The sequence below is a fragment of the Lynx canadensis genome, chromosome B1, assembly GCF_007474595.2.
Source record: "Lynx canadensis isolate LIC74 chromosome B1, mLynCan4.pri.v2, whole genome shotgun sequence".
Lineage (NCBI taxonomy): Eukaryota > Metazoa > Chordata > Mammalia > Carnivora > Felidae > Lynx > Lynx canadensis.
The window spans coordinates 161,197,672-161,341,850 of NC_044306.2; the positions used below are offsets into that span (position 1 = coordinate 161,197,672).

The following is a 144,179-nucleotide window of genomic DNA, read 5'->3' on the forward strand; positions in this document are numbered from 1 at the left end:
ACCTGAGCCGAAGTCTGAAGTTGGACTGAGCCACCCAGATGCCCCTCCCCTTCTAATTTTAATTGCAAATGAATGGAGCCAGACTACTGATGATTGAATACGTTTTTCTCTGCATACAGTGTGTCTAGAAAACAAATCACTATTCAGTTATAGATTTCATACTTGGAAAGGCAATGGAAATTCTAAAATATAAATTGTGAATAACAAGGTTACTGTGCCTGGGGAAGTTCTGAGGTAGTATTTAATAATCAAATGCATTACTGAATATCATTCAGAATAGGTACGCTTTTTTTTTTTTTTTAATGTAACGGAACAAGAGGAAACTTCTGGTACAGAGCAGGCATGTAATAACAATGGCTATCATTGATTGAGTACAGTGCTGGGTACTGTGCTAAGTACTTTCTGCATATTATTTCATTTAATTCTCACTATAAAATTATAAAGTGGGCATCATTGTTTTTATAGAAGAGGGAACAAAGCTTAGAGAGACACCCAACTAGTAACAGCTTCTTAGGGCTGGGACTTAAACCTAGGGCTGTCTGATTGCAAAGCTCGTGCTCTTAACTGTTATGCATTTTATTTTGATAAATAGATGCATTTATGAATGAAGGAATGAGTAAGGGTTATATTATAGGTAGGAAGAAAAAGGGAATTACCTGCAAGTCATAAAATAGCTGTGGCTTAAATAATAAAGACATTGGGTCATTTCACATAACAAGAAGGCTGGGCAAGTTCGGAGTTAAGTAGACTCTTGCTTTTTGTGCTCTGTCATCTCAGTGCATCCGCCATGCCTTTTTATAACTGCAGCTCTAACGATCTCCTCATATCATGATACATGAAGACAGAAGAAGAGGTAAGGGCAAAAGATCCTGTATATAACCTTATTAAGATCCTTATATAAATCTGATAAACTTCTCATCAAGGTGGAAAATCTTTTCTAGGGCTTCTTAGCAGATTTTCTCTTATATCTCAGCGACAGAAACTGGGTCACACGGATGCATAACCTCTAAACCAAACATAGGCAAAGGACAATAGGATTGTCATGGCTGCCTTGGACCAGATCAACCCTGGCTGCCCATTATAATCACCCAGGAAATTTGTAAGAAACCTGGGCCCCACCTTCAGAAATTCTTATTTATTTGTCTGAGGTGAGATGCAGATATCAGTTTTAAACATTTCCCCAGGGATTTTAATATGCAGCAGGTTGAGATCCAATGGTTTATTTCAATCTTGATTTTCTTGCCTTTGTTTGGCCATGTTCCTAACCTATAAAAAGTAGAGCTCTGTTAGCAAGAAAGAGTAGGAAGACCCCACAACCCACACTGGCTATCTGAGGAATTTACAGAAGTCTAGACTCTACAGAAGATACCGTTCAACCATAGACCCCAAATGGTGTCACTTAGGCCAAGTCAGTAAACCAAGACCTAATAATACCTAACCTAACTGCAGTTTCAACCCTCCAGCAATGTAACCTTTAACCAGTCAGTCAGGAATTTTTTGGTCAGCACTAATCTGACCCATGGGTCCTCTTCAGTTCCCAAAGGGAGATGAGGTAATCCACCTACTAAAACTCTGTTGTTCCTTGAATGAAGGTGACCTCACCTGAAATGATCCTTTTTCTTCTGTTTGTGATCTTCTTGTTCTGCCTTTAAAAACCTTTCCCTTTCTGTAGCCCTTTGGAACTTCCCCCTACTCTCTAGATAGGATGCTGCCTGATTCATGAATCACTTAATAAAGCCAATTACATCTTCAAGTTTACTTGGTTTAGTTTAGTTTTTCTAACAGGTTCTCCATGCATTCAATTCATTTCAGCAAGCATTTGCTGAATTTGTACTACTATGTTTGCAAGACCCTGTGTGTATAAAGTAAAAACTGAGCAGAGCACAATTTTTCTTTATCCGGTGGGTCAATTTCCTTATAATAGTTCCTTCACTCAGTACCTAGAATGAGTATCAGTCTTCAACATCCAGTTAGCGAGCACTTAAGACAAGGCAGCATATTAGGTGTTGGGCTCAATCAGTGAACAAATCAGGGAGAGCCTCTGCTCTAATGGCACCTACATTTGAGAATATGGTTGTGCTCTACATAACGAAGGAAATAGTAAAGAACTATGAGTGACTGTTTCCTTCTTCCATCAATTAACAATTCAAGCTTTACCTGTTTACTTTTTAAAGTATTTATTAAGTACTTAAATGTGGTAGATGGATACCTGTGAACAAAATGGTCTTGATCCTAATCATAAAGCTTGTGGTCTAAGTAGGGGAGACAATACCAAGAAGTAAAAAGACAAATATATTTCAAATTATAGTAAGTGCCAGGAAGAAAAGAATAGGCTGTTCTAAAAGAATTACAGGGCAATGTAATTTAAGTTAAAGAAGATCAGGAAAGGCTGTTTAAAATTAAATGGAGACAAGAATAAAATGCAGATTAGGGCATATCCCTTCAATTTCTTACTTTCTTCTCCACTATCCTTTCCTTTAGCTAACTAGACAAATATTTAACTTCTAGAATAACCCACCATCTTGCATAACCGAGTTAAACTGAAATGCTGATCTCAGAGAAGCTGCTTTCTTAAGATCGTTTGAGCAATTTGCTCATAGATTGATGGTTGCTCTGTCTTGCTTGCTATATTCTCCATTGCCTCTTAGTACCTGCTTTCCCCATCTTTTTCATACTTTCATACTCTCTCTTTCCATCTACCCCACTGCCTTTTGACTGCTCCCCCATCCTCTTGAAAATAAGAATTAGTCCTAAATGCATTCAGTATCATATGCACTTAGGAATTTAGATGCGTGAGTATTATAGCACAGTGCCACCAAATTTAGCAACCTGAGAACTCTTTTAAAACCACAGCGTTAATATCAGCTGTCTCCCAAGGAAGAAAAACACAATTAGTCCTGATTTGTTCAGAAGTATACATAATATAACTCTACATTATAAAGCCTGGTATTTCAAACTGTGGCCTAGAGACCAACAGCATTGATGTTACTTGGGATCTTGCTAGATGTGCAGAATCTTGGACCAGACAAAACCTGTTGAATCACAATCTGTATTTCAGTAAGATCTCCATTTGTTTCATATGTTCATTCAAGCTTGAAAATCTCAGATGCAGAAGATTCCAAAGCAGGTAACTATGAGGATTCATAATCCTAGTTCTTTGACATCTTTCTGTTACATATTCAAGCTGTTATAGCCATTTTTACTTTCTCAGTACTTTTTAACCTACAGTTATCCTTTAAGTTACCATTTTCAGCATTTTGTTTAGAAGTTCACTGTTCATTTCTGCCTATCCCCTCTAGCAAACAATAGTATAGATCTTTAAGGCCCAGAAAATTATGGTTGATGGGAGTCATCCATTGCTTTTTCCTGCTAGTGGAGATATTAGACAGTGTTGGCCCTTAGATGTGATGTATATTCTATCTGGATCATTCCTGTTATCCATAGAGAAAAGCAAAGTCAGCACTTTGAGAGGGAATTTAATGTGTGGAGTAGCAACTCTGTTAATACTTAGCTTGGACCTTGATCAAGTCATGGGATTTCCTTTGGCCACAGATTGTTACCTATAAATGTTCAGGTTTTAATGTGTACCAATAAAGACATACATACATACATACAAATCTGACTTAAAGTTTTTCAGTTAAATGTTGAACTGATATAAAATAAGATTTATAAGGTCTATGTAAGGGATAAGGAATCATGATAAAATAAAATCCATGTATCCACTGCCCAGTTGGAGAACATTATAATTTATGCCCTTAAAATCCTATGTGTACCTGCCAGATACCAACACTTCCCTTCTTTCTCCTTAATCACCTCTCCAGAATTTTGCCATTGTTGCCTTGCTTTTCCCGAGCTTTACCATATTTGTAACTCCAAACAACATATTGTTTTATTTGGAGGGCTTTGAAATTTTATATTAATAGAATCATATTGCATGCATTCTTGTGTGATTGACTTTTCTCATCTGACATTATTTTCCTGACACTTGTCTACACTGTTGTGAGCATGTAAAATTCACTCATTTTCATTTTCACTACTATTCAGGTATTCTACTGAATGAGTATACCTTAATTCTGTTGATGGACATTTGGGTTTTTGCAGGTTTTTTTCTGTTATTACAAACAGTATTGATAGGGTCTTTGCTAAGACTGCTAATGCCTAAGTACATGAGTCTCTTTATGGCAGTGATTCTCAGTACTCACTGAGTACCAGAATCACTGGGGTGTTTTTAAAAGATATAGGTGCCTGGGGCGCCTGGGTGGCGCAGTCGGTTAAGCGTCCGACTTCAGCCAGGTCACGATCTCGCGGTCCGTGAGTTCGAGCCCCGCGTCAGGCTCTGGGCTGATGGCTCAGAGCCTGGAGCCTGTTTCCGATTCTGTGTCTCCCTCTCTCTCTGCCCCTCCCCCGTTCTTGCTCTGTCTCTCTCTGTCCCAAAAATAAATAAACGTTGAAAGATATAGGTGCCTGGGCTCCACTTTGGCCCAGTTGAAATGTAATTTCTGAAGGGGAGAGCCCAGGCATCTGTATTTTATAAGCACACCATAGTAGTTAGGGGTAAGATCTACTGCTGTGGAACATGGGCTTAGGAGTGGCTTACTTGAGAGTCCTAAGTTGCACTCATCTTTAACCTTACTAGATAGTGTCAAGTTGTTTAAGTGATTGTACCCAACTTATGATTCTTTCAGAAACATTTGTTGTTCTGGTGGTCTCAATCCTTTTAAATTTAATTTACATTTCCATGACAAATAAAGGCAAATGCTTCACACTGGCCATTGCCTTTCCTTCTGTGAAATGCCTTGTACAAGTTTATCTTTTGTCCGTTTTGTCTATTGCTTTGTCTTTTTTTTTTTTTTTTTAATGGATTTGTGGTTTTTTTGTTTTTTGTTTTTTTAGTTTTGGCTGTTGTTAAACATGTTGTAGTTATTGTCTCTATTTGTGGTTTGTTGTTTCACTTTCATCAAAAGTTGAATGTAAGTTCCTAAATTTAATGAAGTCAAAATTATTACTTTTTTTCCTTTATGATTTGCCATTTGCTTATTTAACAAAACCTTCATCCTGAGGTAAAACAGATATTCTCTTATGCTGTCTTCTAAAAATTCTATGTTTTTGCCTACCACATTTAGGAATTAAATCCATGTGAAATTCATTTTGTACATGGTGTGAGGTAAGGGCTAATTCCTACATTTTCTCTTATGGATAACCTGTCCCAGCACCATTTACTCCAAATTTATCCTTTCCCCACTGATTTTCCATGGCACATGTGTGGTAAAGATCCATATTTATGTGGGTCTGTTCCTGGACTCTCAAGTTTTGTTCCACTGGTCGATTTATTTTTGCACCAATAACAATCCTGCTTTAATTATAATTATTGGTATGGAAACTCTACTTCACTCTTCAGGAGCATCTTGGCCATTAGCTTTTCTTTTGCCGTAAATTTTATATAAATTTTTCTTTCATTTTATAAACAGCTTGTCAGTTCCCATATAAATAAAACCAAACTGAAAGAATTGTGAGGTTGACTGGAATTGCATTGAATTTTTCATCTCCAAGTATTTTAAGATTTTCCTATCTTTCTGTTACTGATTTTTAGTTTAACTTCACTGTGTTCTGAGAGTGGGCACTATATAATTTCTAGTTTTAAAAATTTATCAAGGTACACTTTATGGTCCGGAAGGTGGTCTATCTTGGTGAATGTTTCATATGACCTTGAGAAGAATGTGTATTCTGCTACTGCTGAGCAGTCTAAAGATGTCCATTATGTCCAACTGATTGATTAGGTTGTTGAGTTCAGTTATGTCCTTGCTGATTTTCTTCTGCCTGTTGGATCTGTCCATTTCTTGTTTGTTTGTTTTTTGTTTTAATTTGAGAGAGAGAAAGAGTGTAAGTGGGGGGGAAGGAAAGAGAATCTTAAGCAGGCTCTATTCTGTGTGGAGTCTGGTGTGGGACCTGATCCTATAACCACGAGATCATGACCTAAGCTGAAATCAAGAGTCAGACACTCAACTGACTGAACCACCCATGTGTCCCAATCTGTCCATTTTTTAAGGAGGTGGGTTTACTTTTATATTTTATTTTTTTAGAGGTGGATTTAGGTCTCCAACTATAATGGTTGATTCATCTATTTCTCCTTGCAGTTCCATCAGTTTTTGCCTCATGAATTTTAATGGTCCGTTGTTAGCTGTATACATGTTAAGGATTTTTATGTCTTGTTGGAGAATTGACTTGTCATTATATAATTCCCTTCATTATCCCTGATAACTTTCCTTACTCTGCAGTCCTCTGTCCGAAATTAATATATTTACTCCTGCTTTGATTAATGTTAGCATGGTATATCTTCATCCACTTACTTTTATTTTTTTAAGATTTTATTTTAAAGTAATCTATACACCCAACGTGGGGCTTGAACTCACAACCCCAAGACCAAGAGTCACATGATCCACCAACTGAGGCAGACAGGCATCCTTTTCATCCACTTACTTTTAATCTATATGTGTCTTTATATTTAAAGTGGGTTTATTACAGCCAACACAGATAGGCATACCTTGGAGATAATTGCAGGTTTTTTTGAGGTCACTGCAATAAAACAAATACCACAATAAAATGTGTCAAATGAAATTTTTGGTTTCCCAGTGCATATAAAAGTTATGTTTACACCCCTCTGTAGTTTATTAAGTATGCAATAACATTATGTCTAAAAAAATAATGGATATACCTTAATTAAAGAATACTTTATTACTAAAAAATGCTAACCATTATCTAAGCCAACAGCAAGTTGTAATCACTGATTACAGATCACTGTAAGAAATATTACAATAATGAAAAGGTTTGAGGGGTGCCTGGGTTGCTCAGTTGGTTGAGCAACTGGCTCTTGGTTTCAGCTCAGGTCATGATCTCACAGTTTGTGGGATTGAGCCCTGCGTTGGGCTCTGTGCTAACAGTGCTGAGCTTGTTTGGGATTCTCTCTCTCTCTCTCTCTCTCTCTTTCTCTGTCCCTCACCTGCTAGTGCTCTCAGTCTCTCAAATTAAAATAAACAAATAAATAAATAAATAAATTTAAAAAAAAGAAAAAGAAAATGTTTGAAATACTGCAAGGATTACCAAGATGTGCACAGAAACATGGAGTGAGGAAACGCTGTTGGAACAATGCACAATAAAGCAAGAAGCAATAAAACAAGGTAGGCCTGTAGTTGGGTCTTATTTTTTTTTTTAATTGTTTTTTTTTAACGTTTATTTATTTTTGAGACAGGGAGAGACAGAGCATGAACGGGGGAGGGTCAGAGAGAGAGAGACACACACAGAATCTGAAACAGGCTCCAGGCTCCGAGCTGGCAGCACAGAGCCCGACGCGGGGCTCGAACTCATGGACTGCGAGATCATGACCTGAGCCGAAGTTGGACGCTTAACCCACTGAGCCACCCAGGCGCCCCTAAATTTTTTCATGTTTATTTATTTTTGAGAGAGAGAGAAAGAGACAGAGCATGAGTGGGGGAGGGGCAGAGAGAGAGGGAAACACAGAATCCAAAGCAGGCTCCAGGCTTCAAGTTGTCAGCACAGAGCCTGACGCGGGGCTCGAACTCACGGACCATGAAATCATGACCTGAGCAGAAGTTGGACGCTCAACTGACTGAGCCACCCAGGCGCCCCTGTTGGGTCTTATTTTTTGATCCACTCTGGCAATCTCTCTTTCAATTAGTGCATTTAAACCATTGACATTTAAAATAATTTTTAATATAGTTGAATAAGTAGCTACAATATTTGTTACTGTTTTCTAATTGTTGCACTTGTTCATTGTTCCTAGTTTTGTCTTTTTTTTTTTTTTTGTCTTTTGTGGTTTTAACTGAGCATTTTAGATGATTCCATTTTCTCTCCTTTCTTAGGATATTAATTACACTTCTTTTTAAACTTTTCCGGGTGGTTGCCCTCGAGTTTGCAATATATATTTACAAATAATCCAAATCTTTCAAATCACCCTATACCACTTCAGGGATAGGAAGAGTACTTTATAAAAACAAAATAATCCTAATTCCTCTCATTCTTTGTATCATTGCTATCATTCATTTCACTTATACATAAAATACATAAGCACACACACATACACACACACACACACACACATAAATAATTGAATATGTTGTTGCTATTATTATTTGGAACAAACTCTTAGATCAATTAAGAACAAGAAAAATAAAAGTTTTTATTTTACATTCACTTATTCCTCCTCTGGTGCTCTCTGTTTATGTAGATCTGAGTTTCTGACCTCTATCATTTTCCTTCTAAAGAAGTTCTTTTAATATTTGTTGCAAGGCAAGTGTACTAGCAACAAATTCCCTCAATTTTTGCTCATTTGAGAAAGTCTTTCTCTCTCCTTCACTACCCTTGAAGGATAATTTCCCAGGATATAGAATTCTAGGTTGGTGGGTTTTTTTCTCTCAATACTTCCAATATTTCACTCCACTCTCTTCTTGCTCACTTGGTTTCTGAGAAGTCAAACGTAATTCTTATCCTTGTTCTCCAAGAAGTGAGGTCTTTGTTTTCCTCTTCTTCTTTCAGGATTTTTTTTTTTTTTAATCTTTGATTTTCTATGGCTTGATAATGATATGTGTAGGTGTAGCTTTTTGGGCATTCATCCTGCTCTTGTTTTCTGGAACAGCTTCCTGGATCAGTGGACAAGTTTGGTGTTGGTCACTAACTCAGGGGACTTCTCAATCATTATTGTTTCAAATATTTCTTCTCTTCCTTTCTGTGGGGAATAAGTTTAGGAAATATCTGAGCTTGCACCAATGGGTTAACAAGGTTTAGGATGAAAGCATCCAAGATTAGGTAAACAGGGCCAAAGTGCCCCCAGCATAGTACAAAAGTAAAAATCCACTTCCATAGGTTGGATGTCTAGAATAGGTAAATAGGTAAACAGGGCTATAGACCCCTGGGAGCAGGGTGAAATTGCCCAGAGGGGAGCTAATTAGCAAAAGAAAGGTGCCTTGTTGACCCTGAGGTAGCATGTTCCATGTCTTATCCCCTAGGCAAGTTAAGACAAATATGTGAGGCCCCTCATGCCTGCTGTAAACAGTCATCTGCTCAGTGCAGGGATTTTGTTTTCTTTTGACCCAAACTCCTAACACTGGATATCTTCAAAACTCCCTTTCTCTCACATAAGATTTAATGTTCACTGTTTCACTGTCTCTTTCTGCATGTCCATCACATTTGTAAGCCTTCTGATCCTAATAAAAATGGAGCAATGACCCTTACTCTTGTCTCCTCCTGGATATTAGCCTCTCTCGCATTTAATTCTGCATCCGTTCTCTTCCTGGACAAGAGAGAACTCCAGACTTGAAGTCTGAGACACCTTTCTCTCTTCTTCTGGTATTCCCATTACATGCGCATTATACCTTTTGTAATTGTCCCAGTCTTTGGATATTCTAGGCTTTCGTTGTTTTTTCCCCCTTCTAGTCTCTATTCTCTTTATGTTTGGCTTTGGAAGTTTCTACTGAGACATCCTCAAGCTCAGAGATTCCTTAGCTGTGTCCAGTCCACTAATACGCTCATCAAGGGCATTCTTCATTTCTGTTACAGTGTTTTGATCATTAGGATTTCCTGGGTTTTTTTTGGAATTTCCATCGCTGCGTATGTTGCCCATCTATTCTGGCATGCTCTCTATCTTACCCATTAGAGCACTCAGCATCTTAATTATAGTTGTTTCAAATTGCTGGTCTGATAATTCCAACAACCCTGTTGTATCTGAGTCTTGCTCTGATGTTTGCTCTATGTCGTCAAACTGTTGTTTTTTTTGTTTTTTGGTTTTTTTTTTTTTTTTTTTTGCCTTGAATGTGTCTTGTAATTTTTTCCTTCATAGCCAGATGTGATGTACTGGGTAAAAGGAACTGCTGTAAACAGGCCATTAGTAATGTGGTGGTGAGGTGTTGGCGGTGGGGAGGGGGGGACTGTTCTATAGTCCTATGAATAGGTCTCAGTCTTTCAGTGAGCCTGTACAACCAGACTATGAACTTTACCTGCGCTTTTCAGTCCTCCTTCCCCCTTTATGTGGGAAAGGATGACTAGAGTGGACTGAAGATGGGTATTTCCCTTGCTCCATGTACAAGGCTAAGCCAGCTGGAGTTGGATATTTCCTTCTCCCAGGTCCTCCCTGCCAGAAGCACAGGGGGATTTTTCTCTGATATTCACTGTGAGAACCTAGCAGCACTATGGGATGTAAAACTCACAAATATCTGAGGGACTCCCAAGGACTGGATGCCTGGAATTTTTATTTCTCAGACTTAACCCACACTCAGTCTCAAGCAAATTGTTAAGTACAGTTCAGTTTTCCCTACCTGGGCACTGGTTCCTGTGGGTTTCAGCTTGTGGGTTTCTGCTCCAATAAGTTCTACCGTTAGATCTCTCTAATTGTAGTAGTGGTTTTCCTTGTGACCTCACTTCTCTTACAGATCTAAGAAGAGTTGATTTTTCAGTTTGTTCAGCTTTTCACTTGTTAGACTGGAGAGGCGACTTTCAAGCTTGTTAGGCACAGGGCTAGAATATTGGAAATCTGTACTGAATCCTTACATTTGAGGATAACTGCCACTTCTACTATGTTATGTGTTCTTACACGGACACATGAAATATTCCTCCACTTACGTAGGCCTTCTTTAATATCTTTCAATAGTTTTATAATTTTCTTCATAAAGGTCTTATACATCTTGTGCTGCTATAATAAAATACCATAGACTGAGTGGGTTAACTAACAGAACTTTATTTTCTCAGTTTTGGAGGCTGGAAGTCCAAGATCAGGGTGCTGGCATGGTTGGGTTCTCGTGAGCTCTCTTTCCGGCCTGCAGATGGCTGCCTTCCTGCTGTTTCCTCACATGGCAAAGAGCCCTGGTGGCTTCTTACAAGGGTACGATTTCTACTGGATCAGGGCGTTATACTTATGACCCCATTTAACCTTAATCTCTCTCCTTAAAGCCTTATTTCTAATCAGATTCTGGCGGGGGGGAGGGGATGCTGGTTAGGGGTTCCACATAGGAATTCTGAGAAGATACATTTCAGTTAATAGTACAATGGTTTGTTAGATTTAGTCCTAAATACTAAACATTTTTGATGCTATTATAAATGGTTTTATTTTTCTTATTATACTCTTAAGTGTTTTATTGTAAATGAACATGTAATTTTTGTTTACTGATTTTATAAGAATTTGCTTTTATACAAAAAATAGCAAATAACAGATCTAAGAATGATATTACCAAATTTTAACTTTTCTGAAAAAAATTTTTTTTGAAAATGTCTTTATTTCAGATTCATTGCTACACAGAGTCACATAATCCTCAAAATCTAAGTCTACAACTGATCATCACAAGATCCCTGTCCATATACACATTAGTTAGACAGAGGGAAAAATTCTGTACAATATTTTAGTAGTTACATGATTTGAAAGCAATAGTGAATTGGTGAAAACTGAAGAACTTTCAATGCATTACACACAGGATAACTATTCTCAAATACAAGAAACTAGGCAATAAAAGAAAACTTTCTGTTCAGTTACAGAAGAATGCTAAAGGCATTTTATGATGAGAGAAATGCTTTAAGTTAGTACACAACCTACTGGGTAAATAAAACTGCTACATAAATTGGTACTTTTGTTCTTGAATATTTGTAGTATGGTATTACCCATTTACCTGACATTTAATAATACATAAAGTTCAAGTCTGGGTTCTCAAGACAGTTACTTGATAATTTTGAATAGTGTCTGGTGTACCCAGTGTTTTTTTCATTTATCTTTCACTTTTTGGGACACTCAATTTGCTGTTTTTCCTTTCACATGCCCCTGTTAGCACATATGGCCAAGCAACCACCTGTAACAGGGAAGTCTCATGTTATTAGTTACACAGGTAAGGGAAGTTGCATATACCCACTCCTCCTATCCAGTCTGTTGACTTAAAGCAGCAGGGGCAACCTAGCACCTAAATCTTTTCTTGCCACACACACACACACACACACACACACACACACACACACACACAATAGTAGACACTTCTTTCATCTATCTCTTCTGTTTTAGTGGGACTGTGCAATGCTGGAACAATAATCCAGAATGTCCTGAATGGTGAATTCCATCGTAACGCCAGATCCAGGATAACAGCGAGCTATCAAACCTTCAAAGTGCTTATACTGGCGTATAAATTCATCTTGCATAGAGTGCCACACCACCTATTATAAAAATGAAAATAAGTTACTAAATTATGAATGGAAATATATAATCAAGTTAAGTAGAAATAATGTCAAGACATATTCTAAGAATTTAGCAGTGTAATGGTTAAGAACATGCACCCTGGCTCCTTAGACTTAGAACATATGTGACCCTGATTATGTTGAATCACTACCCTGTGCCTCAAGCTCCTCATCTGTAAGCCGGGGTAGTAACAATGATACCTTCCTCATAAATTTCTTGTGAGGATTAATGAGTGCATGTATGTAAAGTGCTTAGAACATGTTTGACATAGCAAGCACTCATTACATTTTAGCCATTATTATATCTACTACAATATCCAATACAGATGTGTATTTACACAATTATATATGGAACTAAGACTAGTAATTAAATGGAATGCAACAGTTAATGCTTAAATTTCATTTCAGATGAAAGTTTAAAAAGTTCTTTAGCTAAAATTGATGATACAAAACATTGCTTGATGCTATGAAGGACACCAAGATGGATTATCTGCAATCCAAGGATTTATGATTTAGCAGTGGGAATAATTATGTAGACACCTATCAAGGCAGAATCTGATTTTACATTGACATATTAGCTAATACTAACAGGTTACATTTATTTATTTATTTTTTCAATGTTTATTTTTTTTTCTGAAAGAGAGAGTGAGTGTGAGCAGGGGAGGGACAGAGAGAGATGGAGTGAGAGAATCTCAAGCAGAATCCATGCTCAGCACAGAGCCCAAGGTAGGGCTCAAACTCATAACCACAAAATTACAACCTGAGCCGATATCAAGAGTTGGATTCTTCAACGACTGAGCCACCCAGGCATCCATAACAGGTTACATTTATTGATGCTTACTGTGTATCAGCACAGTACAAAGGCTTTATATATGTATCATCCTATTTATATCTCATGACTAGCTGGTGAGGGCGGGTGCTATGACCATCATCACTATCCAACAGATAGTATTCTTCCAGGATTTTTCCTCATAAACCCTAAACATCATAAATACTAAATTCCTGTCACCTTAAGTCTATTTGCTAAAGAGTATTACACTTTTGGCTTTACATCTTTTAGCTCATGGTATTTCTTCCACCTGGAATGTCACTCCTTTTGCTTTATCTGTACCTACTTGAATTTCAGAGGCTGACACAAATGCAATAACCCTCATGAAGCCTGTGATGATGTTGAAATCTGAATTATTCTCACTCACGTCTGGGTCTTTCAGTATGGTTTAAGAAAAATGGCTCAATTTGGGGTTTAAATCTGGCTCTACCATCCGTTAGCTATGAGATCTTGGTCATGTTACTCCACCTCCCTAAGCTTTTGATTTTCTCATCTGTAAAATGGCAATGACAATAATAGTAGTGTCCACTATATGAGGGAGGTATTATTTCCACTTTTCAAATAAGAAAATTGAGGCTCAGAGAGGTTAAGCAACTTGCCTAAAGTCATACAACTTAATCTAGAGCTGCATTTCTAACTCTGGCCCCCATGCTCAGCATCACTCCGCTGTACTATGCTCTATTCCATTTAGTTACCTTCCTCAAATCTAAAAAACAAACAAACAAAAACCTCAAAAAAACCCACAGCCCTAAGCAAAACAACTAATGTCTCAAAACAATAAAGCAGAAATATAAGATAAACAGGAATAGCCATATAAACTTATATTATCAATGTTGTTCCTTTCTTCCTCACAACTCATTAATCTGGCCTATAATTTATGGAACTTTCCTCCTGCACTAAAATAGAAAATCTGTAGCCTTTCTAGATGACTCCTGGAGAAAAGCAATATATGTAAAGATGTGCAATCTAGGATGGTTAAAGGAACTAAGCATACCTGAAGTAAGTTCTCCTCTTCGCATAAATGTTTATCAACCTTTTTGTAGAGGTTATCTAGACCTTTTTTCACTTCCTTTCCAGGATACTCTTTAATGACTTTACGAAGTTCTTGTTTGTTAAATGCAAGTTGATAGCTTACTTCCTCCTCTCTTATACCCTGTGCCACACGAGCTTCAACACCTTCAAAGAAATGCTTCAAGGAAATGAAAAGAAATAATGGCTAAGCACTGCTTTTATTACCACTTAAATTAAAAAAAAAACCCTCATTATAAAATAGTATTTATTCACTGTATTAAACTCAGAAAATATATTAAAAATGTATCACACTACTCAGAGATAACCACTGTTAACATTTGAGATTTCCTTCTAGTCTTTTCTTGTAAATATATAAATTAGGTTATATTATATGTTGTATTTCCCATTTAATATTTTGTTTTCTCCAAACTATAAATTTTAACAGCTGCATAATGTTCTATCTAATGGCTGAACTACAATTTATTCATTGCTCCTGTATTGGATATTTAACATTTTTCACTTTTTCAGAGTTGGCAAAATCTACTCCAATTAAAAGAAATTTATTGTACACACAGTGGTCATAAATATTTTTCATACAAAAGTATTTACCCACAATACTGATTACTTTCCAGTACAAATTTCAAGGTCTATGATTCCTTAGTTGAGGAGCATCATTTTAAGTATTCTGAAGATTCTTCAAATACATAATTTGCTTCCAAGTTCAATCACTTTATATTTCTATCTATAGGACATGAAACTGCTACTTACCACATAATCATCAGAATTACCACAATTTAAAGAAATTACATTTTGATGAGTTGAAAAGGTTTATTTGTTGTTTTATTTCACGACTCTTTGGCTTTAAATGAAATTAATCTGCTTTCATATTTTATAGTATATTCAGAACACTTGCCCATTTATACATTGGGATCTTAGTGCTTTCCTTATTGATTTTAAAAAGGCATTTTATATTAAATATACTGACTATTGTATTGTTACAAATATTCATTTCAGGTCGTCTTTGAAATATATTTGTTTTTTAAATATGCAGTTTTATTGATTGACACGCCTTTATGTGAGTACTGTACAATATGATTTAACGCTGACAAGCCAAATCTCCTCTCGTTACTTTTCTCTAAAATTTTCTTGGCAAGTACTATTTGTTTTTCATTAAATTATTATGCTTTTGCTAATAATTTTTTGATAAATTTATTCCTGGTGCTTTTAAAAATTTTGTTTCTACATAAACTTTTTTTTTTTTAAGTTCATCTGTTTATTTTGAGACAAGGAGAGAGAGAGATTGTGTGTGTGCATGTGCACATGCAAGCAGGGAAGCACCGGGGGTGGGGGGAGAGAAAATCTCAGGTAGCCCCTGTGTTGGCAGTGCAGAGCCCTATGTAGGGCTTGCTCTCATAAACTGTGATATCATGACCTGAGCCAAAATCAAGAGTCACACACTGAACTGACTGAGCCACCCAGGTGCCCGTTTCTCCATAACCTTTTAATTGCTTGTTATAACATACCAGAAATAAATTATTTTTTTATACACTTATTTCAAATCCTGCTACTTTATCATAGATCAGTAATTTCAACCTATTATATATAGGTAATTATAACCTTAACTTTCCTTTCCATATCTTTTATTTATGTTTCTGGTCTTATTGCATTGGCTAGAGCTTCCGTAACAATGTTAAATATTAAAGGATCTAGCAATGATTCTGCTTTAAATTTTATTTCAAAGGGAATGGTTCTAATGTTGCAGTTAAGTACCAAGTAGACTTTAGGTCTGAGAAAGACCTTTTACCCTAGAGAAATAATATCTGTCTGTTCTTAAGTTTTAGAAGGAATTGGTTGTGGATTTGATTAAATGTCTTTTAAGCATTTGTTGTTGACAACATATATATATTTTGGCTCTAATTTCAAGTTAAAAACTTATGAAAGAGCACTAATCACATTGTGGACAAAGTTATCTAGAAGGGTCCACTGAAGCTTCCACTATTGTAAAGTTCTCTAAAACCATCCATTCTTAATTGTAATAATCAAATATGCTCTGGAGAATGACTCACTTCAGAAAAGGAAGTGAAAGAAAAAGGTAATGAAAAAAGCAATTTTTGGTTTTCCTTTTATCTTGATAAAGTTTTCAAAATCTTCATTTGAACTAGGGTTAGAGATGAGCCATTTATGAGGAAAAAAGAGAACCTGGTACAATGGAAAAGCCTAATCTAGGGTTCATTCCCCCAGCTTTGCTACTTGCCAGTTATTATGACTTCAAGCAAGTTTATTTACTTTCAGTTTCTTCATTTGTAAAATGGGTTGATGCTACCTTAGCCCAGATCATTTTTCGCAAGAATTAAAACAAGGTATAGAGCACCTAATAGTGTCTTAGCACACTGGAACCTTTGATAACTGAGTCCCTCCTTCCTTATCCTTTTGCATCAATACATGAGCAAATTAGTATGAATGTTTGTGTTATTCATATCTAAATATATGATATACAGGTTCAAAATCAGGAAAATTCACTGAATGAAAATATACTTACATTTAGCTTTTCAAGAGGTTGTCCTAAAGAGTAAATGACATAAGACTGAAGGTGATCTGTGTATTTTTGTTTGGCTTCTTTTTTTTCAGCTTCTAGACATGAGATTTTCAAACGAGACAGTGTTGCAAAAATATGGTGAAAGTTTTCCATCATAACTACATCCCTGGGGGTCTTCTGGCTTTCATTTGCTACTTTCTCCACTAAAATCAAAAAGAGAAAAAATACAATAACATTTTGATATGAATAGGACCATATTTAGCTATAAAAATATTTACATGATTTTTTTCATTTGTAAGTTTAAGAAGTAAGCACATTTCTGGACTTAATAAAATATACTAAAGGGTTTTCATATCCACTTAAATCTAATTAAAAAATCACTCTAAAACAGTCATATATATATATATATATATATATATGTGTGTGTGTGTGTGTGTGTGTGTGTGTGTCTGTGTATATAAATGTGTATATATACACATTTGCATATATACAAATATTTCAAATACACTAAATCTGGATTCCTATTTGCAATTTTCAGCCAAAGAAATTCTAAATTGCTCAAGTACTTAAAAATGTAGAAAGCAAATAAATAAACAAATACAATCACAAGTACCAGGGAAAATAAAGCTAATTAAAAAAAAAAAAAAAACTTTTGTGATAGCATGACCTTTTTAAGAATGGTCCAAAAACTTAGAAGTCATAAAGGGAAAGATAAATAAATCTGACATGAAATTTCAAAGCTCTTGCATGGTAAAAAAACAAAAAACAAAAAACAAAAAACAAAAAAAAAAAAAAACCAACCATAAACAAAATCAATTTATAGCCTATTAGGTCGACAAAGAATAAAAAGACTGATAATGTCTACTAATATCCAGCATTAATGAGATGTGATGAAAACTCTCACCAACCGTTCAGAACACTAAACTGGTTTAACCTTTCTGTATGGCAATTTGGCAAAGGCCTTGAGATATATGCAAACCTTTTGACCTGGTAATTCCATTTCCAGTAATTTACCCCAAGGAAATGACTGGACAAGAATACAAAAATATATGCAAAAAATTAGAAACAAACTAAATGCTTATTAATAGGAGATTTGATAAATAATAACACATGGAATACTATGCGGTCATGAAAATGATTATAGTAATAACATAAATTGACAAGGAAAGGCACTAGAATTATGGAGTAGCAGGTTATATTAAAGAACACACACACACACACACACACACACACTCAACATACACATATATATGAAGGAGAAATATTAAACAGTTTGGAAGGATAAAAATTAAATGTTATCTCTGCCTGATGAGATTACAAATTATTTTCTTCTTGATTTTTAAAATTTGTTTTTTTATTTTTGGGGGTGTGTAATAAGCATGTATTACTTTACAACCAGACAAAGAAAAGCTACTGTGAATTTCAAAAGAAATCTCAACCATACAAACATCCAATCATGTAATTTATCCATCTTTCCCTTGACCTGATCCCACCGAAAATGTTATATGTGATTGGTAAGATGATTCCTCTTCCTGTCAATTGTTTCAGCTTTTAAAATTCCTGACTACATGCAATCAGATCATTTATCTGAAACTAAATGGCACATCCTACTGTTTCTGTAACTTAATTGTGGGATCTGATACTACAGGAAGACAGTGAATTATATAGTATTTTAGCATTAATCTACCTTATGGGACAGAAATGAAAACTGAGGCCTAAAGAAGTATATTGATTTGCTTAAGGTTACACAGACATTTGCTAAGCTGCAAATGTAAAATCTCATTTTTAATTTTTAAATTTTTTTGAAAGGTCATTTTTGGGGATTAAAAAAGGAATTTCAATTTTGCATAGCGATAAGCCCATATGAACCCTAAAATAGAAGTGGTTCCTGATGGATATGAATGGGTTTTATTTTTCAGGTTCAAGAAATAATTACTTTCAGAAAGTTAAAAAAGACTATAGAATATGGAAAATGAATGTATCTATCCTCCAACTTGAATTACCATAATAGTGGAAACAACCAACCAAAAAATTCTTTAGAACATAACAAAAGCTTACCATTAACAAATACTCCTCTGATAAGTTTGGTATATGCTTTATCTAGATCTCCACGACGCTCAGCATTTTTAAAGATCGATTCTGCGAGTCCAGCAAATTCTTCAAATTCAGCAACAAATGGAAGAATTCCTACTTTACTCTTTTTTGAGATCTTTACTTCTTCCATTTGCCTTATTTGATTACTCTAATGTTAGGCAGAAAGCAAGGGAGAGAAAGAGCCAGGCAGCTTAGAAACAACATATAGTCATAAGCAAATGTATACATCATAGTGGCAGGACATAATTTAGTACCTAGAACATTTTGGATGTTTACTAATTACAGATTAATACGATAGGGATAACCAAGAAAAACTATTTTCATAAATTAAAACCATAAGAGACTCTTAACTATAGAGAACAAACGGAGGGTTGATGGAGGTATGTGGGTCGGGGGATGGGCTAAATGGGTGATGGGTATTAAGGAGGACACTTATTGTGATGAGCACTGGGTGTTATATGTAAGTGATGAATCACTGAATTCTACTCCTGAAACCAATTTTACTGTAAATGTATCCTAACTAGAACTTAAATAAAAACTTCAAATTTTAAAAAAGTACATATATTTTAAGAAAATAATATCAAGGAAAAAAAATCCAAATTATTTAAAACAAGATACAATCAAACCTTGTGAACCTCAAGTATTTATTTGTTCAAAGAAAAACAAGCAATAAACAATTCTGTTATTCATGAAAGGTAAGTATAAGGCAATTGTTTATCTTGGGGCAGACTAGAGAACAGAGCACACACAGGATTCCTCTAGGTTATTTCTGGTTGGTGGCCATGTGGCCAAGTTTGAGAACCATAGTCATTTCCAATTCTCATTAGCCTAAATTTTGTGTTTGGATAGAGCAGTTCTTTAATTTCTGGGTGTGAGAACAGAGAGGGAGAACAGGCATTTCTACTACAGATTTACATACTATATAGTTTTCCATGTATCCATCAGTTACTTATTCTAAAATTATTTCAGCAAAGTGCTTGTGTGCGATGTTGACAAAGTAAAAAAGGGATATCTCATATAGACAAAACCTAGACATTTGGGTCAAAAAGATCCACAAATTCAATTACGGTTCTGTGTACTTCTCAGAGGATCTAGATATATTCACAGTAAGAATTACACTGCTAAATACTATAAGATCATTTTTACTTCTACCTAAAATTTCATAAATGATTTTGGGGGTATAACTTGAAAATCAAATGACATGTGGCTTAGAAAAGTAATTACTTCCAGGCTACAGATATTAGTATTAGAAAGTCCTGTGGAGCACTGTCACCCATTTGATATTATCTTTATTACTATGGCATACCCATTTTATTGCGCTTCACTTTTTTCCAACAGCATTTGCTAACTTCATGTCTCTATGTCACATTTTGGTAACTGGCAATATTTCAAGCTTTTTTGATCATTATTATTATATTTGTAAGGATCTTCTGTGATGCATGATCTTTTGTTTGGCTTGCCACAAACCATGTCCGTATAAGCTGGCAGAGTTAATCAATAAATGTGTGTATTCTGACTACTCTACCAACCAGCCATTCCTCCATCTCCCTCCCTCTCCTCAGGCCTAGACACAATTTTATTTTCTGAGACACAATATTGACATGAGGCCATTTAATAGCCCTATAATGGCCTCTAAGTGTTCAAGGGAAAGGAATAATCCACACGTTTCTCAATTTAAATCAACAACTAAAAATGATTAAGCCTAGTGAGGAAGGCATATCAAAAGAGGACACGCTGAAAGGTAGGCCTTTTGCGTCAAATAGTCAAGTTGTGAATGCAAAGAAAAAGTTTTTGAAGGAAATGAAAAGTGTTACTCCAGTGAACACACAAATGGTAAGAAAGCAAATTAGCCTTATTGCTGATACGGAAAAAATCTGAGTGGTCAGGATAGAAGATCAAGCCAGCCACAACATCCTCTTAAACCAAAGCCTAATCCAGAGCAAGGACCTAACTCTTCTCAATTCTATGAAGGTTGAGAGAGGTGAGGAAGATGCAGAAGAAAAGTCTGAAGCTAGCAGAGGTTGGTTCATGAGGTTTAAGGAAAGAAGCCATCTCCATAACATAAAGTGCAAGGTGAGGCAGCAAGTGCTGATGTAGAAGCTGCAAGTTACCCAGAAGGTCTCGCTAAGATCATTAATCAAAGTGGCTACACTGAGTGACAGATTTTCAGTGTAGACACAACAGTCTTATTTTGGGAGAAGATGTCATTTAGGACTTTCATAGGTACAGAGACATCACTGCCTGGCTTCAAAGCCTTGGGACAGGCTCACTTGTTAGGGGCTAATGTTGGTGACTTTAAGTTGAAGCCAATGCCCACTTACCATTCCCCAAATCGTAGGGCCCTCGAGAATTATGCAAATTTATTCTGCTTCTGCTCTATAAATAGAATAAGAAAGCCTGGATGATAGCTCATCTGTTTACAACATGATTTATGGACTATTTCAAGCTCACTGTTGAGACCTACTATTCAGAAAACAGATTCCTTTCAAAATATGATTGCTCAATGACAACGCACCTGGTTACCCAAGGGCTCTGATGGAGATGCACAATGAGATTAATGGTGTTTACGTGTTTGCTGACACAACATCCATTCTGCAGCCCATGGATCAAGGAATCATTTCAACTTTCAAGTTTTATTATTTAAGAAAAATATTTTGGGGGCACCTGGGTGGTTCAGTCGGTTAAGCAGCCGACTTTGGCTCAGGTCATGATCTCGCGGTCCGTGAGTTCGAGCCCCGCGTTGGGCTCTGTGCTGACAGCTTGGAGCCTGGAGCCTGTTTCGGATTCTGTGTCTCCCTCTCTGACCCTCCCCCGTTCATGCTCGGTCTCTCTCTCTGTCTCAAAAATAAATAAACGTTAAAAAAAAATTAATAAAAAAAAAAAGAAAAATATTTTTGATTTTGTATCTGCTGAATCTGGGCAAAATAAATAAAAAACCTTCTGAAGAGGATTCACCATTCTAGATGCCAATAAGAACATTTGTGTTTCATGGGAAGAGGTCAAAAGCATCAACATGAACAGGAGTTTGAAAGAAGATGCTTCTACCCTCATGGATGACTGTGAAGGGTTCAAGACTTCAGTGGAGGAAGTAACTGCAGATATGGTGGAAATAACAAGAGAACTAGAAGTGGAGCCTGATGATGTAACTGAATTGCTACAATCTCATGATAAAACTTTAACAGATGAGTTGCTTCTTATGGATGAGTTAAGAAAGTGGTTTCTTGGGATAGAACATACTTCTGTTAAAGATGCTGTGAAGACTGTTGAAATGACAACAACAGATTTAGAACTAAGTTTAGAATTTACATAAACTTAGTTGATAAAGCAGCGGCAGGGTTGAGAGGACTGACTCCAATTTTGAAAGAAGTTCTGTGGATAGAATGTTATCAAACAGCATCCCATGCTATAGAGAAATTGTTTGTGAAAAGAAGAGTTGATTTATGGGGCAAACTTCATTGTTGTCTTATTTTAAGAAACTGACACAGCCACCCCAGCCTTCAGTAATCATCACCCTGATCACTTAGCAGCCATAAACCTGGAGTCAAGACCTTCCATCAGAGAAAAGATGACAACTCACTGAAATTTCAGATGATGGTCAGCATTTTTTAGAAATAAAATATTTTTATATTATATATATTGTTTTTTAGACATTGAACATTAAATAGACTATATTATAGTGTAAAAATAAGTTTTATATGTACTGGGAAACCAAAAAATTCATGTGCATTCACTTTGTTGCAATACTGGCTTTACTGTAATACTAGCTCTATTGTGGTAGCCTAGCCCAGCTGAAGCTGAAATATTTCTGAGGTATTCTTGTATTCCAATATTTATTTATCAGTATTGATAACTGTGAAGAGTAAAAATGAATGCAGTAGAGAGGGTAGTGTAAGACTGTAGGCACTGGAACCAGACTGTCTGGGTACGAATACCAACTCTATTACTTTGACCTGGAGAAAGTAACATAACGTCTCAGAGCATCTACCTTATGTAGCAGGGAGGAGGTTGTGAGGATTAGATGAGATAATGTGTGCCAGGTGCTTAGATCAGCATCTGGTACACAGTGAGCACTAATTTAGAATGCTGGTCTATGGTTGTTATTAAACTGCATGAAGATTTTTGTTTAGTGTGGCACTTAAATTTTTTTAGATGTTTTTTCATTTTCTGGAGAGAGAGAGAGAGAGAGCACGCGTGAGTGAGGGAGGGTCAGAGAGAGAGGGAGACACAGAATCAGAAGCAGGTTCCAGGCTCTGAGCTGTCAGCACAGAGCCTGATGCGGGGCTCGAAATCATAAACCGTGAGATCACGACCTGAGCCGAAGTTGGAGCTTAACCAACTGAGCAACCCCGGTGCGCCCAGCGGGGTATTAAAATGCACAGGATGTAATTATAGCATGAATATACTTAAATATTAAAAGGAAATATTCTAGGGGCACCTTGGGTGGCTCAGTCGGTTGAGTGTCTGACTTCGGCTCAGGCCATGGTCTCACGGTCCATGAGTTTGAGCCCCACAGCAGGTCTGTGATGACAGCTCAGAACCTGCAGCTTGCTTTGGATTCTGTGTCTCCCTCTCTCTCTGCCTCTTCCCTACTCACACTCTCTCTCAAAAATAAATAAACATTAAAAAAAAAAAGGAAATATTCTAAATGACATTTGTCTTTTCTTTGTAACTCGTAGAATAGAAACAATGCATTCATTTAAGAAAAGAGCCATCAATGCAAAAATGAACTACTGGGACCTCATCAAAATAAAAAGCTTCTGCACAGCGAAGGAAACAATCAGCAAAACTAAAAGGCAACCGACAGAATGGGAGAAGATATTTGCAAATGACATATCAGATAAAGGGTTAGTATCCAAAATCTATAAAGAACTTATCAAACTCAACACCCAAAAACAAATAATCCAGTGAAGAAATGGGCAAAAGACAGGAATAGACACTTCTCCAAGGAAGACATCCAGATGGCCAACTGACACATGAAAAAATGCTCCCCATCACTCATCATCAGGGAAATACAAATCAAAACCACAATGAGATACCACCTCACACCTGTCAGAGTGGCAAACATTAACAACTCAGGCAACAACACATGTTGGCGAGGACGCAGAGAAAGAGGATCTCTTTTGCATTGTTGGTGGCAATGCAAGCTGGTGCAGCCACTCTGGAAAACAGTATGGAGGTTCCTCAAAAAACTAAAAATAGAGCTCCCCTAACGACCCAGCAATTGCACTACTAGGCATTTATCCACGGGATACAGGTGTGCTGTTTTGAAGGGACACATGCATCCCCATGTTTATAGCAGCACTATCGACAATAGCCAAAGTATGGAAAGAGCCCAAATGTCCATCGATGGATGAATGGATAAAGAAGATGTGGTACACACACACATACACACACATACACACACATATATACATGCAATGGAGTATTACTCGGCAATCAAAAAGAATGAAATCTTGCCATTTGCAACTATGTGGATAGAACTGGAGGGTATTATGCTAAGTGAAATTAGTCAGAGAAAGACAAAAATCATATGATTTCACTCATATGAGGACATTAAGAGACAAAACAGGTGAACATAAGGAAGGGAAACAAAAATAATATAAAAACAGGGAGGGGGGACAAAACAGAAGAGACTCATAAATATGAAGAACAAACTGAGGGTTATTGGAGGGGTTGTGGGAGGGGGGATGGGCTAAATGGGTAAGGGACATTAAGGAAACTACTCCTGAAATCATTGTTTCACTATATGGTAACTAATTTGAATGTAAATTTTAAAAAATAAAAAAGTAAAATAAAAAAAAGAGCCATCAATGAACTAAATCTTATAAAAATAAAATTTCTCTCAAGCTCATTGTACACATTACTTGAAGCTTATTACTCAACACAGAGGTTACTCGGTGATTAAGACTATAACTTTGATGTGAGGCACATAGCATGTGAGGCTTATCTGTGCTTTGTTCTTGGCAACTTAACCAAATCACATCACTCTCAAAGGTTTAAGGGCGCAAATCGCATTACTAAAGTGAGGAATCCTGGAAAGCAAATTAAGCACAGGTAAGAATGTATAGGACCGCAGAGCCGAGCTTGGTAGTACTTGATATGTCACTTACTTCCTATTTTAGCTCTAGTTCAGGCTAGGCTAGCTTTCTTAGTCCTGTTCTTTGAAGAACACCAGATACTTTGATCTTGGCCACCAAATGAAGAGCCAAACACAGGCGCTATCCCATTTTCTACAGCCATCTGACATTCATGCTTTTGGCTCAATACAAACAGACCCATTCAAGGTCTGCCTTAGGTCCTAATCTTGTCCCAAATACCAAAACATAGAACACTTATGGAGTACACACAATCCACCAGACACTGAGAAGACAGGAGTTAAAATAAGACACAGAGATGAGAGGTGGCAGAAGGAACTATCCTTCCCTATAGTGACAAAAGATAGATCCTTTAGAAATATATGCAATTTTATGAGAAAATATTTGAGTTTGCACCTTTGTCTAAGTTAATTTTGCTTTGTTTCTCCACTGCTCTGTTTTGAGAATAACATGAACATTCTTTAATAAACTATTATTAATTACTACCACTGGCAGCAGCGTGAGCACCACCACCGCCATTATGAACCATCAGTTAGTAAGGCCTTATTGCTGTGCAAGGCAGTGTGCTCAGCACTTCATTTGAACCCACATCTACATTTACCTGACACTACATCCTAGGCTTTTAACAATTATGTTCTGTTGGACTGACAGATGGACTGATAGACAGATAGATAAAGTTATATTTTACTAATAAAAGCAACAAAGCCTTCATAATCTGGAAATGCATAGTGTTCTCATGACTTAGTGTTCCTGCTATGTCACACAGGACTCATTATCTTAGTCTTCAGCAGCTCTTCCTTTTCCCTCTGGCTCTCAGCTTGTGGTCAGAACCTCCAAGTTTATCATCACCTCTGGGGAAGGTGGAAGAGGGAAGAGGATAAGCCTTAAGTGGTCAAATTTCAAAGTATTTAAAATCCCAAGTGAAATCATGTGGTAAGGAAAGAGGATTAACAAAGTCTATTGAGGTGACATTTAAGTTTCTATAGTGAACACATACATACTGCCTTCATACTTTAAAAACTCAATAAATATTATTTTTAAAAAGTGTAAGAATAATATGGCTTTTAATTGCCCTTAATGTTTTTATCTCCCATTATTTTATGGGTATTCAAGAACTGGATATATCTTAGAGGTTACATAGTAGAAATATTCAAATGATAGCCATCAAATTTTACATATTAGCTACATTAATAAAATGAACCTTTTATTTTGGAACCTGGCACAGCCCAGTTCATACCTACAAACTTACCAAAACCTAGCAGACAAATATAGCTAATAATTTTTCTTTTTTTCTAGAAGGAAGAAAATAATGATTACTGGAAGTTATTATAAGAACAATGTATTCTTAAAATAGAACAATATGATTATTAATTACAGCTGTTAAACTAGTAAACTAATAAAACTAATTAAATAAAAATTTAAACAACTAAAATAATCCAATTATTAATTTTCTTATTAGAATATGTTTTAAAAACAACAACAACAATAAATCTAAGTGATAGTTTCAGCCGTTTCATGTGATCTGTGGTCCCTAATTGGTTAACTGGGATTTCTTTTAGTGTTTTATTTTTGTTTAATGTTTATTTTTGAGAGAGGGAGAGAGACAGAGTATGAGTTGGGGAGGGGCAGAGAGAGAGGGAGACATAGGCTCCAGGCTCTGAGCTGTCAGCACAGAGCCCGACACGGGGCTCGAACTCATGAACCACAAGATCATGACCTGAGCCAAAGACAGACGTTTAACCAACTGAGCCACTCAGGTGCCCCAGTTAACTGAGATTTCAGTTGACCTAGTGGATCTCTGAAGCAGCTGCTACCTCTACGCCACGGGCTCCAGAACTTGCCAAGATTCAAAGTGTAGAAGGGAAAGTAGCCAGTATAGTATCATCAAACTCTGTTCATATAAATTGCAGCCGACACCCTGCTTCAGGGCTTTGAGGGATGTGAAGAGCAGATCCCCCAATGGCAAGCTGAAAATCTCTTGATTTAAATACATTTACCTATTTTTGCAATCATTAGAACTCTAAGTTACTTAAAAAAAAAAAAAAACCAAAAAACTTACAATGCATTTGTCAAAGTTCCTTTTGACAGTCACCAAAACATTTCCCAATGTAGTACTCAGGAAAGAAGCAGGATCCACATTTTGTGCAGTCCACACATGATGACTCATTTTGACAAGCATGTAAAGGGAGTTAAAGCTATCAATTTTGTCTCCTAACGCAATTAGGTTGTTCAGTTCTGGCTCAATGCAGCGAAATATTTTAATCATCATTTGGCGGATCATATCTTTTCTGTTCAGAAAACATACAAAACAGATTACAAGTTTCAAGTGTTTTCATCTTTAACTTTAATCCACTGCATACATACAGAATGACTAAAATTTATTACTTCAATTAAAAATGTCCAAAAATGACGAACTAATTATTCTACATCAGTTTCCAACATAAAAATATTTTTTTGAAGTTAAGTTTTATTACTCAAAACATAACTTGATGTCATTTGTAAAGCTGGATCCTGAAATGTGCTTTGTAATTTCTGAGAAATATGCAATTCAAATGCTACTTCTTACCAGCAAACATCAAAATTGATTGCACTTTTTTGTGATTACCAGAGCAAAGAAGAGTCAGGACTGATTTTAACTCAGTAAGACGTCAAGAAGACACTAGGTACATGTGTCAGTGCTCTGAGTACAGTCACATTACCAGAGTCATCTGGTCCCCCCCACCGCCACCTCCCGGCCATTGGAGTGGCATTCCCCGAGGCTCAATTTTAAGGTTTTTTTCCTCCCAAAGAAATGACAGATAGTAACAAACACATACTCTGATGAAACTGGCAGTGGCGCGCCAGCATTATGTTGCCGGGATAATGTTCCTCCATCTATGTCCTCTGCTTCAGTCTGCAAAAATTATTCAGGTACTTTACATAACAAAAGACCAACAATTTGACTATATAGCAAAAGCCTGCTCAGTCTTAAAATTCCTAGGAGAGAATACATTATGAAAACCAATGATTTTTAAAACTGTATAATTTAGTATGCTGCTTAAGAATGTTTATGAGATGTTTTGCTCTTAGATTTGATCTGAGAATTATTGTAGGCTGAGTTGTGCTTGTGTGTGGGTACAGGAGGGGAAAGCAGGGACAGAGGAGATACAGGAGGCTCAGAGCGGGTGTGGGAATGGAGTGGGGGAGCAGCTCAAAAAAACCAGAAAAAACTCTTAAGACAATTTTAAAAATTAAAGAAATCTCATCAATCATTCAAATAAAACTCTGGCATTTAAAAAATGCTATTAAAAATTCTTAGAGGCTAACAAATAAGCAAATTTCTACCATCATCATCTACAACAACATTCATTTTAGATTGCTTTTTATGTTGGTTCTGTTTTTTAAGGTGACCTTAATTTAAAAATCATTTCATTGGGGTGTCTGGGTGGCTCAGTTTGTTAAGCATCCGACTCTTTTATTATTTTTTATTTACTATTATTTGTTTTTAATGTTTATTTATTTTTGAGAGACAGAAAGAGACAAAGCATGAGTGGGGGAGGAGCACAGAGAGGGAGACACATACATCTTTTTAAAAAATTTTTTAATGTTGATTTATTTTTGAGAGAGACAGAACACGAGCAGGGGAGAGGCAGAGAGAGAGAGGCAGACACAGAATGTGAAGCAGGCTCCAGGCTCCGAGCTGTCAGCACAGACTCACAAACAGTATGATTATGACCTGAACTGAAGTTGGACGCTTCACCAACTAAGTCACCCAGGCGCCCCAACATCCGACTCTTGATTTCAACTCACGTCACGACCTCACAGTTCACGGGGTTGAGTCCCATGTTGAGCTCCATGCTGGTGGTGTGGAGCTTGCTTGGGATTCTCTCTCCCTCTCTCTGCCCCTCCCCAACTTGCGCCATTTCTCTCTTAAAATAAACTTAAAAAAAAAATCACTTTATTTGGGGCGCTTGGGTGGCTCAGTCGGTTAAGGATCCAACTCTAGATCTCAGGGTCATGAGTTCAAGCCTGTGCTGGGCTTCATGCTAGGCATGGAGCCTACTTTAAAAAAAAAATTATTTGCATTGTGCTTTTAAGTTTTTCAAAATATTGCAGCAGTCTTTCATTTTATTTTCTTACATTTATGCCACCTGAGAGGCATGCTAAACAGGCATTATTATTATATTCTTGTACAGATGAGGAAAACTGGGGATTAAACAATTGGTTTAAGGTCTTAATGCTAGTTAGTAGCAAAGACATAAGAAAGATTCAGATTTGAGGCTTCTTTCTTTCTTCTTCTTTTTTTTTCCTAGACCATGGTTTATATACTCAAATATCTTTTTTTTTTTTTTATATTTTTTCTTGGTGACTACTAAAATGCTAAAATTTCTTTTGAATAATGTCTTTTACAAAATGTCTTATATTCAGACATTTTCCACCCTCACTAATTTAGAGGATATTTAAGCCTAAGACAGTCTGGAGTATTAAATTAGATGTTCAAAGTCTATCACTGTGATATGTGATATCTCGTGATATGATAAAAATTATTGAAAACATCCTTACATCGTAAATTTTTTTCTTTTTCTGTTCTGATTTGAAATTGTGACAATAAATTAATAAGGCCAATTATGCTACAGATCATAAATATTAGCCAATAAATAAATGTGAGCCATACCATTGTTCCAGGCATACTTTGATGTTGCTGTAGTTTGAAAAATTTACTTATGAAGTCCTGTTCTGCCAGACACAAGGGCTCTAGTTCACTTAGTACCTGTTCAAAGATCTGAAGAAAACAAAATTAACTGCACCAAATGCTTAAAAAATCATGCACATTCAATGCACTTAGGGACCACAGATGCTTTATCTATAATAATCTCAATAGAATTCCAAAAGAAACTATTCCAAGATTGATAGGACGAAGCAGAAGGATCAAGGCATAACAGGGCCAGACATACCTAGAATAAAACTCACAACAATTATTCACTTGACATCTAGAAAGAGGAACACAGAGATAAACTTTTTAAACTTAATGCACTGCTGAGAATAATTTAGCTTCATAAAAGCTATTATTTCCTCTCTACTTTGTAGTTGGCTCAAAGAACTTAAGATACAAGCACTTAATGATTTATAGTAAATTTTAATAAAGCTGTTAAAAGTCAATGAATTGATAATACACATTTCAGTTGCCATTTGACTAGCACTTTTTTCAGATTCCAATTGGAAAGTAATATATAGTTAATTAAGAGACAACAGAGCCCAAATTTTTGAACACACTTACAAACTGCTGTTAGAAAACTAATGTTAATGTTTAAGAAGTACTTGTTATTTTATTTTACCTTATCAAATTTGGTCCTGTCAGCAACGTCGAGATCAGAGGCAGACATGTTTCCCATATCCAACAAAGAAGATGACTGAGATCTGCGATTCCCTGAACTCTGAACACTGAGTTTATTTAGACTAGAAGTGGATCCAGTTAATTTCCCAGAACTTCCATGAAGACCTAAGAAATAATAAAACTTTGAAAGTTGTGACCTTCACGAATAAAAGACCCATAGCGTAAACCAGGGCTCTTTCCTCCACTGTCTTCATCTTCCAGTGCTCATATTAGTTATCACACAAGTCTACCACATGGGGCAGGCTGTACAGTGTCCTGCTCCTTCATTAATGTTTGTGTCCTATCCCTGAGTATATTGTAAGAACAGCAAAACTACACAGATCCACAGAATAGGACTAGACGGGATCTTAGAGATCACATGATCTATACCCTGCCCAGTCTCACCAAAGTTGTCTGATATTTCTAGACTAAACTAGATGAAGATTTCCTTCTTACTCAAAAGACATGAAAATGGATGAAGGTCCATGACTCCTTAGTGTACTGGCTAACATGACATTTTTATTTCTGAAGAAAACAGCCATATCCCAATTATTACTTGTCTCCGCATTAAAAATGAAAATATTGGATTGAACCATACAAACTGCCGATACTTGATCACTCTTGCCCTATAAAAAGTCAATTACATATGAGTCGACATAACACATTCCTGAACCCAGAAACTCTGCTTTTATAGTAAGTGAACTGATTAACTACAGTTCTTCAAAAACTAAACAAAATGGGGGCACCTGGATGGTTCAGTCGGTTGGGCATCTGACTTCAGCTCAGGTCATGATCTCACAGTTTGTGAGTTCGAGCCCCACATCGGGCTCTGTGCCCACAGGTTGGAGCCTGGAGCCTGCTTCAGATTCTGTGTCTCACTCTCTCTCTGACCCTCCCCCACTCATGCTCACTCTTGCTCTCTCTCTCCAAAAAAAAAATTAAAAAAAATTTTTTTTAAATAATAAAAAATAAACAAAATGAAGAGAGAAAACAACAACAACCCTGGAAACTTGTTACATTTAAAATACAACTAAAATATAATACATACACCATGAACTATATAATATGGGACATCGTTGGTTAGCTATAAACATAGGTATCCATCATAACCATGAGGAAAAATGAGAACAATGTGGCTGGACAACATTCTACATACATCGAGGCATTAAAGGCTTACATTTTTATAAGAAAATGTAATATTTTTATTCAGAATTGAATATAAATAATTATTTTTAATCTTCTAAAATATTTCTCAGTTAACCTGTATTATTTACTGATGGTCAGAAGGGACAGATAAAGATACAATAAGGACAATTAAAGACATAAACTTCAGTTTCATTATGCAAAATCTGACCATATCTGTAAGAATTTTTATAGTTTTTAAACACAGCCTGAAAACAGAAGTTGAATGGTTAAGCCTTTCACAAATTCCTGACTGCCCACCATATATTTTTAACTATATTTCTTGAATGTAGCCATACCACTACCATCATGTTGCTTTTCTTTCACCAATCAACACCTGGCAACTCAGAGCAATTAATATTTTTGGTGTAACTTTTGTCAAGACAAAAAACTAATTTCTAGACATTAAACAAACATGCATTGAGAATACCTACTAATACACTAAGCATACTCACTCTCTGTTTCCTGTTTGACAGCACTTTCTTTTCGAGGCAGTGTAGCTGTGATGGATTAGGTTGCAAGCATCAAAGACAAAGACAAGTTAATAAACTGCAATTTGCACAAACCATGCACAAGAGGAAGTTAAAGCTCTAGTTTAAAAGACACATGCAAAGAACCATGAGCATCAAGTAACAAGAGGTGCAACATATGTTTAGTTGGGTCAGCTACTGGTTGACAAATTCTGAGAGAAAAAAACTTTACTAGTCTAATGTATTGTTTTTATTCAAATATTCAGGTAAAAAAAAAATCTGTATTTGTCAGCCCCCACTCCCAACACTTTTAAATGATTTTTTTTTAAGTTTATGCAGCTAGTATATTTAAATTTAAAAGACTACATTTGTAAGTTTTGGTTTTAGGAAAAAAAAACACAGTTCAAGTAAAAGTGGGTTTTTTTTTTTTTAATTTTGTAAAAATCATTTTATTTTATTTCATCATAGTAAGTATACTCTTTAATCCCCATCCCCTATTTCACCCATCCCCCTATCACCTCCCCTCTGGTAACCCATCAGTTTGTTCTCTTTAATCAAGAGTCTCTTTCTTGGTTTGTCTTTTTCCCTTGCTTGTTTGTTTTGTTTCTTAAATTCTACGTATGAGTGAGATCATATGGTTGGGTAAAAGTTTAATACAATGGAAATTTATTAGAATGAAGTTGCAGACTCAGACATTAAGAGCATATCTTGCTCCCTGAAAACTCCTGAGTCTCCATGGTACTACATAATGTTATACTACATCTGATAAAAAATTACCTGAGTGGGGCTTTAAAATTATTTGAAAATATAAAGCTGAACTACTTAGTAGCTGGCTTTGTGAACACCTAGGATGAAAAGTATTTATCAAAATACTAATTATCAGGAGATGGGAGGATGGAAAGGTAAAGCCAAAGGGACAGGTTTAATATAGGAATTTGAGTTCCTTTAGGGTCATTTGGCATTTCTTTTATTCTAAAACTTCTCTCTATATAATATTTATTAGATCAGTTGTAGAGATCATCTTGTGAAAAATTCTAAACTCAAATTTGAAGTTAATGTGAAAGGCAAAGAAATTACAGAATGAAAGAGAAAATTAAAAGAATATAACTATAATCTAGAAATATTTCAAAAACAGAGAATAATGTGTCAACTGTCACTATCCCTGCCAAACTTCAAGGCAAAAGCCTGAGTAAAAACAACTACCTTGTCATACCAGGGATATATATATCGTTCCAGCCCTAGCTGCATAAGCTCAAGGGAGTATGAAATAACAAGGCTGGACACTAAAGTGGCAAGCAGGGGTTTTGCTGGAGCTGCTAGCTGGTCAATCAGAACAGTACCTTCTGGTGGCCTTAGGGTGTGACTATACTAAGTTCACCAGTTTCAGAGCAAAGCCTGACACTTCATACACTTTTTTTTTGGTAGCCAATAAATTATGTAGTTACTAGTAAGGTCACTTAATTATAATTTGGGGTTCACAAAAGCTTACATTATTTATCAGCAAAAAAGCAACAATATTCAAGTAACCTTTTAAATATCTTTAAATAATCCCCACTAGACTGTAAACTTCACGAAGGTAGGGTCTTTGCTTATTGCTGCATTCTCAGTACCTAGCAGTGCTTATTACATAATGGGTAATTAATATTTATTATTTTCTAGCCAGCACTGAATTCAGCCTTGTATTCAAGTCTCCTTTAGGAATCAACAAGATTCTTAGCTTAGTGGAGAAACAGAATGAAAAATAATTTTGACATACCACTTCTAAGATTTTGGAAGATTAAATACAAGGGAGGCACTAATTATGCAAATGTATATGTCCAATGGACTAAAATAATATGTATGTGTGTTATCTTAGCTATAGAAAAAAAAACTAGTAATTTAAAAAATAATTACTAAATTTCCTTTGCCTGCCATTGCATTAAGTACATTTGTAGAATACAAAGGGGAGAAAACGCCACCAAAATATCATTCTTGGGGGAAAATTCCATGCGTCTGAGTTTTATCAAAGTAAATCTATTAATCAAAAAAGGCAATGACCTACATAAAAACCTATCACAAAGAAAAGATATTTACTGGTATTTTAACATTATTCTGAATTATTTGAACTAAAGTGATGTTAAAGTTGAGTTAAGAGTGGTTCAAAGAGTATTCCCCTGAATCTTTATGACTATATTGACTATACCTTTCCTTTTGTAAAGTACGTTCAGTCTTTCTATTCTGACCCAGCAGTTTCAGAACAAGTAAAAAACAAAAATACTTAAATTTTATTTATAATTACTTTTGATTCATGTAAAAGTTATTCCCAAACTACAGGTTTCTATTTTAATTATAATTACTATGAAAAATTGATTTAAACTGGGGCGCCTGGGTGGCTCAGTCGGTTAAGTGTCCGACTTCGGCTCGGGTCATGGTCTCACGATCCGTGAGTTCGAGCCCTGCGTCAGGCTCTGTGCTGACAGCTCGGAGCCTGGAGCCCGTTTCAGATTCTGTGTCTCTCTCTCTCTCTCTCTCTGCCCCTCCCCTGTTCATGCTCTGTCTCTCGCTGTCTCAAAAATAAATAAACGTTAAAAAAAAAAATTAAAAAAAAAATTGATTTAAACATAATTTGAATCATTGAAAAGGCACTTTAAAAAATTTCATTCTACCTTATTTAGAATTTCTTAAGTCATCTGTATTTAACTTGTCCTCTGAATTGTTTATTATTTAGTTTATTTTCTCTTGTAGCTAATGATATCAAAATCACTGAAACTAATCTTCTGGTACCATCAACCATCACAAATTACTCTCCTGTTATAATTTGATACATAAGAAGAGATATAATTGTAATGATGTTTTAAAATTATAAAAGTGCCTTCTAAACTTCTAATTTAAAAATATTTTAAACAAGATAATTTAAGAACTTCTTAGGAGTAAAAAAAAATTAATTTTCAAGTTAATGCAATGAAACCATTAAGATACTATTATACTTGATTTAAATTATATTTTTATTATGTCATTTATTTCAGTGTGAATCTTAGGCTTTATAAACTATTATGATACTGGGATTAATGACCTCCTAAAGAGATAATTTTAGAAAGATTTCCCTTTTGCCTCCTGTTTTCATATAACTGTAGAAGAATTCTCTCAAAATAAAATGGTTCACTAACAAGTGGTGACAAATATACTAAATGAAAACATTAAACATGTAACTGAATTAATATGCTGCTTACTAAAAAAAAAAGCATAACATATCCACAGTGAAACATTAACAAGGATATAAACACACTGCTGTTTAAGAACAATTAACCTTTAGGATGAGTTAGCATTTCTGTTTCCAAAAGCCTATTGTCCCAAGATTCTCATCAGTATCTTTACCTAAGTATAACATATTTGTACACAGATTCAAAACATTTCAAAAGTCTGGACTAGTATAATCAATATATTAGTGTTAAAAACAACAACAACAATGAATTACCAGATAATTACCCACTAAAGACAGTCTTCTCTGTCCTAAAGAAAAGAATGGAAAGATGTGCTATCAATTTCAATCCTGTCTCCTGTTTACCAGAAGTTGCTTAGGGCATAGGCTCCTTTCAACAAGCAAATGCTAAACTCATTATTCTAAAGGGGAACTATGCAGACACACTGAGTACACATTGTAGCCATTTAAGGCCAGGTTTTGACTTGAATAGGCACAGAACTCCATCCAAAAGGAACTCCAGAGATGGGTACATGCAAGAGCAGAATGTGGCCTCAGCAAATCACCTTCCTTGTAACTTGATACTTTCACTGGTTATCCTTTCAAACATGTTTCTGTCGACTTAACATATTTAGAAGCAACAAAAAACAACATGCTTGAGAAATATCTCTTTGGGAAAATAAGGTATAAACACAGGAGAAATTTGAGTGAAGGTTTTATAGCCCCTTGATGGGGGAGAAAACAAACTTTCTTTTTGGTTCAAAATAGCCAGTGAGAAGTAAGAAGCCAGGAATCACTTTCATTTCCCTGTAAAGAGCAATGACTTAGAGATCAATGATTTGCCCCAACTGTTACAAAAGGTCTTTTAGGAAGAAACTGAACTCTCAACTGTGTCTCTTAGCCTCCTACTTTCTCTACCAGATCACACTTCATTTTCTGGTCAACTGCTATCTATGAATAGAAGCTTTCATTTATGGCATGAATACACAATTGCTGTCAAAGTCATATACTACAGAATTTTAGTAAAAACCATATTTACAGATATAAATATTTGTTCTGTGAAATATCTATAAATCAAACCAACACATTAGACTTACTTTTTCGTCAATTCTACTATATCTTCTTTCACTATGCTCAAAAAGTCTTATAATTATTTGTCATAAATAAAACACTTTAGCTTACCAAACTTCTTGCTTTCTTTAGTTGTGCCAGTCATCTTGATCTTTGCAACTTCAAAGAAATCTTTAATTTCTCTCTCATACAGTCGTGATAAATAATCCATGTAATTCTTAAAATAAAAGTAACAGGTACTTATTAAAAAATATATATGTATATATACATACATAATTAATTTAATTATAAATTTAAATATTTATAAATAATTTTAATTATAATAATTATAATAAATTATAAATTATAAAAATTATAAGTATAAATTAAATATAACTAATTTAATTCTAATTAGCACGTTATAGTTTTCACAAAAAATTTATTTTTTAAAAACAAATTTGATTTATTCTAGCTCAAATGGAAACATCTATAATTTAGCATTCAAACTCATTTCTTCATCATATCTGCTTATTAGGATATAAGAATATTTTAGGCTTTCAGGAAGGATTCTTCAACAGTGGGAGACCATATATTTTCCAAGTCCTAAATTAAATGCATATACAGTGGACTAAATTTAAATAAATCCATGGCAGAAAATCTATACTTGGCTATTCTTTTAAATTTATCAGGGAATCTAAGCTTCAGCTTCCTTTATTATTTCAAATTAATACATTCAGTTTTAGAGTAGGTTTACATTGCTTATAAAATATTATAAGCTTATATTATCCTTATAAAATAGTATTTGGATGAAACATAGTATATAGATCCTGCTTTTTTCAATTTGTAGGCCATATATATTTCTCACATAGTCTCTGCACTAAAACTTAGTCAAACGGGCAAGTCTTTCCCATGATCTTTGCATAAATTTAAAAACAAATGTAAACTGGGGCACCTGGGTGGCTCTGTCGGTTAAGTGTCCAATTCTTGATTTCAGGTCATGATCCCAGCATCACAGGATCAAGCCCCACATCAGCTCTGTATTGCTGAGCATGGAGCCTGCCTGAGATTCTCTCTCTCCCTCTCCTCTGCCCATGCTTGCTCTCTCTCAAATAAATAAATAAAGCTTTAAAAAATAAAAAAAAAATTAAAAATGTAAATTAAAATATACCTAAAATTAATTCCTATTTCATTGGGCTGTCACACTTTTTCAATGTCTCATTTTTTTCAATTTTAAATTCTCATAAAAATCTTGATCACTGCAAATCAGTAAATAGTTGACAAATGGGAAATTAGTTTCACACAATTTGTAAAATCTTCATCAGTGGCTTCTACTTAAATAACTCAACATAACAGACTGCATTCCAATATCCAAATTGCTTAAAGTACACATTACTACCCAAGCAATTTAAACAATTTCAAAACAGCTCCTCTGGTATCTAGAAAATAGTGACAAGAACAGACTATTGAAAATCATCCCCTTTCCCAATGCAACTCTAATGACTCGATACCTTTTTTCCAAGTATGTAACAGAACTCATTGGTGGGAAAGGCCACAGACAGGTGTGACCATCAGTTCATTCATTTACCAAATTCTGAAGGAAGTCTCTCGTGAGGTGCCTCTTAGCACCTTGTATATAGCACCTTAAATTTAACTGTCATGAGTTTAAATACTGTTGTCTCAGGCAGTCTCTTCAACTTTATGTTGTGCTGGCTGTAGTCTTACAGAGGTCTCTATATTTTACCTTCTCTTTACACCAAAAGGTAAATTCCACAAATGTAGAATGGAGGTTGAGAGAAGATGTCTGAGAATCTTCAAGACTGACTGTGAACCTCAGGAGATTATTAGGAGAGCAGAGCTCATTTCCTACCCAAGCATGGATAGACCATCTCTAATATTAATCACCCCACATGAATAACTCAGAGCCACAGATAGGGGCCAGAGTTCTGGGGAGGAAGGAATCCGAGCAGCTGAGATAGTTTCCATAAGCTCTAATTATGTATACCAAAAATCAGGGCTTTCCTTAGACTCAGTCATAAGTAGAGCTGGGGCAGTGCCTTGTGATTCTTATCCCTTAAGAATGTGAAACAGGCTTTTTTTGTTCCTGCCAAAAAGTGTGAGCTGCGGACACCCAACCAAGTGCAAACAGTATCTGGATTTAATTATTATTTCTTATTAAAGAAGCACTGGTTTGTCTGTTTCCTTCTTTCTCTCCTTCTTTCATTCCTCTCTTCCTTCTTCCTTTTTAATAAAATCCGGGTTGTGATAACCCTTCAGCAACCAAATTAGATTATGAGGTAAAATACAGTCTGTCAAAAGTTCAAACCACAGGATCAAATAACATTCCTGGGAAATAAGTCAATTTCATTTAAAAAAGCTCATTAATATTGTCAATCAAAAATATACTGTGAGGAGAGAATACTCCATAAATCATTGCCAGGTTGGCTATTGTCTTGTTTCTTCATTTAAATTACATTCATGAATACTACATTATATATAAAGATAGGGCAATAATACTCACTGAGAACACAATTAGGCAAAAAGCTTATTGATTACTTTACTTATTTGAATATTGACTAGGGGACAAAGCACTTGTTGGCACAAAACTCTTAAGGAGATATAATAATGTTTAATTATTCAAAATATTAATCCTCCTAAAACTTCAAAAGGCAAAGAATTCCAGTACTGTAAATACTTTTCTTTAAGATATCTCCAAATCAGAATTCTGTTGAATGAAAACAAAACAAAACAAAATATAACACAACAGTAGAGTTGCAGAACACTTAAAAGACTAATTCTGAGGAACAAAAATAATCTTACCTAAAATAGCTAGCCAGATAAGATGTACATACATACCTTAGAATATTCATAGTCTCTTTGAAAAGCATTTTTAAAACTATAGTTTAAAAGTATTATTATTTTTTTTTTTTACCAAGGTTTATGTCCCCTTTCTTATGATCTCAGTTTAGAAGGGGAGTCAGATCTTACTTTAAATGAGCAAAGGCACTTTGAAGAGAAAATACATAAAGACTGATTTACAAGAATGTCCTATTGCCAAATGTGTTCATACTGATATACTGGTAGGACTGTACCAACTGCTTTTTTCTTATCATCATAGTTCTCATAAATTTCTACCTACTCCACTGCCTTCTCACAAAGCATGAACCTGAGACTAGAGGAAGCTGTAATAATTATTTCAGTAAGTAGGAAGATAAAATGGGTTCGTGTATAAATATTAATTTCCTAAGAAAGAATAATCTTCATTATAAAACACTCTAAAAGAGAGCACCACTTTTTGAATAAAACTAGGAAAAATTTCTGCAAGCAAAACTAGCAAAAATAAGATGATTTTGCTAGCTAACTTCTGTTAGGAAATGTTTGGTCATAAGCACATGGGTTGAGGGGAAGAGACTTTATATGAACAATCTCAATATTTTTGTTTTCACTTCAAGAAACAACACATTACTCTTTCCAACTCAAGAACATCTTTTAAGGTCATGTTGTCCACATAATTAAATTATTACTAACTATTAAAATAGCTTCTACCTTAAATTTATTGTCTTGAACTCCAAATTCATAAAAACATATAGATAAAATATTTTACTTGTTTTTCAAGGTATTTTTAGAATTTTAGGTAAACTGCTATTATATCTGACATATAAATATGGCTATTTATATATTTGAATTAGGTAGCAATTTTTTAGCTCCCTAAGTCACATGGTTAATTTCAATACTAAAGGTCACAGCAGAAATGCCAGAAAAGTATTGTATCCATGGCTTCCTGCCACAATGGCCATTTATTAAAGTTAAATTAGATCATGTATTTCTACTGCTCAAAGCCCACCCAAACTCCCTCCCCCATCTCCTGCATAGTAAAAGCCAAATCCTTACCAATGTACACAGTCCCTTCCTGATCTGTCCCATCTGTCCCACCCTGCTTTACCTCTCTCCATTCTTCTTCTAAGGTCCTGTCTCTGGCCCTTTGTACTCCAACTATACTGGCCTCCTCATTGCTCCTCCAGTATATCAGGCATGCTCTTACCATAGGATATCTGTACTGTGCCTGGAAAGCCTTCCTCAAGAAACTCCCACTGTTCACCCCTGCTTATTTTTTTTTAAGAGTTTTAAAATAATCTGTACACCCAACATGGGGCTTGAACAACCCTGAGATCAATAGTCTCATGCTGTACTGACTGAGACAGCCAGGTGCCAGGCGCCCCTCACCCTTGCTTTTTTTTTTTTTAATTAAAAAAAAATTTTTTTTTTTTAAGTAGGCTCCATGCCTAGCGTCAAGCCCAATGTGGGGTTGAACTCATGAACCTGACATCAAGACATGAGCTGACATCAAGAGTCAGACGCCTAATTGACTGAGCCACCCAGGTGCCACTCACCCCTGCTTATTTTTAAAATCTATGCTCAAATATCACCTTCTCGATGCCTTATTTAAAACTACACCTGCCCCAGTTCCGGCATTCCCTGCTTTATTTTCTCCAGAACATTCAATGGTACCTTCTAATATACAACTAGCTTTTTTGCCAGTCTTTCTCCACCACAACATGCGCTATGAGAAGGCAAACATTTGCCTGGTTCCTTCAGTGCTGTATCTCTAGCACTTACTTAACAAAAAAGCAGGTGCTCAATTCATATATGAATGAAGTGACTCATCTTCTCCAACTGCTGATGTTAATAGTATTGTTCTTTTAGTTTCCAAACCTAGAAAAGTTTGGCATCATCCTGTTTCTTCCAACCTTGGAGTCTTTCTTTTGGTTTATATTCTCTATTCCTACCACTATCTTCCTGATTTGGATTTCATCTGAATTATTACATTATGTTCTTAATTAATTTGCCTCACCTAGTCTTTCCCCATGTATGAAGAATGCTGTTAGGTCTTATGTCTCATGGCTTATCTTTTTCAACATAATTTCTCTCTGCCCCAGAATATGAAATTTCTACTTCAGATGGGCTTGCATCCTCATTGCCCTAAAAAAGTCCTATTTTCCCACCTTTGTCTGCATGTTCCCCATCCCTGGAATGCCCTTCCTCTTTTTTTTGGTTTATCTAATTCCACTCACTATTTAAAAACTCAATTCAAATCCAATATCTGCCATGAAGTTTTCCTCCATGGCTTTAGGACACGGATTTCTCTTCTCTAAACTCATTTTCAGTTTGGCACTTAATTTTTTGCTGATTGTTTTAAGTATAATTGCTCTTCCCAGTCAGATACAAGGTTCTTCAGAAGTAGGCCTTGCTTGTTAGGCCCTGTGTGCCTGGAATAGTGATACGCTTGCTTCATAAAGAGGCAACCTGCACTTGCTTAATCAAACACATTATCAACTCCTAGAGGGCAATGCCACACTTAGACATCTTCATATTCTCTATATTGCATATAAAGAAACTCGGGAAATAATTACTGTATTTAACTAAACTGAAATTTAAGGCCACAGTACCACATACTACTATATTAAACTGGAGTTAGAAATTTAGCTCTTCTTTACCCAAGAAATGAAATAAATGTTCTGCCTCGTCAAATGAGCACTCAGAAATTCAATTATTTTCTGTTTCATGACTAATACTTCAAATGTCACATGGGGAGCTGAATACATGACCTCTTGATTCTAGAAGATTATGCTCCCTACTCGGTGAGTAATTGATATCAAATTCATACCTTCGTTAGTCCCTCATATTTTCCATAATCTGTACTCTTCAGCCACTCCATCAACTTGGCGTATCGAAGCAAGTCTCTATGAAATGGATGATGATTGGGTAAAGCCAGCTCAACAGAGTGCTGAGCAAGAGTTGAACTCTGATCATGACCCTAGAGTGAGTAAATAAGTAAATAAATATATTGGCAGTACAAAGAAACATGTTGTAATTGAAAATTCTAAAAAATGACCAAATGTAGCCAAAGAAAAGCAAAGGAAGATAGAAAGCAAGATAAAAACCAAGTACTTACTTGTCTTTTATTATCATCCTGTGTAAGCTTACTGAACACTATCACCATAAATAGTCATAAACATGCAAGAATGGCACTCTGATAAACTACTCATGTTATCTTCTAAAGAATTGAAAATAAATGTTTTAATCAAGCTCTTCTCTCCCATACCATCTCATTTTACAATTTACCAAGCAAATAAACTTCACAATACAACTGTATTGAGAAACACAATAAATAGGGAAGTCATTCAAAACAAATTGTCAGCATCTATGGTATTTCTATTAGAAATACACAATACTAAAAACAGTAGTTAAAACATAGAGGATACAGAATTTTAGAACTAGGAAGCACCACAGATGATGATATCCTAGGCTTTCCTGGATAATCCTTAATAATAGTATAATTTTAATCTTTCTAGTAATTAAATAAATACACCATGATTTTATTTTAAGACCTTGACAACCCTTTTATGTAAATAAATTAGTAAGCTATCAAACAGTCTTAGATGATGCATCCTGACTTTGTTTTGAAAAATACAGACCTGGAAGATCATCAGATCCAACAGCCTTATTTTCTAGAAGAGGAAATTGAAACTTAAAGAGTTACGTGATTTGCTCAGGTCGCAAGGAAGGAAAGCAAGAATTGGAACCTTAGTCATGTGAGTCTCACTTCCATTTTCTTTTAAAAACATATCTAAAAAATCATTTTAAGCAGACTCAAAAATTGCAAATGCCGATTATTTACTGGTATCTAAAATATAAAACAATAAAATCTCTCCAGCCTTCTTTTGAAACAATCTAGCTCTCTTTCTCTATCATTGGATCAATATTTGTCATGGACTTCAAAGCCAGGGTCTAAGAGATGGAGAGCTGAAAGATTAAAGGAGTTGATTCCCCTTGAAAATATTAGTTCCCAAGAATAAGGAAAGGGGAAAAAAAGACAGATTTATTTGACATCATTCTGACTTGATCTAATTTGCCTTGTCAGAAGTTATTTGATATCATTCTGTTAAAATGACACAGTGACTGAGTTCTGGGATTGGTTAATTCATTTCCTAGTAAAGTTACCTAAACCCAATTATGTGTGTTTTATACTAGCTGACATAAACTGGCTGAATTTAAATTCTTTTAAAAGAGATTTCTTCTATCTAATTTATTTCCTTTACTATATACATAAAATAAGAACTTAGTGGTTATGGACTTTTTATTTTTTTTTTAAATTTTTTTTTCAACGTTTTTTATTTATTTTTGGGACAGAGAGAGACAGAGCATGAACGGGGGAGGGGCAGAGAGAGAGGGAGACACAGAATCGGAAACAGGCTCCAGGCTCCGGGCCATCAGCCCAGAGCCTGACGCGGGGCTCGAACTCACGGACCGCGAGATCGTGACCTGGCTGAAGTCGGACGCTCAACCGACTGCGCCACCCAGGCGCCCCGGTTATGGACTTTTTAAAACAACTTCTTTTAAATACACAGTATCCAGAAAAAATTCCCGGATGAGGGAAACAAAGAATTCTCTAGTAATTGAGAAGCACCTTTAGAATAAGAAAGATAGGAGTATAAGACACATCAATAAAATATCATTATCTGAGTTCCTTCTTCATTAAAGCTTTCAAATCAGTCTGTTGGAGAATTTCCTTCTTGTGAGATTATATCCCCAACTTAAAATGGAAATAAATATAAGGACCCATTATATAGAAATTACATATAAAACTACATAGAACAATCAATAGATTTCTTTAAAAAATTTTTTAATGTTTATTTTTGAGAGAGAGAGAGGCAGAATGTGAGTGGGGGAAGGACAGAGACTGAGGGAGACACAGAATCCAAAGCAGGCTCCAGGCTCTGAGCTGTAAGCACAGTGCCTGATGCGGGGCTGGAACTCACCAACTGTGAGATCATGACCTGAGCGGAAGTTGGCTGCTTAACCAACTGAGCCACCCAGGTGCCCCTATGTATTTCTAAGATTAATCTTATTGATATCTACCTTAGGAAATTTGACCAGAGATAGCAGAAAAGTTAATCAGAAAACTAGATGACCAATTCAAAATAAGAACCAGAAGGGGTGAGACAATACAAGTTCACAGCTATCACAGACATTATATACAAGGTATACTGTGTATATAGGTCCACGATCCCTTTCTGTAATTCTAAAATACAAAAAGCTTGGAAAACTCAGTGTAAATTTGGTGTCAAATCTATTTTGATGGCAAAACCTGACCTGAACTGACATGAGGCTGTTTATACTGTTTAGAATAACTATTCATATTTTTTGGTGTTGGACTATTGTGTCCCTAATCACAGAGCCCAGCTCCAGACCCTCCTGGAGTGGTTATGTAATATACAGTATATATACTATATTACTTTCCTAAAATCTGAAAAATTCTAAAAGGACAGCTGACCCCAATAGTTTTGGATAAGGGATCATGGACCTGTGTGAACATTCTTTTTTGAATGGCTGACTGAATATAAAACAATCACATTTTCCAAAAGAATCATTGTGGACTAAGAGCTACAGTGTTGAAAAATGGAACTATTCTATATATTTGGAATGCCTGGTCATCTACATGTTTTCTGTGAAGTAAAGACTTAACAATAAATATGAACAAAATTAATAATATTAAATAAAATATACAGTTATTATCACTGGACTATACTTCATCTCTCATCACAGTTGCCATAGGTTTATTTTTAAAATTCTTTATTAATAACAATATTAGACATCTCTTATCATCCAAAACAATCTTTTTCATTAATTTTTCTCAGTGATTCAAGACTCAAAATTATTGTTTTTGTTTAAAAAAATTTTTTTTAGTTTATTTTATTTTGAGACAGTATGAGTCTGGGAGAGACAAAGACAAAGGGAGAGAAAGAGAATCCCAAGCATCCCAAGCAGGGTCCCTGCTGTCAGCACAGCACCCAAGATAGGGCTTGAATTCATGAAACCATAAGATCATGACCTGAGCTGAAACCAAGAGTCAGAGACTTAACTGACTGAGCCACCAAGATGCCCCCAAACCATTGTTTACGTTCTCCTAAAACTGTTCACTTAGGCTATTACATGTTACATTATATTATCTAATCTAGAGTCAGGAAAAGTTCTTCAATTAAAAACCTTCTCCTCCCTGGGGCGCCTGGGTGGCTCAGTCAGTTAAGCATCCGTCTTTGGCCCAGGTCATGATCTTGTGGTTCATGGGTTTGAGCCCCATGTCAGGCTCAGTGATGACAGCTCAAAGCCTGGAGCCTGCTTCAGATTCTGTGTCTCCCTCTGTCTCTGCCCATCCCCACTCACCCTCAGTCTCTCTCTCAAAACTAAACATTAAAAAATATTTTTAAAAACCTTCCCCTCCCCTAAAAATGGAGAATTATTAATGTCTGTAGAGGATTTTACAGTTTACAAAGCTCTTTCACATATTACTATTCAAAGCTTTCTTTTGCAAACAGCATTTTAAGATCACCATCACCTGAAAATTTCCCTTCTACTATGAAGACAACATCATTACCTTCAAACTATTACTATTAAGATAGATTAAATGTGATTAGTGCTAATGGAAGATTTAACTTTAGAGAAAATCGTTCTAAAATAACTACAGAAAATAGGTAAATTAAAATTTTAAACTGTTCAATTCAATCAGTAATACAGGTAACTGTCACTTCTAGAACTCTCATGTGTGCACCACTTTATTCTTAAAAAAAAAAAAAAACAAAACAAAAACGAATGGGAGGTAGGGAGGCTCTGCTTTGCCCTATGGTTTTAGTGGTGCAGCAATTTGGATATTCCCATACAAATAAACCAGTGATTTATTTCTTAAAATATATAAATAAAAATACAATTTCAAACAAACAAAAAATATTCTTTATACAGTAAAAAATGAAGACAGTGTTAAAAATTGCTTATTTTAAGTAATAATAAGTTAGTAACAATAACAATTTATTGAATGCCTGTCACCACGCTAGTTTCTATCCCTCTCTCTCTCCCTGTCTCTCTCTCTACATATATATACACAAATTCTGATGTTCATAATAACCTTGCAAAGTACTTTTCTCCTCATTTAAAAATACCAAAACTCTATTATAAACAAAATTTTAAAACAATATGGTAGGCTTTATCCAAATTAATCTAAGACAAACATATTTTCTAAAAACCTAGCGCATCATAAATTTTCATTAGTGTATATGTTACTGGAATTTGTGGCACAAAGAGGTTAATTAACTTGCCCAAGGTCAGCCCACTAGGAGGTAGCAAAGTAAGGGTTTTGAATATAGAAAGTTTGGCTCCACCGTCCTCCTCTTAACCACTTTACTATACTGATTTTCAAACAGAAATGATACACTCAAGTTAAGTGTTGAATAAATTTTCAAGATTTGGGAACTCTTTCATTCTGTGTTATGGCATGTTTATTTTTGTTTTCTCAAAGAAAAAAAAATCTGAACAAAGTTCCAACAAATACTACAAAAACTGATCTTAAATAATCATAATTCTTTCTAAGCTTTTAACTATAGATCATTAACCCATGTTTAGAAAATTGAGAAGAAACATGTTTAAGGGAACAATTTTTGTGAAATGAATTGAATATTAGTGATATATTTTACAGGCTTTATTTTAGCATTATGATGTTTCTAGAAATACATGTTGGAAGAAAAATTCCCAAACTTAAGCATATAGCAAACCCCTTACAACTTCAGTTTTTCTGGTTGTACTTATAAAAATTTTTTTGAGTTTATTTATTTACTTTTAGAGAGGTGAGAGAGAGAGAGAGAGACGGAGAGAGAGAGAGAGAGCACAAGCGGGAGAGGGGCAGAGAGTAAGAAAGACAGAACCCCAAGCAGGCTCCACACCGTCAGTGCAGAGCCCAATGCAGGGCTCAAACTCACGAACTGTGAGATCATGATCTGAGCAGAGATCTGAGCCTAACCGACTGTGCCACCAGGAGCCTCTTTCCTGATTGTACTTTTAGTTCAGTGCATAATCATTTCTCATCCTATTGCAAAAGACAATGTACACAATTATGAGGTCTCTGTGGACCCAAAGGGGACAAAGAAGGGCAGAGAGCACTTATCCTTTCAAGCCAAATATTTCAAAAAACAACCAAAAGAATTTTTTAAAGGACATACATTTGATGCAACTATTTCCTCAATTTCACTAGCCTTAATTTGATTGCCTGTTTTTCAATATCAGAATCCTAATTAGTGTAACTGACCTAATTTGCTAGTTGAATATCTTAATACACAAATCCCTAGTAAATGTAAAAATTATGGGTAAGAGTCTATAATTTCAACGTTTATTTATTTTCGGGACAGAGAGAGACAGAGCATGAACGGGGGAGGGGCAGAGAGAGAGGGAGACACAGAATCGGAAGCAGGCTCCAGGCTCTGGGCCATCAGCAGCCCAGAGCCCGACGCGGGGCTCGAACCCACGGACCGCGAGATCGTGACCTGGCTGAAGTCGGACGCTTAACCGACTGCGCCACCCAGGCGCCCCAAGAGTCTATAATTTCAATGGAAGCTGAGTGTGTAAGATCTAGAAGAGCCAAAAGAATCTAGTTAGTTGTTAAAAATATGACTATATATGTATATATAGTAAGAAGAGAATAACATTTCAAGTTTCATTAAAATACAGCCATGTGGATAGTACTAATACGAAAGCTGCATCACAGATAGAATCCTCTGGATCAATGATTCCCAGATGCGCAGATGCTTTTCACTGGCCTACAACACTAAGAAACAAAAGGATAGAAGAGAGTTTCTCATAAAGGGAAATGTATTCATTTTAGAAGTCTGAAATCATAGTCTTTTTTTTAGTGCCAAGATAAAAAGATAGTGAAAGTGGGTGTCAGGATTTCTTTTTAAAAGTATTTACTTGGTAAAATTAAAAATCGGTGACTTGATAAATCTCCAAATTTTATTTTTTTAAATTTTACTGATGCATGAATTTTAAAAAGACTGGAAATCAATGATCTTATATTACTGTCATGTGATCAACAGATTATTGTATTCTTCTGTACAGAAGTTACACATGTTGAATATATACACATTTGCCAAAAACTTCACTGCACAGACTCTGTTCAAGTGTTGTCTTATCCATGATGTCATATCTGACTAAATTCTCAGTAACCTCACTTTTGATTAAACCTTTAGCACACGTATATATACATATGTGTATATATGTATATATATGAACATATATATACATATATACACATATGTATATATACATATATATATATACACACAGACACACACACATACACAAACTATGTATATGTAGTCATACAATTAGCAATTTAATATACGCATTGCTATAGAGCTTTAAGTACATTAGTCTTAATGACTCCTTATAAACATCTCGAGTTTAGGAGCCATTTCTTATTCTTACATGTGGACTTCAGCAAGTATTTAATAGGCACATAGTGAAAACCTGGTGATTGACAAAGAAATGTACTATAATATGGTAATCAAATTTTCCCAGTTAGTTTGTTCTACAACTAGGAATAGAGATACCCACTTCCCAACTCTTTTGCTAGGTGACCTGATGCACTGAATTCAACACACAGAAAGTCTCTTTTCTATATTTGGGACATCCTCCTCCTCCACTTTCTTCAGCATATCCCAGGTTGTTGCAACATTCTGTTTTTTTCAACATGCATCACTCACATATAACAATACACATTAGATTTTCAGAACTGGAAGCATTCATATTAAACAAAGCCATTAGTTTATAAGGCAAGGAGGCAAAATCATAAATAACTGCATGTTACAACAAACAATTAAGGGTGTAGAAAGGACTACTGTTTACTTACCTACTGGTATTTCCAATACCATCTACAAATGTGGATAACATCACTATCAACAATGTCATTTTTAAAAACTATGGAATTGTGCAGAAATAGGTATTATTGAAATACTAATGTAAGAAAAATGTCATTAGTATTTACTATGTGACTTCTGGATTTACTTTTTTCTTGATACTTTTCAGGTCAAATGAAACATTAAGAGAGTCTTCCCCAATATTTCCCTCACATGCTTAGCTAGGAGGTCTTCCTTTATGTTTGCATATGTTACTGCTATGAGGACATTTACCCTACCTGAGTATATCTGTATCTCCCTTCCCTAGACTGTGAGCTACTCTGGGACAGGATTAGCCTCTCATGTATCCCAAGTAGATGCCTGGTATGCATCCCAATCACCTGGTAAATGATTTCTAAATAAATGAAGGAGTGAATGAGTGAAAGAATGACAGGAAGAAAGGCAAGCAGAATGAGATTAAATGCCTTTTTGGCCAAAATAAACTTTTGACTATGGGACATGAAAAACCTGCTATAAATATGGTTAACAGGCAGCTTAAGTCAGTAAAGTTATAATCTATAAAGATTCTGCTGCTGTTAAGTTTAGCAAACTTTAGAGGTAAAAAAAAAAAAAAGAATCAGAGAAGCTTGAGCCAAATTTGATGTACTCACAGGCACCGAAAGAAAGTAGGACCTGTTATAGAGTTGAAGGAGGGCCTGAGTAAACTAATTGGAAATAAAATATAGTAAATACAATTGTTTTAGAATACTGCAAAGTGAAAACAAAGTAAGAATACAATGTTTCAGACAGCATTTCTTGACAAACAAAATTTCTCTAATTTTTTTTTGTCTAATAACCCTAATAAGAGATGAAAAACATAAGAAACCTATTTTATTATGGCAGATTAAAATACCTTCTGTTCAAATCCCTTTAAGGTACTCTTAATATTATTAAAAGTAGTATTATTGCCACAACCTTAATTATAACCTCCTTTTTCATATAAAAATTAAATCAAATGGAATTTACAACTGAGCTATAGTCATTTTCCTCATATATATAAATACACAGAGCCAATGAAACATTTAAACTACCAAATCAAGTCCTGGTTCTCACCTCAAAATATTGAAAAATAAAATAGGCCAAGCAGTAAACATATAAGTTTGGACTTATTTTTATAAATAAGAACATTTAAATGTATATGTAACAAGTAAGCATTGTCATTTGATTTCTAGAATCAGAAAGTTTTAGCTGAAGGAACTAGACTGTCTACCTAAGGAGGCAGTTGAGGCCCAATGTACTTCTATGAGCAAATACTTAAAAGTCTTATTTAAAAATCTTAAATCAAATAAAACTGTGAAGGATTATACTGTGATCCCAATTAAACACATTATATTTTTGTGGAAATTTAAGTTTAAGGTAATATATTAAGTAGCTACAGAAACATGCCAGTTTTAATAATAAAATAAAATTACCTGTTGAACAAAAACATTGTTGAGGTGACTGGCCAGTCTCCGGGCAAAATGCTCTCGCAAATCACTGAAACGCTGCTGTTGCTGTTTGACTGCCAGGAGCATGTCATGGCCTGAAATCACAATATTTCTTGACTGATTTAATGCATAAAAAGATTTCTCTGATCTCCAATGAATACATTTTTTAAAAATTTTCTTAAAAATTTTTTTTTTTATTTTAGAGAGAGAGAAAGACAGACAGCTCAAGTGTGAGCTGGGGAGAGGGGCAGAGGGAAAGAGAGAGAATCTTAGGTAGGCTCCATGCTTGGTGCAGAGCCCGACGTGGGGCCTGATCTCATGACTCTGGAATCATGACATGAGCCCAAAGAGTGGGACGCTCAACCAACTGAGCCCCAGGTGCCCCATCAATGAACACATTTATAATAGTATCTGAATTGCAGTTTTGAAGAACCCACAGTTTTATTGGTTTATTTGTATGCTTTATAAAGAAAAGTAAGCAAGAGAAAAAAATATAACACAGTGGTTCTCCAAGCATCATCGGGGAACTGTTGGAAATGTGGAATGTAGGGCTTTCGCCAAGACTTACTGAATCTGGGGGTGAGGCCTGGTAATATGTGTTTTAACAAGCCCTCTCCATGATTCTGAGGCAAACTGAAGTTTTGGAGCCACTGGTTTAGCAAAACCTCATGCTCTCTGGTCTAATCAAAGTATCTACTTTGTGCTAGCTTCTACAGACCGTACTAAAGAAAAATCATGGTGTTAACTAGAGTCCTTGATGGTCAGAGGAACTGAAATGAAAAAGTTTTTGGTACCAACAGAAACATATTTGGAAATAAGGGAAGCTTGTTTGAGGAGCTAATACTAAAGTCACCCTAAACTACTTGCCTCGTGTATTTCTTGTCAAAACTTTATACCAAGTTACAGGCTTAGTCTCAGATTCTTGGTCAGATTTTGTCATTTCTAATGAACATTACCTGGTCGAAGAGCTACATTCATGCACTGTAGAAGGGCATCTGCGGCATTGGTGCAGGCCTCAATGCCTCTGGAGGAAGCAAGATCTCCTTCCTGAAGGGCCTTTATATGACCTTTGGCCAAGTCCATGTGGTTCTGGAATATATATAAATATACCATCTGCACATGTAATTTTGGGAAATTTATAGGTAAGATGCTATTCAAACCTATCATAAAGTCTTTGGAATTATTTTAAATCCTATTCTCATAGGGAAATTAGAAAATTTTTACAAATGGGTTTTATATATTATCATTAGATTTTTTGTTTTGTTGGTGGTGGCAATCTACAAACATACTTACCACAAGAAACTCTATTTCAGACAGGAGTTTTACATTATTAGTGTTACTAAGATGAATTAGGTGGTTGCTTTCAGAGATCTGATCCATTTGTTCTTTTACGCTTTGGAGCATTTCCTCATAACTGCTCAGTTTCAATTCAATCTGATCTACCTCCTTTAAAGCCTCATCCAGCAACTTCATCAGGATGTTCACTTGCTTTTCAGAGGCCATGATTGATTGGATGTTAGCCTACAAAGTGAAAAACAAAAGTAACTCTTATTATTTGAACGTATAAAATAAGCGTTAAGATGAAATATTTCTAAATCCCTTTGAGAACTGAGTAACACAGATTGGTATATATCTATGCATTTATTTTAGTTTATCACTTTAAGATTATGTTCTACGTTTTACACGGTATTTCAAGAAGATACACTTGCCTCTCTATCAAGGTTAGGATCCATGCCTCAGTATTTTATATTTCCCCAGATTTCACAAGTAGGGTTCTGTCCCACAATGTATCATCAGTGCTGATATATTCCCAGTTCTGACACTTCTTCCAATTCCACTAGCTAAATTTTCTATACTTCTTAACATTTTTGTAAAATGCTAAAAAAAAAAAAAGCATAATCACCTGTGTAATACCTTGGTCAAGAGGGTAGCAGTGGTATACCAGTCTTTGGAGGATACACAGAACTAATCTATAACTATAGTACAATTAGTATTTACAGAATGTGGAAGAGCCACAACCATAAGACCACATGACCAGAGACTATATATCCATAAGATAGCTCCTTCTATCGTCTTCTTTTTTTTTTTTTAATTTTGTTTTTAAAGGGGAGCCTGGGTGGCGCAGTCGGTTAAGCGTCCGACTTCAGCCAGGTCACGATCTCGCGGTCCGTGAGTTCGAGCCCCGCGTCTGGGCTGATGGCTCGGAGCCTGGAGCCTGTTTCCGATTCTGTGTCTCCCTCTCTCTCTGCCCCTCCCCTGTTCATGCTCTGTCTCTCTCTGTCCCAAAAATAAATAAAAAAAACGTTGAAAAAAAAAATTTAAAAATAAAAAATTTTGTTTTTAATGTTTATTTATTTTTGAGAGAGACAGAGAGCCAGAGTGCAAGCAGGGGAGGGGCAGAGAGAGAGAGGGAGACACAGAATCAAAAGCAGGCTCCAGGCTCTGAGGTGTCAGCACAGAGCCCAACGTCGGGCTTGAACTCATGAGCCTTCGAGCTGTGAGATCATGACCTGAGCTGAAGTGGGCTGCTTGACTGACTGAGCCACCCAGGTGCCCCTCTTTTCTCTTTCATTTGCAACTACTGTATATTTTTTTCCCTGGGCAAAACAATAACAAATCACCATCCCCTTATCATTGTTTTCTAAGTGATTCTGACTGATTCTAAATTTCTTGAAACATGGAAGCTGTCAAATCCAAAATAAAATTGGAAAGCAATATGATAACTTGGAACATATATGCAATATTAATTAGAAAATAAAACCAAGGGGCGCCTGGGTGGCTCTGTCAGTTTAAGTGTCCAACTTCGGCTCAGGTCATAATCTCACGGCTTGTGAGTTTGAGCCCCGCGTTGGGCTCTGTGCTGACAGCTCAGAGACTGGAGCCTGCTTCGGATTCTGTGTCGTCTCCCTCTCTCTCTCTGCCCCTTCTCCACTCATGTTCTGTCTCTCAAAAATAAACAAACATTACAAAAAGAAAAAAAAGAAAAAACATAAACCACCAAGCCACATTAAGAAAGCAGGTAACATGGTATGAGCAAAAAACTTGGACAAGGATGAAAAGAATTTCATTCCACAGTTGATATGTTGTAATTTCACACATATTATTTTATAAGCTATTCATAATAATTCAACTATAAGTACAGCCCAACTGTAAGAGTCAGCAGAGTACAGAGCCATTGAATATATCTCTTAAGTAGCAGACCTGGGGCTTGAACCTGTCCAGGACAATTTCCACTTTAACATCTTGAAGTTTCTTCTAGGCTTTGCTTCGAGTGAATTTTATAAACTTGTAAACTTGGGACTATTCATGTAATCTCATAAATTTTGTACCTTTCATATATAAAATGCCCAAATTCTTTTTTTTTTTTTTCAGCGTTTTTTATTTATTTTTGGGACAGAGAGAGACAGAGCATGAACGGGCGAGGGGCAGAGAGAGAGGGAGACACAGAATCAGAAACAGGCTCCAGGCTCTGAGCCATCAGCCCAGAGCCCGACGCGGGGCTCGAACTCACGGACCGCGAGATCGTGACCTGGCTGAAGTCGGACGCTTAACCGACTGCGCCACCCAGGCGCCCCAAATGCCCAAATTCTTTAAGCTTTTAAAATATTCCTCATTCTCTGAGGGTTTTTCTTAAATGCTTACTTTGTGTACACAAAACAAAAAATACCACATGGTCTTCTGTTAGATTTTTCTCACATTAGTGGTGTTATTTTTAGCTATATCTTTTAGCTCCTTACTTTCTAAAGATGCGCATTTAGTTTATTGACTCAGAAACCATGCATGCAAATTAAAAAGAGCTATCCTAAAACATTTTAGCAGAGGAGCCAAACCCCCTTTTTCCCTGGCTCTCTTGTTTTCACTACACTTATTCTGCTCCTTTTGGGTAAATGAAATGATTTATCTTAACCTAATTTTTCTATTTCTTTTTTTTTTTTTTAATGTTTATTTATTTTTGAGAGAGAACATGAGTGGTAGCAGAGACACAGAATCCGAAGCAGGCTCCATCCAGGCTCTGAGCTGTCAGCACAGAGCCTGATGCGAGGCTTGAACTCGTGAACTGTGAGATCATGACCTGAGCTGAAGTCCGATGCTCAACCGACTGAGCCACCCATGTGCCCCTAATTTTTCTATTTCTAATTTGTGCCTATTTTTTTTTTCCCAACCACAAAAATGCTACTCTTTTGCACTGGACTGTTCTGTGGTGTTTCAGAGACTGGGGGGAAGCAACCCCCAAGTTGTTTCTGGTTGGCTACTTTTTACTTCCATCACTTCATGTCAAGAGCCACCCCCCAAATCCTGAACCTCAGCCAACTGCCTTCACTAGCCTGACTAATAGGAATGCTTCTGCCTTTTGAACAAGAACAGTGAGACACATGGCATCTGGTAATGTGCTTACAGAGAAAGATGGCAATAATCACATTATAAAGGCTTAAGTACTAAGGCAGTAAAATTTGAAGATCCCCAGTCTTCTCAATCCACTACACATCATTCACTCACAGACTGTAAAAAAGTCTTACCCCATCTAGCACCTGTAGCTCTCTGGACAACCTTTCTGCAAAGGCCTCAGCATTAGAGATTGCACATTCACAGCCTTCCATCATTATTTCAATATCCTGCTCTTCTCTTGCATTTAACTCTTGGTAAACATCTACTACTTCTTCATCACCTCCTGTCACACTCTGATTTTCTCCACTTGGAACAGATTCTTTAAAAGGGTAAAAATAAAAAATTAAGTAGTAAAAAAGTAGGAAGGACAGTAACATGGTACTTATAGTCAGTTATAAGCACAGGTCACATTTAATGGCTGAAAAATAGGAAAAAATGATTTAGAATATTAAAAAAAACCTCTTATTTTTATGAAAGACTGCATATGTTAATATAATGTTTACTATAACAATTATTATAACAAATACAAAGCATGCAGTCTAATTCACTCACTTATAAGTGTTAGAACAGGCTTTAGTACAATTTCCCCAAATATAATTAAACTAAAAAAAATAAATACAAAACCAGAAACAAAACATGTGCCCAATCTATTTTTCCTATGTGAGGTGGTTGTTGCACTAATAAAACAATGATTATGAATAAAGGACACATAAAAAAGAATTTCCTTTCCTTTTTTTCCCCTGGGTAACATTTTTCTTCTGTTCTTTTTGTCCTTATTATTTTTTTTTCAAATAAATTTTAATTGAAATGAAAAATGCATTCACATTTTGGGTACTGAAAATATTAACTGAATTTTCCTTTTCTTTGTTTAAAAAATTTTCATATGCATTGATAAAATTTCTAAAGATCAGGTATAAAAACATTCTCAACAAGTCTGTAGGAACAACAGCAACAATAATATGGCTATTTGAAATTAAAAAAATTTAAATGGTCTTCATGTCTTAACAAAAGACCAAGAGGTGAAATGTGAGATGTCTTCTGGATAAATGTTCCAATTCAATTTTTTGACAAAATACAGTCAGCTAGTGGAATTTTATGTAAAGCTTGAGGTCAGGAGAGGTAAAGTGAAAAAAAAAATTTTTTTTACTCCTTAAATAAAACTAAATAAAGCTACTGATTTTCATAAACTTAACGGGACACAATTTAAATCACAACCTCTGGACACTTTAAATATTCATTATTTTGTATGAAAATGAATATTTATATTCAGCATGACTTGGCATATGTTAATTTGTTCTAGAAAAAAAACAACCAATTCAAAGTAATAAATGATTTACTCCTAAGAAAAATAATTTGGCAGTCTTAAATAATGTCCCAGAAAAAAAAAAAAGGAGGGGAATAAAACTTTTGGTACAGGCAATTACAGATTAAAGTATATAAGTTCTTCAGACAGGCATCACTTAGCTCCTTGTCCTCTGAACAAGTCCATTTTAGTTCACTGTGGAAATGCTATATTGTCATATCTGACAGTTTATTAGCCACTAGGGGGCAGAAACTGCCCAAATCATTCTGTACAGCTCCTTACACAAGTGGATATTTAAAATAAACAAATACTTTAAGTGATCATAACGGCTTCAGAAGTATTTTCCCTTCCATGAAATAGTCCTTTGGAGGTCAATAATGAATCCTATCATTAATTTTATTACTATATGGATTTTGTGGTAATAAACTTGTCCCTATGCACAATTTCATAAAATATGCAAACAACAGTACATAACAATGGCAAGTAGTAAAAATATATGGAATAGAATAAGAAGAAAAGGTGTTACGCACCTTCTGTAACTTTAGGCAGTTCTGGAGAGTAAAAAGGTATGAAAAAAGCAGAGGAAAGTAAGCAAAGAATATTAGCTGGGTAGAAAAGTATACAGGTTTAAAATTTTTAAATACTACCCATATTTCATTTGAACTTCTGATACCTTGAAATTTAAAAGACAATGTCCAAATCAACTACAAAGTGAAAAGATCCATAGAAGCTAAATTTCCAGAGTTAATTCCCTCATTCTTTTTCTGATAATGACTAAAAATAAATTTATCTTTCTATTTTCTTTCTTTTAAGACATAGCACTGACTAGTCCTTGGAGAAAACTGGGAAATAAATCATTTCCTGGGAATATTTTTAGGTCAGCTGTGACTCATGCATTTAGTCTAGTTATTTTCACTCAAGGCCCAAAAACTTTACCCAGACATTCCCTCACAATAGATTAGTCATAAAACACTGTTAGAAAAGACGAGATTAGAACAATTTTTTAAAAAACCACATGAGATACCAGTTCAAACTGGCTTTTCAGGATTCAAGTCAAAGATTTTTTTTTAAATCTGGTTATAATAATGAAAAAGAAAAAGCCAACAAAAACTTGACTCTACTTCAACTGCTAACAAAATCCTCCTTTAAAAACCTTCTGCTGAGAAGCCCCACTTACTAGCATAAACATTCAATTGTCACCAATAAAAAAACCACTAAAGTCGACACTGCTAGAATTCGCAATGAAATCTTACTTGGATGATTATTTATCTCTTAAAAGTAGATGGTGATAATTTCTTATTTGTTTTCTACTATCATCCAAAGCTTAGACACGTTTATTATTTTAATGGGAATCAACGGCTATGATTTAAAAATTCTTTAAAACATTAAAACAAGTGTGCAAACATTAATAAAAGATATTTTCTGAACTCCACTAAACCAAAGCAACAGTTAATTGGTTTACAGGAAATTATTTTCAAAATGAGATCCTTAAGGATCTTCACAGTATTCCTAAAACTGATCTGAATTAGGGATAACTTTTATAAACATGAAAATGTCTACACTGTTTTAGGCCCTAAAAAATTAAACGCCTTTCTTTTTTCTTTAAAAAAGCTAGACACTTCGTTCTAAAAAACAGCAATATTCTTCTCACTGGTTATGGTAATATTTCTTAATAAGGGAAACCAGGTAGCGTACATATTTTCCCATACCATTGCCTCAATAAAATGTATTGGTTTAAAACACATCGTAGGCAATGAATAACTTCTGGAGATACACAACAATTAAAAACAGAATAGCAATCATTCCCTCATCAAATTGTTCAACCTGAAACGGCTAAATAAATAAATAAATGCCACTCAAAACAAATTAAACCACTATTCAAGGAATGAAAAATTACCATCTATTTCTTGATGGTCATTCCCTCAACATACTCAAACTGCCAAGACACTGGGGTCTAATGTTGGTGAGATGCCAGCCCTGCGGGCTCCTACACAGGGGCCCTACTGGTGGGCGTAGCACAAGACCTAACAGATGTGACTTGCCTCTGCCAGTTTCAAGCATCAAACCTGAAACCAGTAACGGGCTTACTAATTACTAAGTGTTGGGAAAGAATACAGTACTATATTTCAGAGGAAATATCCACAGTCAAACAGAAAAGGAAGAAGTAAAACAGAATAGGGAAAAGACAGAGGCAAGTGGCTAAGTAAATGAACAGTTTGAAGCATCTGAAGCTGCTGTTTTTATAGGTCAAAATGGTTGAATATTGGCTACCTCAGATGTTTCAACCAAATAGAATGAAGGTCCTATTTTAAAATGCTAATATATAGCTTAGGACAAATTTAAATATTCTTTCTAATATATATTATGCAGGACAAATCTGTTTTTTCATCAGTAAAGAGGAGAAACAACTTCCACCTGCATACTGGCTGTTATTTCAACTGCTTTCTTTGAGATAAAGAATACAACAAAAATTGTATCCCCAAAGCATAGAGAACCATGTTCTTACAATGTTTATGTCTTTATGAAAGAAATTTTAAAATAATAAAATCTTGCTGTACACTTTTAATACGTAACAGTAGAGTTTTTGTCTTATAACACAAAATAATCCATAGTAACATCCCTGAAGAAATACTGATCAAAAATATCCTATTTAACTCATGTCTAAGAATTTTACCCTGATAATATAATAATAATAGCTACTATTTATTGAGCACTTACTATATACCTCACATTGTTCTCATCATGTTCATATGTTAAGTCACTCAGTCCTCACAACAACACTACAGGGAGGATACTATTACTATCTCTATTTCTGAGATAAAGAAAATTGAAACATAGAATAACCCAAGGTCACATAATTGGTAAGTAACAAAACCAGGATTTAAGCCCAATCAGTCTGACTCAAGTTGTGTTCTTGATTACTATACCTACACTCTGCACAAAAATACAGCTACAAGGATATTCATGTCAAAGCTGTTTAAAATAAGCAAAATTTGGAAATTTTAAAATAAATGATTAAATAAATTATGGTATATCCATGAAATGGAATACTATGGTACCACTAAAAATAATGTATTTAATAACATGAAAATGTTCATTATAAAAAAAAGTATGTTAGAAAACAGAATGTGAATTTCCTTATTTTAAAAGTGTTTAAACATGCATAGAAAAAACATTAGAAGACTAACAAAACGCTAACAGCAGTTATCTCTGAGAATTAAGTTTATAAGTGATTTTTATTTAGTTTAATGTATCAATTTCTATAATGAGTATCACTTATGCAATAAGAAAATTTATTTTTCATTTCCTTCGCAATATAAGGTAATCAGTGTTCTAATAATTTTGAGTAATGTCAAATTATATATACACTTGTAGACTTGATTTTACATATACATTTTTATTTCACTTTACCTTCCAAGAGCTGTGAGCTAACATTGACAAAATCAATTTTCTTCCGGAGATATCGCTGATTCAATTTCCAAATGCATGAAATAAATGCATTCTTTTCAGCAGTGCTGCTGGCAACCCATTTATATATTTTTTCAAAGTGTAAATCAAATTCAGGATTTTCCTGAAATAAAAATATACAAAAGATATTGTTTTTTGATCATATCCCTTTCTCATTATTATAAAATTGACATTCAATAAAATGAAAAGCTGAAGCTGTTCTTAAAGAAAAGCTTTTTCTTAAAGAAAAAAATCACCATTAAAAATCAGCCAAGTGACTTACAGAGAATGATTCAGAGAATTCAATTTATAGGAAAAACTTTGTTTACCTCCCAAAAGAAGCTGGATAAAAAAAACAACACAGTGTTTTAGTAATTTCCTTCCTATGCCCCTGAAGTATATGAGTGGAAGTTTAAGATGGTAAAGCTCTGTGTCCCAGCTTCCTAGTCTATGAGGTGACAATGGTCTCCAATTTTGATGTGGTCATAATTTTTCTTTTTAAATTGCCTATGGGGTTTTAGAGTCATACCTATCCTTTGATAATGCACTATTATTCATAACTGTAATTTGACACTAAATCCTTCGTAAAGAATATATCTTCTATATACACAACATGTGAGAAAAAATACAATCTACATCCCAGTGTGGTTTCCGAGAACAAATGAGATGAAAAGCATGGACTGATTCAGTTCTCAATTTTGAAAATAGAGAATAATTAAAGGTGCCTCAAAAATAAAAAGTTCTGGTTAGCCTGGAAGTTCTTTCGAATGACAAAGAAGCTCAACTCTTGTGAGAGAAGTGCACCATGCTCTATTTCTTAAACCTCATTGCAGCAGTAACTTCATACCAGCCTACTATTTCTCCCTTGAATGTAGAATCACCTGTCATATAAAAGATGAAAACATATGGATGTATGCTGTTCTTCACATCCAAGGAATTAAAAAATAGATTCAAATGTTCTTAATGTTCTACGAGAAGATAATAAAATATTCAATTAATTCAAAGTGTTATTTACGGAAGGACAAAATGTAAATAAATGCCTAAAAGGTAAGTGAAGTTATATCAGAGTTTCACTGTGAAAACTTGGGATAATTTAGGTATCAGGACTTGAGCTGGTACAACAATAGCATTATGGTAGCATGGAACTACTAACTAGATCAATAGGCAGAATTGGAGCATCAAAAGATAAAAAATTGGCATTTATAATGAAGAGGTAATTGCATTATTACTTATAAAAAAACCTAAGAGTATTGGCAACTAATCCAAAACTTGATGGGAAATGATCTCTTCCCTGGGAATATTTCCCATAATGCCATAAAAGAAGCTGAGTGCTCCAGTGGCAACACTCACACAAATCAATGTGTGACACTAAATGGCTAATGTTAGGCTATGTATAAAAATTTTATGTTTTATATCCATATATAGTGTACACACGCCAAGGTGCCTACATAAAATGAAAAAAAAAATCCATTAAGAAAGTGAGCAATGAGGCATCAGCTGTGAGAAAGCATTCAAATAAGCATCAGCAATGTTAGTGAATTATGCAAGTCAATGGGGTTATAAAGTGCAAAACTATTGAAGGAAAAAGCCTCTTTAATAAAGACGCATTTCTAAAAAGCCCTTACAGTATTTTCTCTTAACCAGAAACCTACCAAAAAAGTCTCTACTCCTGATCTTTTCCCATGGTAACAGAATTTATTAAATAGTTTATTGAAGTGTTTTGGGTGCCCCTTAGGGATAAAGCAATGGCCCACTGTGCCTAAAATACTTATAGAAAGGCATTCTCTACATATGTTAGAAATCTGAATTCTGAATTGCATATTTTAGATACATGAAGCTCCCCTGAAGTTGTTTTTGCTTCATTTAAAAAGTATTTTGCACCTGACTCAACTGCCTGTCATTTTGTCCAGCTTTTAGTTCCCCAGAAGTCTGTCCCAGGATAAGGACAAAGTCAGACTTTTATTTTATTGGATTATTCTACGGAGGTAGCTTTTACGTCTCTGGACCTTTTAAAAATAAATGTGTGAGACTGGAAGGGTTAAATCAAAGGGCATCTGAAATTACATTAATGTAAGCCTTGCTATCAGCCCATCACAAAACATTTCCCAGATCCCTGGAGGTGCCTTTGGTTGCAGAGGAAGATGAGGGGCAAGGTTAGAGAGGCTGAGGAGTAAGGAAAACCTAACTTAACCAGAAGAGCTCCACTTGGTTTCTTTGAAAAAAGGGTATTGCTGTGAAAAGCCTTGACTTGTCGGAAATAAATGTGGTCCTTTCACATGACTGTCACATTATTCAACTTTCTTAAAGTTTGAGCGTGGCTTAAGTGAGAAGTGTAATATTTACATTCTTATATCTTAGTCTTTAAGTTCCTTAAAATAAGGTGTTTAACTCACTATCGCTTCCTTTACTTGAGCCACAAATATGAAAACATGGTCTCAAAAAGCCAGCCTGGTTGCCTCAGATGATGATTTTACATTAATTTGTGAAGACTAAGAAAGATTCACTTTGGTTATAGTATTACACACCATTTTGAACTAAGTTTTACCAAAACAATGAAGGTTTTTAAAAACCCACTCACACGACACTTTAAAAGGTGTACTTATATATGGACTTTATACTAAATATATAATCTATATAAATCTATATAAATCTATAATCTAATCTAAATATAGAAACACCTAGTTATTTTGCTCCAGTTTACATAACTTGTGCACAAACATAATTGTAGCTCAAAAAAAGTAAAAACAATGAAACATACATACGTTTTTATTTTAGTTGCTTGAGACTGAGGTGTGGGAAATGAAAGATTTAATGATACATTTTAAACTAATTCCGGCTTAGTTGGTAGAGCAGAGGGTCACAAAACAAGAAGTGTAGGTCATCTTAGAAGACATAATATACTATAAGATGAAAGACACTTTCTGAACACAGGTCAAAGAACTAAAAAAAACGTACTTTAATAGCATCCTTGGCATCTACCACAGCAAGGTCTCGAAGGGCCCAAGCAATCTGCCTTTTGTAGAAATCTCCTTTGTCGGATTTCTTGACTTTGACCATCTTCACCTGCACGGGGCGTTCAGTTGTCACTGTTGAGTAAAACGTACTTTCACTAGAAATAATCACTCACTTATTCTTCATCCATTCATTTACTCATTGCAAATACAGTTGTCAGGTGCCTGTACATGATACTAAACCAGTATTATATATTATGTTAAACCAGTTAGGAGTAGTATTTCCTAACACATGCTATGACTGAGGGATGCACAAAGTATCAAAGGAACATCTAAATCTCAGACGACAGGGTCAGAGAGAGGCAGATTCCTTGAGAAGTAAAGCTTCAGACCAGTTTTGAAGGAAGAGTATGAGGTAGATAAAGAGTCCTAGGGGTGCCTGGGTGGCTCAGTCAGTTAAGCATCCAACTCTTGATTTCAGCTCAGGTCATGATCTCACGGTTTATGAGTTCGAGTCCCACATCGGGCTCTATGCTGATAGTGCAGAGCCTGCTTGGGATTCTCTCTTTCTCTCTCTCTTTCTGCCCCTCCAGCACACATGTGCTCACTCTCTCTCTTTCAAAATAAATGAATAAACTTTTTAAAGAAAAAAAGCTCTAAAGAATGACTGCCATACATAAAGCCAAAGGGGCTTGAAAGAGCATAACACCGATTCAGAGAACAATAAGTAGTTCAGTATGGATTATACATGTAATAAAGTGGATGGAAACAAAGTTACCAAAAAAGATGAAAGTTCAGATCACAAAGGACCTTTATCTGAGGTTGTAGGGGTGCTCTTAGAGGATTTTAATTGGGGAAATGACATGCTCTAACTTGTTTCTAAAAATTACTCTAGCAGCAGAATACTGGATGGATTGGAGTGAATACCAATACATTAAAAAATTTAGATGAAGTGGTTAAATCTCTAAAAAATGTAAATTACCAAAAATGACTTAAGAATAGAAAATCTACAACCACTAAAGAAAGTGAAGTGAAAAATCTCTCCCCGAAAACTTAGTCTAACACAGTTTTACTGGTATCTTTTGCCAAGTTTTCCAAGGAAACATTCCAAATGCACATAACTATTCCACTGTACAAAAAAAAAAAGGGAACACTCCCAACTTACCTTATGACTTTGGTTGCAAGGCCAAAGACAGTATACAAAAGAAAATTACAAGACCATGTCACTAATGAAAATGGGTGAAAAATCTTATAACTACAAATGTACAAATAATTATGAATAAATATTGCATTGGCAAACTTAATCAAGGGGCATATACAAAAGATAATATTTTACCAAGTGTGAGATGTACATTTTTTCCCACATTTTAACATCTCTGAAATCAGAATATGTCTTAACAATTGAAGTAATATTGCAGCATTTTTTAGTGGTGCATAAAAAAATAATATATGCTATAATAGATGGCATATAGTACATCATCACTGAGTTAGGTTACTCCAAGAACTCAATTTATTATTTGAAAGACCAAGTACCATTACTCACCACACTAACAAATTAAGGAAGAAAAGTATATGATAATCTCAATGATCTGAAAAAGCATTTGATAAAACTGAACATCCATTCATGATAAAACCAAAAAGAAAAAAAGTAAGAAGTCAGGAATAGAAGGGAACTTCCCTAGTACCGTCAAGGATAGCTACAAAAAAACTGCAATTATCATATATGATAATCCCTTTGAGATCACTGTACTGATGGTCCTAACCAGCAGACAAAAGTAACAAAAATAAATAAAAAATATAAAGACTATAAAGGAAGGAAGAAAATATCACTATTTACAAAGAGTCTATGGACAAATTATTAGAATTAATAAGAAAGTTTAGCAAGATTGATAGATATAGAAATCCACATAAAGAACCAATTATTTCTAGATGCTAACAATAAATGATTTTTAAAATGTATTAATGTTCAATAAAATTAAAAGCTTCTGCTCTGCAAAAGACAACATCAAAATAATTAGAAGACAAGCCACAGACTGCAAAAAAAAAAAAAAAAAAATATTTGCCAAAGACACATCTAATAAAGGAATGTTATCCAAAATATACAAAGGACTCTTAAAACTTGACAAGAAAACAAAACAAAAAACAGATTAAAAAATGGCCAAAGACCTTAACAGACACTTCCCCAAAGAAGATATACAGATAACTAATAAGCATATGAAAAGATACTCAACACCATATTTCATCAAGGCAATGCAAATTAAAACAATGAGGTACCACTACACACCTATTAGTATGGCCAAATTCTAGAACCTGACAACACTAAATGCTGACAAAAATGTGGAACAACTTTCAAACATTGCTGGTGGGACTGCAAAACAGTACAGCCCCTTTGGTAGAGAGTTTGGTGGTTTCTTACAGAACTAAACACATTCTTACCATATGATCTAGCAATCATACTCCCTGGTATTTACCCAAAGGAGTTGAAAACTTATGTCCATGCAAAAATCCACACATGGGTGTTTATAGTAGCTTTATTCATAATTGTCAAATTGACAGTCAAGATATCCTTCAGTAGGTGAGTAGATAAATAAACTGGTACACTCAGGAATGGAATATTGTTCAGTGCTAAAAAGAAATGAGCTATCAAGCCATGAAAAGACATGGAGGAAATGTAAATGCATACTACTAAGTAAAAGAAGCCAATCTGAGCAGGCTAAATAGTATCTGATTCCAACTATATGACATTCTAGAAAAGGCAAAGCCATGCAAACAGTAAAAAGAACAGTGGTTGGAAAGGGTAGGGGCTGGGGGAGAGATGAACAGGCAGAACACACAGGATTTTTAGAGCAGTGAAAATACTCTGTGACATTACAATGGTGGATACATGCCATTATACATTTGTCCAAACCAATACAATGTACATCAAGAGTGAACCCTAAGGGAAACTATGGTCTTTGAGTGATTATAATGTGTCAGTGTAGCTTCATTCTTGGTAACAAATTATTGCCAATGTTGCCAGTGGTATTGATAAAGGGGGAAGCCAAACATATGTGGGGGCAGAGGGTATAGGGAAATGTGTGTACCTCCTTCCTCAATTTTGTTGTAAACCTAAAACTGCTCTAAAAAAATTAAAGTCTTAAAAATGTATTAACGCTGGGGTGCCTGGGTGTCTCAGTCAGTTAAGAATCCGACTCTTGGATTTTGGCTCAGGTCATGGCCTCGTAGTTTGGGAGATCCAGCCGGAGTTGGGGCTGACAGCATGGAGCCTGCTTGGGATTCTCTCACCCTCTATCTGCCTCTTCCCTGCTCATATGTGCATGCTCACTCTCTCTCTCTCTCTCAAAATAAACTTCAAAAATATATTAATGCTAATAAATTATTTATGATCGTATCAAAAAATCTAGGAATAAATACAACATAGGTGAAAAACATTTAAAACTATACAACTTCTTGAAAGCCTTTTAAAACTCTAAAACTAGGGCACCTGGGTGGCTCAATCAGTTAAGCATCTCACTTCAGCTCAGGTCATGATCTTGCAGTTCGTGAGTTCGAGCCCTGCGTCAGGCTGTCAAGCTCAGAACCAGGAGCCTGCCTTAGATTCTGTGTCTCCCTCTCTCTGCCTCTTCCCTGTTTTCACTCTCTCTCTCTCTCAAAAATAAATAAACATTAAAAAAAGAATTTTTAAAACGCTAAAACTTATTGAAAGGCATTAAGAAGACCTAGATAAATGGAGAACTGCACCCTGTCCATTGACAAAATGACTCAATATTATGAAAGTGCAAGTTCTCTTCGAACTGAACAACATATTCAAAACAATTCTAATTAAAATCCCAACAAAATCTGGAACTTATCAAATTGATTCTAAAATAAGTGGAAAAATAAACAATCAAAACAAGACAAAATAAAAACCAGATATAAAAGAGAACCCAGAAATAGGCACACTCACATTCATCACTACAAACACGGACACAGTTAAATTAAAAACTAAAACATGAGGGGCAAAATTATAAAAATTTTAATTTTTTTTAATGTTTATGTTTGAGAGAGAGACAGAGTGTGAGCAGGGAGGGGCAGAGAGAGGGAGACACATATCCAAAGCAGGATCCAGGCTCTGAGCTGTCAGTACAGAGCCCGACGCGGGGCTCGAACTCATCAACTGTGAAATCATGACCTAAGCTGAAGTCGGATGCTTAACCGACTGAGCCACCCAGGTGCCCCAAAATTATAAAAATCTTAAAATACAGTGTAGGAGAATACTTTTATTACTCCAGGGAAGTGTGTATGTATGTATATGTATGTATTATACATACATATACATACATGTATATTTTAAACACTTATATTTATTTGAGGGGCACTTGGGTGGCTCAGTTGGTTAAGCATCCAACTTCAGCTCAGGTCATGATCTCACAGTTTCTGGGTTCAAGCCCCATGTCGGACTCTCTGCTGACAACTCAGAGCCTGGAGCCTGCTTCGGATTTTGTGTCTCCCTCTCTCTCCCCCTTCCCCCTGCCTGTGCTCTGTCTCTCTCTCTCAAAAACATTGAAAAAATTTTTAAACAAAAGCGGAAGCCATAAAGGATCAGATTGATTTGATTTTACTAAACTTAGAAATTTCATTAAAAGGCATCATAAAAAGCTAATACACAAAGCACAAACTGGAATGCATATAACCAACATAAAATCAGTAAATATATAGAACTTGTACAAATTAGTAAAAGGACAACCAACACAAGAGAGAAATGAGCAAAAGGCTTTAAGACAAATTTCTAAAACAAGGAAAGTAAGTGGCCAATAAAGTCATGAAAAGATTTAATTCATCAATTCATTATTAACAGGGAAATGAAATTTCAAACCACAATGAGATATTTCACACGCTTAAGTCTGTCAAAGCCAAGTTTTGGCTAGGATGTGGGGAAAGAAGACAAAATACATACTGCTTGTGGGATTGAAAGCCAGTGTAACTACTTTTGAAAAAAATCTGGTAGTACAGTAGTGTTGAGCATTCACATACCTATAATCCAACAATCATACATTTAGGTATCTATCCTAGAAACTTCTTGCCTGTATACACTAAGAGACAAGGACAAAGATGCTCACAGAAGGGCTGTCTAAACAGTAAAACCTGAAAACAAACCTAATATTCATCACTAGTAGGATATGTAAATAAATGGTACTCTCATAGAGTAGAACACTCATAGGAGTGAAAATCAAAGAATTATGGTTATATGAAAGAACGGAAATAAAAGTCATGAACATGAACACAATGCTGAGTGGAAAAAGTCACAAAAGAATATATGCACTAGGATTCAATTCATGCAAATTTCAAAGAAACGCAAAACTAAACAATATGTTATCTGAGATTACAAACAAATACAGACAGATAGTAAAATGATAAAGAAAAGCAAGGAAAGACTAAACCAAAATTCACGATACCAGTTACCTCTTAATAAGTGAGGAAAGGGAATGGGATTAGGAAAAGGCACACAGGGGATGCCTGGGTGGCTCAGTCGATTAAGCATTGGATTCTTAGTTTCAGCTCAGGTCATAATCTCATGGTTTCATGGGTTTGAGCCCCACATTGGGCTCTGCACTGACAGCTTGGAGCCTGCGTAGGATTCTCTCCCTCTCTCTTTCTGCCCCTCTCCAGCTCATGTGCGCTCTCTCTCTCTCTCTTTCTCTCTCTCTCTCAAAAAAACAAAAAACAAAAAAACAACTTTTTTTTTTTTTTTAATGGAAAGGGCACACAGGACACTTCAAAGGTAATGGTAATATTCTTCTTATACTGGGTAGTGAGCACACGTGTTCACTGTATGGCTAGTCTTCACACCTTATATATATGGCATAGATTTTTTGGTATCTACTCAGTATTTAATTAAAGACAATTTTTTTAAGTTATTTATTTATTTTGGGGGGGGGGCAGTGAGGGGCAGCGAGGGAGGGAGGAACAGAGAGAGAGGGAGAGAGAGAATCCCAACAGGCTTGGTGCTGTCAGTGCAGAGCCCGACTCAACTCGATCTCACGAAGTGTGAGGTCATGACATGGGCCGAAATCAAGAGTCAAATGTTTAACTGACTGAACCACCCAGGCGCCCCTTAATTAAAGACAATTTAAAAAAATGAATTTGTTGGCCCAACAGTTTTTCCAATTATAGAGACAACGAGAATTTTAAAAACAAGGAGGAAAAGTCCCCTAGGGACTAAAACAATAAAAGAATGCCAAACAAGAGCTTTTTCTTACTAAATACCCACCTGTGGCACACAGAAAACAGTTCTTTTTCTTTTTTCCTGCTTTGCAGACATTGACAATACTCAGCAGGCGTTCATCATTTGGTGTAAAAATATCTCTTTGTAACGCATGCTTGATTGCTGTCATTTTTAATCAGCTAAAAAAATTGAGAGTATAGATATTAAGCTTATTCTCAAAATCATTCTGTCCTTCATTGTCCCATTTGTAATTTAAAAAATGATCTTATTATAGCTAATAAGCATAGGAAGAATGATTTAATACATCAACATATCTATACCATAAAAATAAAAAGCTTTATGTTTGGAAAGGAAATTAGAGAACCAGTGTTATCAAACTTTAAAATCTTTAGAAGTGCTTAGCAAATACTATGATACAAAAAAAATTTTTTTAAGAAAAAAACCCATGCTCAATTTTTGAATATTAATTTTCTATATAAAGAGCTCTTATAACTCAACAATAAAAAATAATAACCCAATTAAAAACTGAGCAAAGGATCTGAATAGACATTTCTCTCAAGAAAATACACAAATGGCCAATAAGCACAAGAAAAGATGCTCAGCATCATTAACCACTAGGTAAATGCAAACCAAAATCAAATATGTATCTACCTACCACTTTATACCCACCAGAATGGCTAAAATTAAAAATACAAGTGTTGGTAAAGATGTGGAGAAAAAGGAACTCTTTCATACATTGTTGGTGATTGTAAAATGGTGCAGCCACTTTGGAAAACAGTTTGGCAGTGCCTCAAAAAGTTAAATATAAAATTACGATATGATCCAGCAATTCCACTCCTAGGTATATACTCAAGAGAACTGAAAATATACATCCACACAAAATGTTGTACATGTATGTTCATAGCAGTATTATTCACAATAGACAAAACATAGAAACAACTCAAATATCCACCAACTAATGAACTGATACAACAAAATGAATATCTACACATTGGAATGTTATTTGGTCATTAAAAAGAAATGAAATACTGATACATGCTACAACACTGATGAAACTTGAAAATACTATGCTAAGTGCAAGAAGCCAGTTAAAAGACCACATATTTTATGATTCTGTTTGCATGAAATGTTCAGAGTAGACAAACCCATAAAGACAGAATGATTTATGGTTGCTAGGGGTAGGAGCAAGGAGAAATGGGGAGTGACTGTTAACGAGAAAGGAGTTTCTTTTGGGTGATGAAAATGTTCTTGAATTAGTACTGATGGTTATATAACCTTGTGAATATACTAAAAACTACTGAATTATATGCTTAGGTGGGTAAATTTTATGGCATATGAATTATATCTCAATAAAGCTATCATAAAGAAATAGGTTTCCACTTACCTCCTTTTTCTCACTTAACTCAATGTCTTTTTTCAAATATCAACTTAAGTTAGATATTTTTAAAAATGTCTTTTCAACTTTATTTTGAAATATATATATTTGTGTATATATTACTATTTCCAATGTAAATGTGTAATACTTCATACAGGTAAGCGTGCTTAGGAAATTAACTTCTAACACCCTTTATATGGGAAAACGAAGAAATTATGAGTTTGAAATAAATGACACAGAATGAATTTTTACAATATGATGCCATTTTTGGAAACTAGGTTATCACCTATACTTTACTCAATCTGTGAAACTTCGATCTCTGCTCCAACTCAGAAAATTGCTTTTCTCACAAAAAATCACATTTTCCAACTTTCATTCCTTTTGCACCTCATCTTAGCCTCTAGTCTTCTGACCTACCTCTCCTTCCTGTTATCATCTACCTGGCCTCTCCAAGCTTAATTTCTTTTCCACTTAGCCTGCAGGTAGCATTCACTCACACTGTCTCCTTCAGTTATCTTACTCTGTGGACTTGTTCACCATGTTTTATCAATTTCCATGAACTGTATTTTTCTCCACTTCTCATGGGATACCATATACCACTCAAGAAGGCCATATGTTCATGTTCACTGCATTCATTACAAGTATCTAAATCCAGTCAAAGCTAGACTTTCAGTGTTGCTCCACAATCCTTTAACACTTCCTTTGAGGACCCCTTCCTACTCCCCATCAGTGTGCTGCAAATCTTTATTCACCTTCAATTCCCAACTCTACTGTCAGCCTCCACCCTCTCTGCAAATGATGTCACCATCTACCCTGCAGAGGCTATAGAAGCCAATTTTCCCCAATTGTTTTCTTCTCCATCTCATTACATCTTCACCCATCCTAACCTCTATTCCACCTATTGCAAAAAATTTGTGTCCATGTTACTAATCACTTAATATGTTCTAGGGCCTAGACACTGCATTAAAAGCTCTACTCCACCCGATGTCCAAGATACACTGCATAATGGCCACTTTACATTTCTATCTCTGGGCTTTGTTCATGCAATTTCCTTTTCCTGGTATTCTTTTTCCCCTAAATATTCCAACCCATTCTTCCAAGATCCTGCTAAAATGTCACCTCTTCTGTGAAATAATCACACATACAAGAAGAATAATTCCTTTTATATTTCTCAAACACTTCCCCTCTACTCAGCTAACATAGCACTTACAAACCATAATTTCTAGTTAGTTGAATTCTCTCCCACATTAAAGGTAGCTCTTTGTAGGAAAAGATCATACCTTATTCATCTGTGTATTCCTAGAACTTGGCAAAGACCTAGCGGGCATTTCAAAATTAAGCAAAATGATAGCACCAAATAACATGACAACTATAGTTTTCCTAAGATTTCCCTTTCCAACTCACATTTGTAAGCAAATGTCCAGGTTCAAAATCTGTCATATTTGATTATCCTCCTCCATTGTCAGCACGAAATCTGCTGCCATGTTCTGCTGATTTCTCATCTATATATAATTTACCCTTCCTTTCTGTTCCCACTGCTAACACATTAATCCAGGTTCACATCAACCAAGTCCAAAGGTTATCTCTTTGCAAGCTTCCGCAACCTCCAAACCCTTGATAAACAAATAATATTAAAACATAGCTTTCATCACAACATGCCACCGCTCAACATTTTCCTAAGGTTCCCATATACAAATCTTCCACTCCAAGCCCTCTGCTCAGTGCAGTCTTTAAATCTTTGCTTAGGTGCTTTTCCATGCAGGGAATATCATCTAACCAAACCCTAATTACACTTCATGGTTTATATGAAATTGATTCAATAAACATCTTAATCCAAATTGATCTCTTCTTTCAATTGCTAAGGAACTTCCCTATTTACTAAACAATCAGGCACTTGCAGTCCAATTGGTCCATGAGATCATAAGCTTAGAGATCTCAAGAACTCTCTTGAAAGAGAGAGGAAGAGGTGCTCCAGCAAGGTTCTGTCTTCTTTCTTACGTAGTCAGCAAGTACCTCTTGAGATAACCTGAACTGAATAACAAAAACTGGTCAAATGAGTGGCTGATAGTGGCCAACGTTTACCACACCATCCCTCTTTGGACAAAATCAACAACTGAGTGTAAGGTAAGTGTAAAGCAAGAGAGGACTGGTTATACCTCATAAAGGAACTAGGCATAATGAAAAGCACTATGGCACCCTTATTTATTCAGCAAATACTGATGCCTACTAAGGGCAATGCACTGTTCCAGGTTAGAAGCGAGTATGACAGACATGTTCATGAAGACAAGAACAGCCGTGCCTTCGTGGCATTTACATCCTAAGGGTCGAGTCTTTAGAGTATTTTCGTGTAAGTCAGGGAATAAATCACTAGAAATCCTCTAAAGCTATTTTCCGGGTTTAAGAATCCACGTCTCGGGGCACCTGGGTGGCTCAGTCAGTTGAGCTTCTGACTTCAGCTCAGGTCATGATCTCACGGTTAGTGGGTTCAAGCTCCGCATCGGGCTTTGTGCTGACAGCTCGGAGCCTGGAGCTTGCTGCTTCTGATTCTGTGTCTCACTCTCTCTCTCTCTGCCCCTCCCCTGCTCATGCTGTCTCTGTCTCTCAAAAATAAATAAATGTAAAAAAAAAAAAATTAAAAAAAAAAAAAAAAGAATCCACGTCTGACCACGTTCCAGAAGCAGTCAGCCACTGCTTACTGTGTTGGTTCTTGTTTCCTTAAACTCAGTTGGACCATTACACAGGGTGACAAAGAGTTTGTCAATGTGAGTGCCCGCGTGGGTTGCGCCCCGTACGCTATCGAGACAACACAGCAAACGGAGGCATTGTCATCCAGAAAACTGTGCACAGAGACAGGGGAATGCGCCTTAAAGATTTAGAAGAAATGTGTATTTGGACAAAGAAGGCACTGTTACGCCCTCCTCTCCTGGTCCACGCCAAAACACAAACGATCACGGCCGTTTTGCACAAGTGAAATCTGGTTCTTATGGATGAAACCAGGAAGGGATGTGTGAGGATTGCGGTTAGCCCGCAGGGCAGCAGGGAGCTGGTGGATGCTCCTAGCGGGCTTTGCGCCTTACCCAGACACGGGGCGAAAGGGAGGCCAGACAGAGGAGTGAGAGGTACCCGACCCCGGACGCGGAGCCAACAGATGGGCTGAAACGCTGCCTCAGACCTTGGCGCCCGCCTGTCTGCTAGTCTCTCCGCGCCGATGGAACTACCGGGCAGCCGCGGCCCAGGGCTTACCACAAGGCTGGACCGAGCCCGGCTGTGCCGAGGCGGGTCCTCCAAGACGGAGACAGGACAGGGCCCCGACGGCCACCGCTACTAGGATGAGCCCGTCAATTTAGCCGTGACCAGGTAGCTGCCGTTCCGCCACCACTTCCCACTTCCGGGCACGTGACAAACCACGCCGGAAGTCGACCCCGTAGAGAAGGAAGGCCAGGCGGTGATGGGCGTGGTGAGGCGGGGCAAAGTCTCGCTGGAGGGGCGTATCAAGGACTGGCAGGGGCGGGGTCTCTGTCGCTCGGAGATTGACGACACTTCGGAATTTGGGATTGTGTGACATTACTTTCCTTAGAAGAGTTATTCAGGTATTCTCCGCAACTTAATTTAAGAAGAGTTCTGATTGTTTTCCTTTTTGTATATGTAAAGCTCTGTTAACTCTAGATCCTTTCTACTTATAGCATGGAGACTGTAAATAAACTAAATCAGAATTTTTGAGGGGGGCCACCTGGGTGGCTTAGTCGGTTAAGCGTCTGACTTTGGCTCAGGTCATGATCTCACGGCTGGTTCCTGAGTTCGAGCCCCGCGTTGGGCTCTGTGCTGACAGTTCGGAGCCTGGAGCCCGCTTCAAGTTCTGTTTCTCCCTCTCTCTGTCCCCCCGCCCTCTCTTCACGCTCTGCCTGTCTCTCTCTCCCTCAAAAATAAATAAACATTAAAAAAATTAAAAAAAAATAATTTTTGAGGGGTGAGACCCAGACTTCCGTACTTTTTTTTTCAGTTTTTTCTTTTCCTTTTCTTCCTTCCTTCCTTCCTTCCTTCCTTCCTTCCTTCCTTCCTTCCTTCCTTCCTGTCTGTCTCTCTCTACTTTAAATATCTTCCAAAAAGGTCCTAATATGCAACTACGGTCCAGAACCATTGATGTAGTGAGATTAATAGTCAAAGTGTGGTCCTCAGACCAGCTGCTTGGGCATCAGCTGAGGGCTTTTTAGATACTGCAGCCTCTCTGGCTCACTTCTAATCTTTTAAATTCGGATCTGCATCTTAACAAGATGACACTTGTGCACATATAAGTTTGAGAAGCACAAATGATGCCAAGGTTGCTGGTTGCAAAGCAAGTAATTCATGTTCTATGTTCCTGGCACTTATTTTATGCCAGGCACCTTGATACAGGTGCAGAAATGATTCAGACATGAATCCTACCCTGAAGAAGTTCCAGTTTGGTAGGTACAACAAATACATATAAAATAAGACACAATATAAGTGACCAAAGAAATGTACAGGTCAGATAAGTGTGCTGAGAATTTAAAGGTGTGATTTGCTCCTGCTCAACACAGTCCTTTGCAAGTGTTCCACAGGAATCCATTCATGCCTACATTCATCTATTTGACAAACAGTGCCACCTCTATGCCAGGCACTGTGTCAGGTGCTGGAGATCCAAAAACAGGGATCCCATTCAGAAGAGGGCACACTTTCATTGGGAAAGCAGAATTAAATACATGGATAAAGTACAGTTTGGTGAGGTAAATCCCACAACAGAGATAGAAAAATGAGACTACCGTGGACCTGCAAAAAAGGGAGTGATTCACTCTGTCGACTATGGATTCATTGATAAAGGAAAAAATAAGGTGCAAAGTATCTTTCACTGTGTATCTGAATATATAATTTGGTGGAAAAAATCAGAATTAGTAATGACCTATTTGCTACTGAGATTAATATGCTCAAGTTAATGCTACTTAGAATGCTTTTCAATTTCATTGAATGATTTTCCTTCTAAGAGCAGGATCTGTCTAGTCCTATCTTTATTTTTTATTTAAAAAATTTTAATGTTTAATTAATTAATTAATTTAGAGAGAGAGAGAGGTATAACATGAGCAGGAGAGGGGCAGAGAGAGGGAGAGACAGAATCCTAAGCAGGCTCCATGCCATCAGCGCAGAGCTGGATGCGGGGCTTGATCTCGAACCATGAGATCATGACCTGAGCCAAAATCAGATGGTCAAGAGTCAGATGTTTAACCGACTGAGCCACCTGGACACCCCTGGTCCTATCTTTAAAAAGATCCATTTGGCCCTTTGTGTTCAGTACTGGAACTCTTACTGTGGCCACTATTTATGTGAGAATCACATGTACTATTTTGTCCTGAAAAATATGCTTTTTTTTTTTACCTGTATGTTTATGGCCCTTTTGAAAGTTGGGGAGTGAACTGCATTTCAGAAGTCTGGACTTCTTCCCTAAACTCCAGATTTATGTATACTGCTTTCCCAACATTTCTACTTGCATATCTGTCAAGCATTTCAAATTTCTGGGTCCAAAAATTAAATTCTCCTCTCTCCCCTCTTGGAGTTCCCCAAAGTAGAGGCTGAAACAAAGACTTGTGTATAGTAGTTTATTTGGGGCTTTGACCCCAGGGAGCAAGACTAAAAGAAGAGGAGGGGTAAGTAAAACAAGGAAGAGGGAGAGGCAATATAATGGTGTGTTATTTAATTGGTCATCACCATACTTGAATGTTTTCTTGATCTCTTAGGACCTTCTGAGAATTTTCATGAAATGAGTCTCAAACTGTCTACTGAAGGCAAGAATGGAGCCCGAAGTGACCCAGTAATAGTGAGAGTTTCAAGTTCACTCTACTGCATGTTATGTATTCTGGTGGAAATATCCCTCTCCCAACCCCTAGAGAACTAATTATTATTATCTAGCAAAACCTAAATTTGAGATTCAAGAAACATAAATCTGTAGGTGAGTCACTGATAAAATGGACCAATCCTGCTCCAGTTCCTGGGTTTCTGGAGCCATGTCTTTAGCTGTTAGGGATACTCCTTATCGGTTGGTTTTGAGCATTTACCACATCTTGTAGGACAACACCTCAATCCCAAAAAGAACATTACTGGATTTGTAGCAAGCTATTCCACCATTTTTATGAGCCTGGCTTCTTCTGAGTGATGAGGGATATTGCAATATCAGTGGATTCCATGGTCATGTGTATATTGTCACTTGGCGGTTTTTTTTTTTTGGGGGGGGGGTTTTGTTTTTGTTTTGTTTTCTTTTGTTTGTTTATTTTTTGTTGTTTGAGGTTTTTTGGCCATGAAATGGATTCTTTAGTTGAGATAATGTTGATCAGGAATGTTTTAATAATTCTGGTGATTGTGGAATGTTGGCAGAGTCACTGCAAGCAAGACAGAAAAACCTAGACATCTGTAAAGATTTGTATTTCAGGTCATTTCTCTATCTATATAAAGCAAAAAAGGAAGAACACTCTCCTAAGTTCTGGCAGCTGGGAAGATTCTTTTGTTCTTTTGTTCTTTAGATCCATCCCTGAGTGGAGCTGTAGTGCAACAGCAGTCCAATTTTGCCTACTTACCAACATAATATGCCAACCCATCTGCGAACCAAGTTTAATTTTTTAATTCCATGTTAGGTAGTCATAGGGAACTCCCAAAAGGCCATGGGCATGAGTTGATGAACAGATGTCAGTGCTATAGAAGTAAGTGCCAGTAGTCTGAGTTACCTAGTCATGTAGGTTCCTCTTCTCTTGGATCTGCTCAGGCTCAATCCTATACCATTTCCATACTTCATAGATAGTTGCTGTGCCCATGTGCTTGTGATTTGGTGTATCCGATACTATTCAGCTCATGATAAATAGCTCTAGTTTTCCCAGTGACTAGTTCTCTGCCTCAGAAGGCATGGCCTTGCAGAACATGAGGGACCTGTACTGCAACTCTCTTATTAGGGGCTTTACAGAAATTTCACCCAGTGTCTTCATCTATCATAGATCTCTATAGCACCATTAGATCTTCTAGAACAAATGACCTGAGAGTTAGGTAACTTGTATCACAGTCCTTGTGGGAGCATATCCCAGTGATGGGTACTTTAGTTTTCCAACAAGTTTATTCTGATATCCTTACTTCTAAGAAAGGTATTTTAGTGATGGTTCTTCAGTCTCATGTGGTAAAGTCATATCTGATCTTTCTGTTTCTTTGTCCTCTGATTCTCCATACGCATTCAAAATTGTTATAACATCTCATTTAGCACAGGCCATCATCATATCCAAGCTTTAAGGGAGACATCAAGGTTGTGTATTAGAACTGACTCCGGATGTCCTTGCCAAAACATTAAATCCAGAATCATAGGTGAATAGCCCAATGTCATACATTCTCCCATATACAGCCTTATAACCTGATCCCTCTGGCTTAGCACTCTAAATATTCACTCTCACAGATATCCCTCCAGTTCATATTGGTATGTGTTAGCAGTTCTGCAACTCCTTATAACGTAGTCTAGTTCAGTAGTTCTACACTGGGGTGATTTTGACCCCTAGGGGACATTCGGTAATGTCTGGAGACATTTTTGGTTGACATTACTGGGAGGATTCTACTAGCATCTAGTGGGTAGATGCCAGGGATGCTGTAAACAGTGTACAACACACAAAACAGCCCTCCACAACAAAGAATTGTCCAGCCCAAATGTCATAAATTCTGAGATTGAGAAAAGCTGGTCTAGTTCTTCCTAGAGCAGAGACTGCAACCCCGTACAAAGGATGTGCTGAGATCTGACTGTGGTTACAGGCTTGAGGTAATGAGGGTAGTGGTGTAGATACTGAGGGAAATAAGGTTATATTAGGAGGCACTTACCTCAGATATATTCTTTGCAGCATTTCCGGACAAGGAAAGGCTTCTCTCCTTTATCAAGAGAAAGGAGACTTTTGGCACAGAGGATAACAAAAAATCTGAAGGTGTAAGAGTATAAAGCATGTCCACACAAATGTCCTCATTCTAGATCTCAGGATTCCATTATTTTCTTATTAGGGCTTTGGCTTTGTCATGAGTGATGTTTTAAGGCTGTGCATTAAGACTTCTTTGTAGCTCTGCCACCCTTATGATTATATGTGGGAGCTGATGTTTAGCACGTCTGCTTTGTGGCTACACTGCCCTAGGGGCCTTGTGGCTTTCACAGTGTGCCATGATTGACTGAATACTCCCTGTCATTTTCTTTTGTTAAGATCTCCAAAGCTGTTAGCAGACATCAGCCCATCTTATAATTATTATTGCTTTCATGATGCTGAAATACCATATCTACCACATAATCCAATGCTTCATCTTCTGTCTGCACCTTATTCCAATCTACTACAGTTGAGAGTCTTGGTAATTGTGATGTTACTATATGTCAGGGGTTATCACCACTTTAAATTTACCACCAACCACTTACTACCAGCAGGGGCCCTTATTGTCTTGTGATCAGTGATGTAGGATCAGCCTCCAAAATCCCATACTGACAGTTTCCTTTCGAGAGCCAGTTGTAGTGCCCAGGTTTCCTCTGAAAGCAGAGACTAAGACAGAGGCATCCATGCTTGTGGTTTATTTGAGAATATGAGTTCAAGGAATAGAATGAGGGCACAAGGGAAATAAAATAGAGAAAGAGGAAAAAATAGTATTATTGAGGTGACCTATACCATGGACAACTTTGATTGATCCCATGGTACCTTCTGAGCAGCCAGAAGGCACTTATGGGATGTCTTTCAGAATTCCTCATAGGAATGAAGAAGAAAGAGGAAAACATTTATCCATCACTTCCTGTCTACCATTGGTCATGATTGCATTACATGCTTCTAGTTGCACGTGGGTGTGGAGGGCTGGTTTCTTCAGGTTTCCCATGCTATAAGCAAAGAGTGAGAGAGACAAGATGTTGTTATATTGCTCTTGAGAGAAGGTGGTTGATATCTGAATAGAACTGGTTACTGCCCAATACTTAGAATAGAGGGTGAGGCTGGAAGGATTTAAAATGATGCACAAAAGCTTTCTAAACACAACTTCTCTTGGGTGCCTGGGTAGGGTAGCTCAGTCAGTTAAGTGTCTGACTTCAGCTCACGTCGTGATCTCAAGGTTCATGGGTTGGAGCCCTGCGTCGGGTTCTGTGCTGACAGTTCAGACCCTGGAGTCTGCTTCGGATTCTGTGTCTCCCTCTCTCTCTGCCCCTGCCCTGCTCATTCTCTCTCTCTCTCTCTCAAAAATAAATAAAACATCAAAAAAAAAATAAACACAGCTTCTCTCTCAGTTTTCTCTATTCGGGTTAAAGGTATCTCTGTCTTTGCAGCTGTTCAGGCCAGTCCTTGACTCCTCTCTTTCTCTCACATTCCACATCCAATCTTTCAAGAAATTGTATTGGTTCTACCTTCAAAGTACATCCAGAATCTGACCACTTCTCACCATCTCCATGGCTACTCTTTCCTTGATTATTGACAGTATCATGTCTCTCCTGAATTACTGCTGTCCAAATTGTCCCTTGCAGCCTCCTATGCTCTCTGTTTTTCTACCCTTATCTCCCTACAGTCTATTCTTAACACAGCCTCCAGAGTGATCCCTTTTAAAACATGAGTCAAGAGTCAAATTGTGTTACCCTTTGCTCAGGATCATCCAGTCACTCAAGAGTAAAAACCAAAGTTCTTACAATGACCTACAAGACCCTACACTATCTGCTCCTTTCTCTGTCCACTGGGACTACTCCAGTTGACCACTTGAGTTCAGTTCCTTAGACCTCCTTGTTCCATGAAAGGTCCAGGCAAACTGGACCTTTGCACTTGCCTTTCCCTCTGCTTGGAATGATCTTCCATTAAATATCTGCATGGCTCATTACTGCATCCTTTTCAAGTCTTTGCTTAGATGTTACCTCAATGAGGGCTTCCACAATAGCCCTATTTAAAATAGCATCCCAACTTAGCATTCTTTATCTTCCATTTTTGCTTTGTTTTTCTTCATGGTTCTTACTACATCCTGGAATACTATAACATTACATCCTGACATATATGTTATTTGTTTACTTGCTCTTTCTCTTTCTCTAGAATGAAGCTTTATGAGGGTGAGGACTTTTATTTTTTTTGTTCACTGATGTATTTCTAGTTCCTAGAACTCATACCAATGCACTTATTATGTTCTATGTACTATTCTAAGTGCTTTACGTGTATTGATTAATTTAGTCTTTACAACAGTCCCGTGAGGTAAGAATCTTTATTATCCTCATTTTAAGACTAGAAACTGGAGGCACAGATTCATTATTTAGCCTAAGACACATAGTAAGCATGTAGTAGTAGTATTTTAATGAATATCCCTTTATGTTACTATAATCCTCTGCATCAAGCGGACCTGAGACACAACATAAACTGATGGAAATACATCATCACTGGGTCATGCACAAGTAGGTTCAAGTCTGGTCTTTACTGGTTTAATGACCACAGGGTACATTACTTAATTCTTCTGAGCCTCAGTTTCCTCATTTGTAAATTCAAAATAATAATCCCCATCTTTTGGGACTGTCATGAAATTTGCTGAGATATTTCTTATAAAGCACTTGGCATAGTGCTTGGCACATAGTAAGCACTCAATAACTGATAGCTGTTATTCATTGATTTAGAAGATTAAATTGGGTATATTGATGTTCTTAAAAAATGTATAGTAGTCACTCAGGCTCCGAGATCTTGTTTCCTTTTCATAGACAGAAGGCCACGTATACTGACATATATGAGGCAATCAGCAATCTCATGTTTGGATAGCATGAAATAGTTTTTCTATCATTAAAAAGCTCCAAGGGAAAAGTTTCTTCCAAATGGCCAAGAGTAGTGAATATTGATGATAACAATATTGGCAGGATTACTGAAGTTAATTGTTTCCTCCCTTGATACTATGCTCCGATAAAGCAGAGGTGTGAAACTTGTGGATTCTTAATGATCTCAGAGCACTCAGAGTAAGCTGCACTTATTTTCCACATTTTGGAGGCAGGAGGGGAATCCCTTTCTCCATGCTTAAAATCCCTGAGGGAGGAAGAACAGAAGTGTGCTGCTGTCTCCAGGGCTCTGCCTGATGAAACACCAATGAGTGGATAGCACAACTGGCTTTGTGGACTTTGTTTAGTGAGAAACCATAGATCTCACACAAGTGAACTTTCGCATGACCCACTTGTACGGCAGTCCACCTGTCCCTTAATTTAAGTCTGATTGATTTTGATTAAGTATGAGGCCAAGAGGTCTTTATATGTTTGAAGAAATCCTATGAGTTTATATAATTTCATTTTTTCCTTATTTCTAAATTTGGGGACTTTTAGTATGTCAGTTACTTGGATTTTTCTCTTTTCTTTTTCTTAGCATTGTTTTATTATGTTTTATTATGATTCAATTATGCACATTTCTGTCTAAGGAAGCAAGAACAATTTCTCAGAGCTGTCAGGCCATGAGTATGAACACAAAGAAATCCAAGTAATTTTTTTCTTTTTTTTGGAACAATGAGAATCACTGTGCTCCACTTTCCAGATTCTTTCTTTATAAATGGCTTTAGAAGTATCAGGATGACAGAATAGTGTCTACTATTATGCACATAGTAATTGGTGTTTGTTTTAGTTTTTATTAGAAGCAGATGTAAGTATCCTCTGATAATACTTTTCATTTTTTTGCAGCTCTTTAGGAGGAAGTCAGGGAGCCACTAAATGAGAATGAGAACTACCTGTATCACCATTAATTAAATAAATATCAAAAATAAATATTAGCTAGATAACAGATACACATTTGAACAACATAGGAAAATAATACAGTAAGACATACAGATACAAGGAAGGCAAAGATTGGCTTGCAGAATCACATTGTGTCTCAAGCTTTTTTTTTTTATAAAGGTTTTAACATTAATTTTTTAATATTAAATATAATTTATTGTCAAATTGGTTTCCATACAACACCCAGTGCTCATCCCAACAGGTGCCTTCCTCAATGCCCATCACCCACTTTCCCCTCTTCTCCACCCCCCATCAACCCTCAGTTTGTTCTCAGTATTTAAGAGTCTCTTATGGTTTGACTCCTTCCCTCTCTGTAACTTTTTTTTCCCTCTTCCCCTCCCCGCTGGTCTTCTGTTGAGTTTCTCAGAATCCACATATGAGTGAAAACATATGGTATCTTTCTCTGCCTGACTTATTTCACTTAGCATAACACTCTCCAGTTCCATCCACATTGCTACAAGTGGCCAGATTTCATTCTTTCTCATTGCCAAGTAGTATTCCATTGTATATATAAACCACATCTTCTTTATCCATTCGTCAGTTGATGGACATTTAGGCTCTTTCCATAATTTGGCTATTGTTGAAAGTGCTGCTATAAACATTGGGGTACAATTGCCCCTATGCATCAGCACTCCTGTATCCCTTCTCAAGCTTTTTTAAATACAGTTGCTTTATTCAATGCACATATTGTGGGGTGATATTACAATAAAGGGCGTGGTGCTAAGTTTCCTGTACACATTCAGAGAAATTCTCTCAGAAATGCAGAGATCATCTCTCATCTAATTCTGAATCTCTTCTGGGAATTGGCCACCATGGACCAAAATATACATATTTTGACTTGAAGTAGAGGTAAATAATTCTCAGCATGACTTTGTTAATATACTCGGATCAGGTAATGGACATAGGATTTTTCTCCTCTCTGCACTTGGGGAACTCAGAAACAATGCCACTGGCAAGCCTAGACCTGCACCCTAGAAGCATAAGCAAATTAAGGGAAATATAAATGAGTACATGGGCTTGACCATACTCATTTTTGCTAAAAATCAGTTTTAATGTTGAATACTCCATCTGCTTCAAACTTATATCCCTCCTTTATCCCAAGACATTATTAAATTGTTTATCATTTTTATGGATTAAATTCAAAGGAAAGATATATTTTCATATATACTAAGTAATAAGGCTTTATTAAAAATAGTCAATAAGTAACTTTCTAGTAAGTAGCACTTAAACTATACAAAGGTAAGACTGTTGTTACTATCATTATTCAGGGGCAGGGAGTATAGATAATTAATTTTTACCATTAATCAAGTCCCTTGAGATCAAGGACTTCCTAGAAGAGGTATGAAATGAGTCCCCAAGACTTTTTTTCCTCTTAGAAATGTATATAAAATCCAGTATTTCTATAGTAAGCTTATTACCTATTTTTTCACATTAACTTCAGTCTTCCAGGCAGAATATTTAAAATTGGTAGTGAGCAAAAAAGGGATAGTCAAACCATGAAATAGGAAAGTACAACTGTCATGAGAGATTCAGTAAATGTGGCCTGCAGGGAATTGTCCAGCCTGGAATGGTTATACAAGAACAATGTACAAAAACTTGATATTAGGACCAGCCATCAATAAAAAGTTAGCCCACCTGAAATAAGTTTCCATCAGCATGGTTGAAATAAGGGACTTCTTTCTGAAATCTACGGATGCCTACAAAATGTATTTTATATTTTCTTGACAGTAAAACAAATGGAGCTTGTCAATATCAGTACTGGTGGAGAATTACAAGTGTTTTGTTTGACTTAATATTCTTGTCAGTGTTGATTATCAGGGCAGTTTATGATTTTTAAATATACAGTATATATTTTTAGTGTTTGTTTTTGAGAGAGAGCGCTAGTGTGTGAGCACTAGTGGGGGAGGGGCAGAGAGAAAGCGGGAGACAAAGGATCCAGAGTGGGCTCTGCATTGACAGCAGAGAGCCGGTTTTGAGGCTCTAACTCATGAACCATGAGATCATGACCTGAGCTGAAGTCAGAGTCTTAACCAACTGAGCCACTCAGGAGCCCCAGTACAGTTTATGATTTTTATATTGTCTGGTTATTCGTTTAAGAGTTGTTTAAGGTAGGAAAAATTTTGGAAGCATAGTGGATTATTCATTTTCTTAACATTTCCAATAATGTTTTTCTTTTTTCCCCAATTTTTAAAAATTGTGATAAAATGTACCTAACATAAAATTTACCATCTTAACGATTTTAAGTGTACAGTTCAGTGGTATGAAGTACATTCATATTGTTGTGCAACCAGCACCAAGGTTCATCTCCCTAACTTTTCATCTTGCAAAACTGAAACTCTGTACCCATTAAACAATAACTCCCCCTCACCCTCTTCCCCCAGCCCCTAGAAATCTTCATTATTCTTACTGATGTTTTCTTCTAATAGGATTTTTAAAAATAGAGAATTGGATGATTAAAAATTCTACATAAGACTGAAAAAATGTGTCCCTTTAAGCATTCATACATATAATATCTGAGAAATAATTATAGTAATTAATAATCTCCTGGCTCAAACTTTCCCAAGAAGGGAAAAATGGCTGCTCTCATATCATGAATGAAATATTCTCAGAGTTTGTGGAAACAAGTAGCCAAAGTGTCCATCAGTTCTCTTTTATCAGGACTTGGCTCCACTTATTCAAGAACTGAAAGTTTCCAAGTTCTTCCCACAGCTAGCCTTCAAGGGTAACAAGTTAGTGGACTTGCAAGATCATAGACTTATTTGCTACTTGCTTAAGGATAAAAAAATGTGTATCACTTGCAAATGGGAAGTATGACAAAAATTAAAAAAAAATCAAAAAAAGAAATACCTTTAAAATTTAGGTCTCCTTGTTATAAAAAATAAATCTGGTTTTCAAAATGAAATCTAACTTTTTTATTTCTAAAACAGCTGTGGGGGCAGGCCCTGTATTATGTGCCATGAGGAACCCAAAGAGGAACAGCTTTTCATCATGTCTTAAAGGACCTTGGAATGAAAACTGATGACCACTGGGCGTATCCACCTTGTGAGGCTATCACTCTCTTGCCCATGCAATGCCTTGGTATGAACTTAATAAAGCACACCTTTTAATTTTTTTAAATAAATTTTTTTAATTTTAGGTAGTATATTATTGCACAACCTGAATAACTCCTCCTGAGAGAGATTTCCAGAGCCCAGGCAGACATAATGCATTCTGTGCTTCCATCCAGCCTCCCTATATCCATCTAGGTGAGGAAACAAAGCCAGAAGGACTCAGGCTTCCAACAGAAGTTTGTTAGATTGTGGTATTGGTATCTATTACTCACCTATATTCCTATTATATACATTTATATTCTTGATATGATCTCATGGTGAGTGGAGTAGACTGGCCTGCAATTTGACTTTGGACTTGGCCTAATTACTTGCTTTGACTTGGTTTGCTAGTGGACATTATATGAGCAGAACTTTGAAATGTGCTTGTGCAATTGGACATGTCTTTAAAAAAATTTTCTTTCAAAGCTTTTCTGTCTTTGACCACAAGAAGAAAAAGTTTTGGGTAGTCAATGGTCAAAGGAGGAAGAGAGATGTTGAGCAAACCTGAACTCAACCTAAAGTTGGATGCCACCCCGGTCCCATTTAGCCAAGCCCAGCCTAGATCAGCCATATTTCAGTAAACCTAAAAATGCATGAGAAAGAGCTGGATACTTATTGTTTTTAGGCCATTCCAATTTATAGTTGTTTGTTATATGGCATTAGTGTGAAAATAGCTGTTACCTCCTGATGCTTAGAATGTAGTCAAGGGTAGAGTGTGTGCTAGGTAACTGATTTCCATGAGTGCACATGAGGGTTTATGGAGGAGGAGCCTCCCCCACTGCTCCAGAACTCAGCTGAGTGATCCAAAATTCCCCTTTAGATGTGGTGCTCTTGTGTGGTGTGCAACCTGAATGCTCATATGGGTGACTCTGCTGGTCTTGGCAACTATGCTGTGGGAGTTTCAAACTGTTTACGGTGGCTAAGGTAAAGAGGAGTACAAGAAAACATATTTAAGAACAGAGTATAGAGAGGGGTGCCTGGGTAGCTCAATCAGTTAAGTGTTTGACTCTTGAATTTGGCTCAGGTCATGTCCTAGGATGATGAGATCAAACCCCATGTCTAGCTCCACCCTGAGTGTGGAGACTGCTGGAGATTCTCTCTTCTTTTTCCCCCTCCCCCATTCTCTCTCTCCCTCTCTCTCTCTCTCACTGTCTAAAACAAAACAGAGGGTAGAGAAATAAGACATTTAGCTTGATGAGGAATTAAACTAAAAAAAGAGTGGAAAAAAGAACACAGAAAAAGCAAAGGGGAGAGAGAGGAAACAAAATAATGCTAATGTGATCAGCTTTTTAGTAAGTACCTAAAAAGTCAGATTCCTTTATAAGAATTACATATCAAGAAAACAAATACATAGATCTTGAGTGCCTCCTGTGTATAATCCAAAGGTGAATAAGATACTATCTTTATTCTCTTCCATAAAGATATCACTCCAATATAGGAAGTGGTCACTTTTGTTAACCACAATCTGAACTCTTTACCTGAGAAGCAAACATGTGAGCTATATGGATTGGTTTTTATTAGTTGGAAAGGACAGCATAAGACTTGGCACGGGATATATGAGATTTTTCCAGCATATCATCATTTGAACTGCCTGTTTTGACTAAAAGGTGTACTCAAGGTTGTACTCAGCTAGACAGTATTTCCATTTTCAATGCAACTAGGCAAGTAAGTAACTTGGTTTCAGAGAGTGAGACACCACTAACTCATTTTTCCACATTTTGATGCTGTCTGTATATGATGGCCTTGTTCATCTTTTAGCTACTTCATAGAAACCAACTTATATAGGGCTTTAAAAAATTTATTTTAGAAAACATTTAGCCTTCCTGAGAAATTGCAAAGATAGTACAGGGAGCTCCACATTTTTTATCCAGCTTCCCCCAATGCTAACATCTCATATAACCATATTACAATTCTCAGAACTAAGAAATGAACCTTAGGGGCACCTGGGTGGTGTCTCAGTCAGTTGAGCGTCCATCTTCTGCTCAGATCATGATCTCATGTTTGGTGGGTTTGAGCCACGCATCGGGCTCTGTGCTGACAGTTCAGAGCCTGGAGCTTGCAGATTCTGTGTCTCCCTCTCTCTCTGCCCCATCCCTGCTCACACTCTGTCTCTCTCAAAAATAAATGAACGTTAAAAAAATTAAAAAAAAAAAAAAAAGAAATTGACCTTAGCTCTCTCTTCCAGCCATCCAAGATGCCAAAAGGAAAGAATGTCAAGGGAAAGAAGGTAGCCCTGGCCCCTGCTGTTGTGAAGAAGCAGTAGGCCAAGAAGATGGTCAATCCCCTGTTTGAGAAAAGGAGAAAAAGCCCAATAATTTTGGCATCAGACAGGACATCCAGCCCAAAAGGGACCTCACCCGCTTTGTCAAATGGCCCCATTACATCCAGCTGCAGCGGCAGTGGGCTATTCTTTATAAATGTCTAAAAGTGCCTCCTGCGATTAACCAGTTTACCCAGGCCTTGGAACGCCAAACAGCTACTCAACTGCTTAAGCTGGCCCACAGGTACATACCAGAGACAAAGCAAGAGAAGAAGCAGAGATTGTTGGCCCAGGCTGAGAAGAAAGCTGCCAGCAAAGGGGATGTCCCCACTCAGAGGCTGCCTGTCCTTCGAGCTGGGGTTAAAACCATCACCAGCTTGGTGGGAAACAAGAAAGCTTAGCTAGTAGTGATTGTACATGATTGGATCCCATTGAGCTGGTTGTCTTTCTGCCTGCCTGTGTCATCAGATGGGTGTTCCCTACTGCATCATCAAGGGGAAGGCCAGGCTGGGGCGTCTGCTCCACAGGAAGACCTGCATCACTGTTGCCTTCATACAGGTAAACTCCAAAGACAAAAGAGCTCTGGCTAAGCTGGTGGAAGCCATTAGGACCAATTACAATGACAGATATGATGAGATCCACCATTGCCGGGGAGGCAATATCCTGGGTCCAAAGTCAGTGGCTCGAATTGCTAAGTTGGAAAAGGCAAAGGCTAAAGTACTGGCCACCAAACTGGGCTAAGTGGGTGCTGTTGAATTGTCTGTACATAAAAGTAATAAAAAGTTCTGTTTCAAAAAAAATTAACCTTAGTATAATATCACTAACTAAATTAGAGATCTTATTCAGATTTTGCCAGTTTTTCCACCAATATCTCTTTTCTGTTCCAGGATCCATTCTAGGATCCCACAATGCACTGAGTTGTCACATCTCCTTAAGCCATCTGTTCATAAGTGTTAGGGGTTGAATTTGTGTCTCCCCTTACACAACAAATTCATTTGTTGAAGCTCTCAGCTCCAGGCACCTCAGAATATGACCTTATTTAGAAATAGGGCCTTTTTAGAGGTAATCAAGTTAAAATGAGGTCCTTAGAATGGGCCTTAATCCAATATGTTTATTTTTTATTTTTATTTATTTTTAAATTTTTTTTTAACATTTATTTATTTTTGAGACAGGGAGAGACAGAGCATGAACAGGGGAGGGTCAGAGAGAGGGAGACACAGAATCTGAAACAGGCTCCAGGCTCTGAGCTGTCAGCACAGACCCCGACGCGGGGCTCGAACTCACGGACCGCGAGATCATGACCTGAGCCGAAGTCGGCCACTTAACCGACTGAGCCACCCAGGCACCCCGGGCCTTAATCCAATATGACTGTTGTCCTCATGAAAAGAGGCCATGTAGCCCCAGATGTGTACAGAAGGAAGATGATGTGGAGGCCCCAGGAGAAGGTGGCCATCTACAAGCCAAGCAAAGAGACCTGGAACAAATCCCTCCTTCTCAGCTCTCAGAAGGAGCCTATCCTGATGACATTTTGACCTGAGACTTCTGGCCTCCAGACCTGTGAGACAATAAATTTCTGTTGCATAAGCTCCGCCAGTTTGTGGTACTTGGTTATGGCAGCCCTAGCAAACTAGTACACTCAATCTTTCCTTATCTTTCATGACCTTGATACTTTTGAAGAGTGTTACCTTGTAGAATGTCTCTCAGAGAATTTGGATTTGTCTGATGTTTTCTTGTGGTTATAATAATGTTATGGATTTGGGGGAAGAATAGTACAGAGGTGATGTGCCTTTCTCTGCAACATGTCAGGCACACAACACTGATATGTCCCATTATTACTATGGGTGATGTTAACCTTGATTCCCTGGCTAAGGGGGTGTCTATGGTATCTGCCACTGTAAAATTCTTATTTTTTCCCCTTTTTAGTCAATGAATATTTTAAGGGAAACACTCTGAGGCTGTGAAAACATCCTATTTCTCTTTAAACTTTCACTCACTAATTTTAGCATTCATCTGTTGGTCTTGCCCACAGCAATTATTATTGCATGTTTTAATGGTGATTTTCTACTTCTCTTATTTTTCTATATTTATTAGTTATATATTTATTAGTTTCCTTCATTCCTTCTGCTTTTATTATTTGGAATTATACTATAAGGAAAAGTTTTCCGTTCTCCCCTCATTCATTCATTTCTATCAGTATGTGCTCATAGATACTTACTTTACCCTTTTTTTTTTTTTAATATTTACTTTATTCTTTGGGTTGTGTTCCAATACTTCCATTATTAGTTTTGTTCAAATTGTTCCAGCTCTGGCCATTGGGATCTATTTCAAGTCTCCTGAGTCTTTTTCCCTCATCCATGTTTTGTTGTTTGTTTTTTTTTTTTTTTTTTTTTTTTTTTTTTTTTTTTTGAGTGCTTCTTGATCCTCTGGCACCACGCAAGATGTTCTGGATTCATCTGGTATTTTCCCTGCCCAGCCCTACTCAAGGAACTCTGCCTCCTTTTATAGGACAATGGTATTTCAAAGTGATCTTCAACCTTTGTTTCAGAATGATAGATGCAAGTATTTTTAAATGTTTTATTATGAAAAATTTTAAATGTACACAAAAGTAGAGAGACTGGTATAATAAACTCCCATGGATTCATAATCCAATTTCAGTAAGACTATGCCAATCCTATACATATTTTTTCTATTTTAGAGATAGAGAGAGAGAGTGCAAGTGGGGAAGAGGGGAAGAAGGAGAGAGAGAGAATGAGAAAGAGAGAGAGAATGAGACTCTTAAGTAGGCTCCACATTCAATGTGGAGTCTGACATGGGGCTCTATCCCACAACCTGGGATCCTGACCTGAGCTAAACCTGGGGTATTTGAAAATAAATCCCCACTCCATGACATTTCACCAGTAAATCTCCTAGCATATAATTATCTTATCTAATTTATAAGGACTTTTTTTCCCCTGTCACTGTTTAAAACTTAAATCCAAGTTAGTTAACATATAGTATAATAATGGTTTCAGGAGTAGAACTCAGTGATTCATCACTTACACTAACACCCAGTGTTTATCCCAACAAATGCCCTCCTTAATGCCCATCACCATTTAACCCATCCCTCCACCCACCTTCCCTCCAGCAGCCCTCAGTTTGTTCTCTGTATTTAAGAGTTTCTTAATGTTTGCCTCCCTCTCTGTTTTTATCTTATTTTTCCTTCTCTTCCCCTATGCTTATCATATAAGGACTTTTTAATAAAACATACCCACCACATCCTTATCAGACTTAACAAAATTAACATTAATTATTAATGTCATACTCTAAAAATTCATATTTCCCTGTTTAAAAACTGTCTTTTTATACTTGGTATATTCAAATCAGGTCCAAACCAGGTCCACGTGTATTTGGATATTATATTTCTTAAGTTTCTTTTAAGAAATAAGATAATCATAAACAGTGCTCCTCCCCACTCTCCACACTTAAAAAAAAAATTGATTTGTTAGAGAAACCACGTCACCGGTGCTACAGAATTTCACATTCTGTATTTGGGTGTCATTTAGCTTATGCCTTCCTTCTCCATATTTCCTTAATCCAGTGGCTAGACCTAGAAGATTGATTGGATTCAGGCTCATTTTTTAAGTAGGACTCCTCCACTGGTGGCGCTGGGCACTTCGTACTTCATCACATCATGAGTACTTGAGGCTGGCTGACTCATTTGTAGTGATACTAAGATTGCTTATTGGGTTCAGGTGGTGTCACCTTGGTTCCTTCATTACAAAGTTCCCCATAAGCTTTCCCCTGATGGTTTTAACAGTCATTGAGAATTGTTGCCTAAATCCATTATTTCATTAGAGATTGTAAAATGGCAATTTTCTAGTTCCAGCAGTCCTACTGCATTTATTATTTGGAATTCTTCTTTAAATCTTCTATCATGTATTACCTGAAATACAGTTCCTACAGAAAAGTCTAGATATATGCTTGAATCTTTCCTTTATCAATTTCAGATGTTCCAATGACAATAAATGAGGTTTTTTTAGTATTATGAAATTCATATATATTTGCTGTTTCATTCTGTTATAGTCATTTTCTTTGTTATGCTCAGATTTCTTCACCCTAGGCCAGTGGGAGCTACTTCAAATTGGCTCCTGTGTCCTTTGACTGACCCCAATCAACTCTGATAGCTTCCTTTCTTCCTGGTGTATCAGGATGTCCCATGTTCACCTTGTACATTTTTTGCCCAGGCCTAGAATCAGTAATTTCTCTAAGCAGTCTTCATTCTTTTCAGTAAGAAATAGTATTTATAGGGCACCTGGGTGGCTTAGTGGGTTAAGGGTCTGACTCTTGCTTTTGGCTCAGATCATGTTCTCATGGTTCTTGAGTTCGAGCCCCATCTCTGTGCTGATAGTGTGGAGCCTGCTTGGTTGCCTCCCTCACTCTTTGCCCCTCCTCCTGCTTGTGCACATGCTCTCTCTCTCTCTCTCTCTCACTCAAAAAGTAAATAAACATTAAAAAAAAAAAAAGGAATAGTATTTATAGATGACTCCTGAATGCTAAGATGCTCGTTGCTCGTGATGTCTTTGTTTCAAGGTCTGAGTGGACAAATCTAGAAAATGCGTGCTTATTTTTTAAAAGATCAGTTTCTATTAATAAGTTTATACTAATATTTGCAGCTAAATTTACTCCTTCAGGGTTTTAATTTCTTTGATTTTTATTCTTGTGTATTCTCTCTCTTAAGCTTGAAATCTCAGTTTCTAATGACATTAACATAACATATGCTTTATCTTATAATACTCAATACTCTCATAATTGTGTCAAAATAACATTACCGATATTACGACTAACAATTTAAACTTCAGAATATGGTTTAGGTTCAGTGGATTTTGACAAGATATAGTCATGTGACTACCACCATAATTAAGATATTTCTGAATATGGGGTGCCCATGTGGCTCAGTTGGTTAGGCTTCCAACTTTAGTTCAGGTCATGATCCCATGGCTCATTGATTTAAGCCCTGCGTAGGGCCCTGTGCTGACACCTCAGAGCCTGGAGCCTGCTTCGGATTTTATTTTCATTTCTCTCTGCCCCTCTCCCACTCATGTCTGTCTCTGTCTCTGTCTCTCTCTCTCTCAAAAACAAATAAACATTAAAAACAAAAGATATTTCTGAATATGTAAATGGTCAATGGGCAATGGCCAGGCTACATGTGGAAATAGAACTCTGACTTGCAGCAACCGTCTTAGGAAGCCAACCTAGTAAGTGCAATAACCCATCTAGGAAGTCAAACTACTGTTTGTAGCAGTCAGTCTAGAAAGTCAAATAATAACCCTGTAGCAATGGGCCCCAAATGGCCTGGACTTGATTAATAATTGACAACTTCCCTTATTTTGGCCTCCACTTCTAACTTAGGACCAACTGGAGAAAGCCAAATATGTGTCTTTAGTCAATCACCTAGGATACCCTACTTCTAATTAGCCCACCTACAGCTTCCCATGCCAACAGCCCACTCAGCGTGCACCTGAAACGTTCACTATTTTCTACTTTGTACTGCTGCATGATACTGTATTGTGTGTTAGTGCCATAGTTTATGCAATTCATCTTCTAGTAATGGATATTTGAGTTATTTGAAAGTTTTGTTCTTATAAACAAGGTCACATGCCTTATGCATGTGTCATTCTATATCTTTGCTAAAATATCTCTGGGATAGAGTCCTGGAGAAAAAATTAATTTGTTGGGTCAAAGAGTAAATGTATATGTAACTTCGTAAAATATTGCCAAATTCCTTTCCTATAGGATTTGTACCCTTTTGCATTTCCAACAGCAATGAATGAGAGGAACTGTTTTCCCATTTCCAGCGAAATACTGTTAAAGTTTTGGGTTTTTGCCAATCTAATAGGTGAAAAACAAGATCACATTGTAGATTTAATTTAAATTTCTCTTTTCATGGGCAAGGTTAAGTAAGCATCTTTTCATATGGTTAAATATCATTCGCAATTCTTTTTTATGAAATGTCTGTTTGTATCATTTCCTAATTTTTTAAAGTTTATTTATTTATTTTGAGAGAGAGAGAAAGAGAGGGAGAGAGAGAATCCAAGCAGGCTCTGCCCTGTCAGCATGGAGCCCAACGTGGGGCTTGAACTCACAAACTGTGAGATCATGACCTGAGCCAAAATCAAGAGTCCGACACTTAACTGAGCCACGCAGGTGCCCCTCATTTCCTAATATTTTAGCAAATTGCATTGTTGGTCTTTTTAATCCCTCAAGTTAGGAGAACTCTATTTATGAAAAATATTAGTATATTGTTATAATTTGCATTTTTCCAAATTTGTCATTTGTTATTTGGTTATTTATAGTTTTTTTCATGCAAAGTCTTCTTATATGTATGTAGTTAAATTAATCACTTTTTCTTTGTTATTTCTGGATGTGAGTGACAGCTAGCAGTTTTTCCCCACTCTCAGTTCATAAAAAATTCAATCATGTTTTCTTCTAATAGACTAAAGGTAGTCCTTTTTTTTAACAGCTTTATTGAGATATAATTTATATACAATTCATCCATTTAAAGTGTACAATTCAATGACTTGTAGCATATTACATTATTATTTTTTAAATTATGGTAAAATATATATAACATTAAATTTACCTTCTTGACCATTTTGTAATTGTACAATTCAGCATAATTACATGCACAATGTTGTACAACCATCACCACCATCTATTTCCAAACCTTTTTCTTTATCCCAAACAGAAATTCTGTAACCATTCAGCAACAACTCCCCATTTTGGGCTCTGCCCAACCCCTGGTAACCTCCTACCTACTTTCTATTTCTAAATTCCCTATTCTAGGTATTTCATATAAGTAGAATCATACAATATTTGTTTTTTTGTGTGTGTCTGATATTTTACTTAGCACATTCTCAACATGTTCCGATGCACCAGAACATCAATGCTTTTTACGGCAGAATAACATTCCACTGTATGGGTAGACCACATTTAGTGTCTCTATTCATCTGCTGATAGATACTAGGGTTGTTTCCATCTTTTGGCTGTTGCAAATAATGCTGCAGTAAACACTGGTGTATAAACATCTATTCAAGCCCCTGCTTTCAATTCCTTTGGGTATATACCTAGGAGTGAAATTGCTGGGTCATTTGGTAATTTTGTGTTTACCTTTTTGAGGAAGTATAAAACTGTTTTCTACAGGGGCTGTACCATTTTACATCCCCACAAACAATGTAAACATGTACCATTTTACATTGAGGGCACCGATCCTCCACATCTTTAACAATACTTGTTTTCTGTTTTTTGTTTTGAAAGTCATCCTAGTAGGTGCGAAGTGGTATCTCATTGTGGTTTTAATTTGTATTTCCCTGTAGCTAATGATGTTGAGTATCTTTTCTTATGCTTACTGTGTATCTTCTTTGGAGAAATGTCTATTTGAGCCATTTTTAAGTTGGGTTGTTTGTCTTTTTGATACTGAGTTGCAGGAGTTATTTATATATTCTGGTTATTAAACTGTTATCAGGTATATGATTTGCAAATATTTTCTCCCATTTTTTGGTTCTTCATTTTCTTGATAATGTCCTTTGGTAAAAAACAATTTTGATGAATCCAATCAATTTTTTTCTTCTGTTACTCATACTTTTGATAGTGTAAGACCTTGCCAAATCCAAGGTCCTGAAAATTTACTCCTATATTTTCTTCTAGGAATTTTATGGTGGCAGGTGTTACATTGAAGTCTTTAACCCATTTTAGGGTGACTTTTGTGTATGCTGTAAGATAGGGACTTCATTCCTTGCTTGGGGATATCCAGTTATCTAGCACCATTTGTTTAAGAGATTATTCTTTCCTCTTTGAATGAATTTGACACCCTTATCAAAAATCAGTTGACCATAGATGTTTGGATTATTTTTGAATTCTCAATTCTATCCCATTGGTCTATATGGTTATCCTTATGCCAGTTCCATAATTTTTTATTACTGTAGCTTTGTAATAAGTTTTGAAATTAGGAGGTGTGAGTCCTTCAGCTTTGTACCTCTGTTTCAAGATTGTTTGACTATTCAGACCCTCTTGCAATCCTATGATTTTGAGGACTGACTTGCCCATTTCTGCTAAAAAAAAAGCTGTTGGAATTATAATAGAGATTGCACTGAATCTGTAGTTGCTTTGGGTAGTATAGACATCTTTACAATATTAATATTTACAATATTAATTTTTCCTATCCATGAACATGAATGTCTTTCCATTTATTTAGGCCTTTCAAGATACTTTGATGCTTTTAGTAAAATAGAGGTATAGACAAAATCATTCAACTCCTTCCAAAGTTACCAAGCAACACACAGGCAAAAGTCCCAAATGTTGAATGATTGCATTAAAACACATCCCACTGCAATTCACAAAGCATCACTTTATTTTCATATAAATAATAGTCACTGATGAAGGGAAAAGCAAAATCATGACTATCAGTATTTATCTAGGGAACCATTTTCATAGAATACAGATGAAGGAACATAGTATATATCTTCAGAGTGGCAGGGGACACAGGGATAAGCATACTAGATTGAAAGCATAAAAGCATATTCTCATAAGAACCAAGCAATCCTTATTGTTTGAGGACCAAATGGAATCATCATTAATGTAAGTAGAATCAAAGTTCACAATCTGCAAGTCCTTCTTAAGATATGCATGATTCAGCTTATTCACAGTTCGAGCAAAGGCATATTTAGAAGCACAACTATATGCTTCCAAACTGTACACTTTCTTGAAGTGCAGATCAAAAAATGGATTGTCCTAGAGGAAAAAGAGAGATGTGATTTGTTTGTAGCCAGGAAAGTAGTTAGATTTCCTGGGGGATTCTCTCATGTTCTCTTGTACATACTTATTGATCATAAAGTATCAGTATCAAACATATTTCTAAAATCTACAAATGAGATTTCCAAAGCTACCTGCTTTAAACATATTTCTTCTAAAAACAACAATATGAAAGATTACTCTGGAAGCATCTGTGATTTTTCAATTTTCCAAACAAAACATGTCCAAGAATGCACAGTTATCAAGTCTTCCCAGGGAAGATGAGAGGATGGATAGGGATGGAAAAAGAGAATAAATCCACTTATTTAAGGTGGGGGGGGGAGGGAGAAAAAAATTCTCCTTTTCTTTACTAGGAGGTTGGTCCCTTGTGCCATTACAATGGTAGAAGGGGGGAAATACAAGATGGCAAGAGTAGCCTTTGGCATGCTACAAATCACCAACTTGCTGATTTTGAAGTTAATAGCAAGGAATTACCTTAGAAGTTAATAGCAAGGATCATTAAATCATTTGACTGAAACTGTGAAATTACTCAAGACTGCCTCTGTTGATTAACCGCCTCTAGATTGTTGCTCTACTTCTAGTGGAGGTGTTTTGAGAAAAAGTGGACATCAAACCTCATCTAAGTCCTATATGTTAAAATAATAATAATTGCCACTGTTACTAATATTAGTAACAACAATACCTTGCATTTATAATGTGCTTTTCAGTTTACTAAGTGCTTTCATATTCATTACCTGCCTAACCCTTCTTTTTGAGGGCAGACGTTTTTAATTATTTATCTTTGTGTTCCTGGTGCTTAGCCATGGCAACTACTAAGTTCTCAACAAATGTGTGTTGAACTGATTTGAAGTAGTCCGACAAAAAGAGAAGTGGAGGTAAACAATGCCTTGAATGACAAGAAGGCAGAAAGAGACCAAAGCAGACTATTAATAATTAGTTACCATCTAGTATCTAAATATTACATACAAACAGCTTATATTTTGGCAATTTGTTTTTTAAGTAGGAAAATTCTTGCAGGAGGCAGGAGAAAGAATATGAGTTTTGAAGTTAGATAACCATTTTGAATCTGTGATGTAACCATAGACAAAGTACTTATCTGATCTGACCTGACCTGCACTTTTTTGCTCATTTAAGAAAGGGTTGCTATGAATTTTACATAAGATTAATTATATAAATTACATAATAAAGACTTTCCCTTTCCCAAACCTGCTCCCCCCACCCCAAATTGTGATACTGGTGTTAATACCACCTTGCTTTATACCATTAATTTTTTAAAACAATTTTTTTAACGTTTATTTTTGAGAGAGAGAAAGAGAGACAGAGTGTGAGTGTAGGATGGGCAGAGAGAGAGGGAGACACAAAATCCAAAGAAGCTCCAGGCTCTAGCTGTCAGCACAGAGCCCAACACGGGGCTTGAACCCGTGAACTATGAGATCATGACCTGAGCCAAAGTTGGATGCTTACCCAACTGAGCCACCCAGGCATCCCTATACCATTAATTAAAACAAAAAACAAAAAACAAAAAACAAAAACCAATGCTTTTAAAAAAGAATGTACAGAAGTGCTGTAATTTTAAATGCATTGTTCTCCTTAACCACACCTTGCAAAACTTTTCCTGGCTGTCATAATTGCAGCTTGAAAGACACTTCTGCAGGAAATCTCAATAAAAGAAAATCACACCCATTCCATTATCAGATACTAATCACACTCTTTATAGTTTTCTTACTGAATTGTTTGCTCCTTATCTTGTAGAAAATATCCGGTTATGCTTTTAAGATACTCAGAGGAGATTACTTTTCTCCTTTAGCTTAATAAATGAAGCCTAAGCAGGCATGTACATAGAATATAAGTCCCTCCTTCCCTCTCTTTCTTCCTCCCTTCTCTTGTTCTTTCTTTCAATAGAATCCTAGAGTCAAAAGGGGGTCTCATAGACCACACAGTGATCTCTTGTTTATAGCTGGGATAATAGTTTCCAGAGAAGTGAAGCCCAGGTCACATGTGTAGTTGTTGGCAGAGGCAGGATAAGAACCAAGATCTCAATCAACTCAGCCCCATGTTTTATTACACCATCCTCTCTCCTGTTATACCACATCACTCTCCAAATCCCCAGTCCTTTTGATTTCTGCTTTATAAATTGACTTCAATTTCAATTCCATTCCATTTTAAAGTTGACAACTCTCTGGCTCAAAATTGTTCTATTTAAAGCTGTACCATTGCTATTGAGAAAAATATAATAACTGCTGACTCCTGAGGATTCAATTCCAAGAGAGAGAAAGTAGAAATTCCCAGAACACCTGGGATATTTTCATTTCATCTTTAAAAGAATTGCACTGTGGATATTATAGTTTTTTTTTTTTTTCTGGCAGTCCAGTAGTTTGAGGTCATAAAGGGTGAGAAAATTAGAAACACTCAGCTTCTCTTTTGTATCTAGTTCACTATCAAAGATGATGATCTTCAATGGGGAAGGGAAGAATCAACAAGATTGGGATGGAATTAAGGCCAGGACACGAGGAGAAAATAGAAGCACGAGGAGCTGCTTCTATGGAATCTAAGTTGACAGCCTTGCTGAATGAAACCCCAGGCACTAACCAAGCTTGTAGAAAGTCATTATGACATCAGCAATATTTGAGAATTTGAGAGAAAGGAAAGAAAAATGGGCAAAAAAATGAGGTGGGGATGGTTAATTCCTGAAACTAGATTAGTGAACTTGACATTGATTTCTGATAAAATTCAATGCAGTATAGAAATTTTGGCAAGTACATAAAGTATAAAGAAGAAACAATAATTTTAAAAATATGTAATCCTATCACACAGAGATAATTATTATTAAAGCACTGGTGTCTTTCATATATACCTATACACACACACATACATATACCTGTATGTATTTTTTGTATTCAAATTTAAAGTTCAGATTTCAGTTTTCAATAATATGCAATATTTTAGGAGTGCTGGGTGGCTCCGTCGGTTAAACATCTGACTTTGATTAAGGTCATGATTTCACGGTTTTTGAATTCGAGCCCTGCGTTGGGCTCTGTGTTCACAGCTCAGAGCCTGGAGCCTGCTTTGGATCGTGTGTTTCCTTTTCTCTCTGCCCTGCCCCACTTGTGCTCTGTCTCTCTCTGTCTCTCAAAAATAAACAAATGTAAGAAAAAAAGCAATATTCTAAATATGCGAAATGAGATAATAATACAAAGAAGTTTTGTATTTGGCCGACTTTTAAAAAACTTATTCAGTGGTGAATAATTGTGTTCAGAGGCATTCTTGTGGAAACATGATTTTTAATGGCTGTGTGACATTCCAGCTATTGATATGCAATAATATGCTTAACTATTTCCTAAGTATTGAACTTTTAGGTAGAATGTATTACCAGAAAAATGCTAGGTAAGTACTTAGGAAAAAAAGCAATGAAATCCAGCATGCTTTCGCCAAGAAGTTATGCCAAACACACCAAATTTTTAAAATACGATTGATTCCTAGGTGATGTCAGGGTAATAACAGATAGCATGTATTGATTTCAGTAAAGATCATAAGGGCAAAATTCAGGAATTCAGACTAGATAATCAAGTAAGTAAGTAAGGAAGGCAGAATTAAGTGCTTATGTCTGTCTATTTCACCACTATCTTCAAAGCCTAGCAAAGCCTGGGATACTACAAATTCTCCATGAATGAATGAATGAATGAATTAATGAGTGAATATATGAATACATAGAGACATTAAACAAGCAGTACAAAGAAGACATGTTAATAGATTTCTGGGTAAAGTCTGACTCCACCCACAAAACACTGAATAGCTTTGTGACCTTGGGCAAGTCAATTAATCTCTTTAAGTTTCATTTTCCTCGTCTAAAAATTGGATGTAATAATAGAATCCAATTCATTGGGGTTTTGTGATGATTATGTGAAATTATATATGAAAAGACCTTCATGTGGTTCCTGGCATCTGGTGAGTTTACTAAGCAGTACTACAAGTGTGGTAATAGTAACCTTTCAATTACCCAGAGGTTACCCAGATGGCACTTAGCTCTGCTTGCTTCATTGTATTTATTATTGACTTGAATGAAGTCCTAAATGTTGTGCTCATTAAATCTGCATTAAAATAAAAAATAAAATAAAAAAAAAAAAGAACAGAGGGACACAAGAGTAAACAAACCATTCTAACCACCATAAATTCAACTTCCGTTAGAACATTTGTTTACCTACTGAAATTTAATTGTAATTGCTTTATAACAAAAATCCCATTTAAAAAAAAACTGCATCATACTAGAGTGAATATTAAAAAATAAAAGTATTAAAAGATTTGATAGGGGCGCCTGGGTGGCGCAGTCGGTTAAGCGTCCGACATCAGCCAGGTCACGATCTCGCGGTCCGTGAGTTCGAGCCCCGCGTCGGGCTCTGGGCTGATGGCTCGGAGCCTGGAGCCTGTTTCCGATTCTGTGTCTCCCTCTCTCTCTGCCTCTCCCCCGTTCATGCTCTGTCTCTCTCTGTCCCCAAAATAAATAAAAAACGTTGAAAAAAAAATTAAAAAAAAATATAAATAAAATAAAAGATTTGATAGATGGGAACAATAGGCCAAACTAAGGATATGATATTTACTAGGATTAAGAATAAAAAAGCTTAGGGGTGCCTGGGTGGCGCAGTCGGTTGAGCGTCCGACCTCAGCCAGGTCACGATCTCGCGGTCTGTGAGTTCGAGCCCCGCGTCGGGCTCTGGGCTGATGGCTCAGAGCCTGGAGCCTGTTTCCGATTCTGTGTCTCCCTCTCTCTCTGCCCCTCGCCCGTTCATGCTCTGTCTCTCTCTGTCCCAAAAATAAATAAACGTTGAAAAAAAAAAGAATAAAAAAGCTTAAATTTTAATTGATCCACCAAAAACACAAATTCTTACTGAGTGCTTACTATCTATCAGGCAGAAGGCTACGATAAAAGATAAAAAACCAAAAACAAAAGTAATGGTCTCAGTTTTTCAGGAGGTTTCCATCCAGAGGGGACATACAGTAAGTCAACAATTGCAGTTTGTAGAATTATGTCTATAACACATTTACATCCACAATGCAATGGGGGAAGGGAAGCATGAGTAGGACTTTACCCAATGGGGAATCTGGGAATGGGGTGAAAGATGGAGGTGACTGGGCATTATAAACCTCAAGAGTCAGTGGTTAAACACTGTGGATGTATACAGGTTAAGGGGAATGACCAGAAATAAAGGGGCCAGATCATTAAGGACCCTTATTTAAATTTTATTCTATGCAAGTAGAGGGTATGGCAGATCAGGTTAAATGGTAATTCATGCACAAAAGAACTGAGGTTTTAGATTAGTGTTTAATAGAAGTAAAGAATTCAGATCAAAGGAAATACAAACTAGTCACACTAGTTCTAAAGTATTGTATTTAATTCTGGAAAAGCAGAAGCATTCCAGAGGAGAGAAAATAGTGTAGTGAAGGGTGTTGAAGCAATGGCATGGGGGAGTAAAAATAACAATGCTATGACCTCTTAGCATTTGTATTGTCCTGTCATATTATCTTATTTGATTTTCATATGAAAGTTATTTAAAGAATAAAATGGGTACACTTAACCTAGAAAAGAGAAAACCTGAGGGAACATTATAATTATCTTCAAATATTGGAAAGGCTGCTATGTAAAAAGAGGATCCGATTTTCTCTACATGGCTCCAAATGGTTAAACCAGGACTGATGGATGGATGTTAGAGTGAAGTGGATGTTGGTTAAACATAGTAGGAGATTTAAAAACAAGTATGGCAATCAGAAATTGAATGGACTTCCTCAATGGTAACACATTCCCCATCAGTGGAAGAGTTTAAGGAGAGACTGATAGGAAACCACTTATTAAGTGGTCACGTGGAGAGACGGGCACATACACCATTTTCCCCCTTTCGTCTCCAAGGTTGTAGGATTTCTAAGAGTTATTGGTTTTTCTGGAGGATGAAGTGGCTAACCGACAGCAGTTTCAAGAAGATGAGAAAGGAATTCCCAAAATTTAATGGGGGAACTTGGGGTGGGGAGAGAGTGGGGTGAAACCATCAAATATTTAAAGTTTCAGGACTGACTGGCAGATTGTGTTTAACCTGTTAACAAGCCCTTGGGAAAGATGTTTTTAAATTTAATAGACAAAAATTCAAGCTTAAATTCAGAAAAACAGAACAAAAAAACCCAGTAGATTATCCCAGCCAAATAACCCAGCCACTTAAAACAATATGTCATCTTAACACTTAGTACATGCCAAGAATATGAAAGAGGATATTGAACATAAAGATTTCTGGCATATTGATCCCACATCTCCCTTACAAAACATAACACTTACAGTATCTGCTTCTTTTCCATCAATCATCTGCAGATCGTTCAAAGACCACTTTTTTGTTACTTCATATTTTTCATCTAAGCCTATTCTGTAGTGTTTCACCATAATTATTTTTACTTCTTCATTTTTGGTCACTGTAGGACAGAAAAAAACACTCAGTTTACATAAACTCTTAGAAGACAATAAATTATTCATCAAGTTATACTTTTAATACTTTTTTGGTATTTATGTATCTCCTTTTCATATAATGAGTTTGAGCCTATGTTATATCGGCACCCCAATTATGAACCCTGATGTATCTGAGCCTTCATGAGTATGCCCAATTTGCTCCATATGTTAATTTAATTTTTGCTACAATTGTGGCTACAGACTGCTGTGACTGCCAGTGGTAATATCTGTCAGATGGAGCACTGAGCTATGTGCTTTCAGCTCTGAGCTTTGTGGTGGACAATGGGGTTCGACTCCTGGCAGGAAGTAAGAGGCTTTGCTTTAGCATACAGTCAATGCCAAGGTATTTACCAGAACAAATTGGAATTTTAATTTATAACAATATGAGAGAGTGGGGAGGTTGGGAAAGCAAACAGTTCTGCTCACACAGCAACGCAGTGTTGAAGAGTGACCATACGAGTACTACTTTGTATCTTCTCTTTTAAAGTTACAGTGAAAAAAAATGAAAAAAAAAATTGATGTGAGACTTGTGATGGAGAAGTGTGGGCATCACAGCTACCGTTGACCTGTTTGGAATTGTTTGAGATTAAAAAAAATTTTTTTTAACGTTTATTATTGACAGATAGAGACACAGCATGAGCATGGGAGGGGCAAAGAAAGAAGGAGACACAGAATCTGAAGCAGGCTCCAGGCTCTGAGCTGTCAACACAGAGCCCAACGCAGGGCTCAAACTTGCAGGGATCAAACTCACAAACCGCGAGATCATGACCTGAGCCGAAGTCAGATGCTTAACTGACTGAGCCACCCAGGTGCCCGTATTGTTTGAGATTTTTAGTCTTCTCTAGCATGTCTCCAAATGTTAGCATTCAAAATGTGCCATTAAGACAGAAAGTTTGAGTATTATACCTTGAAAGGTATGGGAAAGTCATTGCTTATTTAATTGTGGGAAAAAAATGAGGAAAATCCTTTCTTGGCCTTAAAAACATTGTCTTTGGTCTCATAACAATACATTAGAAGAATCAACATTTGATGTTAGAACTCCTGAATTGAAAATTATCAATGAGTTAAGAAAGGAGTATTTACTGAGTACCTGCTATTTACCTGATAGAGTTATTACAGATGCCAGAGGGATACAAGTATGAGATATGGTTCCTGCCCTCTAGACTGCTAACACACATGAGGCACATAAAATATATATTATAATGGTATACAGGTATATTATTTTTTAAACTTTTTAAAGGTTTATTTATTTATTTTGAGAGATAGAGAAAGCGAGCAGGGAAGGGGCAGAGGGGGTGGGGGGAGAATCCCAAGCAGGCTCCACGCTGTCAATGCAGAGCCCAATGCCAGGCTGGAACTCATGAACCGTGAGATTATGACCTGAGCCAAAATCAAGAGTCAGACGCTTAGCCAACTGAGCCACAAGGGCACCCCAAGTATACAGGTATATTACAAAGAAGTAGCTGTGGGAAATGAATATCTATAAACTTCTTTCAAGATGGATGTCACTTAGACATCTTAGAAAGTTGCAAGCTGGTTCTGTCCTCTAAGAGTGAGACTGGAGTTTGTATTTAAGGAACTCTCTTTTGGTTCTGGAAAGTGCCACTTTGGCATGCCCTCCTAGTTAAGAAGATATAAAGCAATACATTGTGATATAATCATAATGATAGATAAGCAATGTACAGCAGACTATATATGTTCAACAGGAGTTCTGAGAAGGGGGAGGATTGGAATAGTTAAGGGAGAAACTATAACTATATAACTATATAGTTATATAACTATATACTATATATACTATATAATTATAGTTATGGTTTATATACAAACAATAACTATAGTTATGGGAGAAATAGAATTTGATACAGGATTTAAAATTGGTCCTATCTGGGAAGGCAGAGATGATACTTGAAGGTGTTTATAGGTGAAGGACAGCATGAGGAAATGAATGGACAATAGAAACTAAACATCACTAGGTAGGATTAGAGAAAGTGGAGTGTATAGATTGGTTGGTATTAGGATATGGTGAGCAATAGGATTAACTAGTCTGAGAAGATTGTGAAAATGTTTTGAAAATCTATGGATTTGAAAAGGGACAGAAACCACTGAGGACTTGCGGTATCTGAATCTTCTGCCTGGTGGAAGTGTTGTGATGCTGGCCTGGGCAGCGAGGGCTCCAGAACTGGGGCTGGGGAAGAGGGTAGTCATCCTCTGAAGGTGCAAATGATACTGAAATTAAGGGAACCAGTTGAGCTTAGAGCTGCTGAGTGAGTTCAGTCCTCTAGAGAGGGGAGTCTGAGCAGGTTGACAAATCTAAGAAGAGGGCACTCTGTCAGGTTTTCCGTGAAAGCTCATACAGTTATACACATTCATAAGTCTCTTTTCTCCTTGAACAGGAGGCTAGTACAGTGGTGCCCCCATTAAAGGAGTATTTTCTGGAAGCAGCAATGCACAAGATACATTGAAGAAGAAAAGAAGGAGGGACTAGAGGTCCCTGGAAAAGGCATCAAGACTTAGTGGGCTCTGGCTTTAGATATTTTTTTTTAATTTTTTTTTAACGTTTATTTATTTTTTTTGAGACAGAGAGAGACAAAGCATGAATGGGGGAGGGTCACAGAGAGAGGGAGACACAGAATCCGAAACAGGCTCCAGGCTCTGAGCTGGCAGCACAGAGCCCGACGCGGGACTCAAACCCTCGGACCGTGAGATCATGACCTGAGCCGAAGTTGTACGCTTAACCGACCCAGCCACCCAGGCGCCCCTGGCTTTAGATATTTTTGATGCAAATCATGATGCCACTCTTTACAGTGTGGTCTGAGTAATTGACTTCATGTCTGGAGACTGGAGAGATTAAACCTCCATTGCTCATGTTGGAAAGTAGACATCAGAGTTCTACAAACTCACAGGGTGTAACAATTTAAGATAAAGTACATGAAGGACATAGATGGATGGACATAGATGGTTTGCAGTAATTGTAATTGTTAAAAGTGCTTCATTTCGTGTAAGAGACTTGTAATCCAGGCACAGGATGTGGGTAATGGAAATAGACATGGCACACCCGAGTAAGATTTCAAACGAGGCACTGACAACACCTGATGGAAACCAAAACAGGGAAGTATGGAGGGTGAGCTGGTTGGGCAGAATAATAAGTTTAGTTTTTGACATACAGATGAGGTGTCCATAAACTATCTCAGAAAAGAAGAAGATGGAAGTTTATAGTTTAGGCAGCATCTTTATTATTATTTTTTTATTTAACTTAATTTATTTATTTTTGAGAGTGAGAGAGAGCATGCACATGAGCAGGGGAAGGGCAGAGAGAGAGGGAGAGAGAGGGAATCTCAAGCAGGCTCAGCACTGTCAGTGCAGAGCCTGACGTGGGGCTCAAACTCATGAACCCTAAGATCATGACCTGAGCTGAAATCAAGAGTCAGATGGTTAACTGACTGAGCCACCCAGGTGCTCTGGAAGTTTGTAGTTTAGGAATGGAGATACAGACTTGGAATTTTTCTGTGTGGACAGGTTTCCAAGACCAAGTTCATAGGGAAAAGAGCAAAGAAGGGAGACAGAGCAGAGAAGAAAAACGTGCCAGCAGAGAGGTCTGAGAAGATGATGTGGGAAGAGACAAGCCCAACAATGCAATGCTATGAAAATCATAAGGACAGAGAATTTAAAAAATTGGAGATCATCCCGTGAAGTCATTTTGTTGGGTAAAGCAGAGTTCAGACCTGACACAGAATCTGGTGTGGGGAATGCCATTGACTTCTTTCCTGAAGGCAGTTTCTCTGGAATGGTGAAGGCAGAGACAACTTGCAGGAATCTCCATCATGCACTAATACTGAGAGCTTACTGTGTGCCAGTTCCAGGGTTAGGTAGGATTAAAACAAGAAACAGAAAGAGACTAAAGGCTATGATTTAGATCATATATTCCAAGAGTTTGGAAGAGTAGGGATCGTGTATTTTGGGGGACAAAGGGAGTGATTGAGGGGCATGTCCCGGAAAGGATCCAGAACAGAAGACCTGAACCTGGCATCAAAAAAACAAATGGTGTGCAAAAATTTGTGGGTTCCTGCCCATGTACATTTCTCCAGCTCTAGAAAGGTCCCTTTCCACTGATCTAGATGTTAGCTTTGGGAAGAGGAAAGGCTTAGAAAAGAAGCCATTAGCATGGTGCGTTGCAGTGGAGGCAGAGTTGATTCTGTCATACTTATTAAGGACAAGATGATGAAGGCAGTTCCTTCCACCAGGAAGACATTGTGTCTGTTCAGACAAAGGCTGCACCTCAGAACCAAAGGACAATGTTCTTGTTCTGGCTATCTGTCTCACTTGCTATTTAGAGTGTGGGAGAGGATGCTTATGCGGAGAAATAACTGGATACTATATGAAAATGTAATTTGAAGCAAATTCCGCTGCCTCATCTACATGTTTTGATAACTAGCCAATTGCCTATAGGGTCACTGATTCATCTCATTATTTTGATAAATATTTGAGTGCCCCTTTTGTGCAAAGCCCTGTGCTAGGCATGGAAAAAGTGAATTCCCATAAGGCACCATTCCTGCTGTCCCTGAGATTACAGAGAGTAGGGGCTTAGAAAGAAAACACAGTGTCACAGTGCCGTGAATGAGACATGGACCAGGTAATACAGGAAAATCAAGAAGGGACATCTTCATCCGACTGGTGGGGTCAGGGAGAGCTTTTTGAAGGGGGTAATCTGAGTTGTACAGGGCAGTGGGAGTTAAGAGAATGAAGAAAGGGGTAGAGGAAGTTTTAGAACAGTATGTGTACAAAAGCATGAAATACTTGACCCTTTTCAGTCATGGTAGATATCCAGTATGTTGGCATGAAGTGTGAGGGTGGATAGGTGGTAGGAAGCAGGTTAGGCAGGAGGGAGTTCCAGAAGGGTCTAGAATGCTATGCTAAGGCGTTCAAATGTTAATCTGAGAGCTCTGTGTGTGGAGGGGAAACTTGGGGGGAGGGACGTCACTGAAGGATTTTAGGTAAATAGGCTGAGCTTTAAATTCTAGAAAGTTTTCTTGGGCAGTTCTGTAAAGGATGAAAAGAGATGTTGAGAAGGTAGAATCTGTTGGCTATTAAGTTTTCTTACATTAACGGTTACTGTCCCACTAACAAACTAAGAAAATAAGCATCTTTAAAAGTTAACCTTTTGATACAATGATGCAGCAGAGAGACAGTACAGACTACTTAATTTGGCAAAAGTAGCCTCCTCTGGAGTCAAGGAGGCTCCAGGAACTGTGTTCAGCCAAGAGTCAAAGAAGTCTACTCAGGCTGGAGTGGACCCAATCCTTAATTTCCATACTTGTGCTCTGCTGCTGGCTAAAATTAAATGGCCATATCCACATTAATGCAGTGGCAAAGTGAAAACTTATCACATTGTCTTAAAACAGAAATGTGTTTATATAGTCAAAATGTTACAGAGTTGGTTTTAGTAACATCAGAGGTGCCATTATGTAATTATGATTTAGTGAGTAATATCTAGAGACCCAGAGAACTTCAGAATAACTTGTTTCAATATTAATATTTTAGTTTAGCATTTTCAGAATTACGATCTTAACTTCATGCCAATCATTTATTTTCACTGTTAATTTCAAAATAAACACTTCCATGAATAACTGCCTCTATTACTATGGTAAAATAGTCACTATCATTTATAAGGCTAAATGGAAAGAACGTTGGCTAATTGAACCAATATAATTTTACAGGATAGAAGAAAAACAGTAGCTCACGATTAAGCTGCACAGAAACACTTTAAATAAACAAATGACTGTTATTTTACAATCCTAGTATCACCTAATTGTTTCCATCATTGAAATTAAGTAATACGAAAAAACTACCACAAGATAAAAGATAGAAAGTCTCAGTGAAAATGTCTCAATATATTGATGATGTCTTGGGGTTGTTGAGAATGCTATTATTGATTTCATTAAAAAAGCAACTTTCAAATAATGTTTTTCCTAGAAATATTTTAATAAAATCATTTTTGGGGCTCTACTGAGTACTATAGATTGAAAGTTTGTGTTCCCCCAAATTCATTTTTGAAATCCTAACCCCCAGGATGACGGTATTAGGAGACAGAAACGTTGGGAGGTGATTTGGCACTAGAACCCTTACAAAAAGACTTCAGAAAGATCCCTTGCCCTGTCCACCATGTAAGGCTACGGGGAAGATGGTGGTCTCTGAGGAAGTAGTTCCTCACCACACACTGAATCTACTGGTGCCATGATCTTAGACTTCCCAGTTCTTAGAACTGTGAGAAATAAATGTTGTTTATAAGCCACGCAGTCTCTAATATTTTGGTTTTTTCTTGTTAATTTATTCTTATTTAACACTCTAATTGTCACCATTCTTGTTGTCAATGGCTTGACAAAATTGTTAGATTCTCTGGTTCACAGAGAAGTTCTGTTCTAACATTAAAATGTAATATGTATAGAGAACTTATACACACTGTTTTCATATCTAGAAAATGACATTTATTTTCAAATTAGTATTTATGAATGAAAATGTTTTTCTAAGTATATAGGAATACTTGAAATAGCTTGCATCTGAATATGTATATAATTTTTATTTATAAAATATATAATATATATTCTTCATTATATATTAAATACATACTTATACATGTTCAGTATGTATTTTATTTTTATTAAAGTATTTATAGTATAGACTATATAACTATATCTCAGCATACATTTTCACAGTAGATATATTTTTCTGTATATTTAAAAAATTTAACCCTACCTTTTATTTTGTTTCTTTGGAGCATAATTTATCACGTTTGTTTTTTCCTAGTTAGGATTTAATAAGAGAGCACTATGTGCATATGTAGGTGTTATTATTTCCATTTCAGAGATGTCAACACTGAGACCAGGGAGGTTAATTATCTTGCCCCGAATTTCACAGCTGGCAGGTGGGCAAAGTAGAGTCAGGTTTTATACCAGATCTGACTGACTCCAAGCATTCCAGGATCCATTCTACCACGCCCTTCTCCTTCAATTATGGCAAAAGCTCTATATACTCTTTCAAGTCCTTCAAAAGTTCTTTAATTCATTTGCACTCACCATTGCACAAGTGACTTATCCCTTTCTAGTGCCTGCATATTATAGGTTCCTCCCTCCTCCATAAGAAGTGCTGCTTTTAACTGATGTGGATAATGATGTTCTAGGCTAGGGGAAGCTAATCCCAAGGAGAAATGACCTTACTAACTCTGAGGTGCCAGTAAATCCTCAATGTGAATCCTGACAAAATACAGAGAGGGAGATTTGGTTCATGACATCTGATTTTTTACACCAATTAGGTAAAAGATCAAGATAACAGTAAATCACAATCATCTGGTTGTAAGACCCCTCCAAAAGACAGATTCTGATCAGATATATAGAAAATGTAACTTTTTGGGGCGCCTGGGTGGCTCAGTCAGTTAAGCGTCTGACTTCGGCTCAGGTCATGATCTCACGGTCCGTGAGTTCGAGCCCCGCGTCGGGCTCTGTGCTGCCAGCTCAGAGCCTGGAGCCTGCTTCAGATTCTGTGTCTCCCTCTCTCTCTGACCCTCCCCCGTTCATGCTCTGTCTCTCTCTGTCTCAAAAATAAATAAACATTAAAAAAATTAAAAAAAAGAAAAGAAAAAGAAAATGTAACTTTTTGAAACATATCTTCTTTAGTTTGAAAAATGCATGATGGAATTCAGCTACTCTAGCCTTTGATTCTTGCAAATTTATAACTGCTAGATTATAGGATGTAAAGAGAAAATTATAACTATGAGTGTTTCTACTCTGTGAAGGTGGCGAAGATCTGGAGTTACCTGCCTCAATAATTGTGATATGACCTGTTTGATTCATATCGATAGAAATTTTCTGAGTAAAGCAGGGTCAAAGATTAAAGTCTATCAATCATCATTGGTCTTCACTTTAGATTACCATTCTGCCTGTATGTATTTGAAATGGTCATAAATAGATATTATACTTAGGGAAAATGCTCTCAGATTGATGGATGTGATATAGAGGAGAGTTATGAAAAACTAGTGAACAAATATGACTAATAATCTTAACTTTTATGTGAAATATCACAATATTGTTTCTCTTCACATCTGAGAGGACCTTGTGGTGGGTTTTTTTTTTTTCTTCTTACACAGGAGAGTCATTGAATTTTACTAATAAAAGTGATCACCTTCTCTACTAGGTCATTTGCCAGATGAGGAAATTGAACCCTAAAGAGGGTGCCTTCACCCATGTTAACAGTGCTAATCCCTTGACCTTCTGATCCTTGTTAAAAGGATTCATGTCACTTATGGAGAAAAAAAACAAAAAACACAAAAACCAGCAGTTAACCCCAGCCCACGGTATTTTTCCTAGAACTCAATGACAACAGAAAGAAAAGACATTATCCATTTTCAAAAGTTTAATTCTAGGGGATTTTTTTTTCATGCCAGATTGAATAATTTCAGTTTATTATATGGTTGCAGGGAGGAATTAAGATATATCTGGTAAGTTAGATACGTTGTTATGATTATTTTATTTTTATAAGTTTGCCTTAAAAATATGTGTATGCTAATGATACATGATGGGTAATTAACTTTATAAAGAAGATCATAGTAGGAATACAATTACTAAATATTAATGTTGGAATAAGCATCTTCTCTAATATAGTAAGTCAAAATGCTTTAAGATATAGTGATTTCATGGGTATGATACAGTTTCTAAAATTATTTCACTTGACTTTTCTTCCATAATTTGATTTCTTTCTTTTTCCTGGCCAATTAAGTTTTTTACCTTGCTGATATGCCAAGTCCCCAAACTTTATATTTATACAGCAAACTATGCTAAGTAAAGTGTTAGATAAATATTAGTATTCTTATTATTGAGTAAATATTGTTCTTATTAGGAATCTAGGAATGATAGAATTAAAAAAAATTCTTAGCACTTCATTTACATCTGTTCTACTTCCCTCACAGTACTCCGTCTTGACAACTTTAGAGAGTCCTTCTGAGGCAATTATCAGGAAAAGAATTATAAGTTGTTTTCTGAAAATACTGAGGTGTGTGCCTTAAAAAAAGAAAGTCCATAATGAACACTTAGAGTTTCTGAGCTCTTTCCTCCTAAGCCCCTGAAAAGTATTAAAAGACAGGGATTGGGAAAAGGGAATGCTGTACATTAAGTTTGATAATGGCACAAGCATTTCTGTCTAAATTCAGCATAATCATTACAGGTTAAGCAAATCATAATTAAGTGCAAAAGCCTATTCCCACATTTGGACAATTTTTGTGAATTTTAAAAACACAGGGGAAAAATCCATATTTTAAATAGAGAGCAGCCCCTTACCATCTTCATGAACTAATTTCTACGATTAGAGTATTGTTTCTGTGAGCATACTTCCTAGAAGAGAAAGGATTTTTAAAAATCCTTTCAAAATAAACTACCAGGAAGAAAAATTAAGGTCTTTTTTTTTTCCTAGCATGAAAAAGGAGAATCCTAGTTGTCCGGACTGGTTGGAAATAGAGCTGTATAACTCAATTCTCCACTGTATTTAAAAATATACAGAAAGCTCTCTGTTGAATTTTTTAAGATGAGCTCTTACACATTAAGATTGCATACCATGCAAGTGAATTAAATAAAAGATTGGAGGCAAAATAATCAAATCAGGAAAACACAAACCCACTTTCATTCTGAACAATTAATCAAAATATTCTTGATACGATATTATTTTTCTGTCTTCCATTTTAGCACTGAAAACAAAATTCTGTGGCATCCAAATTCCTAAACTTGGCATAGTTAGTTAAGCTCTATCATCAGAAGATACACGTGCTGTTAATTTACAGGAAAACAAACACAGAAATGTCCCTCTACCACCCAGGCACCTTGGGGTTATTTACATTTTGAAGTGATCACAGAAAGAATAGATTACCTGACACACAGAGGTAATACCTGTCCTGGACGGAGAACTCTATTTCAATAAACTCGTACAGATTCTGGGAGAGTGGCTTAAACAGTTTCTTCTCCAAGTCCTCCTTTACCAATGATGACATTGCCTCCAGTTCCACTTGGCCTGATGTCTTGGCTCGAGATCACCCTTTCTCTCCTTTTCCTCCCTAGATTTCTTGTTTGGGTTTGCTTCTCCCAGCCCTCGCCCTTTAACTTCTCATTCCTGGCCAGACCCAGGCTCCGCAGAACAGTCTATGCGGTCAGACCCCTCACTGCGGTGCGTGCCCAACGACAGCGGCAGCGGCAGCTGCAGCCAAAATCCAGCAGCAACACTCGCCCCACCGTCCCTCCTCAGCATCCAGGCTGAAGTAGGCTGCTCTCTGGAGCTCTCCTGTGGTTTGCTGATGGGGAACACATTTCTGAACACCAGCAGCTGTACTTGTGGAGTCCCTTGGTTATTCTCGTCTAGTAGCCTTTTCCCTTTCACATCACTCTGCAGAGGAAGACCACTGCTTCAGCTTGATTCCATTATATAAATCAGCTGTCTGGCCCTATTGATTGGGATCATCTTCCATTAAGAACTTTGCTGTCATCGGCAGGAGACAAAGCATCAGTGCTTGCTCCTGACACTTCCAACAAGTCCCTTGCCCTCCTCTCCCCTCCTGCAATTCATCCAGACCTTTGCTTCCGCAAAAGTCAGCACCAACTCCTGGGTCCAAATTATTTTTTCAATGGGCTCACTTTAATGTTGTTCATTCTCCTACTCACAAAGAAAAATGTACTAGGTATCTGCCGGGACAAAGCTTTATGTTTGTTTCTTGGGAAGGTGGATTTTCTGTCCCCAAGGAGCTCATAATCTAATTGAGATGAGTACACCAAATAATTATCATGAATGTTTAAAAGTGATAAATGGCACAGAAGAAAAAGGAACATAGAAAAGATATCTGTACCTGTAAAGTATCAGAGGAAGCGCTATGGGAGAAGATCTGGAGCTTGAAGGATGAGAGAAAAGTATTGAAGTGTAGGAGGGGGAGGAGCCTATTCCACAGACTGGCCACTGTGAGCCACAGCCCTGCATCAGAATGCTCAGGGTGTGTTTGGGAGGACGAGAAGTAGTCCAGTTTTCCTGAGAGGTAGCATGTATGAAAGTAAAAGACAAGGCTGGAAAGACAGATCGAGGCCAGATCAGGAAGGGCCTTGATTAATCCTTTGGACTTTATTCTATAGAAATAGCCTGTGAAGATTTTTTTTTAGACATTCATTCGTTCAACAAATATTTTTCAAGTGTTGATATTATGCCAGGATCTGTTCTAGGAACTGGGAATATACAATGAAAAAAATAGGTCATTTCCTTGCTCCTGTAGAGCTTAGAGGGTTAGTTGGAATATAAAGAAATAAAGCAGTGACCATCCAGGGTGCACTCAGCTGCAAGTAACAGAACACATGACATGGAGTTATAAGTAGGAAAGACTTCAAAAAATCTCTCATAATAAGAGGCCTGCAAGTAGGCAGGTTCAAGGCAAGCTCAGTGTTTATAGATGAGGGTCCCAAGTGCTTTGTGTCCTTCTAATTCTCAGCTGTTGGCTTTTTGTCCTTAGGCTGCTGTTGTTCAGCTCCAAGAACAGGAAGAAAGGGGGTCAGGGGTTGGTAGCTCTTCTTGATTTCTCTCTATGTCAGAAGCAATTCTCAAAAACCAGACAGAGACTTCCCTTTACATCTTGATGGCCATAGCTGGGTCACCTGGCCATCCTCAGCAAGCAAGTATTTGTCATTTTTGGTTCCTATTATGGGAAAGGGGAGTTTCTAACAAGGAAGAAGAGTCTGGGAATGACTGTAAGCATGCAGTGAATAGTGTTCCATGGCTTCCATATTTGCTGTTTTTTTTTTTTTAATTTTTTTTTCAACGTTTATTTATTTTTGGGACAGAGAGAGACAGAGCATGAACAGGGGAGGGGCAGAGAGAGGGAGACACAGAATCGGAAACAGGCTCCAGGCTCTGAGCCATCAGCCCAGAGCCTGACGTGGGGCTCGAACCCACGGACCGCGAGATCGTGACCTGGCTGAAGTCGGACGCTTAACCAACTGCGCCACCTAGGCGCCCCCATATTTGCTGTTCTAAAGAAAAATTAATGACATGGCTGTGGCTAGGCTGAATTGTGGGATCTTGGGTGAGACACTTGTCTTTCTGAGCCTCTGTTTTCCCATCTGAAGAACGATCTCTAGGGTCCTTTCCTACTTTAATATCTCCTATTCTGTTTGTGATTTTGGAGTCTAGTAAAACACTTTGGGTAGAGTACTGAAGAACTAGTACTATGTTTTTAGATATAGAAATGGAGAAGAGGGCATGAATATAGAGACATAAGATATATTTGGATGATAATATCAATAAGCTGTGGCACCTAATTGGATGTGAAAGGTGGAAGGTAGAGTCAATAGGATACAACTACTTTCCACTTCCACCTAGAGAATGAGATAATGGGCCCACATCACAGAAGGGGACTTTCAGAGAAGACATTATTTCCCTCTTTTGCACTTGAAAAATTATTTCCTGGGTGTTTTAGTCCCCTTATGGAGAACAACGACAATAACAAAAAACAAAATAAAAAAACCCCAAAAAACTGGTATGACAATCAGAACACTCATCAACAGCATTGTCATTGAAATTCAATTAGATATTTATTTATTTATGTGATTTTTAAAAATGTTTTTCTCTCCTGCTAGACTGTAAGTTTTATGAGAGCAGGAACCATGTTCTTCCTGCTTGCCATACATCCAGGATATGTGATATGCAGTGTCTAGCATGTTATAGACATCCTTGCATTTATTTATTCACTCAATTTATCTGTAAATATTTACTAAAAGGACAAATAATTGAATCAGTCTTGTGTTTAAAATTTTTTAACATTTATTCATTTTTGAGAGAGAGAGAGAGAGTGCAAGCAGAGGAGGGGCAGAGAGAGAGAGGGACACAGAATCTGAAGCCGGCTCCAGGCTCTGTGCTGTCAGCACAGAGCCCAACACAGGGCTTGAACCCACAAACCATGAGATCACGACTTGAGCTGAAGTCAGATTCTTAACCAACTGAGCCATCCAGGTGGCCCAGTTGCCCCTTCCTTCCTTCCTTCCTTCCTTCCTTCCTTCCTTCCTTCCTTCCTTTTTTGCCTAGCTGATTTTGCAGTTATATATCCTCATAGCTGGAGTAGACAGCTATTAGTTTTACCAGTGATTTATCCTGTGTAAATATCCCTTTGTTCTTGTTGCCATGAATGCATGGACATTAGTTGTGAGAGTCTCAACTGCACTTCTGAAGGAAATACTACAACTTTCTCTGAAAGTTCTTAAAAAAAGAGTGGCTATGTTTTCCAGCATGGTTTTAAATAATGTTGAAATTAGAGGTTCAGGAACTGACATAGTGACCTTTTAGTTCCAAACTGAAATGTTTGCTATCAATAAGTGTGTTCGGGAATGATTTGCCATTGGTGTGAATATTCTTATTGTATTGATTTGACAGTCATAGGGAAAAATTCATACTAAAGTGCTAATAAATGTCTTTTTTAAGGTTCTAAATCATCCTATAAGACCAATCTATCAAAACATTATCTAAGTTATAAAGAATCAGAGGATTCAACCTTCAAAGAATTACAAATGACAATTCATCAACAATGGAAATAAGGAAAATCTTTAAAGACCCTAAGTTCTTTGTCAGTTCAGAGGAATAGAGTACTAAACTTTTAGAAACTAGCATCAACAGAAGATGTTATAGAAAAGTAACAAATACAACCCCCAAATGTGTTCATTAGGATATTTAAGGGAGCTATAATGGGTGCCTGGCTGGCTTAGTTGGTAGAGCATGTGACTCTTGATCTCAGGGTTATGAGTTCAAGTTTCACGTTGGTCATAGGGATTACTTAAAAAAAATTTTTTTTTTTAGATATTTAATAGAGCTGGGGCACCTGGGTGGCTCAGTCGGTTAAGGGTTCGACTTCGGCTCAGGTCATGACCTCACAGTTTGTGAATTCAGACCCTGTGGGCCTGCCTCAGATTCTGTGTCTCCCTCTCTCTCTGCCCCTCCCCTACTCATGCTCTGTCTCTCTCTCAAAAAGAAATAAACATTAAAAAATAATTTTTTTTTTTTAAATTTTTTTTTTCAACGTTTATTTATTTTTGGGACAGAGAGAGACAGAGTATGAACGGGGGAGGGGCAGAGAGAGAGGGAGACACAGAATCGGAAACAGGCTCCAGGGTCTGAGCCATCAGCCCAGAGCCCGACGCGGGGCTCGAACTCACGGACCGTGAGATCGTGACCTGGCTGAAGTCGGACGCTTAACCGACTGCGCCACCCAGGTGCCCCAAAAAATAATTTTTAAAGAAATATTTAATAGAGCTACAAAAACATTCTTTCCTCATGGCCAAAGACTATTCTAGTCTGTAAATTTATTTTCTGAAATGCTATGAAATTGTCAATGGGGATGATGATGAAGAAACCATTGGGAAAAATGGCATTTTTCTGGGAACACTTATTATTTTTAACTCCAATATCTCCTAAATATATTTCCTACAGAGAAGGAATTTTTAGTAGCTACTGTTTCACTAATGAGGCCCAGCCAGTCCACCATCCTGGGTAAAGTAATGAAGCTTATGTCTATATAGAGATAGCCCAGTTGGTGTACAGGGAGACAGATTACTCAGAAGAAAAGGCCTTCTTGCATGTAAGACTCACAGAGGAACAGAAGCCTGGTTTCTACACGACCCACAACTAGAAGAGTGGACTATAAAATCTAATCTGTAAATAGTCCAGATCTATTTTATTCTTACTATTTTTTTCCCAGAAACTAAAGAACTATTTTGCTTTCAATTTTCAGTTTTGGAATTTTGCTTTAATCACTTTCTAATCTAGTCTTTAAAATTATACATTCCCTTGCAACCATAGAATTATTTATTTGCTTAAAATAGCTAGGAGTAAGTGTTCTACCTGTCTACCTGTCCATAAGTTACAGGATAATAATGTGCACAAATGATAATATTATTCTCCCTTTTGCACATTCACAAATTATAGGAGTGTCAGTTTGCACAGAGCTCAGGGCTCAAGTAGTTAATTGGCCCTCTGGAATTTCAGAGTTTGCCGAGTTGGGAGTTTGTTTGCCAAAGTTCTGCTCTTCTCAAGGCTGCTCTCTAGGTACACGATGAAGTAGTGGTAAACACTGTGAATACAGGCTGGGCCCCAACTCTGTGTCTTCTTTCTAGACCCGTATTTCAAATCTCTTTTGCTTAAGCACAAGGTTGTGGTTGTGTATGCCCTCATATCACTAAGTCCTGGACTGCCCTCCAGGAGAGGAGGGAAAATACTATTTATCAGCACTAATCAATGCCAGACTCTGAATGTTGGCCTTTGCAATATACATTGTTTAATTTAGTCTTCCAGCAAAGCTAAGAGGTAGGTATATGATTGTCCCCATTTTCCCCATGAGGAAACAGTGTTCTGTGGAAGCATTTTAGCTCTCCTTAATGTTTGACAAAGAGGGTAATGCATCTCTGTCCCGTATTTATTATTTCTACCTTTGGTAAGAATGTCATTAGTAATAAAATGTTACTATAACTAAATCTTCTCCATTATGAGAGTCTTGAACATGATGCTTTTTTATGTTTGTTTATATACAGATTGAAAAATGCCAGTTCTGGAGGGTATTATGTTAAGTGAAATAAGTCAGGCAGAGAAAGACAGATACCATATGTTTTCACTCATATGTGGATTTTGAGAAAATTAACAGAAGGCCATGGGGGAAAGGAAGGGGAAAAAAATCGTTACAAACATAGAGGGAGGGAGGCAAACCACAAGAGACTCTTAAATACAGAGAACAAACAGGGTGGATAGGGGTGTGGGGGAGAGGGGAAAGTGGGTGATGGGCAGGGAGGAGGGCACTTGTTGGGATGAGCACTGGGTGTCGTATGGAAACCAATCTGGCAATAAATTATATTTAAAAAAAAGAAAAATGCCAGTTCTATGTTAGATTTATTAAACTTTTATTTGTAGGAAACAGGACAATATTAGTATCAAAATATTTAATCTTTTTTACACAAAAAATTCTATTATGGTATCATATCATATCTTACTTAATCCAAGAAATATTTGTTCTTCAATCAAAGTACTTCTTGGCAATTCTAGTTTAGGAATATGTGTGTGTGTGTGTGTGTGTGTGTGTGTGTGTGTGTGTATACAATGGACTAGAATGTATTGAAATTCATGTGTTGAGATCCTAACTCCCATTGTGATGAAATTAAGAGGTAAGGCCTTTGAGAGTTGATTAGGTCATGGATTGAAGTCCTCATGAATGGGGTTATCTTTATAAAAGATACACTAGAGAACTCCCTTGTTCCCTCCCTGAGGAGGACACTGGGAAAAGAACCAGGAAGCAAGCCCTTACCAGACACCAAATCTGCTAGCGCCTTGATCTTGGACTTCCCAAGACTACAGAATTGTGAGAAATAAGTGTTTGGTGTTTGAGCCACCCAGTCTATGGTATTCTGTTATAGTTGCCCAAATGGACTAAGACAGTATGTGTGTGTGTGTGTGTGTGTGTGCATGTACACACACACACACACACACACACACACTGATGATTTAGGATACATTCCAAATAGATGTACTTTGTCTGGCATTTTGTCTTGTTTCCATTTGTTTTCTTCCAGTTATGGATGCTCCACATGGTCCCATAGCTCTGTTGTAAGAGTTATCAGAGAATACAGCCCTATCCCTGAAAGGAAAAGAAATGCAATTCCTTCTTTTTGTGCCCATCCTTCCCCGACATTCTAACATTCACTGATGAGGATTTGCTGAGATACTTGATCCCTCAGACTTCAGTTTATCACTAATATTGCAGAATATGTCACAATAGAATAGCTTCAGTGGTTCACAGTCAGTGCCAGAGTCCTCATTAAGGAGAGGGTTTCTCTGACTCAGCCAGAGATGGAGTACATTTCTTGCTCGGAATGTTCTAGTGTCATTTAAAAACAATGGATTTATAGAAGCAGTTTCCTTTTAAAAGCAAAAAAGAAAAGGAAATTCCAAAAGTACTCTTATAAAAAATATTATTTTGACAAGATATATACAAAAATTTATTTTCAGGGAAAAATTTGTCTTTTCATACAATTTCACAAACATTTAAAGAATGGTTATAAAGAAAATGTTTCTATTTTCGTCTGTATGCTACAGAATAACATGAAGAGCAAGTTTTTGTTTGGTTTTATTTGGCTCCATAGAATATATGATTTATGTTCATAAAGAGAATGTCTCAATGTCATAAGGTAGTGAAAATAATAAAACTATTTCTATAGAATGGATGCTAATATACATATAGTAGTTAAGTTTTCAAGCAAGGTTTTTTCTAATTTTGGAGATAAGGGGACTTCAAATTAGTTAAGAGAAATCACATTATATGATATCTAACTAATAATAGCCAATTCATAATAAATGCATAATAGTTGTATAGAGTTTACTATGTGCCAGGTGCTGTTCTAAGGGCTTTACAGATGTTAGCTTATTTAATCTTCCCAGTACTCCGATGAGGTGGGTCTTATTGTTATTCCAGTTTTACATATGAGAAAACTTTCACACAAGTTGGCAATTCCTTGCCCAGTCTTACACAGTAGTGGAGCTGGATGTGAATGGAGGCAGTCTTGCTCTACAATTTGTGCTCTGAACCACTGGGCCATACTGCTTTGTTCCAACTCAACCAGGAGTAGTATTTAAAAACTTTGCTACACAGTTGTAGATATATTTCTTAGGACATTTTAACCTGTAAACAAAGGTATTGTTTTCTTGTCTCAACCTTTTTTAACTGCCTTTTCATTTTTAGGCCTTTTAATTCAACCCATGTCCACAAAGATGCCAGTAGTTAGGGACTGGTAAGATGAGCTCCTCTCATAGAAGGTGCTTAATAAATGTCTCTTAAATGAATTAAAATGTAGCTATCAGTCCTAGGGAAAGGCCTTGGTTTTCCCTTTCCTATATCAGCAACTCCAAATGTAACTGGACATATATAGGTCAACATACAACATACAAAGGGTATCTATTTTTTTCTCTCTGCCTAGCACTCTCCTTTCTTCTGGTAGAAGAATCCATCTTTTCCATGGAGAAGTCATTCCCTGTGTGGCAGTGGGCCTGCTCCCGCTGCCATTTGCTCGACCACTGCACAGGCATGAGCATGTGACCCTGGCTTAGTTTTAGCTAATGAAAGTCTTCATTCACAGTGATTGGTTCAGGGTTGTACATATGATCCAAGCAGGAAAGTGCCTAACCATTGTCTGTCAATTCCAAATCCATCCTTCTTTGCCTCGCTTTGTGATCGTAAAGTTGGGCCCTGTAAACATTTCTCTTCCACCCACTAGTGGAACGTTAAAGTTCATCAGTAGAGGGCAATGGAGTGACCCTGCAAGGCAATAGTAGCAGGAAGCTAATTCCCTTCCAGGTCCTAATCCTCCATTATTACTGTTATTTAGGGTGTAAGCCTAGTGGCTAGCAGGGCAATTCTACCTATATCCTCAGGCCATGCTCTCCTCCTCTGCAGCCACCCACACCCTCTGGCAACAGTTAATTTCTTTAACAGACCAGTTGCAGCTGGACTACACCCTCCCACAATGGCAAGCTGCTTCCATTGTTTGGTCCTGGCCAGCACCCTGTGGCAAGTTTCTTTGACCACCAGTAAGCTTCTGGTTCTCATGCTGGCCATGCCCTCTCCAAAGAGGCCTGAATCTCATTTTTGATGAGGAGGGGACTCCTTTAGTCCTTAGTCTTTCACTGTTCACCCATCCTTAGTTTAAAGTTAGTAACGGCTATTTTGTACCTGCTCTCTGTTCAAGTAGCCAGTGTGGCTTCTATCTCCAGACAGGATTCGCAGTTTCCTCTGAAACTTACATAGAGATTCTGGGAAAAAAGAAGATGGTTTCTCTCCTCTTGCTGGATCAAGAGCTGTTAAGTATAAGGTAAGCTGGAGCTGCTTGAGGCCATTGTCCCCAAACAGAGAGAGGCTATTTTCAGTTGGAAAAAAAAAAAACAAAAAACAAAGATGAGGTCATACATAGAGATAAATAGATAAGAGAGACAAATGAAGGTGGAGAGCTGCCATGACTGAAGATAGTTTTCCAGTCATATTACCAATAAATCCCCCCCGCCTTTTTTTTTTTCAAAAAATTTTTTTAACGTTTTATTTATTTTTGAGACAGGGAGAGACAGAGCATGAATGGGGGAGGGTCAGAGAGAGGGAGACACAGAATCTGAAACAGGCTCCAGGCTCCGAGCTGTCAGCACAGAGCCCGACGCGGGGCTCGAACTCACGGACCGCGAGATCATGACCTGAACCGAAGTCGGCCGCCCAACCAACTGAGCCACCCAGGCGCCCCCTGCCTTTTTTTTCTTAAGCAAGTTTGAGTTGGATTTCTGTCTCTTGAAATTGAAAGAACACTAACTAGGATATAAAGTAGATTTACCACAAAAGAAATATTATTTACTTTTCATTTTTAGTTTTTAATAGTATCTTTAATTTTTAAAAGGATCATTTATTTATTTAACTTTTATTCACAATCTCCCGAGGGCAGTCTCTGAAGGCTGTCTGCTGTCCGCTCTCCTATGCTGGAGGGGGATCCGGGAGATACATTGCAGTAAGTATCCACTGCAGGGGTGCCCAGCTTGGTCTGAGGAATCTGAACAGATCTCCCAAGCAAAGTGACTATGGAGCTGATGCCCAAGGGTGTGTTAGAGCTGTCCAACTCTCATGAAGTTAGGATATGTTAACCTGATCATTAAACAGATATTTATGAAGTCTTTCCATATTGTGTGCAAAGTATTGTGGTGGATGCCAGGGATACAAAACTAAATAAACTCCCCTATTTTTAAGGAGATTGTATTAATCATGTGTTTTATTTTCTGTATTCTGATGCTTTGACATCTGGAGCCTTATTGACCCTGCAGGGGTCATACCCTCACTGCCTTCCTTATCAGGCTCTCTCTTACATAGGGCCACCTGCCATAATCAACCCAAGGCCAAGTACCAGGCATCTGGGGACAGCTCCTAAATCCCAGAGCCCACTGAAATTAATCAAATGAGCCAATCCCAAACCTGCTTACCCTGCCTCATTCATTTCTCCCCATGGAAACCACAGTAAAGACTCTTGCCCATGCTTCCCCCCTCTTCCTCTGCCTCTTGACAGACCCAGGGGGGCTTCCCTGCGTGGCCCCCTGTGGTGTGGCATGCTTGGCCCCTCCCCTTGGGATCTGTGAATATAACAAACCATCTTTTTAATGACAATTGTTTCCTGGTCTGTCAGCCTTACCGAACCTCCAATTTTTCTATGTCTAAACTATATTTTAAAACAAAGACCATATTAGGGGAACTTTAAAAAATTTTACTATTCTTAATCAATCTATAGGTCCTTGAAAACAGCAGCCACACTCACCTTATTCATGGTTGTATCCTCGTCCATAACTCTCAGTTACTATTATAATTTTCCCATGTGGATTTCCAAGCATTGTTCATCTAATATCACTTATATTTATTCCTTCTGTCTGATTTCTACCATCTCCACTCCACTTCAGGCTCTTATGACCCCTAACTAGGCTCACCCTTCAGGTCATTCCCTTCATCTTTTCTTCTTTTAGGTTTTTGTTCATGGTCAGTTCAAATGGCATGAGACCCACAAAGCCTCTCCTTACCTTTTCAACTAGGTGTAGGTTTCTATTCCTTTAAATGTCACACTGACTTGTTTCAACCTTTCATTGCACACTCTGCCTCTTGTTCTTGTTATCTCTCCCTTTATTTTATCTATCAGGTTCTCAGCCCCTTGAAGACATCTCTGTATTCTTAGCTCCTAGCATGGTGCTGGTAGGAAGTATTTTACAAGTGTTTGTTGAATGATAGAAAAATACTGGATTATAAACTTGAGGGCAGAGTACATGTTTTACTGGTCTCTGTACATCATGGAATGCCTACCATAAGATCTTGCTTATAGGTGACCTCTAAATATTTAGGAAATCGAGTAAGCCTATAAAGTAAGTAAAATAATTAGTATTAATAATCCTATTTGACAGGTAAAGAAACTGAAGCTCAGAGAAGTTAATGCTTTTCCCAAGGTTACCAATTCAGGTTACCAAGTCTATGCCCCGTATAGCTGGGTTAGAACCCAAGCACTTAGCCACCTACTCCAGAGTACATGTTTCCCCTATCTGCAAGTAGAACATTCCTGTGAAACCTTTTATAAGCCAAAATGGTGAAAAGCAAAGAGGCAATTTTTAACTTATATGAGCACACCCAGACCCCCAAAATAACCTCTCTTAGGCTTTCTTATACTTTGAGACACAATTTGCTGATGGATACACAAAATAAATCAAGATAAAATACGGATGTTCACAGGCATAGTTTAAAGCCATGGAGGCTTGATGCTGAGATGCCAAGTGTACTTCCTGGGGAAGGACTTTGGTGGTTCTACTTTTGCTTCTTGGGGTGCACGTTGCCTATATAATGGCTTGCTGGGAAACAAATGCTGAATGCTATTTTTTTCATCCCCTTCTCATAAAAGGGAAAATATTCTTTGGATTTCTTTCAGTTAGCAAATACAGGTAATAATGTAGGTCCTTCATAAAAAGCAAAGTGGCTTCATGCAAATTTTTGATAACCTGGGGATAACTGTATTTCCCATTACCCATTATCACAATAATAGGTGTCATGTTATACACGTTGTTGTGGACTGAATGTTTATGTTCCAAATTTATATGTTAAATCCTAACTCTCAATGTGATGGTATTTGGAAGTGTATTTAAGTCATGAGGGTAGAGCCCTCCTGATGGGAACAGTGCCCCTACAAGGAGAGGCAAGACAGATAGCTTACTGTCTTTGCTCCATGTGAGGATACAAAGAGAAGTCTGCAATCTGCAATCCAGAAGAGGGCTCTCACCAGGACCTGACTACTGGTGCCCTGATCTCAGACTTCCAGCCTCCAGAACTGTGCAAAGTAAGTGTTTGTTGATAAGCCAACCCATTTATAGTATTTTGTTATAGTGGCCCAACTGACAAAGACATACGTTTTTGAAATCCTCTTGATTTTCATAAGATTGGAAATGTATCATGACCTTTATTGACAATAGAGACTTGGATATGTCTCCTGTATTGATTTAATAAAAGGTGAAGATTTATAATATCGTAGCTGCATAAGATGAGGAATTGGCAAGTATGAGAAATTTAGCATTATTTTCTTGAGAATGACACATCAAAAGTTAATCTGGATCTCTTTGATTTCCCAGAATTTTTACTGGCTGGGCTTATTCCACACACCTCCCCCCTACCTTGGCAATATCTCATGAGCTATTGATAAATTATTAAGCCCTGATGCAAACCCAAGTGCCAGGATTAACCATAAAATTGTGTATTCATCAGGGTCTAGTCAAGAGACAGAAAACATAACAGTTACTTTGACAGAGAAAGTTTACTATGAAGAGCTGTTGACTAGGGGAAAAGAATCTTTAACTGAAAAAGTAAAAGAAGCACTGTGTCATAGATGTAGCAGCTGCAAAAGGAAGTACCACCTTCTAGTTGTGGGGAAGTGAAGGAAAGAGGTTGAAATTATTAAAACTTAGAAACTTAGAGAAGAGGCCCCATGCAGCTGAAAGTCAGGTCTCTGAGGAGGAATGCTATTTGGCTGATGTCTTGAAAAATGTACTTGGGGATACAGGAGTGCTGATGCATAGGGGCACTTGTACCCCAATGTTTATAGCAGCACTTTCAACAATAGCCAAATTATGGAAAGAGCCTAAATGTCCATCAACTGATGAATGGATAAAGAAGTTGTGGTTTATATATACAATAGAATACTACTTGGCAATGAGAAAGAATGAAATATGGCCTTTTGTAGCAACGTGGATGGAACTGGAGAGTGTGATGCTAAGTGAAATAAGCCATACAGAGAAAAACAGATACTATATGTTTTCACTCTTATGTGGATCCTGAGAAACTTAACAGAAGACCATGGGGGAGGGGAAGGGAAAAAAAAAAAAAGAGAGGGAGAGAGCCAAACCATAAGAGACTATTAAAGACTGAGAATAAACTGAGGGTTGATGGCGAGGTGGGGGGGTGGGGAGGGAGGGGAGGGGGGTGGGTGATGGGCATTGAGGAGGGCACCTGTTGGAATGAGGACTGGGTGTTGTATGGAAACCAATTTGACAATAAAATTCATATTAAAAAAAGAAAAATGTACTTAGGATTGTTTTTAATCAGACATGGTAAAACACACAGATGTATACATGATTCTCATGAAGGAAGAAAAGTTCATTTTCATAGGTCTCTGGAAAAAGGAGACAGCATTCTATGCAGGGCAACATGGGAAGCATCAGGGTGGGTCAGGAGGTGGAAGAAGGAGGAGAAAGCCTGAGTACAAGCCTTTATTGTGGTGTCTTTGAGAAAGGCAAGGCAGGGCATGTTATTAGGATTGGGTGGTTTGGGTGGTTTCTACAGGCTCTGGGCTATAGAAGCTATCTAGTACCTGGCCCTGGAGTGATTTAGGGCAGGAGGAATATTAGCTTGGTGAGTGAGGGTTTGGTAAAGGAAATGATTGGGCTTTGGGCTTTGCAGTTGGTTGGTTTGCTCATGGGCTAGTTGTTTACTATCTTTAGAAATTAGCTAACCCGGGGGCATCTTGCTGGCTTAGCTGGTGGAGCGTGTGACTCTTGATCTCAGGGTGTGAGTTTGAGCTCCATGTTGGATATAGAGATTACTTAAAAATAAAATCTTAAAAAAAAAAAAAAAAAGAGTCCATAGAAATTAGCTAACCCTAGGAGGGGCAGTGTTCAAGGCCTCCACAATGTTTAAACATTATAAAATATAGAAGATTAAAACTATGATTAATACAGGTAGGCTGGTGTTTTTGAGTTCTGAAAGTTGCCAGCTGCTTCCCTGGACCTTTCTTCCCATAAGTTAAACTTTCTTTATTCTCCAGGATCAGAGGGGGTAGCTAATATCTAACTTTCAAAGGGAAGGGAGTTTCTGGCCCTTGTCATTGAACTTACCAGCAATCTGAAGAGTTCGCACTAGCAATGATTGCCTAGATAGATATTCTAGATATTTTGGAAGAATATATATACCCATTTCCTCATCTCACTTGAGGACTTCAAGGTTCTAGGTTCATTAATAAATATCAAATATCAATTTCGGATTGGAGGGAAGATGGCGGCGTAGGAGGACGCTGGGCTCACCGCGCGTCCTGCTGATCACTTAGATTCCACCTACACCTGCCTAAATAACCCAGAAAACCGCCAGAGGATTAGCAGAACGGAGTCACCGGACCCAGGTGCAGATGAGAGGCCCACGGAAGAGGGTAGGAAGGGCGGCGAGGCGGTGCGCGCTCCACGGACTGGCGGGAGGGAGCCGGGGCGGAAGGGCGGCTCGCCGGCCAAGCAGAGCCCCCGAGTCCGGCTTGCAAAAGCGGAGGGGCCTGACGGACTGTGTTCCGACAGCAAGCGCGACTTAGCGTCTGGGAGGTCATAAGTTAACAGCTCTGCTCGGAAAGCGGGAAGGCTGGAGGACAAAGGGAGGGTGAGCTGCGGAGCCCCCGGACGACAGAGCTCAGTTTGGTGGGGAACAAAGGCGCTCGCCAGCGCCATCTCCCCCGCCCATCCCCCAGCCAAAATCCCAAAGGGAACCGGTTCCTGCCAGGGAACTTGCTCGCTCCGCGCAAACACCCAACTCTGTGCTTCTGCGGAGCCAAACCTCTGGCAGCGGATCTGACTCCCTCCGGCTGCCACAGGGCCCCTCCTGAAGTGGATCACCTAAGGAGAAGCGAGCTAAGCCTGCCCCCCCTGCCGCCGTGCACCTTGCCTTCCCACCCCAGCTAATACGCCAGATCCCCAGCATCACAAGCCTGGCAGTGTGCAAGTAGCTCAGACGGGCCACGCCACCCCACAGTGAATCCCGCCCCTAGGAGAGGGGAAGAGAAGGCACACACCAGTCTGACTGTGGCCCCAGCGGTGGGCTGGGGGCAGACATCAGGACTGACTGCGGCCCCGCCCACCAACTCCAGTTATACACCACAGCACAGGGGAAGTGCCCTGCAGGTCCTCACCACACCAGGGACTATCCAAAATGACCAAGCGGAAGAATTCCCCTCAGAAGAATCTCCAGGAAATAACAACAGCTAATGAGCTGATCAAAAAGGATTTAAATAATATAACAGAAAGTGAATTTAGAATAATAGTCATAAAATTAATCGCTGGGCTTGAAAGCAGTATACAGGACAGCAGAGAATCTCTTGCTACAGAGATCAAGGGACTAAGGAACAGTCACGAGGAGCTGAAAAACGCTTTAAATGAAATGCAAAATAAAATGCAAACCACCACGGCTCGGATGGAAGAGGCAGAGGAGAGAATAGGTGAACTAGAAGATAAAGTTATGGAAAAAGAGGAAGCTGAGAAAAAGAGAGATAAAAAAATCCAGGAGTATGAGGGGAAAATTAGAGAACTAAGTGATACACTAAAAAGAAATAATATACGCATAATTGGTATCCCAGAGGAGGAAGAGAGAGGAAAAGGTGCTGAAGGGGTACTTGAAGAAATCATAGCTGAGAACTTCCCAGATCTGGGGAAGGAAAAAGGCATTGAAATCCAAGAGGCACAGAGAACTCCCTTCAGACGTAACTTGAATCGATCTTCTGCACGACATATCATAGTGAAACTGGCAAAATACAAGGATAAAGAGAAAATTCTGAAAGCAGCAAGGGGTAAACGTGCCCTCACATATAAAGGGAGACCTATAAGACTCGTGACGGATCTCTCTTTTGAAACTTGGCAGGCCAGAAAGAATTGGCACGAGATTTTCAGTGTGCTAGACAGAAAAAATATGCAGCCGAGAATCCTTTATCCAGCAAGTCTGTCATTTAGAATAGAAGGAGAGATAAAGGTCTTCCCAAACAAACAAAAACTGAAGGAATTTGTCACCACTAAACCAGCCCTACAAGAGATCCTAAGGGGGACCCTGTGAGACAAAGTACCAGAGACATCACTACAAGCATAAAACATACAGACATCACAATGACTCTAAACCCGTATCTTTCTATAATAACACTGAATGTAAATGGATTAAATGCGCCAACCAAAAGACATAGGGTATCAGAATGGATAAAAAAACAAGACCCATCTATTTGCTGTCTACAAGAGACTCATTTTAGACCTGAGGACACCTTTAGATTGAGAGTGAGGGGATGGAGAACTATTTATCATGCTACTGGGAGCCAAAAGAAAGCTGGAGTAGCCATACTTATACAAGACAAACTAGACTTTAAATTAAAGGCTGTAACAAGAGATGAAGAAGGACATTATATAATAGTTACAGGGTCTATCCATCAGGAAGAGCTAACAATTATAAATGTCTATGCGCCGAATACCGGAGCCCCCAAATATATAAAACAATTACTCATAAACAGAAGCAACCTTATTGATAAGAATGTGGTAATTGCAGGGGACTTTAACACTCCACTTACAGAAATGGATAGATCATCTAGACACACGGTCAATAAAGAAACAAGGGCTCTGAATGAGACATTGGATCAGATGGACTTGACAGATATATTTAGAACTCTGCATCCCTAAGCAACAGAATATACTTTCTTCTCGAGTGCACATGGAACATTCTCCAAGATAGATCATATACTGGGTCACAAAACAGCCCTTCATAAGTTTACAAGAATTGAAATTATACCATGCATACTTTCAGACCACAATGCTATGAAGCTTGAAATCAACCACAGGAAAAAGTCTGGAAAACCTCCAAAAGCATGGAGGTTAAAGAAAACCCTACTAACGAATGAGTGGGTCAACCAGGCAATTAGAGAAGAAATTAAAAAATATATGGAAACAAACGAAAATGAAAATACAACAATCCAAACGCTTTGGGACGCAGCGAAGGCAGTCCTGAGAGGAAAATACATTGCAATCCAGGCCTATCTCAAGAAACAAGAAAAATCCCAAATACAAAATCTAACAGCACACCTAAAGGAAATAGAAGCAGAACAGCAAAGACACCCCAAACCCAGCAGAAGAAGAGAAATAATAAAGATCAGAGCAGAAATAAACAATATAGAATCTAAAAAAACTGTAGAGCAGATCAACGAAACCAAGAGTTGGTTTTTTGAAAAAATAAACAAAATTGACAAACCTCTAGCCAGGCTTCTCAAAAAGAAAAGGGAGATGACCCAAATAGATAAAATCATGAATGAAAATGGAATTATTACAACCAATCCCTCAGAGATACAAACAATTATCAGGGAATACTATGAAAAATTATATGCCAACAAATGGACAACCTGGAAGAAATGGACACATTCCTGAACACCCACACTCTTCCAATACTCAGTCAGGAGGAAAGAGAAAGCTTGAACAGACCCATAACCAGCGAAGAAATTGAATCGGTTATCAAAAATCTCCCAACAAATAAGAGTCCAGGACCAGATGGCTTCCCAGGGGAGTTCTACCAGACGTTTAAAGCAGAGATAATACCTATCCTTCTCAAGCTATTCCAAGAAATAGAAAGGGAAGGAAAACTTCCAGACTCATTCTATGAAGCCAGCATTACTTTGATTCCTAAACCAGACAGAGACCCAGTAAAAAAAGAGAACTACAGGCCAATATCCCTGATGAATATGGATGCAAAAATTCTCAATAAGATACTAGCAAATCGAATTCAACAGCATATAAAAAGAATTATTCACCATGATCAAGTGGGATTCATTCCTGGGATGCAGGGCTGGTTCAACATTCGCAAATCAATCAACGTGATACATCACATTAACAAAAAAAAAGAGAAGAACCATATGATCCTGTCAATCGATGCAGAAAAGGCCTTTGACAAAATCCAGCACCGTTTCTTAATAAAAACCCTTGATGGGGCGCCTGGGTGGCGCAGTCGGTTAAGCGTCCGACTTCAGCCAGGTCACGATCTCGCGGTCCATGGGTTCGAGCCCCGCGTCAGGCTCTGGGCTGACGGCTCAGAGCCTGGAGCCTGTTTCCGATTCTGTGTCTCCCTCTCTCTCTGCCCCTCCCCTGTTCATGCTCTGTCTCTCTCTGTCCCAAAAATAAATAAACGTTGAAAAAAAAAATAAAAATAAAAACCCTTGAGAAAGTCGGGATAGAAGGAACATACTTAAAGATCATAAAAGCCATTTATGAAAAGCCCACAGCTAACATCATCCTCAACGGGGAAAAACTGAGAGCTTTTTCCCTGAGATCAGGAACAAGACAGGGATGCCCACTCTCACCGCTGTTGTTTAACATAGTGCTGGAAGTTCTAGCATCAGCAATCAGACAACAAAAGGAAATCAAAGGCATCCAAATTGGCAAAGATGAAGTCAAGCTTTCGCTTTTTGCAGATGACATGATATTATACATGGAAAATCCGATAGACTCCACCAAAAGTCTGCTAGAACTGATACATGAATTCAGCAAAGTTGCAGGATACAAAATCAATGTACAGAAATCAGTTGCATTCTTATACACTAACAATGAAGCAACAGAAAGACAAATAAAGAAACTGATCCCATTCACAATTGCACCAAGAAGCATAAAATACCTAGGAATAAATCTAACCAAAGATGTAAAGGATCTGTATGCTGAAAACTATAGAAAACTTATGAAGGTAATTGAAGAAGATTTAAAGAAATGGAAAGACATTCCCTGCTCATGGATTGGAAGAATAAATATTGTCAAAATGTCAATACTACCCAAAGCTATCTACACATTCAATGCAATCCCAATCAAAATTGCACCAGCATTCTTCTCGAAACTAGAACAAGCAATCCTAAAATTCATATGGAACCACAAAAGGCCCCGAATAGCCAAAGGAATTTTGAAGAAGAAGACCAAAGCAGGAGGCATCACAATCCCAGACTTTAGCCTCTACTACAAAGCTGTCATCATCAAGACAGCATGGTATTGGCACAAAAACAGACACACAGACCAATGGAATAGAATAGAAACCCCAGAACTAGACCCACAAACGTATGGCCAACTCATCTTTGACAAAGCAGGAAAGAACATCCAATGGAAAAAAGACAGCCTCTTTAACAAATGGTGCTGGGAGAACTGGACAGCAACATGCAGAAGGTTGAAACTAGACCACTTTCTCACACCATTTACAAAAATAAACTCAAAATGGATAAAGGACCTAAATGTGAGACAGGAAACCATCAAAACCTTAGAGGAGAAAGCAGGAAAAGACCTCTCTGACCTTAGCCGTAGCAATCTCTTACTCGACACATCCCCAAAGGCAAGGGAATTAAAAGCAAAAGTGAATTACTGGGACCTTATGAAGATAAAAAGCTTCTGCACAGCAAAGGAAACAACCAACAAAACTAAAAGGCAACCAACGGAATGGGAAAAGATATTTGCAAATGACATATCGGACAAAGGGCTAGTATCTAAAATCTATAAAGAGCTCACCAAACTCCACACCCGAAAAACAAATAACCCAGTGAAGAAATGGGCAGAAAACATGAATAGACACTTCTCTCAAGAAGACATCCAGATGGCCAACAGGCACATGAAAAGATGTTCAGCGTCGCTCCTTATCAGGGAAATACAAATCAAAACCACACTCAGGTATCACCTCACGCCAGTCAGAGTGGCCAAAATGAACAAATCAGGAGACTATAGATGCTGGAGAGGATGTGGAGAAACGGGAACCCTCTTGCACTGTTGGTGGGATTGCAAATTGGTGCAGCCGCTCTGGAAAGCAGTGTGGAGGTTCCTCAGAAAATTAAAAATAGACCTACCCTATGACCCAGCAATAGCACTGCTAGGAATTTACCCAAGGGATACAGGAGTACTGATGCATAGGGGCACTTGTACCCCAATGTTCATAGCAGCACTCTCAACAATAGCCAAATTATGGAAAGAGCCTAAATGTCCATCAACTGATGAATGGATAAAGAAATTGTGGTTTATATACACAATGGAATACTATGTGGCAATGAGAAAAAATGAAATATGGCCTTTTGTAGCAACGTGGATGGAACTGGAGAGTGTAATGCTAAGTGAAATAAGCCATACAGAGAAAGACAGATACCATATGGTTTCACTCTTATGTGGATCCTGAGAAACTCAACAGGAACCCATGGGGGAGGGGAAGGAAAAAAAAAAAAAAGACGTTAGAGTGGGAGAGAGCCAAAGCATAAGAGACTGTTAAAAACTGAGAACAAACTGAGGGTTGATGGGGGGTGGGAGGGAGGGGCGGGTGGGTGATGGGTATTGAGGAGGGCATCATTTGGGATGAGCACTGGGTGTTGTATGGAAACCAATTTGTCAATAAATTTCATATACATTAAAAAAAATAATAAAATAAAATAAAATAAAAACCATGAATAATAAAAATAATAATAATAATAATAAATATCAAATATCTACTGAGAGCAGAGACGTTTAACTGTTTTTAAACTGGAGAGAAAATGAGACCTGAGATGAGCATTGCCTCTAACTTCTACCTCTTCTGCTTCCTCCTGTATATCTCCTGTCCCCATTGCCAGGACTCGGAGATTTCAGAAAAAAGTGTTCATGTAAATAATTGCCAGCTGAATTTGTGAAAGGGTATTTTTAGTTTGTAAGAGTTTTACTCCTCCTCAAATTAAGCTTTTATGATATGAGTTGGATAGAAAACAGAACCTGAAACAAAGGTTCATGAGAATGTTTTTTTTTAAACATTTTTTTTTTTTCAACGTTTATTTATTTTTGGGACAGCGAGAGACAGAGCATGAACGGGGGAGGGGCAGAGAGAGAGGGAGACACAGAGTCGGAAACAGGCTCCAGGCTCTGAGCCATCAGCCCAGAGCCCGACGCGGGGCTCGAACTCACGGACCGCGAGATCGTGACCTGGCTGAAGTCGGACGCTTAACCGACTGCGCCACCCAGGCGCCCCATTCATGAGAATGTTTTATTGGGGAATGCAATCCCAGGGCAGCCAAAGAGAGGAGGAAAAGAGTTTGAGGCAGAGAGGGGGGGTGGAACATTACTGCACTGGCCAAAGCTTCAAAAGAAATACAGCTTCTACTTGGTCAAATAGGATGTCTTCATATAGGCTTAATGGAACCACTGTAAAAAGGGACAATTCATTGTAGGAAAGAAATAAAATAAATTTATCTGTTGATTGTAGGAAAGAAAGAAAGCGAATTTATCTGTTGGTTCCTTCTTGCCTTATGACTCTCACCGGTGAAAGTATGCCCCATTTTTGTTGTGTTAATTGATCCCTTTGGAAAGCTGATAGGAAATCCATATTCTATGCCTCCCAGCACAGTTTCTCTTTGGATCTGGATTTGGTATTGGACCTGCCATAGCTGCTGCCATTCCAAGCATGATGAAGGCCATGCCAGCCTCCAGCTTGCCCCCTTGGAGGAAGGAGAACTTCAGCAGTGTTAGGAGGAGAGGCAATGGTGAAGGTAACCACAACTTTCCACTGAGCAAGAGGCAAGTGGCAAAGAACTAATGTGAGGTTGAGCATAAATTAGATCGGATACAGAGAGTAATGGGTAAGGAGTAAATCAGAGATCGGAAATATTTATAAAAGTGAATATCATTGGAAAAATGGAAAGTTCCAGAAGGATATGTCTGGAATATGGATTTATAGATCATGGGAGACAGAGATCTCCATCAGCACATGGAACCACAATGTGTGTGAGGTGCAGCTCTGCCTCAGGAGGCAGAAGGCCTGGTCCCACTTCCCTGTCTTCCCTTAGCTGTGGCATTTTGACATGGTCTTGGATTAGTTTCTTTTTTTAACTCTTTTTTTTTAAAATGTTTTTTAAATTTATTTTTGAGAGAGACAGCATGATCAGGGGAGGGGCAGAGGGAGATGGAGACACAGAATCTGAAGCAGGCTCCAGGCTCCAAGCTGTCAGCACAGAGCCCTACGCAGGGCTCAAACTCGTGAATGGTGAGATCATGACCTGAGCCGAAATCGGACACTTAACCGACTGAGCCACCCAGCAGCCCCCAGAAGCTCAGTTTTAACCTAATATATGCACCAGTGGATCTGACAATGAGCTACTGCATCAGGCAGTCAGCCGATCTGAAGTCTAGGCCTGACTGTCAGCAGCCAGCCACATGATCATGTGTAAATCAGTTAACATCTATATCTACGTTTCATCAAAGCAGAAACTCTGGTTTCCAATCACCTTGGTTGGAGTCCCAGTGTTAGCACTAACCAGGTGTGTGATCCTGGTCACATTACTTGAATTCTCTGATTCCTTTTCCTTATATGTCTAGTGGGGCTGCTGTGAGCAAATTCACATGAAATGTCTGACCTAAGTGCCCACTCAAATGTTCATTAGTATTTCCTTAATTATAAAATGAGGTAGTTAGACCCATAGATCCTTAGGACCCATTTCAGCTTTAACATTCCATGATTCCATACTCTGATCATTACTTAGCTATTATAGATGCTTAATGAGCATTTATTATGTATGTAGTCCTGTGCTATCTTGACCTCAGAAGCACACAACCTTCTTGAGACAGTCACATAGATTAGAAATTAGAAGCCATACATAGTAATCTGCAATATTGTGATAGGGAGTGGTATCTTAAAAGCATAATAAATCTCATTTAGAGTTCTAAGATTGATGGCTTGTCAAGCACATTATTCTGGGAAAATCCACTTTGTCAGTGTTGAAGAATATGCTTATGACAGGTCCTTACAGTTCTTTAAAACATTTTATAGATGCCCAGTATGTGTTCAACTGATAACTAATGGAGTATTGTTGGAAGAAGTGTTCACATAGGGTTTTATTCTAAAGTTGGAAGCATGGTAAATTACACGTCATTGCTTAGTCTAACTGCTCTCTATAATGATATATTTCCAAAGGAAAAAGTAACATTAAAATTAATATTCAACTGGTGACTTGAGTTGAACTGAAATGCTTTCTGTTGCCAAAAAGGTTACCATGGTTAGGGTTTTAGGTTCAGTGCAAAATACTGCACACAAGAAATAAAGGACAGTGTCTTATTCATCAACAGGAAAGACTCTCCAACTGTTCAGGGAGCAACATTAAATGCCTGACTCAAAAATTCCATTCAGTTGAATTAAGAAGATAGAAAAGAAAATTTGGAAAAGTATGTCACTTAAGAAGTGTGTTTGGATTAGAAAAAAGTTCATTTTTAATGAATAGTGCTAGGCAAAATGGAAACATCTGTAGTATTATTAGGCATTTAATAAAACATGAAGAAAAGTATTTAAGAGGGCTTAAGGCAGGACTCCCAGAAGTTTATTTTAGGACACTCAGGAAGATGCTATTATGGGGTGCAAGACGCTGTGGTAAGATGCTGAACTTTGATTTTAGAACATGTTAGTTCAAGCTCTTCATCTGCTACTTACTGTTTTAGATCACGTTGGCCAGAGGTCCTATCCACTCCATGATTTGGTTATCTATAAAATTGAGAGGCTGAAACAAAATTATTTCAAATTTATTTTGACTGTTGTTTATAGTGTTATCAAAGTTTTACATGCACATAATTTAAAGAGATAAGTAATTTAACAAAGCTTGCTTGAAAAACAGCATCCCTTCCCCCACCATTTTCCTATGATCAGAAGAAAACACTTCAACTCTTAGAGTTGTTCCTTTAATATTTGCTTCTGTATCCCTAGGTTAAATGCTTGCATTATTAATTTAAAAATTGAAGTAAAATATACATAAACATAAAATTTACCATTTTATCCATCTTAAGTATACAGTGAAGTGGTATTAAGTACATTCACTTTTTTGTGGAATCATCATCACTACCTGTCTCCAGAACTTTTTCATCATCCCAAGCTGGAACTCTGTGCTCATTAAACATTAACTCCTTATTACCACCCATCTTTAGGCCTTGGTAACCTCCATTCTGCTTTCTGTCTTTATGTATTTGACTACCCTAGGTACCTCATCTAAGTGGAGTCATACAGTATTTGTCCTTTTTGTCTGACTTATTTCACTTAGTATTATGTGGTAGCATGTGCCAGATTGTCCTTCCTTTTTAAGGCTGAATAATATTTCATTGCGTGTACATACAGCATTTTATTTGTCATTTGTCCATGAAGGGCATTTGGGGTGCTTTTACATTTTGGCTAGAGTGAATAAAGCTGCTATAAACATGGGTGTACAAACACCTGTTTGAGTCTTTGCTTTCAAATCTTTTGGATATATACCCAGAGATGGAATTGCTGGATCATATGGTAACTCTGTGTTTAATTTTTTGAGGAAATGCCAGACTATTTTCCATAGTGCCTGCACCATTTTAAATTTCTACCAGCTGTGCACACGTTCCAATTTCTCCACCTCTTCACCAGTACTTGTAGTTGTTGTTGTTGATGTTGTTACTGTTATTATTATTATTTGGAATGCTTCATAAATTTGTGTGTTGTCCTTGTGAGGGGCCATGCTGATCTTCCCTGTATTTACCTATAAACACATTTAATACATGTGTTGCTGAAGGGAGCACTCTATGTGTTTTTGCTTTATACTTTGTAGAAGGTTTCTTTAATTTTATCTCCTAACATTTCTATTGAGTTTTAATTTCTACTCTTACACATGTAATTTCCAAGAACTTTTGATTTTTCTGAATGTTCCTTAAGAAAAATATTTTTTAATGTTTATTTATTTTTGAGAGACAGAGCACAAGTGGAGGAGGGGCAGAGAGAGAGACACAGAATGAGAAGCAGGCTCTAGGTTCTAAGCCATCAGCACAGAGCCCGACACGGGGCTCAAACCCATGAACCATGAGATCATGACCTGAGGTAAAGTCAGCCACTTAACCAGCTGAGCCACCCAGGCGCCCCTGAATGTTCCTTTTTTAAAAGAACATCTTATTCTTTTCTTTTTAAATGTAATTTAGTTTAATTTTTTGATAGAACATGTGAGCAGGGGAGGGAGGAAGAGGGAGAGAGACAGAGAGAGAGAGACAGAGAGAGACAGACAGACAGACAGACAGAGAGTCTTAAGCAGGCTCCATGCTCATCACAGAGCCTGAGGCAGGGCTCAATCCCATGACCCTAGGATCATGACCTGAGCCAAAATCAAGAGTTGAAGCTCAACCAACTGAGCTACCCAGGTGCCCTTTATTCTTTTTTTTTTTTTTTTAAAGATTTCTTTTTTAAAATAGTTTACTTTGGGGGCACCTGGGTGGCTCAGTTGGTTAATTATCCGAGTATAACTCAGGTCACGATCTCACAGTTCGTGAGTTTGAACCCTATATCGGGCTTTCCACTCTCAGTGCAGAGTCCACTTCAGATCCTCTGTCCTCCCTCTCTCTCTGCCCCTCCCCCACTCATGCTCTCTCTCTTTTGCTCTCAAAAATAAATATTTAGAAAAAAATAAAAGATTTTATTTTTTAGAGGAGTTTTAGGTCTACAACAAAATTGGGAGGGAGGTACAGACATTTCCCATATAACTCCTGCCGCCACACATGCATAGCTTTTCTTGTTATCAATACTACTCACCACAGTGATACCTTTTTTTCTTTTTCACCAAAGGCGGCCCTACATGGACACATCATAATCACCTAAAGTCCATAGGTTACCTTAGAATTCACTCTGGCTGTGGTGCATTCTGTTGGTCAGAACAAATATATAACGACATATATCCATCATCATAATATCATATACAGTATTTTCACTGTATTTCACTGTTTTTCAGTATTTCACAGTATTTTCCCCCACACAGTGGGGGAAGGGCAGAGAGAAGGAGACACAGAATTCCAAGCAAGCTCCACATCATCAGAGCAGAACCTGATGAGGAGCTTGAACTCATGAACCGTGAGACCATGACCTGAGCTGAAATCAAGAGTCAGATGCTTAACCAACTGCACCACCCAAGCAACCCATGAGATGTGTCTTTTGCAAATATTTTTGTCACAGTTTGTGGCTTGACTTTTCTTTCTCTTGATGCTGTCTTTCACAGAGCAGAAGTTTTTAATTTTAATGAAGTCCAGCTTATCAATTATTTCTTTCATGGATTATGTCTTTGGTGATATACCTAAAAAAGCCTCTCCTTACTCAAGGTCATCTGGGTTTTCTCCGATGTTATCTTCTAGGAGTTTCACAGTTTTGTCTTTTACATTTAAGCCTATGATCAAATTTTGAATTAATTTTTGTGAAGGGTGTAAGGTCTGTATCTAGATTCCTTTTTTTTTTTTTTTTTTGCATGTGAATGTCCAGTTGTTCTAGCACCATTTGTTTTTTTTTTTGAAGGTCTAAGAAATTTTATTTTATTTTATTTTATTTTTTTTAATATATGAAATTTATTGTCAAATTGGTTTCCATACAACACCCAGTCTAGCACCATTTGTTGAAGAGACTATCATTGTTCCACTGTATTATCTTTGCTTCTTTGTAAAAAATCAGTTGATTGTCTATATGGGGGTCTATTTCTGGGCTCTCTGTCTTGTTTCATCAATCTATTTATTCTTATGCCAGTACCATATTGTCTTGATTATTATAACTTTATAGTAAGTCTTGAAGTTGGATAGTATCCTATTCTTTTTTTATGGGTAAAATAACTTTCACTATCTGTCTGAGTACATTAATTATTTAAAATTTTTTAATTTACTTTTTAGAGAGAGATACAGAGAGAGATCAGGGGAGAGGCAGAGAGAGAGGGAGTGAGAATCCCAAACAGGCTCCACACTGTCAGCACAGAGCCTGATGTGCTGACAAACCGCGAGATCATGACCTGCGCCAAAACCAACAGTGGGACACTTAACCGACTGAGCCACCTGGGCACCCAACATTAATAATTATTTAAGGCATTATTTTGCCTACATGGTCCTACTTCTCCAAGTTGTCTCCCCTTTCTTTGTTTTAGACTGATTCTTATGCTATGGGCTTTCTTTTAGATATCTGGTGATCCTTGGGCAACTGCTCATATTTGAGAGCTCTGAACTGATGGGAGCTCTGGGCTTTTGACTATGGGATTCACTGAAAGGTGACTTGTGAGGGAAATTTTGTGGTTATCTTTAGATATATTGATTTGGACTACTCATATTTGCTAACGAAATATTTTCTAATTCCCTGCTTGAAAGGTATAGCCCTGGCTCACTTCATTCCAGTGCTCATTTAAAAAAAAAGAGAGATTGGACAGGGTGTGTGGAGTACAATATTCAGTATATAAATTTTCTATTAGTAGTTCTGGTTTCAGTACAATACTACGGTCCTCATCTGTGCTTAATGTTGCCTAGTTCAGAAACGCTGTTTTTTTTTTTTTTTATCTCCAGAGAGTAAACTTCTAGTATTTGGAAGGGGTGGTGGAGGAACATTGAATCTGCTGTGCAGAGTGGGAGAGAGTGATCTGAGGATCTAACCGCTTCTTTTTATTTATTTTGAGAGAGAGAGAGAGAGAGAGAGAGAGAGCGCACGAAGAGTGCATGCTCAAGCAGGGGAGTGGCAGAGAAAGAAGGAGAGAGAGAGAATCCCAAGCAGGCTCCCCACTGTCAACACAGAGTTGGACACAGAGCTCGAACCCACGAACCAGGAGATCATGACCTGAGCAGAAACCAAGAGTCAGACACTTAACCAACTGAGCCACCCAGGTGCCTCAGGATCTAACTCCTTCTTAAATAGACATTAGTCAGTCCTTCAGTAGCTCTATGTTTGCCCCTGCTTTCAGAGGTAGATAGTGCTACTAATTCTAGATCTTTCTAGGATTCTGTAGTGGAACTGGATTGTTTCTGAGTTTCCTCTCTGCAGGGTTAGTATTTAGGTATAAGTCAACTCTGAATCAATTACCACTCATTCACTGTTCTCTACCTGCTTCTCATATCTTGTTTGCAATGTTTTCTCTCTCATTCTTTTTATCCTGTGTGTTTTAAAACAAGCTTTTCACTCTTTTCACTATTGCTTTTATAGAAATTAGTAAAATTAGATATGTGTTGGAGCTCCTGGGTGGCTCAGTTGGTTGAGTGTCTGTCTCTTGATTTTGGCTCATGTCATGATCTCATGGTTCAAGGGATTGAGCCTTGAGTCAGGCTCTGAGCTGACAGCACAGAGCCTTCTTGGAATTCTCTCTCTCTCCCTTTCTCTGCCCCTCCCCTCACTCTCTCTCAAAATAAATAAATAAACTTAAAAAATTAGATACATGTTTGCTCAATTTGCTCTTTTTCTCCAGAATGCTAATGTATTTTCTACTTCTAATAGTTTGTCTAAGGTGGATGATAAATTGTAAAAAATAAATCTAATCTCTATTATCCAAGGCTGTGTTGTGCAGGATATAGAATTTTCTTGACTATTGAGCCTTCCTATACTTGCTGCTCACTTGTTTGGCTTATGTCACTACTATCTTGGTAGGTGAAGGCAGAAAGTGTGAAGTTCCGAAAATCTTGTTTTACAACTTTTCTTGTCTTCTCTGTTTTTTTTTTCCATTTCTTCCAGTTTATTGATATATAATTGACATATAGCATTGTATTAGTTTAAGGTGTATAACAAAATGATTTGATACAAGTATTTATTGGAAATGATTATCATAATAAGTTTAGTTAACATCCATCTCCTCTTCTTCTTCTTCTTCTTCTTCTTCTTCTTCTTCTTCTTCTTCTTCTTCTTCTTCTTCTTTAATTTACCCTTATTTTATTTGATCCTATTTTCTGGGAATTTTTTCTTTGGAAATATTCTATTCCTTGTTTTGCTACTCCAAAGAAATGTTGTGATTTTTTTTTTCATTAAAAAGGAAACTTGTATCAGTTGATTCTAATTCTAGTTCTCCTTAGAAAAAGGATTTCTTTTTAATTAACAAAGTTAAATTTTAAACAGATATTTTTGACAATAGTCAATACTTGAAAAATAATTTTGGTCCTTTCAAAATTACTAATATCTGAAACCAAAAAATGTGGTGAAATGAGTGGTTATTTTTAAAGAAACAATTTAATTGTACTGCTTAGGCCATTTATTGTTTGGACAAAAGTTTGTTATGGAAAACTCAGTATATAAAGATTGAAATTTTCCAAAATAAATATTCATTAGTTTAGAAAAAATTCTCAGAGGATAGATAGCATATGTTTTCACTTATATGTGGATCTTGAGAAACTTAACAGAAGTCCATGGGGGAAGGGAAGGGGGAAAAAAATAGTTACAAATAGAGAGGGAGGGAGGCAAACCAGAAGAGACTCTTAAATACAGAGGACAAACTGAGGGTGGATGGGGGGGGGGAAGGGAAAATGGGTGATGGGCATTGAGGAGGGCACTTGTTGGGATGAGCACTGGGTGTTGTATGTAAGCCAAGTTGACAATAAATTGTATTTTAAAAATAAATAAACATTTAAAAATTAATAAAAATTCTCAATATTATTTAAATAGCAATATTTGATAATGTGTTTAAAATATGAATATTTTGGGGCACCTGGGTGGCGCAGTCGATTAAGCGTCCGACTTCAGCTAGGTCATGATCTCGCGATCCATGAGTTTGAGCCCCGCGTCAGGCTCTGGGCTGATGGCTCAGAGCCTGGAGCCTGTTTCCGATTCTGTGTCTCCCTCTCTCTCTGCCCCTCCCCCGTTCATGCTCTGTCTCTCTCTGTCCCAAAAATAAATAAACGTTGAAAAAAAAATAAAAAAAAAAAATAAAATATGAATATTTCATATTCATGAACTTATGTGTAGCAGGCAATATAGGGCTTTAGATGGATTAAAACTAGGTTGGAATTACTATAACTTCTTTTTTTTAATTTAAATCGAAGTTAGTTAACATATAGTGTATTAATAATTTCAGGAATAGAATTTAGTGATTCATCACTTACATATAACACCCAGTGTTCATCCCAACCAGTGTCCTCCTTAATGCCCTTCACTCCTTTAGCACTTCCCCAACCCAACACCCCACCAACAACCTTCAGTTTGTTCTCTGTATTTAAGAGTCTCTTACGGTTAGTCTCCCTCTCTGTCTTTATCTTATTTTTGCTTTCCTTCCCTTACGTTCATCTGTTTTGTATCTTTTTTGTTGTTGTTAAATTTTTTATTCATTTTTGAGAGACAGAGAGAGATAGAGTGCAAGTGGGGGAGGGGCAGAGAGAGAGGGAGACACAGAATTCGAAGCAGGCTCCAGGTTCTGAGCTGTCAACACAGAGCTCGGCATGGGGCTCAAGCCCATGAACCACAATATCATGACCTGAGCCAAAGTCGGCTGCTTAACCGACTGAGCCACCCAGGCGCCCCATCTGTTTTGTATCTTAAATTCTACATATGAGGGAAATCATTTTGCTTAGCATAATACACTCTAGTTTCATCCACATTGTTGCAAATGGCATGAGTTCAATCTTTTTGATCGCTGAGTAATATTCCATTATATATACCCCATCTTCTTTATCCATTCATCAGTCGAACATCTATCACTTCACACACAGTTGTGGTATATACATTTTCATTTTTAAAAATTTATTTATTTAAATCCAAGTTAGTTCACACATGGTGTAATATTGGTTTCAGCAGAACACAGTGATTCATCACTTGCATGCAACACACAGTGCTCATCCCAACAAGTGCCCCCCTTAATGCCCATCACCCATTTAGCCCATCCCCTATCCATCTCCCCTCCAGCAACCCTCAGTTTATTTTCTGTATTATTCTCTTATGGTTTGCTGCCCTCTCTGTTTTTATCTTATTTTTGTTTCCCTTCCCCTATGTTCATCTGTTGTGTTTCTTAAATTCCACATGTAAGTCAAATCATATGATATTTGTCTTTCTCTGACTTACTTTGTTTAGTAAGACACTCTAATTCTATCCATGTTGTTGCATACGGTGAGATTTCATTCTTTTTCATTGCCGAGTAGTTTTCATTGTCTTATCTAGTAAAAAGAATGCAGGAAGGAAAATGATAAGAGTCATAGCTAAAAGTGAGAGTTTGTTGTTTTACAGCTTCTGGCTTCGGCTCAGGTCATGATCTCACAGTCTGTGAGTTCAGGTCCCATGTTGTGCTCTGTGCTGACAGCTCAGAGCCTGAAGCCTGCTTCAGATTGTATGTCTCTGTCCTTCTCTGCCCCTCCCCCATTTGCACTCTGTCTGTCTCTCAAAAATAAACATTAAAAAAATTTTTTTTAATGCTATATCTGTTCAAAATACTTTCATGTCTATCCTATGATGATACAACTTATGCAAGTTCAGATAGAGAAACTGAGGGCTGAAAGACCAAATAACATCCTCAAGTATATACAGCTAATGAGTATTTTGGAGGTCAGGGAAATTATAGTTTTTTCTTCCTCTCTCCACTTGATGGTGATAAGAATTCTTTTGAGAGGAGTTCAGTCTAGGGAAGACACTTTGGGGCAGAATTGTTACCATTTATAACTACTATTTAGTGAGCATCTACAAATCGCTTAGCTACATACAAATGCTTTACATACCTTGTCTTAGTAATCTTTATAGTGATCCTCTTTCTTTACAGATAGGAAACTAAGACCCAGACAGGTTAAGAAACTTGCTGAAGTACACACAACTCATAAAGGCAGGAACTGGGATTGGAACCAGGCTCGGGTTATTTATTTATTTATTTATTTATTTATTTATTTTTTACTTCTTAATTTATTTTTTAATGTTTATTTGTTTTTGAGAGAGAGAAAGAGAGAGAGAGAGAGAGAATGCATAGGGGAGGGGCAGAGAGAGAGAGAGGGAGCTCCAACTCACCATCTATTGAGAGCATGACCTGAGCCAAAGTAGGATGCTCAACTGACTGAGCCACCCAGGTGCCCCTAGGGCCAGGTTCTTTACATTTGCAGCTTCCTTTTGGGCACAGGTTAATAGCTTAGTCTGGTGGTGAAATAGGGGGAAATGGACAATTACAATACTGTATGATAGGTGCTGTGGTGAGGTTACAGTGTGGTTATAAGAGCCTGTGGAGGGGAAACTACCCTGGACAAAATCATCTAATCAGAGACCTGATGGAACAGTAGAAGCCAGCCAGGGAAAAGAAGGCCAAAGACATTTCAGCCTGAGTGATTAAAGATGCATTCCTGTACCTAGAAGAAATCAGAGTATTTTAAC

At 37.3% G+C, this 144,179-nt stretch overlaps 2 protein-coding genes and 2 pseudogenes across 5 annotated transcripts; 1 reads left to right on the forward strand and 3 right to left on the reverse strand.

Moving 5' to 3' along the window:
• Positions 1-11,259: 11,259 nt before the first annotated feature.
• Positions 11,260-73,293, reverse strand: EXOC1 (exocyst complex component 1). Of its 4 annotated transcripts, XM_030313841.1 has the most exons (20): positions 73,131-73,278; positions 71,292-71,500; positions 68,558-68,691; positions 62,312-62,442; positions 59,321-59,480; positions 54,738-54,925; positions 51,514-51,741; positions 51,177-51,309; positions 50,206-50,315; positions 41,680-41,829; positions 36,150-36,255; positions 31,775-31,819; positions 30,100-30,263; positions 29,439-29,546; positions 27,601-27,677; positions 26,844-27,072; positions 18,654-18,837; positions 16,599-16,798; positions 14,043-14,237; positions 11,260-12,198 (listed from the first exon to the last, which is right to left on the reverse strand). In XM_030313841.1, exons 3-20 carry the CDS (start codon positions 68,679-68,681, stop codon positions 12,046-12,048), a joined length of 2,685 nt encoding a protein of 894 aa, XP_030169701.1. In that variant the 5' UTR covers positions 68,682-68,691; positions 71,292-71,500; positions 73,131-73,278; the 3' UTR covers positions 11,260-12,045. The 4 variants fall into 4 exon arrangements, with proteins under 4 accessions (XP_030169701.1, XP_030169700.1, XP_030169702.1 ...); XM_030313840.2 differs by lacking the exon at positions 71,292-71,500 and having other exon boundaries at positions 73,131-73,293; XM_030313842.1 differs by lacking the exons at positions 71,292-71,500; positions 73,131-73,278 and adding an exon at positions 72,965-73,089.
• Positions 73,294-86,913: 13,620 nt separating this feature from the next.
• LOC115512619 lies at positions 86,914-88,013 on the forward strand (annotated as a pseudogene).
• Positions 88,014-95,484: 7,471 nt separating this feature from the next.
• EXOC1L (exocyst complex component 1 like) lies at positions 95,485-112,280 on the reverse strand. Its single transcript, XM_030313845.1, has 3 exons — positions 112,160-112,280; positions 102,089-102,219; positions 95,485-95,751 (listed from the first exon to the last, which is right to left on the reverse strand). The coding sequence occupies exons 1-3, from the start codon at positions 112,278-112,280 to the stop codon at positions 95,485-95,487; spliced, it is 519 nt and encodes a 172-aa protein (XP_030169705.1).
• A 24,271-nt stretch (positions 112,281-136,551) lies between these two features.
• On the reverse strand, positions 136,552-136,648 carry LOC115513205 (annotated as a pseudogene).
• Between the last annotated feature and the right edge of the window lie 7,531 nt (positions 136,649-144,179).

Excerpts from the sequence above, each read along its gene's own strand:
- EXOC1 (XM_030313840.2), bottom strand. The coding sequence starts at position 68,681 with ATGACAGCAATCAAGCATGCGTTACAAAGAGATATTTTTACACCAAAT. Across the intron at positions 62,443-68,557 it reads CTGTTTTCTGTGTGCCACAG|TGACAACTGAACGCCCCGTG; the intron begins GTGGGTATTTAG and ends TTTACTCAACAG. Across the intron at positions 41,830-50,205 it reads ACAATGTTTTTGTTCAACAG|GGTCATGATCAGAGTTCAAC; the intron begins GTAATTTTATTT and ends TACTCACTCTAG.
- EXOC1L (XM_030313845.1), bottom strand. The coding sequence starts at position 112,280 with ATGTCATCATTGGTAAAGGAGGACTTGGAGAAGAAACTGTTTAAGCCA. Across the intron at positions 102,220-112,159 it reads GTATTACCTCTGTGTGTCAG|TGACCAAAAATGAAGAAGTA; the intron begins GTAATCTATTCT and ends TCTGTCCTACAG. Across the intron at positions 95,752-102,088 it reads ATGGAAAAGAAGCAGATACT|GACAATCCATTTTTTGATCT; the intron begins GTAAGTGTTATG and ends TTTTTCCTCTAG.